Source organism: Eschrichtius robustus, chromosome 3 (genome assembly GCF_028021215.1).
Source record: "Eschrichtius robustus isolate mEscRob2 chromosome 3, mEscRob2.pri, whole genome shotgun sequence".
In the NCBI taxonomy this organism is placed as follows: Eukaryota; Metazoa; Chordata; class Mammalia; order Artiodactyla; family Eschrichtiidae; genus Eschrichtius; species Eschrichtius robustus.
In genome coordinates, this window is record NC_090826.1 from 25,382,073 (window position 1) to 25,524,060 (window position 141,988).

Sequence of the window (141,988 nt, forward strand, 5' to 3'; positions counted from 1 at the left end):
TGTTTCTGACTCTGCTGTTGCCCTCTGTTTTTGGATCTGCGTCTCTAACTCTGCATCTCCCTCTGTGTCTCGGGTCTGTTTCTCGCACTTTCTGCGTCTTTATGTCCTTATCTCCTATCTCTCTTTGTCTTGGAGCTTCCGTGTTCTCTGCTTCTCTTCACCCTGTCTCTTTCCCTCTGTCTCTCTCTGGTTGTGTCTCTGTTTCTGGCTGTGTCTCTGTTTCTGGCTCTGTATCTCTGACTCTCTGACTGTGTCTCTCATTCTCCCTCCTTCCCTCTCCTTGCTCTAAATCAGCCCTGCCACCATGTCTCCACGGCTCTCTGCATCCCCGTGGCAGGGGGACCCATCTTTCACCTCTGGTGGCAGCTTTATGGTCCCAGCAGGTGGGGCGGTGCTCCACTTTGCTGATGCCCTGCTCCCCCGCAGGGCCATGGCGAGCTCCACACTGACACCCCCAGCCCTGGCAACTTTGGCCCTGGCAACAGCATTCTTAGATGCCCAACAAGGGTGTCTTACTTCAGTAGCACATGACACCAGGCACCTGTTTGGAGCTTCTGGAGAGGTAAGCCCAGACTCTGATGGGCTTTGCAGTGGATGTGGCAATGGTCAGGCAGGTAGACACTGGGGGAGGAAGGGGGAACGCTCCAGGCATCCTGAGTCCCAGCGTGGTTGTCCCCTGGGCTCTGCCCACCTGTTCTGAGGGACCTGTGGAGAGGTGACAGGCACAAGAGCCCTGGATTCCAGACCTATCTCTACCCACTGTGTGCCCCTGGGCCCCAGCCTCCCCGCCATACGAAGAGGTAAACCGTAGGATCCCGTGTTAACCCACCTGGTGTGTTAAAGCACCTCAAACCACCTTGCCTGATTACCTCAGTAACTCTCAACCAGGGCAATTTTGCTCCCCAGGAAACATTTGGCAATGTCTGGAGACATTCTGGGTCATCCCAACTTGGTGGGGGGACACCTCCTAGCATCTAGCGGGTAGAGGCCAGGGATGCTGCTAAACATCCTGCAATGCACAGAACAGTCTTGCACAACACGGAATGATCTGGTCCAAAATGCCCTCCCCCGAGGGGAAGGTTCCGCTCCTCAGAATTCCCACGCTCTCTGACCTGCACTAAACTCTTTTTTTTTTTTTAATAAATTTATTTATTTATTTATTTATTTTTGTCTGTGTTGGGTCTCCGTTGCTGTGGGCTTTCTCTAGTTGCGGCGAGCAAGGGCTACTCTTCATTGTGGTGCGCGGGCTTCTCATTGCGGTGGCTTCTCTTGTTGCGGAGCACGGGCTCTAGGCGCATGGGATTCAGTAGTTGTGGCACGTGGGCCTAGAACGCAGTCTCAGTAGTTGTGGCACACGGGCTTAGTTGCTCCGCGGCATGTGAGATCTTCCCGGTCCAGGGCTCGAACCTGCGTCCCCCGCATTGGCAGGCGGATTCTCAACCACTGCACCACCAGGGAAGCCCTGCACTAAACTCTTAATCATGCTCTGACCAGGGGTGGGGGGCTGTTAGAAGACAGTAGGGATTGATCCTGCCTCTGCCTTTAATAACAGCAGCTAACATTTACTGAGCCCTTTTGAAGTGCTGGCCGGCACCATACACAGAGAAACTCATTTTAGTCTCACAACAAGGGCAGCAGGCCCAGGCACTGTTACGATCCCCATTCTAAGCCCGAGGAGACAGGCAGAGAGAACATGAGGAATCAGCTCAAGGTTACACAGCTGGCAAGGATGGAGCTGGATGTGAACTGGTCACTTTGGGACAGACCCACAGGGCAGAGTCCTCTCTGGAAAGGAGCCCACACAGCAGGGGCCTGGGCAAGTCCTCTTCCCTCTCTAGGCCGCCATTGTTTCATCTGTCAAATGAGATCTACTCTCTCATTTAACCCGGCAACAATTCTAGGAGGTGAGGCACCGTTATCACCACTTCACAGGCTAGAAAGGCAAAGATTCATGATTTAAGTCTCACGGTCATAGGGCTGGGAAGTGGTGGGACAGAGATTTGAATTCAGCTCTGCCTGACTCCAGGGCCCATGATCTTAGTCAGGTCACCTGCCCCCTGCCCCCTGCCCCGCCAACCAAGGTGCTATAAAGCAGGAGAGCAGAAGCTCTGGAGCTTGGAGGACTTGTTAAACACAGACTGTCGGGGCCCACCCCCAGAATTTCTGATTCAGCAGCGTTTGCTTTTCAAATAAGTCCCCAAGCAAGGCTGGTGCTGCCAGCCCAGGGATCACATTTGGGAACCCCTGCAGTAGAGCATGGTGTTAGATCGCCTGTACCTGGGTTCAAATCCTGGCTCTGTAACTTGGTGGTATCGCTTAACCTCTTCCTCGGAAAATCAGAAATACAGCAATATCTGTCACTTAGGGTTTGCTGAAAGGATTAAGGGAGAGAATGGCAAAGAGAAAAGTGCACTCATGCTGCTGGCACCTAGTAAATATGCTCATAAATGCTCGCCAGGGTAACAATCCCCAACACAGGCAAGTCCCTCCTCCCCAGACAGACTGGAAGCTCCCAGGTGTGAAGGACTAAGCAAAGGACTAAAGCTTCCTTTTCTCCTGTCTACCAGCCACCTCCCCAGGTCTGCACAGAGCAGGACACAGAGATGACATCTCAGAACAAACACAGCAGGGACAGTGGGATGTAGCCCACATCTGCCAAGGCGTCCCAAGTGTCCTTTGCCCCATGACACAAGGCCTGTGGAGAGGGGTGAGGGTGGAGCACAGGCAGCACTGAAGACCCCCAGATGGACCTGGCCCCTAGCCTTCCTCCAGGCCCTGCCCCATCCCCAATAATCCCTTCTGGGGCAAGAGTTGGCCTCCCAAGGCCCTGGTAGGATAGTTTGTATACCCTTACCCAAGCAACCCTTTGGGTACCAACCAACTCAACTCACAGTACTGTTGTGTTGTGCAACCTTTAGCCAATCGCTAGGCCTCTCTAGGTCTTAGTTTCTTTACCTAAAAGTCAAACAAGAACTCAGCATAATGGTTAACAGTGGCAGCTCCAGCCCTAGAATAACTGGGTTCAAACCCCACCCCTGCCACTTACTAGCTGTGTGACTTTTGGCAAATCCCTTCATCTCTTAGAGAGAGCTTCAGTTTCCTTGTTGGTAAAATGGAATTGTCCATAGCTCACAGGGATGCTGTGAGCGTTACCCGAGATGACAAATTTCAAGTGCTGAGCACAGTTCCTGGAGCTCAACAGATGCCAGGTATTCCATACATGCGGTGAGAGAGTGTAACCTTACCACCACAAAAAACACAATCTGTTGGGTGCCTTCCCTTCCCACCTGTCCCTCACATGTTTAGCTTTGAGACTATCTTCACCTTCCTTCCCAATAGGGGCTGGGGAAGGCAGCTGGGAACAGTCTCCCAGAAGGGGTAGATCTGAGCAGAAGCTTGGAAGCGGGAGGGGTATAATCAATTATCAGCCTGCTAGACTGTAAGCCATAGAAAGTGCTGTTTTTGCTACCATTTTATCCCCAAAGCCTATGACAGAGACTAGGCACTTTATAAATACTGGCTGCAGGAATGAAAGAGGGCCCAGGACAAACTCCCTTCTGTGGAGAGCAAGCCAAGGAGTCTCCTGGGTGAGGCGTGGTGGGGAGAGGAGCACTCGGGGACTTCCGGATTCTCTTTTTGCAAGCTCTGCATGCAAAAGCCTCAGACGGTTGGACTCATAAATTCTTTGAAACCTGGAATCTCTGGTAGAGAGAAACTCTGGCTGCTGCCCAGCCCCACCTCCTCCCAGTAGTGCCCAAGGCTGGGCTTGGGAGGCCTGACAACCTAGCTGGAAAGGGAGGCTGAGGGAGTGGGCAGGGCAAGGGAAAATTCAAGGTGAAAACCGAACTTCTTCATCAAGGCAAAAAATAAAATCTAAGCTCAGAGAGGGTTTGATCCTGGCTCTGCTACTTCCTGGTTTTGTTCTCTTCCTTCACCTCTCTGAACCCTTAGTTTCCATATCTGTAAAATGGGGTGATTATGATAACACCCACCCACATGGAATTGTTTGGAGGATTAAATGCGACAATGCATGAAACTAAGTCCATAGTAAACACTCAAAAATGTGCATTATTAACATTATTATTATTGGGGAGGGCTATATAATTCACCAGGGACTCTTGTCCTGCACCTCACACCCATGCTCATCCCCTTCCTATTTACAAAGCTGATTTCAGGTAGCTTTGAAAGGTCAATGACATTTCCAACAGATATCAGACTTTTTTTTTTCCCCCATTAAGTGGCCTAAATAACAAATAATATGTAAAGAAATATAACCAAATAAAGATGTTTAAAAAATAAATAAATTAAAAAAAAAAAAAGAAATATAACCAACTTGAGTATTGTCAGCCTTGACCATTCAGAAAAGGCTAGATACTGGTGTTTGGAAGACAGAGGACAGGTGGTTAGAAGGTGGGGAGAAAAAGCCTGGGACTGGGGAGCTGGCTTCAGGGCCAGGGTCAACCGTGATGCACTGTTTGGCTTTAGGAGGGCCCCTGCCCTTTGCCAACAAGGAAAAGTTGATCTTAGGGACTCTTGAGCCCCTTCCATTCCCCAAGTCTGTCGCTCTTAAACCTGTTATGACCCAAACATGCCTCCTCCTCAGAAAGGGGAACAGGGTGAGGTGAGCCGTACCCATGCAAAGCCAGGATGCTGCCCCTCCCCCCCCCCCCCCCCCCCCCCCCCCCCCCCCCCCCCCCGCTCTGGCCCACGTGTTCCACGTTCACCTAAGTACCGCTGTGACCAGGCTCCAACCACCTTAGCTGAGCCCCAGGCGTAGGGTGGGCAGGGCGAGCTCACCACACCCATTAATCCTCCTCTGTACATGCAGAAGGGGAGAAAAACAGGTGCCAGAGATGATAACTAACTTCCTGAGCTGGGACTGAAACCACGTGTAACACTCAACATGTCATTGCTGCTTGTTAAAAACTAATTTTTTGGCAAGGGCGCACCACCCAGCTTGTGGGATCTTAGTTCCCCGACCAGGAATGGAACCCAGCCCGGCAGTGAGAGCACCAAGTCCTAACCACTGGACCGCCAGGTAATTCCCGTAAAAAGATAATTTTAATCATCAGGACGATCCTAAGTATTTATCATTATTCCCATTTCACAGTTGAATGGGTGTCATCCTCAACTTGAGCGCTTTACAGTAAGGAAACGAGCCCTAAGAAGTGGCCAGCTAAGAGTCGGAGCTGGGATTTGAATCCAGGGCTATCACAGCACAATCTGCTGTGTGATAGGCCCCTTCCTCTCCCCTGGGCTCAGCTTTCTCATCTGTTGAATGGGGATGCTAACTCCGGAACCTGTAAGATCCAAGTTGGGACTTTTTGCTGCTCCGAGCCCAGGTCCCCACCCAGAAGCCTAGAACATCTCCGTGGGCCTGGGCGGGAGAGAAGGGCAGGTGTAGACGTGACTGTCCTGCGGGCGGCTGGGGGATGGGGGCTGCCGCCAGACACACAAAAACAACTAAATAAATCAGGACCGGGAACTCCTAATCCTTCCCGGCTGTGGCTGCTGCCGCTCACTCAGCCTGGGCCACCATCGCCTGGCCAGCTCCCGGGCCTGGGAGGGGGACATGGCACAGCCAAGAGCGCAGAGTCGGGCCAGCAGGATCAGAGCGACGCCAGGCCGTCAAGGCGGCCTAGGTTCCCGAGATGGGGGGAAGGCCCTGCCGGCAGGGTGACTCAGGCCTCCCAGACCCCCTCCCGCGTAGGCACGTTCCCGCGTCTCAGTCTATTTTCAGAGCAGGCTCCAGGCCTGAGCGTTGAGGGGCAGGGAAGGGGTTGCTGGCGGGGATCAGGCGCCTGACCAGGTCCTCCAGCTCGGGACTTAAGCCCCAGGACCTCCAGCTATTCTATCTAGAAAAGAACGGAAACACTTGGGGTGTGGGGGGAGGTGCAGGCCCAGAAAATGCATCCCCCTTTCCCCCGCCTGCTCCGCAAGGCCTGGCAGTTCCAGGGAGCTGGGCGCGGCCTCCCAAGAAACGACCTCTGTTAAGTGGGGCCGGAAGCTTCCCGACGGCTGGTCTGTCTGGCTATTGGACTGAGGGCCAGAGCGGGCTGGGCTCCCGAGCGGCCGCAGTGAATGGGGCGGGGCGGGGCGGGGCGGGGCGGGGCGGGGGTGGGGAGTGCTGGAGTGAGGGGAGGACGCTTCCAGGCTCGGGAGATCCGGACCCCACCCCGCCATAGGCCACGCTCCTATCCCTCCCTGGGCCGCACGCACGGCCCCGGTGGCTTCCCTGACTCCACCCTAGGCCCCGCCTCCTATCTGGCTCTGCCGGGAGCCAACCTGTATCCGGTCCCAAAGGTCCTGGGAGGTCTAGGTGCTGGGCGTCTAACAGCCTGGGACTGGAGCTGAGCCTGCCTTTGGGGGCCGGGTTAGAAGTGAGAGGAATGGGGGCCTCTCCCTCCCCCAGCGTGGGGTCGGGGAGAAGGAGAGCGTCGGGGGGCAACAATGGCGCCATTGACGGGGAGGCCTCTAGGCTAGGGACGTATCTATCTGTGGGAGCCAGGCGGTTTTGGAAGCTGAAGTGGTGGAGGGAGCCCGGAGCACGGAAACACCCCGGTATACGCGGGCACAGAGCTGCGCGCGGAGGGACCTGGGCAGAGGTCTCTGGCCTGATCCCCCTACTACTGCGCCCTAGAGGCTGAGGCCACAGTCCTGGGGAGTGGGGGCAGCTGATGGCCCCAAATACAGACGCTCTCCTATCGAGTTCAGGCACACGGGGTTTGGAAAGGCCCAAGTGGAGGCCCCTCCCACTGGGGGGTGAGGGGCAGAGGATGAGAGGCGGAGCCTGTCTCCCAGCACCAGCCCTCCATCTAGTGGGAAGTTTGGGAATCGCGGGATGCAGAGATGGGGTGGGGGGAGGGGTCCATTGCACACCGAATCCTTCCTTCTTCTCGCTCGATGTTCTGCTGACACCTTCACACCACCGTCCTGCTCTGCCCCATCTCAGGGATTCGCCCCAGATAGTCATTGGAAGATCTGCCCTCCCCCCTTCCCCCCAAGTCCTGTCCCTTCTTCCTCATAATTATCTATGGATAATGCCCTCTTCTGTCCATCACTGCCACCACCAGGGGTCCAGGCAGCCACCATCCTTTGCCTGGATCCCTGCAGCTCCTGCCAACTGCTTTCCCTGCCTCAAATTTTACCCTCTCTCTATTCATTTTCTACTAATAGCCAATTAAATGTTTCTAAACCAGAAATCTGCTCGGGTCTCTTCTTTGATTAAAATTTTTCAGTGGCTTCTTATGGTCAGATTAACTCCAAATCTTCGCTTGGGATTTAGGATTGAGGCCTTCATACCTGCTGTTCCCTCTTCCTGGAACACTTTTCCTTGCTGTCTTCAGGACTCATCTGGCAAAAACTTCCCTCCTTGAGAGGCTTTTCCCAACCTTCTGGCATGAGTTAGGTGCCCCTTGTCTGAGCTCCCACAGGACCCAGTGCCTGGGTCTCTCATCACCTATCCACTTTTTGTGGCAGGATAATTTATTGAAATGTTAATTATTTTGCTCCCTTCCCAGCTCCAAGCTGGTATCTGAACCCTTTGATTTTTCTAGCCTCTGGGAACTTGTGCGGGGTTGAACATAAAAGCTGCTTGAAGTCTGACGGCGCATCCTGATTTTGGAAAAGCTAACCTTCTGGAAGTGACTGTGCTAGGTGTTCCCAAGGGGATGGGGAGAAGAGGGCAGCCAATGTGGGCAGAGAAAGGAGAGAGCGCAGCTAGCTGCAGAGGAGCTAGAAGTGGAGGTCGTCTGAATGGTGGGGATCTGTGGCCGGCAGCCCCTCCCCTGATAGATCATGGGAGGTGGGGGGCAGGTGGAGCACCTGGGGAGGCTGGAGCCCAAGCACTGAGGTACTAGCCTCAATGCTTCCGGGTGGCAGAGGAACAGCTGAGTTGCCGAACCTCAAGGGACCGCACGGACTAGTACAATGGGCATCTATCTCTGTGTAACTAGTGTAGCCGGAATCAGGACTCCGTGCTTAGACCTGGGTGGGACAGCAGGTCCTTGCACAAGCCTATCGAGAAAGTGGCAGACGGCCCCGCGGATGGTTGAGATTGAATCTTCTGCCAACTTCTAGGCAAGGGCTAGAGTGAGAGTCAGATTGGAGCTGATTTAATGAGAATACAGAAATAGTGTGTTTCTGGAGTCTGTGTGCCAATAGTCCCACCCGCTCCACCTGTCTGTGTATCTCACTGCAGGACTGAGACTAGGTGTGCCTCATTCAGAATTGAATCCTTAGGACCCAGCATGGTGCCTGGCACATAGTAAGTATGCATTCAAAATGTATTTGCGGGACTTCCCTGGCGGTCCAGTGGTTAAGACTTTGCCTTCCAATGCAGGGGGTGCAGGTTCGATCCCTGGTCGGGGAGCTAAGATCCCACATGGCTCAGGGCCAATAAACCAAAACATAAAACAGAAGCGATATTATAACAAATTCAATAAAGACTTCAAAAATGGTCCACATTAAAAAGAAATCTTTAAAAAAAGAATGTATTTGTCGAATTCATTTATCCTCGGTTGCTACAGAATCTTTCTAAAACCCAAGTCTGTTCCAGTGATTTGCCGGCAGCCCTCAGGATAAAATCCAAACCCCTACCACAGCCCACAAGGCCCACTGTGATCAGAACCTGCCTCCCTCGCCGCCTCGTCTCTGCAGCCCATCCTCCTCGCACTCCCCTCTCCACCCAAACCATACGATTTGCAATTTTCCAAACTTGCCAGGTTGTTTCGTGCCTCCGCGCCTTTGCTTACATGGCATCCTCTGCTGGGAGTGCCCTTTCCCTTTTCTCTGCCTGCTGAGCTTTCAGTCTTCAAAGCTCAGTGCAAGTGTTGCCTTCTTTAAGTGGCCTTCCCTGACACCCTCCCCACAAAGACAGAGGAAACCCCTCCTGCTCTGGGGCCTATTGCTCATGTCCAGGTCTGGCTCCCTCTTCCCCGAGCCCCGTTTCCTGGACTGTGGGCTGCTCTAGTGTGATGAGTCCCCAGTGCCCAGAGCAGTGCCAGGTACACCATAGGTTCTCCATAAATCCTCCCTGCCCACTGAGCGTTAGACCTGACCCCCGCATGGACTCCTAATGTAACTTTGCAACCTCTCCCCTCTATGGGCCTCAGTTTTTCTCTCTGCACGATGGGGGGAGTGGAACTCAATAGTCTCTAATGGCCCTTCCTTCCCTCAGTTGGGCTTGGAAGTGATGGTGTGTAAAACATAAATCACCTGTGTGCACCGCCTGCCAGCTAAGGGCAGAGCCTGCTCAGACATGCAGCTGCACATGGTAGCACCCAGGGGCCACATGGAAGCCAACCCCTGCCTAAATAGCTATACGTGACACTCTCACACTTAAGTAGACGTAGCCTTCATCTCCAATCAACCACTGGCCCTGACAGTGAAAAACTCAGCAGCAGCTGGAGCTGCCAGTCTAGCAGCAAGTTGATATGCAAGGAAGGAGCCTCCTGCAATATGCATGCCCTGAGGCTGGACACCACTGGGGCTCTCCCCTTCCCAGGCCTGCATATGCAACACCCTCCCTCCACCCCCAGGTCTAGACGCAGATATGGTCAGTCTATGGTGGGGCACCAAGGGCCAGAGCTTTAGCTCTACCTGCTTCCTGGATACCTGGGAACCTTAAATTCCACATTCATTCATTCATCCATTCAACATTAGCTATGAAGTTCATATCACATGCCAGGCAATGGTATGAATGTCAGTGACTATCACCCTTTTTCACCCTCAGAGGCTTACAGTCTAGTGGGGGAAACAGACAATAAATAGGAAATAGGTGCTATAATTTCAGATTGGGAGAAGTGGTACTATGGAAGGATTAGGGTGATGTGATAGAAAATGGTCCAGAAGGGTAAGGGGTATGCAGGAGGTGGCATCAGAGCTTCAGTCAAAAGATGAGGAGCCAGCAAAGCAGATAACCAGGGAAGAGCCTTTCAAGTGGTAGGTATAGCATATGCAAAGGCCCTGGGGTGGGAGAAACCATGAAATGTGTTCTAGGAGCACAAAGGAGGCCATGTGGCTGGAGCTCTGCCGGAGCAATAGGCAGGGACATCAGGCCCTGCCTCTTGGGCCACTGTGAGGAAACTTAACTTTATTCTAAGAGCAACGAGAGGCCCCTGGAAGGTTTTGGGCAGAAAAAACAAAATCCATCCCTTCCCCCTGCTTCCTTCCTCCTTGGTATCCTTCTTAGAAAGTATGTCTTCCTCATCTTTACATTGTCAGTGCCCAGCTCAGGGCCTGGCACAATTTGGCATTGGACAATGTTTACTGAATAAATGAATGACCAAACCAGCCTCTTCTGGCTCAAGGCTTGACTGAGTGGCTCCGAGTGGGTCAGCTGGGCTGCTGAGGAATCTCTGGGCAGCTCAGGATGGGAGTCACCTGGGCCAGACTAAGACATTTAGATGTCCTAGTACTCCCCATACATGATTCGTAATAGAAATGATAGTAACCCATGAAGCATAATACTTACGTGTATACTGAAATGAAAACAACTTCTTTTGGGATTTTTCAATTGCAAAACTGTGGATAAGTTCATTGAAGCAGTATTTCTTCTCACTTATGTGTGTGTGTGTGTGTGTGTACGTGTGTTGCTGCCACCTTGCTGGTGCCCCAAGCTGGACTGGCTGTTGGGTCACCCAGGTGCTAGGTGGCAGGCCTGGCCTGACTGTCCCCTTGGTGACATGGTCTTGGCTCTTGAGCTCAGGATAACGAGGAGCACCAAGGGTGCCACGGTGGCCCAGGCCTGATAGCGAGCAGCCTCATAGCAGCGTTGCTGGCAGCTTCTCAAGGCTGTACCAGTGTGCAGCTGCTCAGTGTGAGAACTCTGGTAATACCCCCTTGGGCCACCAAGGCTTGCCCCTGCCCATCCCTGACCCTCTGAAACTGTAAAAAGTAATCCAAGCCCTAAGAAACGTCTCAGAAGAGGAATCGAAGGCTCAGAGAGGTTATTTAACTTTCCCAAGGTCTCTCAGCAAGTTGGGGATGGAGTTGCGGTTTGAGCACAAGCCTGGCCCCCAAAGCAGACTCCATTCCCTTCCTGGGGGTGGGTGGGCTGGGCTGGGGAAGAACGCCAAAGGGCACAGCCCACCTGCCCATATCTGGACCCACAGAGCTGACAAGAACGAACAGTGGAGCTGGACCCAGCCCAGCCTTGAGGTGGGCCCAGCCCTGCCCTCCCCTCAGCCTCTTTCGCTGCCCAGCTGGGCTCTAGGCCTCTAAGCTCAACCCTCCCCCAAGCCCCTCTCTGAGGTCTAGAGATGGACCCTCATCTAAGGTCCTTGTGTGGGTTCCACAGCATCACACGGGTACAGCAGTGGGCACCCAGGAGGGGCTCTAGAAGCCTGAGCCGGCACAGCCCTCGGGTTCTGGGTCTTAGGACTTGCCCTCACTTTTCTCCCACGGTGGTATACTTCACGGTTTCTATCCTTCCCTCCATTGCTCAACCCGCAACCACACCCGCTCTGTGTATGGACCCTGCAGGGAGTTAGGCTCAGTCCCCGCCTGGGAGGCATGTGGACCTCCCGGCCTCCTCCTCACTGGAGACAGGGCTCAGGAAACTCAAACAAAGCAGGTCGGTGATTCTCAGGGAGAATGGGAACCTGGGTGGCTAAGGGCAGCATCCCCACATGCAGGCCAGTTTTCCCAATCCGACCCAGGCTGAGCTCTGCCTCCACTGGGTTCCAGTACTGCCCTCCTCCCCTCCATGGGTGGGAAGAGACAAATGAGCCTGAGGAAGTGGAGGAGGGGAGTCGGTGATCGATGGCATTAACATGGTGCCCAAATTAAATATTGACTTTCTTGGTTGACTCTGGGGATGACCGGATCGATGGCTGGGGCTGTGCCATGCCACGGCAGGGGATGGGGACACAGCAGCCTGGAGCAGGCCCCGTGGGGAGCTGAGACTGTGGGGATGACTCACCCCTGCTCCTGCCTGGTCAGAAGGAGCAGGGACAAGGGCTGCAGAGAGCCCAGGGCACCGGATCTGTATCTCCATCTTGTGCCTGGGAGCTCCCTATGGAGTCTAGAGTTCCCTCCTCCCAGAAGACCTTAGAGCCACGGTTTTGCTGAATGCCCACCCCTATCCTCCCCCACCCTCCTTCAGGAACTGTGGCTGGCCTGCAGGCCAACAAATGAGCAGAAGCAATCTCTGTGATGATATCCATTACCAGGTCTCAGGACCCTGCCTCCCAGGATGGTAGGGCTGGTTATTTTTGGTCTATCATTATGTAGGATCTTGGGGAGGGGGTAAGGATGGCCTCTGCATTCTTGGAAACATTCCATCATCCTCTCCAGCTAATTCACCTTCAGAGCCAACAGTGGCCCCTGACCTCTCTCTCCCTCTTTTCATAGCTCCACTTCAAGAATTGTCTATCCTGTCTTAATTTCTTCACCTCCCACTCACTCTACAGCCTGCTCCAATACGGCTTCCTGCCATGCCAGTAACTCTAGTCCACCCTTCTCCTGAATTCTAGTCCTATACGTCTAACCATCTACTTCCTACTTGAAATTCCCCCATGACTATCTCCGAGGTATTGCAAGGTTAACATGTTCTAGGTGAAAGTCATGATTGTCCCCTGCCAAAGCTGGTCCTCTTCCTGGTCTCCAAATTCAATGCATGGTCATCCATCCAGGTGTGTAAGACAGAAGCCCACAAGTCACCCTTGGCTCCTTCTGATACCGTCCATACCAGGGGCTGACAATCCCACCATTGCATACATGGAGATTCCATGCTCCCTCCGTAACATCCCCCTAAGTTAAAGTTTCCTTTGTATGGATGGTCTCTTCACCAGTCTCTCTGCATCCATCTCACTCTTCAGTAACCGCCCCCCATCCATTGCCCATCCACCCAGGGCAATCGTATTAAATCTGATCATGCCACCCGCTGCCCAACACCCTTCTTGACTTCCCACTAGTCTGAAATGCCAAAACCCTTATTGGAGTCTCCTCTGCCCTGGACACTTAGCATGTGTTTTGAGGGCCTGAGAGGGTAGGGGTGTTCCTGGGGTGGGTGTTCTGGGAGGAGTGCAGGGAGGAATAATAGGGGGTACTGGGGACTGGCTCTAAAAAGCCCCAACTACTGGACCCAGGGCTGCCCGGGGGGTGGGCAAGAGGAAGCCTCAAGGGAAATAAGTCCAGAGAGACAGAAGTTGGCAGCATCCTGCACCCAGGTTCTCCCTCAGGCCACCTAGGTCACCTAATTTCCTTTCAATTGGTGCATAATGGAAGTGAATTAAACCCAAGTGAGTTTAATGTGTCTGTTCAAGTTCCATTCCTAACCTGTCTCCCTTCTCCCAGGGGCAGGGCTGCAGGTGGGAAAAAGGAAGACAGGCTGTGGGGGTGATGTCGGGGTGGCGGGGGGCGGGGTGGGTGCGCCCTTCCCCCAGCCCTGCTGAGGTCGACCTGACACCAGTGCACAGGTCTCCTCGGGACTTCCTCCTACTTCCCCAACACCCCCTCCCCACCCACTTGTGTCCCCTGAATACCTAGATTCCAGGAACACCAACTTAGGGCCTACTTGGTGCTGGCGCCGTGCTGGGAACCTGCCTTACATGAACGCTCCCATGAACGCTCCATGAACCTCCATGAACGCTCCCATGACCCAGTGAAGCAGGTAGTACTCCTACCTCCTTTACAGAGGTCACTGAATTGACTTGCCCAAGGTCACTGCGTTTGTTCCGTCTAGAGCTGTGCTGTCCAATATGATAGCCACTAGCCACATGTGGTTACTGAGTCCTCAGGATGTGGCTCTTCTGAATTGAGATGTGCTGTACATGTAATGCACACACTGGATTTCAGAGACTTAGTAGGGAACAAGAATGTTAAGTATCTCATCCATAATCGTCTATATTGATTATGTGTTAAAATGATAGTATTTTTGATATAGTGGGTTAAATATGTTATTAAAATGAATTTCATCTTTTCTTTTTAAAAATAGCTACTGGACTTCCCTGGTGGCGCAGTGGTTAAGAATCCGCCTACCAATGCAGGGGACACAGGTTCGATCCCTCGTCTGGGAAGATCCCACATGCCGCGGAGCAACTAAGCCTGTGTGCCACAACTACTGAGCTTGCGCTCTGGAGCCCGGGAGCCACAACTACTGAGCCCACGTGCCACAACTACTGAAGCCCACACGCCTAGAGCCTGGGGTCCGCAACAAGAGAAGCCACCGCAATGAGAAGCCCGCGCACCTCAACGAAGAGTAGCCCCTGCTCTCTGCAACTAGAGAAAGCCCACATGCAGCAACGAAGACCCAAAGCAGGCAAAAATAAATAAATAAAATAATTTTTAAAAATAGCTACTGGACAGTTTTAAATTACATATGTAGTTTGCATTATATTTTTGTTGGACATTCCCCAGGGTCTGGTCTTATGAAAGTAGGGGTGGTCTGCTCACCCGTGACCTTGCCACAAGTCTACAAGGCATGGAAAGGCTGCAGGTGAGCTTGGGTGAGCTTCTCAGGCTGTCTCCTTATTGCTTGGGAGGGCAGCGTCCCATTCAGCACCCTGGACAGCACCCAGGGCTGGCTTCCCACCTGGGGTCCTAATATATATATAGCACAGAGGCCCGAGAAGGAATAACTGGGGGAGGGGTGGATACCACCTGCAAAACTCTCCCCAGGAATAATCTCAAGTCATGTTCTGGATACCCAGTGAGGAAGGCTGGGTAAGGATTATCGGTATCCCCATTTTGCAGATGAGAAAACCAATGTTCCGAGAGATTTGTGCATTCCATCTGTTCACTCAGTAAAGAGCCACTGAGGTCTGCTCCACATGGAGCCCTCGGCTGAGTGCACAAACCCAAACCAGGCTGACACAGATGATAGCCATCCTGTGCAAGCAGTGTGAGAGTCAAAGTGTGTGCCGGGGCTGTGGAAGCCCAGCGAGTGCTGACTGCTGAGGCGGGGAGCTCAGGGGCAGCTTCACGGAGGGGGGCCACTGGGGCTAGATCTGGAAGGCTGAAGCGGAAGTTGCCAGTGTGAGCAGGTGAAAGTTCCAGGCAGAAGGAATGGCATGTGCAAAAGCATGGAGGTGAGAGAGATGGGCCAGGAGAGGTAGGCAAGGGCCACATCACTAAGGGCCTTGCATTCTAGGCTAATTCTAGGGTCCCTGGAAGCCTTCTGAGCAGGGAGAGCAGTGACCTGACCAGATGTGCATTTTGGAAATATCACCCCAGAGCTAGGTAGCGACTGGAGGCAGAGAGAATAAGGAGGACAATGAGATGAGAAATTCAAGTCTAGGAAAGACGTGACAGGTTGTTAGATATTAGCCCAAGCGAAAGGACAATCAGGACTACAGATAAGGAAACCCCAGTCAGACGGGGCCCCGGTGACCTGTCTGAAGAGACGCAGCAAGTCAGTGCCTAGGGAGTGGGGACTGACGGGCAGAGAGGAGCACAGCCCTCGACACAGGAAAGCTCTGCCCCTGACCATGGAAGTGGTGAGTCTCAAAGCCCTCAGGAGCCTCTGCTGCAGCTGTGGTTGCTGTCGAGCAGGATCAACAGGATGAATAATACTCACCCTCCTCCTCAAACCAGATGCAAAGCAAGAAACTACAAGCAGGGAGGGGAATGCACACTGCAGCTCATCCCGAGAGATCCTTGTGGTGGCCAGTGGAGCCCAGCGCTGGGAAGGGGGGAGGCAGAAACACAAGAAAGGCACCCAGAAGGCTTTAGGTGATGCCTCTTTTAGAAAAAGGCCTGGCCCAGATGTGGCGTGGGATCTGCTGGCAAAAGGTCAGGGACCGGGGCTTTGTTTGTATGAGCCCACTGCCCCCTTCTGGGAATAGGACCTCCCCTTTTGGAGACCTACTCCCCCTCCCCCTCCCCTGAGGTTCCCAAGGGGGCTGCCAATCACAGCGCCCCACCCCCTGGCTGGGGCCAATCAGAGCCCTTCCTTGGGGGTTTTCTGATTGGAATTCAAGAGAAAGTTTCTTTCCCTCTGGGGGCAGAGTTGAGTGATAGGGGCTGGGAGAAGGAAGCCTGGGGGGCCCAGGGGGATGAGGAAGCTTGCCTGAAAGAATGGAGCTGACATTAGAGAGCAGCTGGAAGGGATGGGAGATCTGGCCACACCCTGATCCTGGCCTTCATCGCCCAAGGCTAGCCACCCACCCACCACCTACCACTCCCTTCCTGCAGCTTGCAACTCCGAAGCGAACGAAGTCCCCTTTGGCCTAAGCTGGCTGGTACTGGGGATTCTGCCACCTCCGGGCACAAGTTGCAATATAGCCACTTACAAGCCGTGGGAGTTTGGGAAAGTCAGGTCCCTCTCTGAGCCTTGATTTCCTCATCTGCAAAATGGAGGAGTCACAATACCTACCTCGAAGACTCAAGTGAGACGGTGCCTGAGTGATCGCTTTGTACCCATAAGTGCTAGGGCTGCCCAAGGGGAGGGCGGGGGTCTGCTCCCTCCTCTGACCGGGCTCGCAGCTGGCAGGATTCAGAGGAGACTTAGGGAGCCAGTACCACCACGACACCCACTCCTCCAGCCCCTCCAGGAGGCCATTAGCTGTGACACCCACCCCCACCCCAGCAGCCAGTCCCTTCTTCCTTCTCCCCAATCCAGGCTCCTATAGCACCTAACCCCTCCCTCTGACATGTCCACCTCCAGAGTCAGTCAGCTCTCCAAGGGCCTGCATCTGTGTCTCAGAGTCTCTGGGGAGGGGCCCAGAGGTGCCCATGTTGCTAAATGACCAGGCCGGCAGCTGCACCTGTGGCCTCTGCTCCCATCGCTGCCTGACCACAGAAGAGCCATGGCAACATGTCTCCACACTGATTCTACCCGTTCTTTGCCTGGATTCCTGGGAACTGAGAAGGGTTCACTCACTCAGGTTTATAAAGACTACGCCCCAGAAACTGCCCTCTGGCACCCCACACCCACCCTGAGCCCTGGAACCTCCACCCCACACCCCACACCCACCCTGAGCCCTGGAACCTGAGCTCTCCGATGCTCCTCTGCAGCCATGAAGGTCAGGTCCCTGGAAGCTGAGCTCAAGCTTCCAGTCCTACTAGGAGGGTACTGATAAAGGTGAAGTCCCAGCCCTGTCTCTGACTGTGGCCTTGAGCAAGTCACTTCCCATCTCGGGCCTCATTTTCTTATCCACAAAATGGGCCACCTAAAACTTTCCTGCAAGGTTGCTGTGACGGGTCCAGGCCGAGGGTGTGGAACTCCTAGCACAGAGCACAGCAGGAGACCAGGTGCCTTAGACAACAGCTAATACTAAAAGAGCTTCTTCTGTGCCAGGCACTCGCTAAGCTAACTTTACATATGTTAATCTGTTTCATCCTCGTAACAACCCTATGAGGTAGGTACTGTCACCATCCCCATTTCACATATGGGGAACCTGAGGTCACTAAGCTCTGCCTGGCCTCTGGGCCCCAGTGAAAGGCAGCCATGACCATCACAGCCAATGGGGAAGTCCTACTTCAAGGGGCCCCACCCTACATTCCCAATCTGCTTACCTCAGGCCCCAACAGGGGAAGGGTTGTGTCCAGGGTCACCCAGGGAGTCAGGGGCAAGGATGGAGTCAGAGCCTAGGCCACCCCCTCCCAGGTGGAGTCAGCCTGACCCCATCACAATTTGACAAGACCGAGCGAGGCGAACCAAAGAGATGGAGGAACAAAGTTGGGGTCCCAGGGCTGGGCCTTCCCCTGGGGAAAGCAAATAGCTCAGCAGCAAAATCCACAGAGTGAAGTTTATTCCCAAGAAAGTTCCCTCCCCGCTCCCCAGCCCGGGACAGGGACAGACAGGCTGGGGGTGAAGATGGGGCTCCAGGGGCTGAGGGGCCTCTGAGAGACAAGGAAGGGCCCTGGTCCCCCGGCCACGCCGTGTCTGGCTCCCCCAGCCCAGCTGAGTCCACTGTGCCTCCCTGCCCAGCCCTCGGGAGAGGGGAGGGGGCGCTGGCTCCTGGGTAGTTCCAAAGTGGAGTGTGAAAATAGAGAGATATATAATATTTATACGCAGTGGGCAGTCCGGAGTGGCACTCACACCTCTGTCTGGAAGTCACCATCCGGTGGTTCTGTGGGCTCCCAGGCTGCTGCCCGGTGCAGGGCCAGCCGTTCTCGGGGCTTGGGGGGCAGCGAGCCCAGCGTCATAGACTTAAAGGTGCTCCAGCTCTGATGTCGCCGCTGTTGGGACAAGCCGGGACGCTCCCCTGGACTGGGTTTCTCCTGTGGCGGGGAGAGGGAAGGGCCCGTGGCGATGGGCCAATACCCTCTCACCCACTGTACAGAAGAACCAACTGAGAAGGCCCAGGGAGGGCCAGTGACGCCCAAAGTTACCGAGCAATCGGGTGCCAAAGTGGAGTTCAAATCCAGACCCGCCTGGCTCCAGAGTGGGGTTCCTGATCCCTGTGCTCAAAGTGGCCCCCTGAGACCATGTCTTCTGCTGCCCACCCTCCTCAAGATCCTGATGGAGCTCCCACCAAAACCCCCCATCTCCTAAAAACCCCAGACTGTTGCTTATGCCACGGGCAGGCCCTTGGTGAGGCAAGCTGAGGCTGCCCAGGCCGGGGAGGAGGGCAGGGAGGGAATGAGTGCCTCGAGGCCCACCTCCCCCCACCCCACCCCAGCCTGGGGCACTTACGCTGGACACGCTCCGTTCGGCTGCCCCACCTGAGGACACACTCCACCGCTTCTCCCTCTGCAACGGGGGCCACGGGTCAGGGTCTGACCCCAGGGGCCACTGTGCCAGGTTGGGCCCCGAGCTTCAGGCAGGGGCAGTCACAAGAGGAGCCCTCACCTTGGCCGTGGACTGGCTGCGGTAGCGGTCGAAAGTGTGGAATTTCTGGTTGAGCTCATGGTAGAGTTCCGAGTGCCGTTTCCGGGTGTGCATCACCTTCTGGGAGCCACAGGGCGTCAGGGCAGGTGCTCCCCACGGGACGCTCAGCATCCTGGGTCCCCACATCCCTGCCTGCTGCCAGCCCCTCTGGGACAAGGCCTGGCTCTTTCTTCACCCCAGAGCTACGGGCTTGGGCAGTTGAGGGACCGCCATGGGGTCAGGCTCTGCACTGGGGCTTGGGCTAATTTTAGGAGGGGACCCTCCAGGGACAAACCGCCCCCAGCAATCCCAAACCCAACACATACATACACTGTAGCACTTACCTCAAAGTCCAGGTCTGAATACCGTAACTTCTTTCGCTGGGAAGGAGCAACAAGGAAGCAGTGAAAGAGAAGAAAACTTTTTACCATGTGCAGGGGGCTTAGAGTGAGGAAATCTGCTCTCCCAGGGTCTGCCCACTGTACCTTCCCCCAGCCCAGGCTCAGGAGCTAGGAATCCTTTAAAGGACAGCCCTTGAGGTTGTGGAAATGGGCTTGGGGCCTGGGAAATGAGGTGCCAAGGCGCTACCCCACCACAGGACTGCCAGGGGCACACACAGGCTGGCACACGCGTAGACATGCACCTGCACGTGGACCAGATGTCACAGCGCAGACTTGCAACACGGCGGGACACAGATCCCCACATGGGATCACAGAGCAGACCCTCCTTCCTCTGTGTCCTGGATCCTACCCCTCTGTCCTGCCCCATGTTGCCCCATCCTCTCTGCCACCAACGGGCTCCTCTCTCCCTGGAAACCTCCACTTGTCCTGCAAATACAGGACGCAGGGTTACAGAAACCTTCCTTTCACCGCACTTTGCCCCTTTTCCTGCCAAATTTGGCCCTGCCTCCCCTGGCCTCCCTCCCTCATGCCTCTCCCGGCTCTCACTTGCCCAAGACCACCTTCAAGGCCCCAGTGGCCTACGCAGCATTCGGTGCCACTCAAGAAGGAGGCCTTAGAGTCTCAGAATGTTGGCGCAGGAGTGCTCACAAGGCCAAGACCAACCTTCTCAGGTTACACTGGGGAAACTGAGGTCCAGAGTGAAGGGACTTGCCCCACAGTCCTCAAGGACGCCGCTAAAACCGCCATCTAGATCTCCCCAGTCCCAGGCCTGCAGACACGCTCACCACCACTGGCGGTGGTGACACCCCTCTCCTGGTCCTTCCACCTCCCTGCCTGCTCTTTCTTCGCCATCCACCCTGGCGTCTCCAACTCTCGGCCCCCGCACTCTGCCCTGCGCTCTCCCCTGCCCTTCACCACACACACACACACACACACACACACACACACGCACACGCACACACACACACACACACGTCCTCCCCGTTCCCAGCCACACTGCACTTTCTGGAGGCAGCGGGACTCCTCTCCCTGCTCCCTGATGCCCACGGGCAAGGCACACACGGCTGCGCCCAAGAGAATAAACTCTAAATTCCCCCGCCCCAAACACGCTCCTCCGCCCCATCGCAGTTGCCCACACCGGAATTCTGGACGTCATCCTTGACCCCTCAAGACTCTGCCGTGTTTTTTGCTACCTCCCACACAAGGAGCCCAGGGCTGGTCCCTCCTCAGGGGCCCAAGCATGGACAGGTGTCCCCAGAACAAAACCTGCCACGATGCTGAGCGCTCCCCTCCCCAGTTCCCGTGTCAAGTTTTCTGTCTTTGTGACGCCTTCCTGTTTCTGCCATCTGCGGCAAGAGCAGGCACCAAATGTTCAAGAAACATTTCGGGAGAAAAACTAAACTTGCAAACCTTCTAGCTGCTAACTTAGTTTTCTCTGTGGGGAGGAAGGGGAGCTGGTTTCTGGGGCCGAACATGAGCAGCCAGTGGTGCCCGAGCTGTGACTCCTGACCCTGTCCTCATCCACACCCTCCTCATCCCTCCAACGAAAGTTCTAGAGTTCTACAGTGGGCCACGACCAACTGCTTGTTGCCAGTGATTCCCTGCAGGGAGCAGGCCTGAGGAGGTCAGAGAGAAGGTGGGACAGCCACAGAAAACACACAGGCAGGGAAAGAGATGGGCTGACATTTTCTCAGGAAGAGAGGGGCAATTACCACAGGCCTATGGGCAGTGCCTGAGGCTGATTTCAGGAATGATACCAGTAGCAATCCCCAATCATCTAGCACTTTCTACCTGCTCCACACAGAGATAAATATTTTATATCAATTAGTCCTCGCAACAACTCTACCAAGAGGCTGCTCCTGTGTTATCCCCACTTTACAAATGAGGAGACTGAGGCTCGGAGAGATTAAGGCGAAGAGAGACTACGTGAGCCTCAGGGGAAGATTATGCTCCAAATCTCACTGATCAGCAGCGTCCAGATCTGAAGTTGGGGACTCAGAGACCCAGGCTCTCATCCCCTATGATGTGGCTTCCCTAGCAACAGAGCACCAGGCCTGAGCCACAGGCCCCTTAAAGGAGGGCCCATCCTAACCGGTCACCCCAAAACAGGCACTAAAGCAAGTGTGAGCACCTTCGAGAAGTGCACCCTCAGCGCGTGGCGTCCAAGCCCATCTGAGGAGCTCAGAGGAGCCAGGATTCCCTTGGAGCCGCCGTGGGCACAAACGGAGGAGAAACGCACAGCAGATATACTCCCCAGGACTTTGTATGAGGAGGCTGCCGGCTGTCCCTTCCCGGCTGCTGCCAGACGTAGTCACAGGCACCCGGGGGCAGGCCTCCCACCCCCTCACCCCCCGCCCGTGCCCAGCAGCCCCTTACCTCCAGGGAGCCCAGCTTCATGGTGGAGCCGGGCACGGTGCGGGGCATGGTCCGGCTGCGCTCCCCCGGCTCGGGCACTTGGCGGGCGCTGGGTGTCGGCGGTGGTGGTTGGAAGGTCATCCCGTAGGGGTTCTGTAGCGACCCGTAGGCAGGGCCCAGCCCCAGGCCCGAGTGGTCCACAGACAGGAAGCTGGGGTAGCCTTCGGCATGGCCCAGTGCCTTGGCAGCCCGCCGGGGGGTGCCCTCGGGCCGGGCCCGTGGGGCGTCCTCGCCACCTCCGCCCCCGCCGCCGGGCTGCAAGCTCAGAGTCCTCCGGGGCAGCACCATGTAGTCCCCGTCGGAGCCCGGCTCGGCAGGCTGCAGCCACGTGAGATCCAGCTGCCGCAGGCCACCCTCCCCACACATGTACACAGGGTTGGCCTCCTGGGGGGGCGGTGGCTCCCCCAGCCCTGGTGAGGCTGCCATGGGCACCAGGAGATTGCCAGGCAGCGGTGAGAAGCTGAGGCTGCCCTCAGGACCCACGAGGCAGGACTTGGGCTCCTCGTCCTCGTCCAGGGACAGGCGGGACAGTGTGCCCGTGATGGTGGACGGGTTACAAGTGTTGACCTCCTTGAACAGCACTGGGGGCAGGAGTGGAGGGAGGTAAGTCCGGGGGAGGAGGAGCCCCCAGATGCCCTTGCCCAGGCTGAGCAGGTAGCAAGCCCCTGAGCTTGGACAGCAGGGGAAACTGAGTCCTGGCGTGATGGCTGGGTGGTTAACACAGGGGTTAAGAAGGTGTCTATCCCAGAGGCCCACAGCAAGGGAGGGCGAGGAACGAAGCCAAGGCCCAGCTCCCACAGTGCCCGGGTGCGGGTCCTGACCTCTGACCCGACAGCCCCAAGGCTGTCAAAAGAGCCTTGCTCCTCCCCGCTCCCTGGGCAGCTTCTCCCCAGGAGACAGAACTTGAAGGAGGTTCTGGTAAGAATCATGGAAATGACACAATGATATAACAGCCACTTTGTGCCGAGCACGCGGCTAGGCACTTGACGTCCCCCAGTTCACGTAAGGCTCCCACCCACCCTGGGAGGACAGATTTCTCTCCTTTATAGGTGGTGTTAACTGAGGCTCCAGGGTAAGCTGTTTGCCCAGAGTCATACAGTGAGTGGTGTTCACAGCCTTGAATCCAACTCAGGGTTGCCTGACTCAAAAGTTGGACCCCGCAGCCAGACGCCTGTCAGGGCCTTCCTTGGTGCGGCTGGGGGCCCTCCCTTCTTGCCCCTCTCTGGGGCCATTCTCGGCTCTGCCCTGGCCCACTCACCTGTCTGACAAGCCAGATCCACATCTTTTTCAAAGTCTGACTATAAGCAGAGAGGGAGAGAGCAGACAGGCAGAGAGAGGATCCATGTATCAGGGTGGGGGGGATGCAGGCCCCTCCCTACCCACCCAGAGGGTCTGCCTCTGTTGGGCACACTGCCCAACAGAGCAGAGGGGCCCCAGGCGTGGTCTCCTCCAGCCACACCTGACAGCAGGAAGACTGAAGGGGGGAAGGACTTGCCCAAGGCCACCCAGCTGTCAGTGGCTGAGCCTGAATCAAACCCAGTCTCTGTTCCTTCCCTGCCATAGATGAGGCAGGTGAGGGGTCTAGGGCAGGGGGCACTCAGAATGCACCTGTGCCCTGCCCAGGCCTCCTCACTCACCAGGATCTGCAGCTGCCCGTTCTTACACGAGTCGGGGGAGTCTTCACTCTCATCGGCCCGGCACACGCCCATCTGGCACTTCACCACATCCTGGACCTGGGGGCAGCAGGTGCCTGCTGGGCCTGAGGCTGCCACAGGGCCCCCCGCCACGGTTGGCTGTGCCTCCCACCCCAGGCACCCAGACGGGTGTGGAAGGAAAGAAGCGCATCCAGCCTAGGGGAGGGGAGAAGGAGCCCCAGGGGGCCGAGGCCAAGGCCAAGGCTGCCCAAGCTACCAGCGTGCACATCAAGGGCTGCCCAGCTGGGGACCCGGTCGGGCCTCAATCTTCCCCATCTGCACCCATCTGCACCGTGGGGACAAGCGAGGGACTGGCATGGTCGGGGGCGGACAGGGGCAGGAGAGGCCCAGCCCACCTCTCGGCGCAGAAAGCAGTGCACAGCCGTGATGACAAAGCCCTGCGCGGAGTTGAAGACAGCAAAGAGGGCCTGGAAGAGGACGGAGCGGCGGTCTGTCATGGCCAGGACGGCGGACATCCAGGTGAGCGCCAGCAGGGGCAGCACCACGCAGGAGCTCCAGAGCGAGGCCCTGAGGACAAGGCAGAGGGTCCGTCAGGGCGACACTCCAGGGGACAGGCTGGGCGGAGCCTGGGCCTGCACTCAGCCTGGGGCCCTTAAGCTGCCCACGACTGGCAGGGCCCCAAATGCCAAGACCTCAGTAATGTCCCCAAGCAGGGAGGCTGAGGAGCCGGAGGCAGAGAAACAGAACAAAGACAAAGAGCAGAAAACTGGGGGACAAGGAGAGGGGGAGGGACAGACACACCGACACAATGGGACTGAGCCAGAGGCAGCATCAGCGGACAGAGACAAAGCAGGTGGAAAGAAACAGTGGGAGAGAAGAGGAGGAGGGAGACAGATACAGACGCTGTGAGTTTCAGCCACAATTTGCACAGAATCACAGGCCTGGGCCACATCCCCAGAGAGTCTGGGAGGGGAGGAGAGGGAGAGGGACAAAGAGAGACGGCAGACATGGTGAGAGAGCGGATGAGACGGGCAGAGACACACAGGAAGGTTAAATCGGCAGAGAGGACGGAGGACATCACAGAGCACAAATCTTTGGGGAGAAGACGGGGGGCCAGGGCAGCAGAGGCTCCTCCCCTTCAGCTTCCCAAGGAGGAGGTGCCAGGCTCCCAGGGCCTGCTCAGAGCTGGGCAGAAAGATCATAGCTGGGGCTGGGGGTCAAAGCCAGGGTCAGGGCCAAACCCACACATCCCCGGCCTCCTTGACAAGGGAGGGCAGAGAAAAAAGGCAGAGGGGCCCAGGCATCCGGGCACCAGTGCCAGCCCGCCCCCACCAGCAACAGCCCACGAGCGCACAGTAGGGCAGTCTTGCCCTACTGGGCCAGGTGCTACACCCTGCCCACTCTGCCTCATGAACACCGCCGGTGGGAGAGTCAAGCAGGGGTGGGCACAGCTCTGGACAAGGCAGAAAGATGGGCAGGCAGCCAAGACCTGCCCTAGGAAGAGCGGTCCAGGGCTGTTCAGCCTGGCAGGGGGCGGGCACAGTGGTCTCCATAGGCCCCGGGGGCAGAGCCAAGACTAAAGAGAGGACCTAATCACAGCCATGAGGGCTACCACTGATTAACCACCAATTCTCCGGCAGGCCCTACACCAAATACTTTACATACATTAATCACACTGTGACCAAAACAACTCCAGTAAACAGGCATGGGAATTATTATCCCAATTTACAGATGAGGAAACTGGAGTGTGCCCAGCTGGGCAGACAGAGACAGAGCCGGGATGCAAACCCAAGTGGCGCCTCAGAAGCCCAAGCTTTTAACTGCTAGTTCTGAGAGACTGAGTCAGAGAGGCAGATGGGAGCCCAAGCGAAAGGGAGCTTTCTGCTATACAGAGGTTCCCAGAGACGGTGCCAGCCGCCTCCAGAGGCAGTGAGCTCCCTGATCCTGGAGGTGTGCAAGACAGAGCTGGGCCCCCACTGCTCAGGGAGGGTCAGCTGGATTTCTGGCCCTGAGTGGGAGGTTGGGCCTGAAGCCCTGAAGTTCATTCATTCATTCTACTCTTGTGCAGCTGGGATTTTAAGAGTCTCAGCTGCCCGGGGACAGCTCAGTGAAATAATTCCCTACCTCCAAGATTCTCTGTCCTCCAACTGATTGTAAGATTCAATGCCTCTGAAATTCTAAGTCTCAGATTCTATGACAGATGATAAGACTCTATGATTCACTCATTCGAACATTCTTAGCTTCTGATTGTCTTATTCTAAGATTCTACCATTCTAATTCTGAGGTTCTATGGGCTCAAAAATTCTAAGGGTGGAAGATTCTATGAGCCTCTGTAGGTTGGGGCTATAAGGGGGAGTGTGTGTCTGTGCCTGGATAAAATGTAAGCCGGGGCTGGGGGGGCAGGGCCAGGGAGCAAGGGGTGGGCACGGGAATCCGGCATTTTCTGGAAGGCACAGACATTCATTCCCTGTGGCCTCTTTGCCATCACAATGTTGAGCCCTTGAGAGTGCATGGCAGTTGGCGGGGCAGGGCAAGCTTTCCAGGGCACTGGGCTGATATCCCTCCTCCCCCCACCATGGGCACTGCCCCCCCTTCTTTTGCCCCCTCCCACCCCCCCCCCCTTTCCCACGGGGGCACAACTAACATGGCGTTCCTGGCCGAGGCTGAGCTGAGCAGGGGGCTGGGGACCGCTCCACACGCTGAGCAGGGGAGGAGCAGGCTGGCCCAGGGGCACCGCTCCGACCTCGGGGGCGGCACAGACATGGGAGAAGGGGGGAGACACACGGGAAGTGGGAAGAGATGGGGCAGTGTGAGCCCCGAGTGGGGTGGGAGGGGGAGGGCAGATGAGAGAGAGAGAGGTGGGTTAGGGTGGGCGAGGGGCTGCAGCTGAGCACACCGGGTGCCCACCTTGCCTGCACCCTTGATGCACCAAGGTCAGGGAGCCCCGGTCGCATCATCAAGCCCTGAGTCTCCAAGAGTGGCTGTGGCCCACCCTCCCTACAGCATTTCCCACAAGGCCAAGTCACAGCGAGCCCCCTCCCCTTACCCGGCCCTCTGCTTCTTGGACTTGTCTGAGATGCCATCACGAGCCATGAGCTTGTTGAAGACGATGATTCCGATGAGCATATTCACCTGGGGGCCCGGTGGAGTGGGGTAGGGGAAGACAGGATCACCAGATGCCCTCCTGGCAGGGAAATCCCCAGGTGGAGGAGGTAGACCCCCTGGGGCCATGCCCCTCCCAGGATGCTGCAGGGGCACATACCAGGACAATGACAGCTGCTGGGCCCACGAAGGCATAAAGCAGACCACCCTCCAGAGAGAGCCAGCAGCTGGGGAGGGCGGAAAGAGGGGGTATCAGACAACCAGTGGGCCCGCTCCCATGCTCAAACACCATCCCTCAGGGCTCCCTGAGCTGCCAGGTCACCTTACGCATGGGGCAGGGACCCAGACAGGGTGAGAGCGAGCCACTGACTGTTGCTGAGACCCTCTAACAAGGGCCCTGGGGCTACCAGGGTTGATCCCTGACCTAAATGGTTCTGAGATTATCCAATCCCAGCACAGCCTTTTATAGTCAGGGAAACAGGCTGAGACGGGAGAATGTGCCCAAAGTCCCACAGCAGGAGTGGGCCAGGATCACAGCCCGAGAAGTCTGGAGGCCTATCAGGTCCACTGACTCCCGCTTCCCACCCCGGGAAGGCCCACGTACTAGCTGGATGTACCGTATCCTTTGGTGCGGGTAAAGCCGACCGACACGGCCACCACCAGGGCAGGCAGACCTGGGGGAGCGGGGGAGCCAGAGTGAGATGGCCGCTCGTCCTCAGGGTCCTTCATTCTCCCAGACCCCCAGCCCAGCTGACCCCTGTGCCCAGAGAGCAGGGCCGGGGCCGGAAGCTCACTTGCTGCCCCTGCCCCCAAGGCCCAGTGACAGGGTCCAGCACGAGCCCTGCTCACCCCAGCCCAGGCAAAGGAAGCGCTTGCGGACGAGGCGGGTGCGCATCCGTCCGATGACAGCCAGGTAGGACTGCCAGGCCTCAGTGAGCACCCAGCAAAAGGACGAGAGGAAGAAAAAGTGCAGGAAGGCGGCTGTCATGGTGCACACACCCTGCAGGGAGAAGGAGAGGGAGGGAGTGGCCCTGAGCAGCCGCCAGGGTGGGAGGCGCCGGGCTTCCCACGTCTGCTGCTGGGCGCTGCCACAGCCGCCCACCTGAGCTCCGCCTCCCACAGAACCCTGCCAGGCACCCCCGTCTTCCTGCACCCACACACAGCACGACACAGGCCCGGTGACACGCACACGGCACTCGGCATCCAGGAGGCGGGCGGGCAGGCTGCCCACGCACAGACGGGGCTGTCAGGGAGGGGGACAAACAGGAGTGCCTGCCACGTCATGGCCGGGTGGGCCCCACGTCTGGCACCAGCAGGGCTGGCGCTGTGCAGAGAGGGCCGAGGGGGCATAAGGGACAGCCAACACAGATCAGATGCGGGCAAGTGGCACAGGAGGCTTCGCTTGGGCTCCCACATGCCCGCAGACACGCCCAACACACGTGTGCACAGGCGCTCGGCTCACGTACACGTTCACAGATGTACACAGACATCCCTCACTGGAGTACACACACCCCCTCTCCGACTCCCTCATGTACGCTCACACACTATCTCCCACACACACCCTCACCCAACACCCAGCTTGAGTGTCTACACACATCCGGCACTTAGTTTCATACACACGAGCACACGCGCCATCCCCCCTTCGCCCCACTCTCACACCCCGGCCCCCCTGTGAGCCTGCACCTGCCTTGCTCAGCACCCGCGACTGGCCCACGAGGATCAGGATGTTGGATGCCAGGATAGATAGGCAGAAATTCAGCAGGATGATGGAGCGTTCCGATTTTATAAACCTGGTGGGGCACAGTGGGCAGAGACAGGGGAGCTAGCCCAACCTGGGGTGGCAGGCCACCTCCCGCCCCGCCCCTCGCCCCCCCCAACCCCCCACCGTCCCACCTACCTCCAGAAGGCGGCATAGATGGCAAGGAGGGTGAGCAGCGCCATGCAGGACACAGCACAGCCGATCACAAGGGGGACCGAGGGGGAGCCCGCCAGCTCCAGGGTCTGGGGTAGAGGGGCAGACCGTCCGATGGGTCACTGGGAGAGGGCAGCTACAGGGGTGCCATCGCCCTCCCCACCTCCTGTCTAGGACAGACTGGCACCCACACCTGTGTCACACCCACACACATTAGGGGACTCACCACTGCCTCCACACGTGCACAGAGCAGACCCAGTCACGTACGTGGACGTGTATTTATGCTGTCACCCGCACTCTTCCACACACAACCAGACACATGTGTGTGTGTATATGCATGCAAGCACCCACTGCCACACACCCCTGGGCATGTGTCATCGCTGTGAGCACCATCCCAGGGGCACAGACTTCCACGTGCAATCCCACAAGTACACCCACGCAAACGCCACGTGGGATCACCCAGATCCCCGCCAGCACTGTCACAGATGGCCACTGGCACCCAGGAGCCTCTTCTCCGGCCCAGCCCAGGCACTTCCCTCCCACTCACCAGGTCCTTGGGCGGCTGGGCCAGCACAGCAAAGGTGGACAGGTGCTGGCACTGGCAGCGAGTGTGGGCTGCCTGGGTCTCCAAGGTCTGGCAGCTCTCAGTGTCCCAGTCCCCTGAACTGGCATCTCTTGGGTGGAGGGAGAGGTGGAATGAGCCCCAGCCCAGCTCCATGGCCCCACCCCCAGTGCTGGCCACTGCCCAAGGACAGGTGAAACCCAGAGCAAGGCCACATCCAAGAGGCGGGCAGGCAGGCAGGCAGCGGGAGCCACAGGGTTTGCCCTTGATCCCTCAGGCCAAGGATGGTGCCAAGGCACCCTCCCTCTGGCCTTCCAGGCAGGACATCCCCTCCTGAGGGAGGAGTCCCAGGGCTGCAGCCTTCCCCACACAGAGCCCCTGCCCAACTCACGCTCTGGAGTAGTCCCAGCTGGCACAGTGGGGATCCGTGGTGCCCTGAGGAGCAGAAGACCTAAGTGCAGCGTGGGTGGGAAGCTGCCCACCCGTGACCACCCCCATCCTGCCATGGCAGGCCCCACACAGGTCAGCGGTTCAGCCTGCCATCAGGGCAGACCACCTGCCCATCAGACAGGCCTTTGGCTGCCCCGGCTGGGGCATATCCACGGTCCCCGCCCAGGGCCCCACTCACGTTGATGATATAGGAGAGCTCCACGGTGATGAGGGGCTCAGCTAGTGGCTGGGTGGGGGGCCTCACAGTCACTGTCATCACCCTGGATGTGACGGCCAGCGGGGGCCTGGGGGACAGATGCTGAGGTCAGCTCCTGCCAGCAGGTGCCCAGACCCAGTCAGGAACCCTGAAGGTGCTTTGGATCGAGGGCAGGAGGCTACCATGGTGCCAAGGCCAGGGGAAGGCCTAGAGTTCAGTGGGGCCCAGGACTTTGGGTGAGGTCTAGAGCTCAGTCCAACAACCCCTGCACCTCCTCTGAAGCCTCTGGGAGCTGCATGGATGTCTTGGAGAAGCACCTGTGTCCAGAGCCAGGCGAGGGGTCCCTGAGGCTGCAGATGGCTCTCTCTGTGGCCAGCACGGGCTCAGCCCTCCTTCCCTTACCTAGGCCTCCCTGGACCCGCAGCAACCCCATCCACCCCTCCCAGGGACTCACCTGGGGGGCGGCAGGATGAGGCCGAGGGTGCGGTAGAGCACAGCACCAATCACAAAGTAGGAGGAGGACTCCTCAGGGTCTGCCGGGAGGAGGCGCTGGTGGGAGTGGCCCGGGCCAGGGGGCACGGTTCCTGGGCCTCTCCCCCTGCCAAGGCTGCCTGCTGCCCCGGATGCGGCCGGCTTCCCTGGGGAGGAGAGGCTGAGCACCTCCTTGGGTAGGAAGAGGCGGTCCTCCGAGTACCGCACCCAGTCCTTCATGCCCCGGCGGCCACGCATGGGGAACGTGATGTCGCTGGACACAGCCGAGACGGGCTCTCGCTGAATGCTGATCACTGCAGAGGACAGACAGAGACAGAAACAGAGGGGAAGGTCACAGGGGAAGAGATGAATGTGGGGGAGACAGACAGCAGGAAGGCAGATGCAGACACCAAGGTTGGTACAAACAAAGAGGCGGGGAGACACGTATACAGAGAAACAACAAAGAGACGGAGCATGGGAAGAAACATGGAGACAGAGATACAAATAAGGGGTTAAATGAGGGAAAGGCAGGGCCCAGAGAAAGAGAGGAAGATAGGAAAAGCCCTCAGAAACCATCCCTCCCCCAAGGCATCCTGCGTTCGGCCACATCCAGCACCCCCTCCCCAGCCTGCCTCCTTGTACCCAGGTTATCTGTGACAATCAGAGAGCTCTGGAAGGCCTTGAGAGCGTCGCCCACCAGGTGAATGAAGTCCTCCACGACCCGGAGCAGGTGCACAGAGCCAGGGGACACCTGGGGGCAGACAGGGCATAAGGGACCGAGGCAGGGGTGGGTCATGGGGGAACAAGCCTGGAAGCCCAGCCCCTCACCTGCTGAGCGTCATCCCACTTGTCCTTGTTCTCTGCATCCACCATGAAGCTCACCACCTGGAAGAAGCGCTGGGGAGAGAGCAGTGGGTGTTGGGAGGTCCCAGCCCCAGGGACAGTAGCTTCCCCGCCACAGCCACACCTGCCACCACCCCCCCCAGACTCTGCTATAGGGGCCCGGCCTCCCCCTTCAATCTAGGGCTTCTGAACCTTCAGCCCTCCTTCCTCTTGACAGGGTAGAGGGTACCTGCACGTCATCAGCCGAGGGCACATAGGTGGCTCTCTTGAAGGTGTCAGTGACATTCCTCAGAATGTCCACGGAGAAAAGCAGGTCCCCACTGTAGTAGGTGCGCCGGGCCAGCAGCTCCTGCAGGCTCCGCACCACTTGTGACATGCCCTCGCCCGCCAGCATGCGCTGCCCCTTGGCCAGGTGCTCCCGAAGCTGCCAGTGACAGGTAGGCTGCTGTCACCAGAGTGTCAAGAGCCGGGACCCGCCCCTGGCCCATCCCACTCCAGTCCACCCACCACTTGCATCCAGAGGGAAAGGGTCAGATAGAGATGCTCAAAGGGATCATGGGGAGACAGAGTCTAAGAAAGAGACCCATAAAGAGAGAATCCCCAAAGATACGTAAAGACTGAAATAGGAACAGCAAAAGAAAGAAGGAGCTCAGATATACATATAAAAGATGACAAGCACAGTTGAGGGACAAGGCACCTCCCTAATCCAAAGAGGTCATCACACGCTGGAGTGTAATGCGCTCTCTCTCTCTCTCAAATACGAGCTCCAAGCACAAACACAACAAATACCGGTTACAGTCAGACGAGTACACACAGGCCACGTTCGCTAACAACATTCTTACCCCATGGCAAGCCCTGGGCTGGGCACTGGGGACATAAAAATAATTTCAACTTTGTCCCTGCCTTCAAGGAGCTCCCAGTCTCACAGAACACAGACATTGTGATGAGCACTCATAACACCTAATGACTGAGAAGCTCAGGGGGCTGTAGGAGCACAGGGGGAGGCACTGGAGATAAGGGAAGACATCTGAGAGTCAGGCCTTGAGGGATGAGTAGGAGTTTGTCAGACAAGGAGAGGCACAGCCAGGCAGAAGTGGGCACATTGTATGTACGCCAAGGCACATGGGCACGAGCAAGAATCAAGCTCCCTCCACGCCCACCAGAGTCTGGGACAGATCCTGTGTCGCCCCAGCCCAGCAGGGTGCACTCACTGACAGATACAGGTAGCGGTACTCGTGGGAGATGCAGCGGGCAAAGCTGGGCAGCCCCCAGTAGGCCACGCCCTGGGCACTGAGGAGACAGCGGCGGCTGGCAGACCCTGCACGGGGACAGGACAGAGGGTTGGGTGTGGGGGCCGAGCTCTCACTCACTTCACTCCACACCTCAGGATGGAGGCTCAAAGAGGCTGGGGGCCCGGAAGGGAGCGGCAAGAATGGCGGGTGTGGGAGGCATGCAGGGAGAGCCACCCGCCCCTCACCTGAGGCGTTGGGGGGGCACTTGTTGTAGATGATCTCTCCAGCAGCCGCCTTCTTCCACATCATCAGCATCACGTACTCGTCCCTGCACATCTCATGGAAGGCTGTTGGTACAGCGGAGGGGCTCAGCCAGGCCCAGGCACTTGCCCCCCAAGCCCCAGGGTCCGGTGGGCAATACCTGGACACCTCTTCTCACTGCAGGGCTTCACCTCCTCTCCGGTGCCCTCGCAGGGGTAGCCCTGAGCGCCTGTGGCCTGGCACATGCGGAAACGGCGCTGCCAGCCTGTGTCACATGTCTTGGAGCATAGGCTCCACGCGTTCCACGGCCCCCACTTGCCGTCTGTGGCTGCAGAGATGGGGGGCGTGAGTGGCCCCAGGCGCCCCCTGGGCCAGGGCCGCCACCTGCCCGCCCTTTGCCGTGCACTCACCCGGGCACTCAAGGTTGCCGCACTCCCGGGTGTCAGTGAGGGCCCCGGTACACGTGGCCCAGGCTGGGCCCGCCACACTGCACTTCCGGCTGCGCTGCTGGGTCCCATTAGCACAGGACATGGAGCACGGGCCCCAGGGACCCCATTCTAGCCACTGGCCTTCCACTGCATGGGGAGACACAAGCAGGGTTGGCTGTTGAGCAAGGGGTGTGGGGATGCGTCAGGGCAGAGCACCGCAGGGAGATGGCATTCAGATTTAAATAAGGCCAGACCCACTGGAGAGGGGTGGATGAAGCGGGGCTGGAGGGAGCTGGTGGTGCCTGGGCCTGGGCCTGCCTGCCTGCCACCAGCTCCAGGAACAGAGGACCCCTCTCCACTCAGCACTGAGGCACATGCTCTCTTCTGGCTAGGGAAACGGGCCCCGGGCCACCTTCTGATCTTTGCCCACATGTAAGCCCAGCTTTGTGTCCCCTCACAGCCCAGCTGGCCATGAGCACCAAAGTGCTATGAACAACAAGGGTAGTCCAGGGCTCAGGGGAAGGGGCACTGGCAAGCAGCCCCCTTTAGATGGAATCACAGGGTGCCAACTCCAAGTAGGCTGGGCCAGGTCACCTCCCACGCTGGCAGGTAGACTCTGCCAGTCTCCCCATGCTTGGTCAAAGCTCACTGGGGTTCCCCCAGGGGCAGGGCATTGGACCTGACTTCCTCCCCTTTCCCGACCCCCACCCAGCTGGGCAGCGCCCGCCTGGAAGCCCACGGGTGCTACTGACCCGGGCAGGCGGCCATACTGCAGAGCTTAGTCTGCAGCTCGGGACCCTCGCAGGCCTTGCCGCCGTGCTGGGGGGGCACGCAGGTCCGCATCCGGCTCCGGGACCCCCGCCCGCAGCTGCGGGAGCACAGGCTCCAGGACCCCCACTCCTCCCACACGCCGTGCACTGCAAGGAAGCACGTGGCCGGTGGCTGGGCGGCACCTTGGCCCCGCCCACTGCCCACCCGCCCACCAATCAGGAGCTCCGGCAGCTCTGCCACTGCTCCTCATTGGATCTGCCCTGGGCCCCAGGATTCCGCCCTTTGTGGGGGGTGGGGATGTGGAAGACACAGACTTCTAGTCCCAACTCACACAGGACACTGCCTGTGGACACCCGGACGGGGAGACTAGAATCAACCCAGGAGGGGAGCCAGGGGTCCTCCTCTCCTGGGGGCACAGGAAAGCCCAGGAAAGGGCTCAAGATCTACCCCACCTTACCCCATCCCCATCCCTCCCCACCCCAGATCCAGAGCAAGAATCCAACATGGCAGGCCTGGGGCAAGAGAATGCCCCTCCCCACCCCAAGCGCAGGGACACACAAATAGACATGACCCTCTACGTGGACACTGACACAAAGAGCTCACATTGGAACATGGCTTTGCCCCACCCCTTTGCAAGCTCCTGGCACACCCCCAGCTGCCAAGACCCCTTCCCAGGTAGCCCTACTTTAAGTTCCCAGCCAGGAGCTGATCTGGCCTAGGTACCACTTGCACTCCCTCAGGCACAAGGGGCAGGACCCGCTGAAGCTGCCGAGCCCCTCCTGACGGACAGGCAGTCCCCACAGGCACATGCACATTCTCAACAACTCCATGCTGAACTGAGGAAGGCTTCAGGGTCTAGGGGAGGCTCCCTGGGGAGTGGGATAGGGAGTCAGAGGAGGGAGGGGATGGTCAGAGAAAGCTTCATTTTTTTTTTTTTTTAAGTGGCATTTCTCTTAGATCTTGAAGGACAGGCTGAATTTTAATAGCCAAGGTAGAGGTGGAGGGGATAGGATGAGAATAGGCAAGTGCAGGGTGGTGGGAAAGTGCAAGAGGTGCTGGTGTGGCCAGAGCATAGGGAACACGGAAGGCGGTGAGGGTAAAAAGACAAGCCTTGATTACCAGGACGTAGGCATCAGGGGAGTGATGTGCCCAGAACCAAGCCTGCTGGTGCGGGCCCTGGTCTGATTCATCTGTGTCCCCGATGCCCTGTGCGGGGCTGGGCACGGTGGGGGGGTGGGGGGACAGTCAAGTTTGCTGAATGAAAGGAGGAGGCAGCCAACCATCTTTGGAAGATGAACTTGCCTGAGTCCCAGGCAGGACCCGACCCTGCAGGCAGACTGGGCGGGGAGGATGGGCATACCTGGGCAGGTGGCTGAATTGTTGCAGGGCCGGGTCTCCCGCAGGGGCCCGCTGCACAGGGTCCCATAGGGGGAGGACACGCAGGAGCGGGTCCGCACCTGCAGGCCCTGCCCACACGTCAGGGAACACACGCTCCACGGGGACCACTCCTCAGCCGCTGGGTCGCCTACGAGAGAGGGACAGCGTCGGCGGCAGGGGGCATCTCCCAAGCACTCAGTCTCATAGGAATCCTCCTACCCTGACCCCAAGTGACAGGCTCTTCAGGAGGCAATCCAGCCCTGCCCACAGGCCTCGCATGGCAGAGAGACACGACTGAGCTCCAGGACATAGACACAGACGGGCACACGCCAAGCACACATGCCACCAGACGCCACAGAGTCGGGCCCCCGCCACAGAGGAAGGGAGGCGGGCCCGAGTTACCTGTCTGCGCCATGTACAGCCCAGGCTCATCTGCAGACCTTGGCCACTGGGTTTTCACCTTCGGTTCCTCTTCCGGCTCCTCACCTGGAACACGGAGGTGGTGGCAGGGGCTCAGCAGAGGCCAGCTCAGTCCCGCCAAGGTGGCACAGAGAGGGCAGCCTTGCTCGCCCTCAGCCAGAGGGTCTGGAACCAACTGCAGGTGACGCTGAAAGAGCATCACGTCCTGCCCCCTGCCCCACCACCACCATTTTACAGATAAGGAAACTGAGGCTCAGAAGGCCACACAGGGCTTGCCTACAGCCTCACGACTGTCTTTTCCTCTTGCCTCAGCCAAACTGGGGGAGACTGGAGAGGAGTGGCCGCTCATATTAATGAGCTCTGGGAGGCTTCTGTGCCAAGTGCTGTCCCTACCTATCTCCTTAACCCTCCCCTGGGAAGTAGGGACCATCACCTCCGTTTAAAGATGAGAAAACTGAGGCCCAGAGAGGGGAAGTGACTTGTCCAATATCACACAGCTTGGAAAGCCTCATGTCCAGTCTCTTTCCCCTCACAGGGCTGACCCTAAGGCAGACAAACAGCCAAGGTGAGCAGTTGTGACTACTCTGTAAGCTTGGGACACGACTCATGCCAAGCCAGGGGCTGGGCCTGGGGCCCAGATTCTGCTCCCCAAGCAGCACTGGACTGTGACCCGGAGGCACAGGTCAGAACGCTGCTCCTCTGAGACCTAAGGGCCTGGGGCAGGTGCCTCCATCCAGCAGACCCTACTCCCCACCGCCCTGTGGCCAGCGAGCAGGGGGCGCTCTGGGATCTGCTGCTGCCGCCTCGGCCCCCGCCTCACCGGGCTCTTGGCTGCCCGATTTCTGTGTCTGGTCTAGGCCTCGGAAGCACTGCCAGCTCTGGAGGAGAGGCTGGGAGCTCCCATTCTCCAAAGCCAGGCCCTCCTGCTCAGACGTGAGCTCATCAGGCCCTCTCCCACAGGCTGGGTAGCGGGGATGGTGGCAGACAGGAGTACAGGGGAGAAAGACCCAGCCCACGTAGAGGCTGCTGGGCAGGTGGGATCGGAACAGCATTTTGGGACAGGGCTCAGCCCACGCTGTCCCCAGACTAGAAGGTACTCCTCTCCCCCACTCCCAGGCCCTCTCCTATTTCTGAACACCAGCTCAGCACCGAACAGGCACTCTGTGTTGGAAGGAACCCAAGAAGGCTGTACTCTTCCTGCCCCCTGCCGCCCAGTCCAGGCCCTGCGTCTGAGAGAAAGCTCTTCCTCACCAGGCGTGAAGAGTGGCCACTCTGAGCAAAGCTGCTGTCCAGGGGGCCCTGAGCTGCCACTCAGCCCAGTCTCTGGTCTCATCCACTCCCGGGCCCTTCCCTCCACTTCAGCCACCAGTCCCAGGACCTGATCTTCATCATCCCCGAAACTGCTCCACCATCTCTGAAACCTGCGTCTCCCCAGCCCACAGGACACCTTCAGAGTCAGGCAACCCTGGTCCCAACTGGGGCGTGGACACGGACCAGCTGTGTGACCATGGGCAAGTGTCTTTGCCTCTCTGACCCTGTTTTCTGACTTCTGTAGAACAATACTCAGAATACCCCCTACCCTGAGGGCTGACCTCAGGACTTCCTGACAGGAGATCATGAAGCCCTCAGCACCCTGCTTGGACATGGGGAATGCTCAGAAGGCAGCAACTATCTGGTTTATTTTCACCATCTTCCCTTCCCTCAACACCTCCACCCCTTCAGCACCCTCACGTGCCACCACCCCTCAGCCCCCTGGGCCTCCTCCCTCTGAACAGCATCTGCCATCGCTCCTGGCCTCACTTTGGGCCCTGCCTCTATCAAGACCACAGAGAAGGTGCTGGAACCATGCCTGGCAGCTCCTGAATCCCCTCACCCAGCCTTTCCACCACACCCGCTCAGCCAGTCCCCAGCCCTGGAGACTGTGACAAGCCGCCTTCTCCACGCCCACCCCCAGGCTGCTAAAGAAATCTACAGCTGTGCCAACTGCCACCACGACAGATTCAGGGATGCACATCCGATGGCCGAGCAGGGCTCCCTGCCTTCCCTGTCCCCCACCTCGGCGGGCTGTGCCAGACCTTGACCTCTCTCCTCAAGCCCATCTCCGCCCACTCCCTCTCTGCAACAAGCTCCTTTACAGAGAAAGCAGAAGCTATGACACGGGAGCGCCCCCATCCCGACTTCTTGCCTCACCCCTCCAACTCCCAACTTTCCTGGAGCCCTTGTCTTCACAAAGACCAGCCCCTCATCCCAGTGCTGCCTTCTATTCCTCCCGCCTACCTTCTCGGGGAGGGCTCCACCCATCATCTCCTCTCATCAGCATTTCGTCAGCATTCTCCTCGTGGCAGCCTGGGAACAGATCTAGGCCCTTTCTGTTCTCAGAGGGGCCCTCCTCTGACTCTCCTGCCTTCTCTGGCTACTGCCCTCGGCTCCTCTTCACCATCAATGAGTGGTCCACAGCTGGCACTCCAGTTTCTCACCTGCCACTCACGTCCTGGCTCAGACGTCACCTTGCCTGGTAAATCCACTGCAGTCTGGCTTCTGACCACATCTTTCTGCTGAAACCGTTCTTGACAGAGTCATCAGTGCCCTCCTTGTTGCTAAATCCTATGGACGCTTTGCAGGCCTCGTCCCGCCCGACCCCTTGGCAGCATTTCGCCCTGCTGACTCTCCAGCCCTGAAACGCTCCCCTCCCTGACTCGCCTGGCTTCCTGCTACCTCTGCCCTGCCTCCTTGACCGGTCTGTTTTCATGCTGCTTCCCACGTCAGGCATCCACGCTTTGTCCTGTTTTCACAGGACAACACCGCCCCCCCCAGGCTTCATTAACCCCCTCTGAATGGCTGCTCCGAAGTCGTTGCGCCACCCACTGAACCTGTGCTTCACTCCTGTATAGCTTCCTGCCTCCTGAACAGGTCCCCTGACGAGGTGGGGGGCGGGGTGGGCCCTCAAGCTCGGCGTGTCCAAAATAGGATCATCATCTCCTCTCAAACCTCTCAAACCCACTTGTTCCCCACCTTCTTCACCTGGAAAACTCCTACTTGACCTTCAAAACCCACCTCAAATGACCTCTTGTAGGCGAAGTCTTCCTTATCCCTCACTCCCCTGCAGAGTTGGCTGCCCCCTCTTCTACGTGCCCACTCATCACAGATGATTCCATCTGCTGTCTGAATTACCCCCCATCCGAGAACCCTTTGAAGAAAGGCTGTGTGAGCCATCTCCCTGACCACATGAACACCAGCACAGAATCCAGCCAGAGAAACAGCAATAAACACCAATGAACATGTTGCTCCTAGCTTCCCCCACCCCATGCGGGTCATTGGAAATGGTCGTTTGTCATCTTGAGTATCAGCTCTGACCTGCAGCCCGCCACCTAGACCACCCCAAGCTTGACATCCATTTATTAATAAACACTCTGGAGATGCCATTTGACCTGTTGCAAATCCAGTCAAGAGTCTTCTCATCCAGCTCCTTTTTGGCATCTTGGCCATTACTGTTGTGGGTGGCAACCCCTCCCATCCCTGGCCTGGCATCCAGTAAGCCCATCAAATGCGGCCACGTGAGAGACCAGCCTGACTTGCTTGTCGTGGACTCACACTGCTTCCTGTGGTGCCCCGATCCTCTACTGACCACTCACCACCTGTTTGCTGGCCAGCCCCGCCATATAACCAGAGGTGGTGTCGGTGGTTTCTAGAATCCACCCCATTTGAAAATCAGAACACGTCCCAGGTCCAGCTCTTGAGCCCCTCTCCTAGCCTCCTGGGCTGGGCCAGAGAAGGGAAGGGACAAGCCCAAGGCCACACAGCCGGGGCCTGCACTGACTGCCCTCCCCTCCCCACCCCCACCTACCCCCCTCTGAGGAAGGCCAGTTCTCCCTGCAGGGGAAGAAGACAGATAAGACCAGAGGTGTCAGCCACTGAAACAAACGTTTATTCAGCATACACCACGTGCAGGCCCCTGCCAGCTCCGGGCCCAGACCAGGGCAGGTGTGAGAGAAAGATGGGCCAAGAGGACAAGGAGGGGTCCAGGAAGGGGTGTGAGCACCCCCAGACCTCCTGAGCGTCCCACTCAGTGGGCGCCGTGAGCTGACTGGACCAGGGACTCTGGTGCTCCCAGCCCTACCACCTGTCAGCTTTCCCACCTGGCTGCTTGCTGCCTGGGACCCGCTTCCCCGCTCAACCCCGGATGATCTCTAAACTGTTCTGTTTTGTTTTGAATAACCCTGTAGGAGATAATTTACTACACACCTCCTATGTGCCAGTCACTGCATGCTCTACATTACCTCATTTAATCCTCATTAGGGCAGGTTCTCCCATTTTACTAATGAGGTACTAATGAGGCTCCAAGGTCTCATCCTGGAGAGAGGCTGGTGTGGGATTCGAACTCCGGCCTGCCTGATTCCAGAGGCCACTTTACGCTGAACTGCTCTGGCTCTGACAAAATGCAATTCAACTTGGACCTCCTCAGAGACGGCTTCTCTGATTCCCATGGGACCCCGAGTTACTCCCTCGCCTCCCCACAGCCCCCCACGTACTTGCCTCTATTCTCGTTTTCAAATCTCTTCCTAATTGTTCCTTTGAGCATCTATGCCCCGCGTCCGCCAGGCGAGACTGATTCTCCCTTGTAGGCTCCAAAGTGGTCCTCTGGAAGCCCAGCCACACACACTCGCCTGCTGAGAAACCTTCAGTGGCTCCCCACTGCTACCACCACAGTAAACCTCTGAGCCTGGCATGCTCTGGTCCCTGCTGACCTGTCCGGTCCTGTTTTCCCCTCCCCACCAGGCAGCCAAACTGTGAGGCCGTGTGGGTCAGTGGGAAGGATGTAGATTTGGGAGCCAGACAAATGCAGGTCTGATTCCCAAGTCTGCATAGTCTTGCTGTGTGCCGTTGGGCAAGTCGCCTCACCTCTCTGAGCTTAAAATTTTCCAACTGAGAATAGAGGTGACACTTCCTAATTCATCATGAGAATTAAATGATGAGAGATACGGATCACCTGGAGCATAATAAACTCTCAATGAAAGGAGCTGCCATTCCCTTCTTGTTATCCCTTGAACATGCAAATGCTTTCCTCCTTCCACTCATCTGTTAATGGTGTTCCCTCCTCTTGGAACGCCCTTCCTCTACCTCAATCTGTCAAAATCTTCTAGATTTCAAATGCCACCTCCTCCAGGAAGCCTCCCTAGGCTGACTACACAGAGGTCTGGGTGTGCAGGTCCCTTCTTCTGCTATAGCTGTGAGTATCCTGTGCTAATCCCTCTCCTGGCCCCTGAGGGAGGGTTTCAATCTCCCTTGACCTCTTGCACAGACGGCCCAGCTCTGAGCTGCCAGACACAAGACAGGCATTCAGCAAACACCAAATATCCCTGAGGGTTCCTCCACCCTAACCACACAGGACCACTCTGGTCTCACCCCTGACACTGGCAGGCAGGGTGGGCACAGGCACTTTGCCATCTGAGCAGGACTGCACACACCTGCTACCCCATGCTCCGCAGACCCTGCCCCCCAAACTCCACACAGTCCAGCCCCCTCAGCCTCCTTTGTCATGAATGTGTTAAAAACAACCATGATAATCACCACTTCCACGGGGAGAGAGCAGTGCAATTTACAAAGCAGTCCTCCCTCCCCAGGGTCTCTGCATCCTCCCTGAGGCTGGCCCTAGAGCCCCAAGTAGGCACCCACTGATCCCCCTGAAACACGGTTCTGTCACGTCCCTCCATGGCTCCCCAGCCCCAGCAGAACATCAGGACCCCAGGGGGGCCAGGGCAGAGGAAGGTGGCTCTTGTAAATTCTAGACTCTGCCTGTGCAGCCCCATGCAACTGGGTACACCCAGCCAGGACGCCAGTCCCCTTCCAATGACTTCCTCCCCAGGCTGCTGGCCTATCTGCCCAGCCTCCCAACAGAGCTAGCTGGGTCTCTGCCACCTCCCCCACGTAGCCAGGAGCTCCTCGAGAGCAGGGACCGCGTCCGACTCATCCTTCTTCCCCCACGCCGCCCAACTTCTTGCTGCCTTAGAGCCCTCGGCCAACAGGGTGAGGTCCCAGTGTCTGGGTGCAGCAGTCAGAGCCTTGGCCCCATCTCCCACCACTGGGGCTACCATCTGGTAAAGGCTGGTCTACTACAGCCCCCTGTCCCCAGCATGTTCACATTCCACGCCCTGGCACAGGCTGCTTCCTTTACCTTGAGAGCCCTTCCCCTTGCACCGGGAAATGACTTGGGGAGGCTCACAAATGTGCCATAAAATAACACTGGGTCACGGACTGAGGAAGTGATCCCCTTTCCAGGTCTCATTTTAGTAGAGTGACTATTTGCCAATCTGCCTGGGATAGTCTGATTTAGGCCTATAACCCTGATGGAATTAATAGTACCCCCTCCCCCCATTTATAACCTCGAAAATGTCCCGGCTCAGATGATAAATTATATGGTCACCTCACTTTTAATCCTTCCAAGTGCATGAGAAAGAAGGTCTCTGTGCAGTCCGAGACTTTAACACATCCCCAGTACGTGCTAATTTCTCTTTCTAACAAATTGAGAGGAGGGATGAACGTCTAGCTAGAATTTGTTGTTTCTTTGGTTATCTTCTATTTCAGATAAGTGATACTCTTTTTCCATTGATGATATGAAATTTCTTTGTAATGTATTAAATTTCAAAAGCGATTCGATTTAAAGAAAAAAATTCACAGGCTAGTGAATTCCTATTCACTCCTCAAAACCCAACTCAGAATCACCTTCTTTAGACCACCTTCCCACCCCTTTGTGGTTTAATCCCTCACTCTTCCTCCTCCTTTGACATCCAGCACATACATTCATACCTATTACACTAAGTTATGACAACACACAACTATTTATCAGGGATTTACCATGTGCCAGGCACTGTGCTAAGCATTAACCCACATTCTCTTGCTTAATCCTCACCATTACTCTTTAGAATAACTCCACTATCCCCATTTTACAGGTGATGATATAGGGATGAGGAAACATGCCCGTTGTCACACAGCTAGTCAGTGGTGGTATCAGGGATTGAACCTGGGGCTGGGTGACTTCAGCCTGTAGCCTTGACCACCACTGTACACTAGTGGTCACTCTCCCCCACCAGAGGGCAGAAGGTGTGTCTGCTTCACCTCGGATCTCATTCACTCAGAGCTGCTCCAAGGCCTGGCATAAACTCCATTCTGATAAAGAAATGAAGACGTGTGTGATGGATTGGCTGGGACTCAGTCCCCTCTGAGATGTCTGGGGGTGGTGGGGGGGTGGTCTGTGCCCCACTCCCCATCCCATGATGGAGCACACAGATTTCTAGCAGCAGAGATCTGGGCTGGAAGGATCCTCCAGGAATCGTACCACATGTGCTAGGTCTCCCCCAACCCCACTCTGAGAGAGGCCCTGCCTCCCCAATGTCTGCACCCCAAACAGTCAGGTAAGGTAGGGCCCCTCTTTCTGCCACCAGACCATGCTGGCCAAAGGAAGATGGCAGAGCCTGAGGGTCAAGGAGAAAGCCAGTCGAGGACTGGGTTAGGCAGGTGAGAGGCAGCTTCCTAGAGGAGACAGGGCTTGAGTCGTGCTTGGAAGGATGGGGCAAAGGATAACCCAAGGCAAAGGGCATTCCAGGTGAGGGAAACAGCCCAAGCAAAGGCAGGGAAGCCAGAAAGCAGGGGGTTCTGGGGCCAGTAGGAGCCCCAGTTGAAAGGGTGGGAGAGAACCAGAGGGAAAGCAGGTGGCAGCTGGGTCAGGGGCGGGACTGGAATGCCAGGCTGAGGAGTCTGGGCCACGATGGGGAGTCCCTAGGGGCTGAATCAGGGAAGTGACACACAGAGAACGGGGGGTCCTGAGGCCCCAAGGGGGTAGCGCCTTGTCCAAGTCACACAGCAGCAGTGGCAGAGGGGGGATCTGAACCCATTCTTGCCTCCCAGGCCTGACACTCAGGGGACCACAGGCTCACCTGGCGCCCATGCCTCTGGAATGGAGCCTGGATGATGGAGATGGTGGGCTAGTAGCCACCAGCCAAGGGTGGGACAGTGCCCCTGGGGGGAGGCAGGGAGTGTGGCAGAGGAGGGAGGGGGCTGCAAGAGTGAAGGACACTTTCTCCCAGATGTCACCCCGCACAGCCACATCTCAGGATTGGAGGGTCAGCAGGCAGGAACTGCAGGTTGGCGACCAGCTCCCTGTAGCTGGGCTCTGGAGCTGGTACCAATTCTACCACCTGCCTTCCGGCCCCGGCCTCGGCCAGCCTCCGTGCCTGTCCTCCGTGGAGCTCCTTCCTGCCTTCCTTCCCTTTCTTCCTCTCCCCCCACTTAACAGATTGCGGCAGCAAGATGGCACAAATTTATGGCTCAACTCACCAAAAATAACAAGAGATTTATCAAAGGCAGTTTGCGTGAAATTAACAGGCGTCTGTACCCTCTTGTCAAACGCACTCAGCTCTGAGGCGGGCCCAGGCACTCCGCTCCCGGCCTCATCGCTCTTCCAGTACCAACCCAGCTCCACCTCGCTTGGCCTTGCGTTGATCCTACCTGGGATGCCCCAGAGAAGTTGAGCACTGCTCCCCTGCCCCAGTGCCTGGCAGAGGGGCTGGGATGAGGATCTCACCTGCTCACCACCATCCCACCAATCTTGTCCTCAAGCTAGCAGCTCCATGTGCCAGCCAGTTCTCCTGCAGCTGGTACGTGTCCAACTGGCCCAGTGGGGAGGAGGTGAAGAGAAGCATGGAGGTGAGGCCAAGGGCTTGGCCAACGTGGTGCCGCCACCAGGCACAGAGTGCTCCAGGCCCTGATGATGCCACTGGCCCTCAGATGCCCCCTGCCGCATGGAACAAACTGAGTCGTGTGCCCATCGTCTCTTGCCCCAGAGAGGGTGGGCAGAAGGTAAGAGGTGGCAAAGAGGAAGAATCTCTTGCCTGACAAGGGAGAGGAAGGGGCTGTGCCAGCCCAACTCTGGACACCAGTGTGCCCTGTGAGCCAATGGCTGATGCCACATCACCACCACCCCTGCCCCCCATAACTCCCTACAAGAGCCCTCCCTTCAGGCCATCCCATGGAGCAGCCTGGCAATATGCCAAGCAGGACAAGGGGCATGAGTTGGGAGCCCAGGGCTCCCTGCTCAGAGAAGATACCAGGCTTCATGCCCAGGAGCAACCAGCATCCAATCTCCACCCATCCTCAGTCCCAGAGGCCTCTGCAGAGGCTCTGATGATGGTGAGAACAATGGTGCCCTTCCCGTCACCAGCCCCCTCTGACCCCTAAAGACACCCCGGCTACCAACCAACTCCCGCTTCCGACTTCAGCCAAGCCCAGCTGGCTGCTCCTGGCTCTGTGCTCCACGTGGCAGCCTGCCCGGATGGTGCCCGCCCAGGAGGGCAGAGCCTCACTCCATCCACTGTGAACCACTGGGCTGATGGACCGCAGAGAAAGCCAGACAAAAGAACCCGCCCTCTGCCGAGCACAATGGGGGAGGCCCCCACAGAGTGACAGGCAGTGGCGGCCAGGCAGGAACAGCCATAAACCTCCTGATATACGCCTGGTGCTCTCCGCCGATGTTCGACAAAGAAGCAAAATTCAATTTCTTCCTGCAGGCACTAAATCCCAGGCCAGCCTCCAGGGCCCGTAGCCTGCCCAGGGCCTGGCTGTCACTCGGATGGCTTCATCGACTGCTGTGAGAGGCCAAGCTGGCCTAGGGGAGAGGCCAGAACAAGGCCACTGGGCATTTGCCATGGATGGGTGTGATGCCAGATGTCTCATGAGGGAGGCTGAGAAGCTCTTCCCCAAAGCCTTGGGAGAGGCTACTGTCATGATAAACACCTCCTCTAATTAAACCAGGCTATCTCCCCATTTTACAGACAAAAAAACTGATGCCAAAAAAAAGGATCTACTCAACGTAACAAAGACAGTTCCCAACTTTCGCGTTCTGTCTCCAAAGCAGGCATGGGAACAGATCATACCCCTCCAATACTCCTAGCAGCCTTCACACGAGACCCCCTGTGTCCTTGTAAAAGCTCTCAGCCAGATCCAGACGCCCCTCTGACCCATCCCTGCATGACAACCTCACAATGGTAGGCGAGCATCTGTTATCCCAAATGGGAAACTGAGGCCCAGAGAGGGGCGGGAACTCCCTGTTAGTACCAGCGCTGGAAACCAGATCCCAGATCTGCCTCCCTCCCACCCCCACGTCCTGGGACCCCTGGCCAGTCCCTGGCCCAGCCCTGTTCAGCAGACACTTAGGACCCAGCCAAGGATCTTGGGGCCTTGAAGCTGCAGGAAGGAGGGTTGGCAGAAGGTGGCCGTGGCTGAGGGAGCTGGGTGGGAGCAGGAGCAGGCAGGACTCAAGGGCTTGAAGAGCTTTTGCCCAGTCAGCAGGAAGCTCTAGCAGCTGGCAGCCTTGGTCCCAGAAGACGTGGGCCCAGAGCGGGGGAGACAGGGGACGCTGGGAGCTGAGCCAGGCCAGCCCTCCAAGGCAGCCTCGAAGCTCAGGCCTCTTCACCCAGGCACATTCTTCTGTGCCTTCCTCTGCCCCGACCCTGGGGCCACAGCCAAAAACCACTGACCCGTGTGGGCAGGAAGATGTCCCTGCGCCCTGCCTACTCCAGCCTCCAGGCAAACTTGTCAACTTGCAGTGCCAGCGCCCGCCGCCATCATTCCCAGCTTTGGGCCTTTGTATACACTGCTCCCTCTGCCTGGAATGCCCTCACCACTCCTTTGGCTTGGCTTGCTTCCACTTGTCCTTCTGATCTCTGTTCTTGTATCACTTCCTTCGGGAAGCCTTCCCCGACTGCCCAGTTAGGGGGTCCCCTCCCTGGGTTTATCACACTGCATTGTCTATGGGGGTCTATGCCCCCATTCATCCACCCAGACTGCAAACTCTTCAAGAGGGAGGTCTGACCCCAATCCACTTTGGTGACCCCAACACCAGGACAAGGCTGGACCCAGTGGAGACATTGGTGAACAACCACATGAATGCCCCAGTATCCGCCAAGATGGGCACCATCAGCCCTCCAGACACACCCACCTCACCTGGGCGCTGCTCAGACTCACCATATCTCATCTCTGTGGTGAACAGGTCATTGCTGCTCCCGGAATGCAAATCGGCCTCGGCAGGTGGGGCTGGGCCCCCGGGCACCAGAGCATTGGACAGGGTGTGGGCAGCAGGAGGACCCGGAGGCGTGGTGGTAGCGGGGCTGGCCCCTGTCTCACCAGGGCAGCTGCAGCCCGGCTGGGCAAAGCCACAGGCCCTGCCAGCCGCACGGCCGCACTCCTCGCTCCAGCGACACAGGACGCCGCAGGTGAACTGGCTGGAGTTATTGTTGTTGATCAGCAAGACCTCGACAAAGCGGAAGGCCAGGGCTGCGGGCGCCAGCAGGCGTGGGGCCTCCGAGGGCTCGGCCGACAGGCACAGCTGCACAAAGTTCTTGTCGAAGTGCAGGAAGGTGAAGGGGCCCGAACCGCCGCACAGCTCCAACCCCGCGGCCTCCTCCTCCTCCTCTGGCCGCCCCAACTCCGCCTGGGCCTCCGCCTCGTCGGGGCTGGGCCTCAGGCAGGTAAAGTTGACCAGGTAGTGGTCCAGGGGCAGCAGGCGGGGGGCAAAGTGGGCGCACACCTGCTCCTGGCGGTTGAAGCGCAGGTAGAGGGAGTACTTGGTCGGGTCCGGGTTCTCCAGGGTCCAGGAGCAGCCCGAGGCGATGGTAGGAAAGAGGTCCTGCAGTGAGAAGGCCCCGTAGAGCACGCCCGAGGCCAGGGCAGAGCAGGCGCTGGGGGCGGGGTCGAAGGCGGCGGCCAGGCGCAGGGACAGAATCACAGATAGTAAGAGGGGACAGGCTGGGGTCATCCTATGTCCCTTGCCCTGTGGAGAGAGACAGTGGTCAGTGGCCCCGGGTGCAGCCAGCATGGGCTCTGAATCTCCTGTGGCTAGCTGCAGGTCGTGGGCCTTGCGGTGAAGACTATGTTCTTTTAAGTCACCCAGGTCCACCTGTGTGATCTTAGACAAGGGACTTGACCTCTCTGAGCCCCTTACTTGAGAAATGAAGGCCCTCAGGAGAGCGTCTGGAATCTCGTAAACCCTTAAGAAACATTAGTTGTGACTATTATTCTGTGGTTCCTCCATCGGTCCCATCAACTGCCAGCATCTCGGCCTGACGTTCAGATCCATCCCCAGCCCCACCACGCAACTTGTATCCTCCAGAACTGCTGCTCTCAGTCGCAATGTGTCGTGATCAGCTGTGAGGCGTGTCACACATAATCCAGAGGTAATTGTCAAAGTAGCGATGTTTGACAATGATTTGCTTTTTTATAAATCAGAGCAATTCAAGGTTATTCCCGGAACACTGTTATTCTCACTCACTTGCTTTACTGAGTGGGAGAGAAAGGGGAGGAGTTACCGCTGGTGTGCTGGGGACTGAGCACAGCCTGAGCCATGCCCATGGGAGGGCATCACAAGTGTGAACGTCATGACTACCGCTGCTGTGGATTTCCTGCTGGAAACAAGGGGGAGAGGCATCTGCAAAATGGGTGCAGTTGTTCCCCTCTAACCCCTCTTCCCCTCCCACCATGGTGTTATCCTCCAAGGCCTGGCGCAGGGCCTGCTACCCCCGGGGAGGCCACCAAGCCATTTCCCTCCTCTTAGCTCCCACAGCCCTTTCCTGAAAGTTTGCATCACCCAATCGTGACCACTAGCCCTTGCTATGTCCCCAGGGCTAGCTCACTCATCTCATGAGTCTTCAAGCTCCTAGGAGTGGAGACCAGCATCCGTTGATTTCTAACTGCCCCCAAAGCACTAAGCTGAGCTCCCAGCAGCTGTGCATGTACTCCAGGTGTGGAAGGGCAACCAGGACCCAAGTTGACAGACACACAAAGCAGTCACGCCAGAGTGGACAAGGGATGGGGGTGGGTGGCGCTGCAGGTGCCTCGCACCTACCAGGCCAGGGCAGAGCCACTGCCCACAGCCTCCACCCCAGCTGTCCAGGTAGCAGAGAGTAGTGCCCAGGCTCAGCCCCGCTTCCAGCCCTGCCCCCAGGCGGGGTCCACGCTGCCTCCCTCCTCCATGCCCAAAGCATAGCTCACAGCACTGGATGGGCCCCCAGAGCCTGGTTGTTCCGCATTAGAGGAGAAAAGATGAGGCTCTGAGAAGGGAGGCAATCTGCTCAAGATCACCTGAGAGAAGCCAGGCTGGGACTGGAGCCCAGGACCTGAGGCCCCAGCCCGGTCTCTCCCGTATCCACACATAGCTTCCCGCTCTGTCCCCTTCTCTGCTCCTCACGCTTCAGTCCCAAGCTATTAGCTCTGGGAACTGAATCACAAACATAGGATAATTCACAGGGTGTGGCTAGATTGTGCCAGGACACAGCTGCTCCCCAGGGACAGGTTTTCCTGTGGCTGTTCAGGAGTCTAAAGAGTGGTCAGAGGCGGGGGTGGGGGTGGGTGGGAAAGGAATGAGAATCCCAGAATTCCAGTTCCTGCGCAGCATCCAGGGAACTCCTCGCTGCCCCAGATCCCACGTGCTGCCACTCTGAACCAGGCCCAAGCCCCAAGCGCAAACACACATTTGCCCCTCCTGGGCCACAGCGGGGTGGGGAGGCAGGCTCTAGACAGGCGCATTTACAAGGAAGGAGCCACACCACCCTCCTCCAAAGACCTGCCTGGAGTTTTTCAGCAGAAGTCAGTATAGGCTGTGTCTCCTCTGCCCCGCACAGAGCTGGAAAAGGGACCAGACCCCTGGCCTTCCCACCCCACATCATGACTGTGCCAAACCGTTCAGCCTGCCCAGCCTGCTGCGGCACCAGGGAAGCCAGCAGCTGATGATGAGTGACATCCAATCCCCCCGCTGCCCCCAATTATTTCTAAGCAGGCTGCAAAATTCAGGCCATGGCTGTAGCTCAGTGGAGGGGAGGTGGGGCCTCATTATAACTGGCCTTGTCTCCCCCACTTAGAGCAGGGCAGGGAATCTCCACGCACAAACACACCAACACCCCTGTGCCCTGCAGACATGCACACAAAAGCATGGATGCACAGACACGTGTATAGCCAGGCGTTCAGCCTGTGAAGAGATACACATGCACACAGACATGCACAGAGATCGGAGTAAACCACAGATGAGTGAACTCAATGCACACGAGGTGCACACACTCACATGTACCAGGCTGTCAAGAGCCAGACACTCATACACGCGTGCAGAGATGCAAATATACTCTCTAGTGTGAACACACAGGTATTTGGGTTTTTGAAGCTCAGCATATGACAGCTAAGCATCAGGCCGGATCTGATCTGCTGCTCCTTCCTTGGTGTTCCTGAAACTGAGGGCTCAGGCCCCCAGCTCCATCTCCTGAGCCTCCCCTGCTCCCTAGTCCATAGCTCCAACCCATCAAGAAGCACTAGGTCCATATCCTTCAGAGCCACAGCCTGGCTTCTCCAGAATTGAGCCACCTCTAAACCCTGCCCAAGCCCCCTCCTCCACTCAGTCTCCTTCAGACACCTCCCCTCACATCAATTCTGGAATTACACCCTGGGTGTATATGACTCTCACTGTTCCTGCTGTGACATAAGACCTTCTAGGGGCCCCTTTTTATATCACTCCCCATCCACAAAATAAGGCAAGGAGCCCAATTCCGAGCTGGGTCAGAGACCGCCTCCCCTGGGAAGGGACCTAGAAGGATCCTGGCCTCACAGGCAGCTCAGGTGGTTATGAGCCGTGATCAGCCTCCCTGAGCCTGAGTGTCCCCCTCTGTGGAGTGGAGACATGATCCCTGCCCTCAGGACTGCATATACCTTCTCATTCAGCCTCCTGGTGAGTTCCCAGCACAGAGCCTGCCACGGGGAGAGCGCTCACACCATCCTTTCCCCTTCCCCCTCCCTCTTCTCAGAACCTCACAGTCTCTCCTCTTTCCTGCTGAAGTTGAGGTCGGTACCTCTGAAGGCTCTTTGGGCTAAACCTCAGAGTAGCTTTGCCACCTGCAAGCCCAGGAAGACCACAGACCCCTCCACGCACAGAGCTAGACAGGAGGGGTATGGAGGTCACCTCCGAGGAAGAACTTCCTGGGTCAGGAGGCTGATGGAGAGGATAATCAGTAGGCCACCTCCCTCAGGACCTGTCTGGGCGGAGATGGGTGAGGAGCTCAATCTCAGTCTCAGGAACCCCCTCCTCCAGCCACAGGCCCCCTTCACCGCATGCCCCCCTGCCCCCCTCAAACCTGAGAATCCCACCCTCTCTCCAAAGACATTCATGCCCCCTTCCTCCCAGATCCCACAGGCCTGGGCTTCCCTTCTGCACCAGTGAGGGATTCCGAGGCTTTCCAGCAGCTGGAAGGGCCAAAACAAGACTGGGGTGGGAGGAGGCATAGGGCGTAGTGCGGCGGGGAGGGGCACCTCAGGGCAAGGGCTGGGTCTCCGGGATCCCTGGGATCGACCCCTAGCCTCCCGCTAGCTGAGAGCAGGGGCGCCGGGCGGCGGGAGCCGGGGGCCCCGGCCGCGGGCGGGGGAGGGGCGGTGGGTGGGGGAGGGGGCGCGTCGGTGCGCACATCCGTCGCGTTTATCCACCTGGCAGCCCCAATTCGCCTGCCCGTCACTCACCCTCCGCCTCCTGGGCGCTCGCTGCGCGGCGGAGCCCAGACCGACACGCGGGCGGGGACCCCCGGGCCTCGAGGTCCCCTGCCCTTGCATCGGCCGGGGGCGGGGTCCTCAAGCACCCCTCTCCCGGAGCTCTGGCACCCAGGAAGGCACACTCCCTCCATCCAGCCTTGGGAGCTGGTTGGCCGGACCGAGGGGAGGGGGCGAACCTCCCCAGTGCAGCCCCTCCCTCTCCGGCTGGCAGAGTGTCTCTCCGTCTGGCGAGGGGGGCAGGGGCCTCCGACACAGCACTAGGATGCGGGCCCCCAGCCCCCCGGGGGAGGGGGGGGCGGTGCCGTGCGTGCGGGCGGCGGGGGAGGGGTCGGTGACTCAGCCGCCCTCCGCCCGCCTCCCCGGAACTTTGCAGCAGCTGGAGCCGCCGTTGCTACAGGAACCGAAAGCTTTTGTTCCCCAATGTCAGGGCTGCCCCGGCAGGCGGGAGGCTGGGAGGCTACCACTCCCCGGTGGGACCCAGGCCCAGCCACACTGCCCAGAGGGCTTCCAGGCCAGCAGAACGTCACGGATTCGAGCCTCCTCTCTCTCCCTTGCCCGCCAAAGCCAGGTTTCTTCAAACTCTTGGGGCCCTCTGGCCAGGTCGCCGCCTAACTCTGACCCGGAGCTCTAACTGCCCTGGAAAGTTCCTGCTGGCATCTCTCCTCCTGGGGGTAGGCAGAGGCTCTTCTGTGCCCCATGTGCTCCTCTGTGACTGATTTCCCACGTGGGCCGCCCCCCCCCCTCAAGAGGCAGCCTACCTTTGGGGACCTTGACTTGGTTCCTCCACTTCCCCAGCTTCTACACTTGAACCATTACCTCAGAGGCCTTGGCCTTTCACTGATGCCCCTCTGATCCCGGAGGAATCTAGTGGGGTGTTGAAGGATGGGTGAGGGAGGGAGGAGACTAACGGTCAAAGGCTCCCTGGACCCATTCTGGACCTGAAGCTATTTTCTGGCTTTATTATCTTGGAGGTTGGAGCGATGTCACTAGAACTTGTTCTGCATTTCTACTCTGGGATTAGGAGTGGAGTGGAGAGGGGCCTGACCTTGGCCTTGAAGAGAAACAGCCCAACATACCTATCATTGTTGAGCATTACTAGGTGCCAGACACTCTATACAAACAACCTAATATCATTTCTCCCAGCAACTATATGAGGCAGTTATCACTGACCCATTTTATGGAGGGCGAATTGAGGCTCAAAAAGGTTATATAGCTTGCCCAGGTCACACAGCTTTTGAACCCAGGTCATCCAACAAAAAGCTGAGTTCCTAACTACTCAGCTCCATTACCTGGGGGTTGGGAGGGAGGGAAGAGGGCAGAGACTAGCTGGGACCTCACTCTGGGTTACAGAAATGCCTACCGCACACACCCACCCCAGGCTGGACCTCTTTCCTTCTGAAGAGTGATGGGGGAGGGAGAGAGAAAAGGGGAGGAGAAGAAGAGAAGGCAGAGAAGGGAAGAAGAGGGGGGAAATCTCTCTGTCAATCTTGGTCCAGAGAAGACCCTCCCTCATGCCCCCCCCCCCCCCCCGCAAACCAGGGCAAGCCCTGCAGAGTTCATACTGACCCTCACTCACCCCTGTGGCAGCTCAGGGGATGCTCCCCAGGTCCCTACTCTGTCCCAGGGCCAAGTGGACTCCCCCACTGCCTACTCCATGCCCAAGCCAGACAGAGCCCACCTTTGCCCCCCCACCTAGTGGGTACTGCCATGGGGTAGACAGATAGACGCTTCCTGGGGACACCTGCCCAAAGCCCAAACGAGCCCAACCAGAGCACCTCAAATCCAGGGGCCAGTCCTGCTGGTCTGTGCCCTGAACTGCTGCTGGGATAAGCCCTCCACCCCACCCCACACCTCATCCCCAGAGGATAAGGCCAGACAACCAGGGCTGTTCTGGCACGGCTAGCAAGAGAGGGCACCGGGCCTCGCCCACCAGCCTCCTCTCCACAGGGACTTCCCAGCGCCCCGCAGCCACCACTGCTGCTCGGGCTGCGGAAACCTAGGGTTGCCCGCGGGAGGAAAAGGGGAAGGCGGGTCCAGGGCTGCGGGCAGGGGGCGCCAGAGGACGCCCAGGGGCCCGGCCGGCAGCTGGCGAGGCGGGCAGGCGGGCAGGATCTCTTGGCCCGGGAGCCCCTCCCCCCGCGGGCACCAGACCCTTCGCCAGCTCTGCACTGGCCGTGGCGCGGAGGACTTCCCTCGGACCGAGCTGACTGCGGGAGTGGCCGCCAACTTCACGGCCTACAACCCGCCCCCCCCCCGCCCCCGCATCATGCCAACCCCGGGGCTGCGGGAGGGTGCGTTTGGTGCCCAGCTCTATGCCCTGGGGTGGGAGGAGAGGGACGGGGGATGGACAGAGAGACTCCGACCAAAGATGGACAAGGGAGGCAGGGATGCGAGGCCAGTCGAGTTCCCAGACTGGAGAGGAGGGGGCTCAGAGCAGACATGGGGAGCACGGCCCCAAGTCCAGGCTGAGGGGGAGGGGACTTGCAGCAGAGACTGGCGAGGGATAGCGGGACTCCGGGTAGATATGGGGGTGGGGGCGATCAGGACAGAAATAAGAGGGGAAGCATGGTTGGGTTACCGGCGCTGGGAAAGGCAGTAACTAGGGGCAGGCATGGATGGGGACAGGAAGGACTCTGTGCAGAGATGAAGTGCAGGGGAGGAGCAGGGTCCGGCTCCAGACGAGGAGGGGGAATTAAGCGGGGAGACACAGGCGAGCTGCAGGTTGGAGAGAGGAGCTCTAATCAAGGGGGAGGGCGCACCCCTGGATCCAGGCTTAGATAGGGAGAGACTCGAGACAGCGATGGGGGTAGGTGTGGGTGAGGACTGGCGGCGGGGCCGAGGGGTTTTGGCAGAGATGGGTAAGGAGGAGGGGGACAGGAAAGGGACTCGCCAGAGATGAAGGGGACCTCGGCCCCAGGCTTGTTAGTTCCCAGAGAGACGAGAGTGGGTAAATAGAGGCTGAACGAACTCAGTTGGGGCGGGGGAGAATTCAGCAGAGGTGGGTTGGGGGAGCGCCCCCAGTCCGGGCCGGTGCGGAAATCGGGACCGCGACAGGAGGGCTCGGTGCGGGGCCGGGTCGGGGTCTGGGGCCGAGCACTCACCTGGACGCCGTCAGCAGCAGGAGCGGGGGCCGGCGCTGGCGGAGGCGGCCACGGGGCGCAAGTTTGCCATCCCTAAGGCGGGGGCTTGACGGGGCGCGGGGCAGCTTGCTGCAGCCGCGCAGAGGGCCGAGGCTCCCGCTCCTCGGAGCGGCGGGTGCAGAAAAGGCGCCGCGAAGCAGCGCGGGGCGGGCGGGCGCCGGGCCGGGCGAGGGCTCCTGCCGCCGCCTCCTCGCCACGCCGCCCCCCACCCCCCGCTCCCCACTCCCCCGCCCAGAGCACCGCCCGCGCTGCGCGCCGCCTCCTATTCGCGGGCGGCGGCCGCAGCCCCGGGCTCTGCAAGCCGGCGCCGCATCCTCCTCGGTCTCCGAGCGCCGCTGCCGCTGCCGCCGCCGAAACGGGTTCCTCCGGCCGCTCCGGCCGCTGCCCGCAGCGCGCGCGGGGCCGAGTGACGGCCGAGGCGGGACGCGGCGCCTGCGCCGGCCGGGCCCGGGAGGAGGCGCGCGCCGGGCCGGGCGCGAGGAGCCGCCGGAGAAGGGGCGGGGGGGGTGGGGGCGACGCGCGCCGCCTCCTGTTAAAGGGGGAACAGCTCCAGCCGAGCCAAGCTCACCCTCCCCCCTCCCCGCCCTGGGCCACAGGCGCCGGCGCGGGAGAAGCCCCGGGTAAGACCCCGCCCCGCCCTCGGCCTCCCGGACCGCAGGCTGAGGCGATCCGCGACACCCCTCCAGCGATATCCCAGGCGTAAGGCATCTCGCGCAGCCAGGGTCTCGGGGCCCTGAGGGCTGAAACATTTGCCCCCCTCCCCCATGTGCACTGCAAATTGCATATCCCTGTGCATGCAGGTGCCAGTCGTGTGAGCTGAACTTTGCATATGCTTATGCATACAGGTGCCCTAGGCGTGCACTGCAATGTTGCCTGACTCTGTGCATGCAACTGCCTCACACATGCACAGTGCTTTAACTTGTGCTCAGGTCCTGAATGCATGTTGCTTTTTTCTGTGGGTAGGGATGCTATATATGTGCCAGCTTATAAGTGCCACATGTGTGCTGAATGCTGTGCGTCACTTGTATGTAGGAACCACATATGTACACTGCAGCGTGGTATGTTTGGTGCATACTCTGGTGTCAACTCGGCAATGTTGCATGTCCCTAGGCACGGGTATGCTACACGTGTGCAGTATGTTACATGTTTTCCTGAGCGCCTGTCTATTCCCTCAAGTGCCTTTCCCTGTGCCAGGGGCGCCCCCATGTTGCATATATTTGTGTAGAGGCAGCAGAAACGTACAGACCCGCCCCCTCCCCATCCCGGCAGTGTGCCCAGGAACAGTTGGGTGGGGCCAGAGCCCACATGGTAAAGGCGGTACTCAGGGAGATGCCCATGGCTCAGGACCCTGCTCCGGTGGTTTGTGGCCTGGGCATGTTGCCACCAGGAAGGTGGGCAGACCAGGGACACACCACTTCCGCCAAAGAAAGACAAGTAGGTTAATCCCACGGCTCTGGTCAGAGGAGTAGCCAGCAGGGGGCAGCTTTGCAATGAGGGTGGGATGGTTTCAGGGACTCTACTTTTTGAAGGTTCTCCGGCCAGGAGGGGGCCAATCCTAGGGAGCAAGGAAGTCCCCAGTCCACCCAATCCCAACGCCAACTCTCCACTGAAGCCCCTTGAGTTGTGTCTCCCGGGAGATGGAGCAGGATAAGACCACCTCTCCCCAGGGGCAGTACCAGAGAAAAAGCCCCCGTTCCCTCCCTCTGTCTCTTGCCTCTCCAGCAGTCTCAGTGACATTTGTTGTGAGTGATTGTGAGAGATTATCCACTTTAATGGAAGGAGGTAATAAGGAGTGATGAAGGAATCTCACCCATTACCTTAAGGGAATTTATGAGGCTGGATGAGGCAGGGAGGAGGGCTGGCACTTTTCCTTTCCCAGCAGGAGCCCAAGGAGGCCCGTGCCTTGGGCCTAGCACTGGCAGGCAGGGCTCCTGGGTTCTTGCTGGGCACCCTCAAGCACACCCCGGGTCTCTGGGTTCGGAGGTTCAGCTGCTGCTGAGAAAGCCTAGCCAGGCGAGCCTTGCCATCTGCATGGTGTGTTGCGAACCACCCCAAGGGCAGTGGGAGATCCCAGGCCTCCTTACTCGAGCGCTGGGAGGGGCAGTGCGGTTGCTGGGGTTGAGGTCCTAAGGAGGTGGGCAAAGGTGAGGAGAGTGGTCAGGACGTGGGATACCCACAAGGATGTAAGGACAGGACCTCAGAAGTCTCCAGGACCCTGTCCTCCACAGCTCCAGCCCCTTCCACTCCTACAGGGAGCCTGCCTTCCTCTGTATGAATATTCATGACATTAGCATACTAGAGACCCAGAGCCCAGAGAAACCCGGGCAGGTCTCTTGCAGATGTGATGCAGCTGGATCCCTGAGGCTTTCCCCCTCCCCCCAGGATCCAGCTGGGTTCAGGGTAATGGGAGGACTGGCTCCGGAGAGACAGCAGGGTGTTTTCTGTTTCTCTGTGCCTTGGAAGCCCTCAGAGTTCTTGACCCCCTTCTTTCAGCCACAAAAACGTATGCCCTAGGAAAAACAGGTGGTCAGACAGAGTGAGGGACTGACAGAGATGGTATCCCATACCTGGGGGCTCATCGGGGCAGGGTGGGGAGATCAGTAAGGCAGGAGGGGCTGTGGGAGCTGTGTGGAGAAAGCTGGACCTCCCAGGGGTTGTGCAGGAGCAGCCTAGATTAGGTCAAACCCCTGGAAGGCTCTCCCCGAGGTGCCTCCCTGCACTGGGGCTTCCCCACCTCCTTTCCCAGGAGCCCCTGCCCTTCTAGACTCACTCTGGTGATTATGCCGCCCGGGAGGACTTGGAGTAATTACAAATCGTTTCCATATTCAAATCCAGCTGGTTGAAGAGAAATTACTTCTCTGACAGCCCTGGCAGGGGGTGGGAAGAACAAGTCTTAGCCCCAGGAGGGCTTCCAGGGAGCCTGGGGCAAAACCTGGGCAAGGTAAGGGGCACCGGCCACAGCCTGAGCACAGAGAGCTTGTGCAGAGTGAAGAAACAGCTCCCAGCAGCTCCCCACCACACAGACTGGACAAGGACAGTGACTCCAGCTCTTTATCCTCATTGGGGCCCCTTCTGGGACCTCTGAGGGGATGGCGGGGACCACTCCCACAAGGGCAACTAGAAGTCAGGCTGTCTGCTTGCTCTCATACTGCCGTGCTAGGGTACCTTGAGAAAATCCCTTCAGCTTTCTGAGCCTCTGTTTCCTTATCTGCAAAGTGGTATAAATGATCTCACCTGCGCTCCGGTAAGATAAAGATATGGATTAGCAAGAGTTATGCCCCTGAAAAGGGCTTTTTAAAAATAATTGTTCGATTACCAATTAATTTGTATTTTTATTAACAGTAACCACCACCAGTAGCCCAGTCGGGAGGCAGCCCAGCCCTTAGTGGGGCAGCACAGGAGAAGATGGCGTGTCGAGGAGGGGAGCAACCCCAGCCTTGCCCGCTTGGCCTCAGCTCTGCCTCTCGCTGGACCAGCCACCGCTATGCTTCACTGCCCTTTAAACAGATGAGAAAATGTTCTTCTTCCCTTTGCAATGATTTATTTGGCCCAGAGCCTGGGCAGGTTTCCTTCCAGCGGGTGGGACCTAGGAGCACCCCTCCCTCAGCCCCTGCCCTCCATTGCCACCCAGCCAGGCACCTACAGCAACCCAAAGCTCTGGGTACCAAGGTCTCCTTCCAGACCCCCACCCCCACTGTAGACACCTATCAAGAGCTCATAACATGTCCCCAAATACACCCACATGTCACACACCATCCATGTGACAGTCTTCTACAAGGGTCTGCCCCAGAGCTCAGTGCTCTGGCTGCCAGGGCGGGGTATCCTGGAAAAGATGGACTGGCGGGCCCTCTCTGCCTGCAGGAAGTCCTGCGTGTCTAGCTTCCTGCTGCAGATGCCAAATGGGCTAGGAGCCTGGGGCAACCCAGGCTGGATGTTTGTCATTTTCTTGGTGCTATAAATTAGGGAGAAAAGGGAGGATTAGTTGCTTCCTAGCTAAATCTTCCCAGAAGGTCAATGCCTGGTTTGTGTACAGCCCTCAGGGCAGTGCCTGCATTCTCTGGGCCCTAGCCCCTGGGGCAGAGGATAGAGAAGAACTTTAGGGTCCTGGGTGATTTTTACATACATGTCTTATACTGGAGGATGTGCACAAGACACCTGGAGGGTATGCACAAGAAGATGCCTTCACTCATTCATTCAACAAATAGCTATTAAACGTTTACTATGTTCTAGGCACCAGGATACAGACCATCAGCAAGTCCCATTGCTTCTACCTCCCAAAATATCCCAAATCTATTCACTCTTCACATCCCCACTGCCAACACCAGGATCCAAGCCACCAACATCTGGTGCCCGAACTCTCCCTTATTTAATCTCTGGGTTCCCACTTCTACTTCTCCATCCCAATCCATTCTTTGGAGCCCACTGAGCCATCTTTTTAACATATAAATTGGAGCACCCCTTCTTAAAGCCTCCAATGGCTTCCCACTGCATTTAACACCATGACCTTCCAGGCCCTGCATGACCAGGCCCTTACCAACCTCTCCAGGGCCATTACCCCACCCCCACACTATGCTCAAGTAGCACAGGTCTCCTTGCTGTTCTTGGAAAACTCCAAACCCTCCTCTTCCCAGCACTTTGCATGGCTGACTCCTTCTCAGCAGGAAGATCTCAGTTCCAATATCGCCTCCTCCTGCAGGCCTCCCTGATGACACTTCTAAAGCAGCTTCCCCCCTCCCTGCCCCCACCTGCACCGCTCCAGCCGCTCCATCCCATTGCCTTGTTGTATTTTCTTCCTAGCACACATTACTCTGAAAATATGTTGTCTATTTACACCCATGTCATCTGTTTCCCCCACTGGACCATGAGTTCTGTAAAGGCAGGGACCTTGTCCATCCATTCACCATTGGATCCCCTGGCACAAAGCGCGATGCCAAGTACACGGTAGGTGCTCAGCAAATGTTGAGGGAGTGAATGGTGAAAGGACAAGCATAGACCCTGCCCTCAAAGAGCTTCCAGTCTGCAATCCTCGATCAATATTTGTCCAATAAAATTGTGTTTTACAGTTTCCCACGTGATGAACTGGAAAGAGTTCAGGCCCTGGGATCACACAGACCTGGACTCCTGCTTCTGTTCCTCACTGGTTGTGTGACCTTGGACAAGTCACTTATGCTCTCCAAGCCTCAGTTTTCTCTTCTGTAAAATGGAAATAATGATCCCAACCTAATAGAGCTGATGTGAGTCACATGAGACGATAAAGATGAAGTGCCTCACGCAGTGTCAGACACAGGGAGGTGTCATCTGCATGAATGTGGGCCCCTTTCAGACTTACTCGGGGCTGCAGGCTGTTCTAGGTTCTGGGGGTCATGGAGATGACTCAGAATGGGGTCCTGACCTTGAGGCCTTCCCAGTGCCCCCTACCTGAGCCCCATACCAGCTGGAGTTCTTATCTGCTGAGATCATTGAAGTGAAGGAGGCAGCGGGAGCCAAGGTGTGACCAGGACAGTGTGCGCATGTGACCCCTGCAGAGAGACTGAATCCGGATCCACTTCTCTGCAGCACTTCCTCTCCTTATTTGGAAGCCCCTCTTCCTTTTCTGCCATCCTTGTCTGTGTAAACACACACACACACACACACACACACACACAGATGCATATACAGACAAACATATCCACACACTTTACACAGTCGCTGTCCCACAGACATATACACTTGACTGGGGTACGCAGGTATATAATTAACCAACACACCCAACCCCAGGACACGACCCCCTCCATTTTTCTGGTGCAGCGGGGACCTGTCTGGCTTATCTATCAGTCCTGTCACCTCCTGCTCTAGACTGAGGTCACAGACAGTCCCTCCCAGTTGACAGGAGGCAGCCCAAGCACTCCCCTTGGTAAATTCTCCCACACTCCCCGCTGCTGCAGGCCTTAGGGGCTAGGAGCCCTGGCAACGACCCGGGGTCGGGTGGGGGCAGTCCCTTGGGGGAGGGCCTGGGACACTCGGCAGGCACGGGGCACACTGGCAGTCAGGGGGTCAATGTGTTCCCATCGTCTGAGATGCCCCAAGTTCTCTCCCTGCCCCCAGGTGGGCTCCGTGTCACCTGGATCCTGCTGAACTGGGCTTGTGTCAAGTCGGACCGCACGAGCATAGCAGGCAGGGTGGGGGTGACCTAGAGGTCTAGAGGGACCAGCTCATCCTGTGAAGCCCTTCTGTGGGCCTGACACTGTGCCGGCTGTTTTTAACTTATCGTCACAATTAGCCCCTGGAACGACCCTTTAAGTTGGTAGGGTCACTCCCATTTCACAGATCAAGAAACTGTGGCTTAGAGAGAGGCAGAGATAGAACCCGTGCCTCCCCTCATTGAGTAAGGCCCTGCCTGAATCCTGCCTCATCCTTAGCCTCCTTGCTACCCCCCAGAGGACAGACCAAACGCCAACTGTGGAAAATAATTTATTTCAGGATTAGAGCTGATCTTTCAGAGAAGACCAGCTCCCTCAGGGTGAGAGATCTGAGAGGGGTCTGACTCCCAGGGCCTCGTCCCTGAAGGGAGAGGCTGAAGCCAGACACCTAGATTTGGGGGAGACAACCAGAGTTGCTGAAGGTGTTGGGAAGGACATGGCACAGGCCTGCTGACACCCACACCCTTGCCTGGCAAGTACAACCGCCGTTGCCGCAGACACCACCGCATGGGGACTCACCCCAGGAGGACATCACTCATGCTTAAGCATACGCCACCTCGTGCTGGCAGGAGAGCAATCACTGCCAGGTAAGCGGATGGGCCTACCTCACTGCCAACCCTGGCGACTCTGACCTCTGGGGTCTCAGGCTTGGAGGTGAGGCCTGTGGCTGAGGCAGGGGTTGGGGGTCAGGGGAGGAGGGGAAAGAAGGCTCCTGAGTGCTGTGGTTGGAGGGGAGAGGCCCTGGGGTGCACCACTGAGCCAGTGTTCTGCGTGTCAGAGTGGGAGTGAGCGGGGCTGAGCTCGGGTACATGTGTGGGTGGTTGTATGCGTCAATGCGTGGGGGGAGAGTCTGTGTGTGTATATGGTGTGCCTGCCTGCAGGTTCTGTGTGTGTCTGCCTAGGCCTTGTACGTCAGAAGCCGGGGCCTGGCTCCGGGGATCTCTGCTCTGTGTATGCGTGTGTGTGTGTGTGTGTGTGTGTGTGTCTTTGCGTGCAGGATGTGTGGTGTATTCGTGCACTGATTTTTCTGTTTGGGTATATGTGTGGTGTGGAATGCATACTTGTGTGTGACACTGGGATTTGTGCACCCCCTCAGTGTCTGGGTGAATGTGCTGGGTGTTGACAGGGCAGTGTTTGGTGTTGTTGGAGTTTGTGTGCAACCAGAGGGTGTGGTGTTTCTGTTTAGTGTGTGCTTGAGCCTGTGTGTGTGTGTGTGTGTGTGTGTGTGTGTGTAGCAGAAAGTGCTTTCAGGCCTGTGCATGTCTGTGTGTCAGTGTTTGGTACGTGTCTGTGCCAGCCTGTGGTGTGTGTTCCTGCGTGCACTTGGAGCTGTGGGCAGGCCTTCAATTCCCCAGGAGGCCTGTGTGTGTGTGATACTATTTGGTGTGTGTCTGTGGGCGGTTGTGGGCCTGGGTGCTTTATATATATGTATATGCCTAGATAAGGGGTGTGCATTAGTGTGTTGCGTGTGTCTGCTGATCTGTACTCATGACCTGGTGATTCTTGTCGTCGGGGATTTTTTGAACTAATTCTTGCCAGGAAGCCCCCGGGGACACACGGCACTCCCAGCCTGAGACCTTGGCGGTGCTCCCCACTCCCAACCAACTTGGTGAGCTCTGCGCCTTCCTTCTGGAGGCGGAGCCCTCCTGAGGGTACCCAGAAACTGTCGGCCACCGGGGCAAGGTCACATAGCTGGAGGAACACGGCCTCCCCGCACCCCTCCGCTCACAAAGGGCACTCCCGCCGAGGCTGCCGCGCACCCCGCGCCCCGCCCAGGTCTCCCCTGAAATGAATTTTCATTTCCGCTCGGGGCGGGCGGCGGTAAGGAGTCCGGAGCCCGCCGTGGAGGCGGGGGTGCCGGGCCCGCAGGGTCGCAAAGCGGCGGAAGGCAGCGCGGATTTGAATTTCAAAGGCAGCAGGGGCCCAAGTGCGTCTGCGTTGTGCGGTTGTGTGTGCGGCGCTGGTGTGTCCGCTCACGCGCGCCTGCGTGTGTGGCGTGTGTCTGGGTGGACGGGCTTTGTGACTGGGTCTCTGCGGGGACGGGGCGAGCCCGGCGTGGGCTGCGAGCCAGTAACTGGGAGCACAGGTGTCAGGGTCTCCATCACTGCGTGAACATCCACGGGAGCGTGTCGCGCGTCTGTGCGCGCTGTGGGCAAACGTTTGCCTCTGCGAGCATGTTTCCAGGACGAGTCCGCCCGAGCGTGTCTGTGTCTGTGTGTGTCTGTGTTCCCGGTCCTGCGTGTGTCTGCGAGTGTGCCAGTGCGTCTGGGTGCTCGCTACCTATGTCACTGCGGGTGTGTCGGTGTGTCTGCGCTCACGTGTGGACGAGCGTTTGCCCCGGTGAGGCTAGGGGGCGGGTGTTTGTAGGAAGGAGTCTGAGTGTGTCTATCCGTGTGTGTCCGCGCCCAGCCCCTGCACAAAGCTGCGATCGGGTCCCTGCGTTTGTGCACTTAGGTGTCTGTATCATAGTGTCTCCGCCGGCGTTGGCGCCCACGAGTGTCGGTGTGTCTGTGCAAGGGTGCAGGAGTGGGTGTCCGTGAGCGTGCGCTGGGGGCACAGCGCTCTAGCGAGCAGGCCCGACGCCCACAGCCGCCCGTGCCCCCAGCGCTGTGTCCTCTACACCGCCACTGGGCCTCTCTGGGCGCCCGCGGGAGGCTGAGGGAACGGCCCTCTCCTCACGGGGACCCCGGGCCGCCGGCCCCGGGCACGCCCCGGCCCTCTCCTCCCCGCCAACCCCGGCCGCCCGGCTCGCCGACCCGCGGGCGCTCAACGGGCTCTCGGAGGCAATGGCCGGAGAGGATGAGCCATTAGCCCGAAGGGCGGAGCGGTGCCCGTTTCACGCTCGCGCTCTTCTGAGGCCGTGGGGGGAGCTCATCCGTCTTGGGCAATGGGCCTGCGCTGCTCTGAGATCTTCGCCGACATGTGGCTGCACTGAGATTCAAGCTAGATTGCAGGAAGGACCACCAGGGTACCAAGGCGGTGCCGACTCCTAACAAGCACATGCGCACACGAGCCCTAACTCAGACGCGTCTGGGCACATTCCTAAGCACGCCTAACACAGCCAGGCGTGTGAGACAGGCCCCTGACACGGGGCTCAGAGGGCAGGACCACAGGTGCACAACCAGAGACCGGCAAGTGTGTGTGCACATTTCACTCACTTGAACAGCCTCAACTCTCCCTGGGTTTTGGACCCTGTGGGGTAAAGAGCACCGTGGCTCAGAAGTGCTAGAGAAGAGGGGCAGCCTGAATCACTGCATGTTCCCTTTACTCTGTCAGGCCCTAGTTTGGGCCCTGACAGGGAGGGTTCACCCTGCATCCTATCTCCCAGAAGCTGGGGGGAGGGGGCACAAAGACCCCAAATCCAGTTATTCCTGGTCATTCCAATAATGTGTGGTCCCATAGCCAAAGGCAGACAAGAGCCAGTTGCTGCCTCCTCCTGGGGGCCCTCCAGAGGCCTGACTGGGGACAGGGAGGTGACATCAGGATGCCCAAAGGACAAGAGAAGAGGAACTAGGGATGAGAAGGTGATTTCAGGTCCTCCTTCCCTGACAGATGGGGAGCATTTTGAGGAGGGGAGGGGCCGACCCCTCCCAGTAAGGCTCAACCAGGGGCCTGGCACCAAGGGGCTGCTCCAGAAACACTAGGGACAGAATGAAGAAAAGAAATAAATGAGTCAGAGAAAGCAGAGGACCACCTGAGGGCTGAGGGAGCCCTATATAAAGGCAGAAATAGTATATCCAGGCTCTGTACCTGTGTGTGTGTGTGTGTGTGTGTGTGTGTGTGTGTGTGTATTCAGCTGTTTGGGGGAGGACGTGTGAAGCTGGAGGTTAAGCTGGAAATATACCACTGAGGGTCTTGTAAGCTAAACTAGAGGTAGATTTTATTCTGAAAGCAAGAGATCTATGAAGAGCGTTGGACAGGAAAGAATCATAGTCAAGTTTGTTTAAGGAAGGACACTGGGCAACTGGAAGGTGGATTTGAGGAGTCAGAATTGGAGAAGGCAACTGGTTAGAGGCTCATTTGATCATTCATTCATTCATTCAACAAATATTTAGTGAGAGCTTACTAAAAATGTCTGGCACTGAGCAAGTGAAACGGATACAACCTAGGATCTCAAGGAACTTCTAGAACCCGACAACCACATAACTGCTGTGGTTATGTGGAGTTTACCTTCCAGTGGGGGAGGGGAGCCAGGCACAAAAGCATAAATACATGGCATGTGAGTGTTGCTAAGTACAAAGAAGGAAGACAGTGCTGGGTAAGGAGGCAGGAGAAGTAGAGGAGAATGGGGGTGATTTGGGGTAAGGTGGTCAGGGAAGGTGTCTCTGGGAAGGTGACATCCAAGCAGAAGGAGGTGAGGGATATTTGGAGGAAGAGCTGTCCAAATAGGGGGAACTGCAAGTGCAAAGGCCCTAAGGGGGAGTGTGCTATTTACTCAGATGGGGAAGGATTCGTGGGAAGTCGATATTTTCTATTTTGGACACACTGCATTGAGGTGCCTTCAGGACATCCGGGGATGGTGACCAAGAAACAGGAGAGATTTGGGTAAAGATAGGGATTAGAGAGAATGGAACCTTGGGAGCTAATGCAGTAGGAGAGATTAAGGATACACTGCAGGGAGGAGAATGGGAAGCAACCTGAGGCGTGAGAGTCAATTTTGGAGAGACTGGCTGCTAGGGGTGGAGAGTGGGCGTGGGGACAAGGTGACTAAAATGGCATCCCCAGAATGATCCTGGTACTAGCTGCCCCTCCTCCCAGTCCTGCCTGGGCCCACAGCCTCTCCTCTCTTGCCAAACTACCCTGCTGCCTGGGAGAGAGCCAGGGAAACAAGCTGGGTTGTTGACAGGAGCCCCTTTCGACATGACCTCCTGTGGTCCCCGGGGCTCCATCTGCCCCATCCCCGCCATCAGACCCAGCCTCTCCACCTTTAGTGCTTCCTTCCTCTCCCTTGAGGCTGAATCCTCACGCAACTCTGCAGCCCTCTCAGATGTTATCGGTCCTGGGGAGTAGGGGAGCCTGGACTGAGAGTCTGGGGGCCCACAGACTTCTTAGGTGGCTCCCGAGCCTCAGTTTTCCCTTGTGTTGGGATTTGTAGAGACCTTCCAGCCCTAACATGATTAGAATCTCTGAGGCTCTTCCAGCACATTTCAGATGGTTTCAGTGGTGTGCTGGTAACTGTTTAACTGGCTCTGGGTAGGGAGTAGGGAGGTGTAGCCTTGATTTGTAGCATTTGTCAATTTCCATGGCGTAAAGCCTCCCATGATGATCAATTTCAACTACTAACATGAAGTCAACTGGTTGACAAAATTCCTAAACATTTACAATGGGCTCTCATAAGCTGGTATGAGCTGGCTCCGGCACCTTTGCCAGACCCTTTCCAGAGAGATGGAAGAGGCAGAAAGCCTGGGGTGGGGCATGGGGGTGTGTGCGGTATCTGCCGGCAAGTGAGGAGGGAGAAAAGCTGGGCTTTCTAGCCTCCCCATCTTCCCTCTCAACACCGAAGTCTTTCCCCAGGGAGAGGCTCAGAGCCTCTTGTCTGCCCCCATTGCTCCTCCAACTTTAACCATTTGACATCCTTCCTAGGCTTTCTACCTACTGCATTTCCTACACAAAAGGGGTCTGGTACCCACGACCCCTCCCACTTTCCCCTCCTCCCTCTCAAAGGGGCACCTTTACTTGGAAACAGAGGCCAGACAGCCACAGGCCATGTCATAAGGACCCGTAGTCAGGCCACAGCTGTGGTCACTGTAGACAGGTGACCCAGATATCTGGTCCAGCTCTGCCACCAGCTCCCAGGACGTTCCTCCCCCTACCTGTCCTCAGTTTCCCCATCTGAAAGATAGGTAGCAAGTGCTGGCCTCTCCAAAGGCTCTTTCAACTGTGAGATTCTGCAGTCTCTACCTTTCCTTGTCTCAGCCCTGATGGCAGCTCAGGGCCTCCTCTCTCAGACACATTTCCCCAGCCTCCTAGACCCTCCCTGCTCCAGTGGCCCCCCACTGCTTCTGGCTCCCCAGGCTCCCCGATAAGGGGCCCAACTAATTACATTAGGATTTCATGTCAATTAGCGAACAATTACACGGGAAAATTGGTGCCTAATTTGGAGCAATAACAACAGTTCCATTGGACATCTCCACTGGCCAAGGCGAGATAGCTGCAGACAAGACTGCTCAGCAGGCCTGGCCCCATCAGAGCCCCTGCAGGACGGGAGCTGGCTCTCAGCCCTGACCTGAGCCAAAGCCTACAGTTCTCCTTTAAGGATCTTTCTTTGAACAACTTTGTGCTGATGACATGGTCTGCTCGGGCCTTTGTTAAGTGAAGGTTATAGAGGAAAGGAGGGAAAGTGGGCAGTGGGGACAGAGGGGAGCTGAGGCAGACAGGGCCTCCTTCACTGAGGAAGTGGGGAGGGTTTGGAGAGGCAGGGAGGAGGGGAGACATGGCGGGGGGGGGGGGGGGGGGGGACGACAGGAATTAACATGAGCAAAGGCTTGGATGCTGGAGTGGGTGATGTGAGCTCATGACTAATGGAGAAACCGGTTGGGCCAGAGCACAGGTTGGTGAGAGGATCTGAGGCCACAGAGGTAGGTAGGGTCAGACTGGGAATGCCATTCCAGGGGATTGAAACATTCTCCTGGAGGCCTAGGGAGCCACTGGGGGCTCAGGGGAGGAGGAGGAGGAGACTGTGCTGAGACTCGTCTTGGGTTCCTGACCTTGGACCACCAGCAACTACCCATCTCACTCACAGCTGCTGTGGGGTCCCATCTGATCTCCCCTCTTAACATCTCTGGAACCCACTGCCTTTGTTCAGGACCACAGACATGTAACAGTAGCTGCTAGTCTTGTCCCTCATCCTCTGACAGTATTTTCCCCAAGTGATCACCCTAAAGAACAAATTCAACCATATTCCTCCTTTGCTTAAACCCCCACCGGCTCCCCAGTGCTCTCGAGATAAAGTTCGAACTCCTTACCTCAGCATTCACTGCCTTTTACCATCTGACCCCTGTAGACCCCCCAGCTTTCCCTTTCTTCCTGCCTCCACATCCACCCCATGTCCCAGGATCTAGACCCCATTTTCTGATCGTGCCAGCCTCTTTCTCACCTCCCAGTCTTTGACCATGCTATTCCTTCTGCCTGGATTTCTCAGTGCATCTTTCCAGGCCCCCTCCTCTACCTCCCAGATTCCCCCAGAAAGCATCAGTTCTTTTCTCCTCTGGGCTCCCTTTGTAACCTCCTTCTGTGACACTGTAAACTCTGTTTCAGAGCTGTTAGCACCAGCATCTGCTTGTCCCACTGGACTCAGAGCTGCTCATGGGCAGGGCCTGGAGCTGATTTACTCCGTGTCTCCTTCCTCAGCACCAAAAGTGAACAAATAAAGAAGACAAAGGGATGGGAGAAAAACATTTTCCCCTGAGGGTGGTAGGGAAACTGAGGCAGGGACCCAGAGAAATATTCATGAATCTGGTGATGCTTCACTTAGAAAGGAAAGCTGGGTCAGCTTTCAGCCCTCTGTCTGCTAGAGCCAAGCCCTGCCCCCATCCCTCCAGGTTTTTTTCCCAAACATCCTTACAAAGCCTGGAGTACCTCACTTCAATCCACTCTTACCCAGGTGTTTTCACCTCTGCTTTCAACAAATGAGATAAAGAAAGCCCCTACTAAGCCAAGGATACCCCACCCCCAAAAAGGCAGTTCTCAGGAGGGCAATGGCACAGTAAACTGAACTGCAGCATGAAGAACTGTGGGCAGACTCAAGGAGGAACTTCCTGACCATCAGGGCTCAGCCCCTAAAGTGATCCCTAAAGGAATGACAAAGGGAAAGGGGTGGGGGGCCTTGGCCTATCCAAGAGAGACCAAAGAGAGGCCAGGGATGGATACGCAGACCTTCCTGGAGGCAGGGGGATACCTGGCTGACTTTTCTGAGAGCTTGGTTCTCACTTGGGGGGTTGCCACTCCATCTCAAGGCCCATCATTCACATTAATTACTGAGAAAAAGCTGATTTCTCCTCATTTCCAGATCTCAAATGACAGTATCATTAGGCTGGTAATGTTCAGAGAAATTGTGTGTGTCTGTCTTGGAACGTTTCCTGAGCCAGAATGGGTGAGGGTGCCCCCAGCGAGGGCTTGTCTCCAAGACACTCCGTGTGACAAAGGGCCAATCTCAGAAAGAGATGCTGTGCCACCAGGGCAGAGGTGCTCTCCTTCTCTGGTGATGGTGATTAAACCATACCAGGCAATGGTGTGGGTAACAGCTCACAACACAAAAACCCTGCCAGATGTGAACAGAGCCAGCAATTCCCCTCTGGGACTTACACAAGGACACAAACATCCTTGACTCAGCTGAACTTGAACTCAGGCCTGACTGTTGCCACAGGCCTTCCCATTCTAACCTGGACTCTGTGCTCTGAGCTCCCTGCCCACCTCTGGACCAAGAGGCATCTGGGCACCATCTTGTCTCTGGGAAGGGGGAGTTGGCCATTGCCACACATTCCTTCCTCCCTCAGCCCCCTGAACATAAACATGAGCAGACCTCAAACAATACCTCACAGCCCTTTATATGCCTCTTCACACTCTTCATCATGTTTAACCCTCACTCAAACCCACTTATCATATGTGGAAACTGAGGCCCAGGGAGGTGAAGTAATTTGCCCAAATTCAATCCTCCGAGCTAAAGCTTGACTCCAGGTCTTTCTTCCCAATGTCAAAGTTAAGGCTGAAGACAGAGTCTTCAGTGAAATCCATCCAGTACTCTGGGAACACCTCCTCCGTCCCTGCTCCTGATACAGAGAATTGGACCCAACAGGCTCTGCCCTCAAGAGCTGAGGTTGGTGAGGGAGAGGCAGGATGTAAAAATATAATTATAGCTCACTGTGATCTGTGCATGACACAAAAGAGGAGATACAAAAGCTTTATCCTCACCGGTAATCAAAGACATGCAAATTAAAACAATATGATGTAGTTTTACCTATTGAAATGAATAGTTTTTTTTTAAAGATAGCACCAGTGTTGATGAGAACTGAAATCTGGGGCGCTCTCAGCCTCCATTGACGGAAGGGTAAAGGCCATCGGGCTGTGGTGTCAGGAGCTTTTAAAACAGACAGACCCCTTGGTGCTCTTAATCTACTTTTAGGAACTCAATCCAAGAAATAACCAAAGATGTTGAAAAAGAACCACGCATAAGGATGCTTATTGCCATTATTTATAACTGTGAAAAATCACAACCACCATAAATGTCTAGCAACAGAGGGTTGGTTAAATAAATTATGATATCTCCCTATATAAGAATATTATGCAAACATTAAAAGTCATGTTCTTGAAGAATTTTTAATAACCTGGGGAAAAGCTCATTATATAATGATAAGTGAAACAAACCAGGAAAAGAAACTGTACATACAGGATAGTCTTAATTTTATAACGAAAATATTCAATCAATTCATTTAAAGAAAGTCTGGAAGGAAATAAACAGAGAATTGAATCTGAGGAGAGGATTATCGGTGATTTTTTTGTTTCAATTAATACTTTTCTGTTTCTTCTAAATCTTCTACAAAATTTTTGGGGAAAAGTCATTAGAAATATGTGCAGTGTGTGTGTAGGGGAGGAAGGGGGCAGCCCAGGATGTCATGAGAACACAGAGGTTCCTAACCCAGCCTGGGCAGTCAGGGAAGGCTTCCTGCTGGAGGTGATGCTTATGCTGAGTCTCAGGATGCGAAAGTTTATCCAAAGGAGGGAAGATTGGCTAGTATAAATGGTAAGTATAATTTTGGATATCTGGGTAATTTCTAAGTAAGATAGGATGCTCAAACATTGGTCATGAGGTATAGTCTATATCTAGCTTTGCTTCTTATTTTTATATGTTATGAAGTAGTTAGATCTTTGTGTCAGTCAAACTGCCACTTAAGAAGGTATAAAAGGGATGTGTAAAGCAGTGGGGCTTATTTCATGTGTTCTTATAAACTCTTTTGGTTTGTGTGAAATTGTGATTTATAATAAGAAATATATATTTTGTCTTCCTCTTGAAAAAAAAAAGGAGGGAGGATTGGTCCCAGGCTAGGAAACATTATGTGCAAAAGCACAGAGGCAAGAGAGATCCTGACCTCTTCTGGCAACTCTTAGTAGCTGTGTAGCTGAGTGAAGGGGCAACAGGTAAACCCAGTCAGTGAGCAGAGACCTAGACCAGGTTGAGGAGCTGGCGCTTTGCTGTGAGAATAAAGTGGATGGTCCTCTGCAGGGGCTGTAACATAACAAGATCCAAGTTGTGTTTTAGAAAGATCGTTGTTGTGGCCACAGAATGGGGCATGGGAGACAGGGTGAGGCCAGGAACTGGGGAGAGCCATTAGGAGTCTGTTGCATCATCTGGGTGAGAGAGGGGGTTGGCCTGGGCTGGGCGGTGGTGACAGAGGGGAAGAGAGGAGGGGCAGGCTGGAGCAGTGATCATGAGGAGATTTGACAGGAGAGGGGAGGCGGGGTGGGGGAGGGGAGGCTCTGCCTCTGACAGCGACTGTAGCGCGCACATGCAGGCACTCAGATTTAGACCGCACGGTTTCAGGAGTGGCTTTCTCCTCCATTCTCCCAAAGGGGCAGATTTGGGGCTTAGTCAATATTAGGCTGCAGACCCTGGAAGAAGCTGACCTTGGCCCAGTCACCACCTGACCTCTGGCTCGCACTGGGCACCCCTGTGCCCATGTGTGTGTGCCCAGCCTGCTGCGCCGGAACGTGGGGGTGGGCAGGGTTAAGGGGAAGCCCACATGGAGGGGGGCCGTGGGGCCGTGGGGGGCAGGCCTTCCCTCATGACTCAGATACACACAGCCACACACATGGACCGGGATCCACAGAGAGAGGGCACAGTCGTCCACAGGGACTGTGAGAGTCACAGACGGCACAGGCAGAGATGCACAGAGGCACAGCCTGACGTAGGCTGTCAGACGCGGGTCCTGTCGCACACACAGCCACGTATCCACAGTCAGACAGCCTCCGACACAGTCAGCCCCAGACGGGGCTCATGCTCGGGCCACTGTGCTCAGCTGGAACCCCCAAGGGCCTCCCGGCTAGTCCACCCCCAGCCCTACCACCCCACCTCCCTCCCCAGGAGGACGGGACAGAGGGGCCAGCAGAGGGGACTGGCACAGAGACCAGCAGCCAAACAGGGCAGCCGGGAGGGAGGCCTCTGAGAAGGGGTTGCCAAGGCAACAGGCTCCTGCAGAACCAACCAGGGGCTTAGATTCTTGACTCTTATTTTTAGAAGTTGGGCCTGGGCTGGTTGGACCAGCCAGCGGGCCAGGTTCCCCCAGGCAGCGCCTGATGGTATAGACACCAGCCTCAACCCTGTCTCCAGGGGTTCAGGTGGGCACTGCTCCTGCCGAGACTTCCACACACCCCCAGCCTCCTTCCCAGGGACATGCCCTGGGCAGGATCTTCTACTTCCTTCTGTCTTCATGCAGACCCAGGATCCTTCTACCAGCACTAGCATCTAACCTCCAGGCCCCAGGAATGGGGACAGAGCCTGCCCTCCTACCACAGCCTGTTGATGTCTATGGCTTAATTTCTGGTGTGCTGGGGAAGAAAAGGGTGGGAGCTTGGCCAGATTTGTGTGGTAGTGCGGGTGACACCTGTGTCTGAATAGTGCGTATGTGTGTACATCTTAAGGGTGACTCTCGCACTCAACTCTGCATGCCTGTGTGTGTGTGTGTGTGTGTGTGTGTGTGTGTGTGAATTCTCTCTTCTGCAGGGGCAAGACAGAGTTCTCCCTCTCTCTCGGTCCCACTCACCACCCCCCCCCCCAACCTCCACCCCTGTCTGGATGTCTTAAGAGTGGGGAGAGGGCAGAGACCTCAGCTGGAAAGGTCGTGGAGGGCCTGGGCCCTGGTGTCCCCTCTTGTCCAGACCCTCTCTGCGTCTGAGCAGATAGCTCCTGAGGGGGGTGAAAGAGTGGCGTCAAGGACGGGAGGGACCGGACACATCCAGGTGGACAGAGACTGGATGAGGGGAGCTCGGGGAAGCTCCAGTGAGCTGACTTCATGGCGACTCCTCCAGCTGCTGGGGATTTCTCTGTTAATCTGGGACTGCTCCATTTGCATCTCATTTGCCTATATTTGCATAACAAGGACCTGGCTGGCACCAGAGATTGAAATTCCTAGCCTGGGTAATTATGTGAAAAAGCCTCTGGAGACCAGCAGGAATCCTGGGGCCAGGGAAACAGAGGCAGGGAACTGGATGTGTTGATGTTACTGGTACCCATTCAATCCCAGAAGCCTCCACTCCTTCCCTAATCCCTGCTGCAGGAGGGGTGGGGATGTCAGTGAGAATGGGATGGGAGGGGCGACAAGACTGAGAATCAAGTCATCCTTGGGAGCCCCCGAAGCCCAGATGGAGCTGGGCACAGAGCATTCCCATGGGGGGGATGACCTGAATTTGGTCAGGGCAGGGTTGGGAGTGGGGATGGAGAAGTAAAACTTAGCAACCTCTGCCCATCCCACCAGCCCCCTGCCCCCCTCAGCCCCCATCAGTCCTTTAAGAGCTGACTCTAACCAGAGAGCCTGGGATCGTATCCTGGATCTGCCATTTACTAGCTCCAATATTTTCAGACCTGAGCAACCAAGGCCCTTGCCCTGGACACCCCACTTTAGATGACCCCACTTTGGCCCTCTTCTGCATGGGGTGAAGAATTTGAAGGTTCACAGTGCCACAGGGTTGTGCCCACCTGGAGCTCCAGCCCCCTTCTAAACTACACTCCAACCCTAAACCAGGCCCTGGCGGCCTCTTCCCACGTCCTTTCTCCTCAAGCTTGAAGGGTGGCAGAAGGGTGGCTCTTTGCCAGGAGTGTGGCAAGCAGGGTCTTGAGTGTCGGGGCATCAACAGGCATGCACACAAGGCCCCTCGTGCAGCCACAGGGAGCCCAGGGATGGGAGAGAAGGGAAACGGGTGGAGGGCTAGAGGCCTCCTTTTGTACTCTGCCCTAGGCTCTTTAAACACTTGGGGTGGCTCTGACAAGCTGTTTGACACTGGGCAAGTTACTTAACCTCCCTGTGCCCCTAAGTGGGGTTAATAATAGTAACTGCTTCATAGAGTTGTTATGAGGATGAACTGAGTTAATTCATGTAAAGCACTTAGAACGGTGCCTGGCACAGTGTAAGAGCCTGTAAGTGTTAGCCATTATTATCTATTATCCTGGGACTTGGCTTTTTTCCTTCCAGCTGCAGAAGAAACACCTTTTTTTTCACTTTGAGAGACTGAGGAAGAAATAGGGGATGGGGGATACCCTTTCCACTCTTTCCCCTTCTCCCTCAGAGCCCAGACCCACCTTTTCTCCCTTCCCAGCAATTGCATCCCCAGGCCAGGAGGCCAGGAGGCCAGGAGGCCAGGAGGGCAGCCAGGTTATTAGCCTGAAAGTAATGATTTGTTTAACGTCCTTATTGGTTGAATGAGTGAGTGAACAAATGAACAAGTGAAAAACAAAGATTGAATGAATAAAAGTCAAACAGAAGGCTCGATTGACTGACAGAAGGAGGGACTGACAGGCAGATGTTTTGGCTTTGGGGGCCCTCAGATCTGTTTCCTGTCTGCTTTCATTAGATGGTGGGAGGCCGAGGGGGAGTGAGGGCCCTGGCCAGGCGCTCTGCAAGGTCAGCCCTGGCTTTGGCGAGTGGCTCATGCCTTGGGAGGGGGTGCCACTGCCAAGGGCTGCTAAAGGGGGAGTGCCAGACACTGCCTGTGTCTGGGTCCTTCTGTGTCCTGTAGAGGTCTGCGTCTGTGTGGGTGGCTCCGTGTGAATCCCTGTAAATGTGTGTCTCTGCTCAGAAGCTCCTCCCTGCCCAACAGTGAGAGGCCCTGGGGCAGGCCGCATCTGGGTCTCGGGTGGGCAATGGGGGATGTTGGTGAGCCTCATTACCCCCTTATTTACACCGTGCCCCCCTCTGGCAGAGCCAGGCCTCAATGTGCCTGCCTGTCAGCCGGCGGGTTAGCAGTGAGGGAGAATTCTCCTGGGGCCTGGAGGCCTCCGCCATCTGGCCAGACTAGTGTTGGGGGAAGTGGTAGGGGGACCTGTCACTAGCTCCAATATTTTCAGACCTGGGCAGAACTTGGACTCTAATTGTTCAAGTGTCCATGTTTCTCACCAACCTGTCGGTAGGGGGACCTGTCACAGGACAACCCTCTGGGCCCTCGGGCTTGGCACTAAGCTCATCTCAGAGAGGGATGGGAGTGTGGGCACGTGGGAGTGCAGGTGTGTGCGGGCATCGCTGCGTGGGAGCCCGTGTGTGTGATTTTGTGTGTGAGGTGAGACTGTGCGTGGGCAGATAGGTCTGGGTGTGACCGTGAGTAGAATTTTATGTGTTTATATTCATGACTGTCTATGTTTGTGTGTCTGCATGACTGTATCCTTGTGGTCTGGGGTTTCTGTGTATGATGGCGTATGTCCCAGGCTGTGAGCTAAGTGCATGAGTCTTGGGTCTGGGGGTTTTCCATGGGAAGCTCCAAGGTGGAGGCAGGAGTGGGAAGGGCCCGGTGGGAACTGGAGCTGTGGCCTTGCGAGAACGGTGAGCATTCTCAGTGAACTCCTGACTCGGCTTTCAACCAGGAAAAATTAACCTCCAAGTCCACTCCTTTAGAAACTGTTCTCATTTCTCTCCTCCTACCTGGGTGAGGCCCAATGGTGCTGAGTCCCACTAGAGGGGCTGGAAGTCCCTGTGAGGAAAACCAAGGAGTCCTAGAGGATGTTTGACAGTCTCTGAGCCTCGATCCCTGGAGGCAGACCCTGGGATCAGCAGAACTCGCAGGTTCCCCGGGAAGTATCCCATAGAGAATTCCCTCATCTGCCCCAGCACAGGGACAGGACACACATAAAGCCACTTTGAGGTACAGTCACACAGTGACCCAGACCTGGGCACTGACATAGCATCACACATGAACCGGAAACCCACGTGTGTAGTCACAGATCTGCTGCACACAAGCACATGTACCCGTTCCCATGCACACATCACGACACGCGGACACTCATACAGGCACTCAGATGTATAGACACATGCGTGCTTACACACAGGAACATGCCCATACATCGGTAAAACACACTCTTGCAAGGACATACATGCTTAGACTTACATGCACGCATACATGCTTGCATACATGTTCACAAATACTCTGTCCCTTCCTACCCGCACTCCGATTCTCTCAAACCAATGCCCAGCTGCAGCTCTCACCCACTACGCACGACCCTTTGCAAGGTGGGCATCAAAGGAGGGCAAATGCCATATGCATCTGGGACCCTAGGAGTATGGAGCTGTGTGTCCATATAGCCAAACTGTATATGTGTGTAGCTGTGTGTCTATATATCCAAATTGTATATTGTATATGTGAGTGTCACATGGGGTGACACTGGTTGTCTGGTTGTCTGTGTGGCTCTGTCTAAAACAGGGAAGTGTCTGTTTATGACACTGTGGGTATTTTCCTGTGTATGTCTGCGTGTATTTCCGAACGACCAATGTGTAGATCTGTGTTGTGTGAATGCGAGTGTGGGTGACAGTGAAGGATGTGTGTGTCTGTGTGACTGCACTTTGTGGACTATCTCTGTGAGCCTGTCTGTCTACGTTTGTGTATATGCACATTTCCCATGTATATATGACTCTGTGGTCCTGAATCCACAGGCTGGCTGGCCTGACTCCCTCCCTGCAGAGGCTGCAGCCTGGGCGGGGCCAGGAGAGACTGCACTGAATCCCTCAGCCATTGACAGTCGTATTTACAGAGCCCCGAGTAGGACGTAATTGCTTCTATTAATCTTTCTCCGGTTGTTAATTGCTCACTTATCGGGTTGTGTATTATGCTGACTGTTGCTCTTAATTCGCCTCCATAGCTGCAGGTGTTTGCTGCCTTATTAACTGTTAATCGGCGCGGCTAGAGATGGAGACTTAATTGGCCCCCAGAGCGGGACACAAACAGGCCAACTGGGCACTGCCAGGCTCTCAGCCTGTCCGTAGAATCCTTACTTGTGGAGCACAGGTGGCTACTAGGGAAGGAACTGGCTCACTGCCATCCGCTGGCAGACAGTAGTTCTGCAGACAGTGTCAGAGTGACAACGGCAGGGTATGGCCCCCAGGTAATTCCACCTCCTCCAGGAAGCCAACCAACCAATCAGAATCCAGCTTCTATACTCCCTCTTCATCACCAATAACCTTCCTCTACCCAGGACAGGAGCCAATCTCATTTATTTTAATTATCTGAACCTAACTGAGAACTAAGAGACCAACACAGAGTGGAACTGATTCTCCTCCTTTAACACCTGCTCTGCCTCCCCTCTGACCCTAGCAGTCAAGGCTGTTAAGGTTACAGAGACACCAGCAGAAAGGAGGGAGAGAAGGAGCTTCTGCCAGAGCAGGAGGGTAAAGTTAGACCCAGGAAGGACTTCCCAGCTTTTGAAGAGGCTATCTGGAACAATTAGGGTCCAAGTAAGAACAAGAGCTTCCAGGAGATCTACTGCTCCATCCCAGCCACGCTAAAGGGGTACCTCGCAGCCTCTGCCCCAACAGAAAACTCACTTCCTCCATGGCACTGCTACAGAGCTGCAGCAGTGAGAGGGTTCTCCATACTGAGCCCTCCGCCCCAAATCACAGCAGAGGAGTCCCAGTTGTCCACAGTGGGGAACCTGAGGACCAGAAAGGGCAAAGGAGTGGCCCCAGGGTCCCCTAGTCCTCTCTGGTAAAGGCTCAGATATACGGCTCTTCAAGCAAAGTTTCTGCCCTTAGCCTCCTGCTGGACCCTACTCCATCCCAGACATCTCAGTCCTGGAGAGTACTTTCTCGGTCACCTTAGCTCTGGTTCTTAAGTCTCTCAACCTCCCTGCTGCCGTTTTGAGACAGAAATGCAAGGTTTCTGGAAACAGTTGGCCGCTGAGAGAGACAAGGGTGTAAAGGTGTGTGTGGTAGTGGTGGTGATGGGGGTGGTGGTGTCCATGTTTCTCACCAACCTGGCCTCCAGCCTCCAAGAAGGACAAACAGGAAAACTAATAGTCCTCATCCTGTGCCTCGAACCCAGTCTGCCCTGACATCTGGAAGTTCTTCCTGGTGTTTAGTTGTCATGACATGAGCTGCAAAGAAGTCAGTTTGCTTTGGCTGGGGCCTGAGAGGAGCTGGGCTCCACGGAGGGAGGCAGAGAGCTACCACTGAGTGGATACTGTATGCCAAGAGCAGCAAGAAGTGCATGTAAAAGTGGCATCCCACTGAACCCTCACGTAACCTGATGAGTTAGGGATTAGTATCCCTATTCACAGAGAAGGAAACTGAGCCATAGAGAGGACAACTAAACTTGCCCAAGGCCACACAGACAAGAGAGGGCAGAACTGGGATTCCAACCAGGCCTGGCACTGCCCAGTGGGACTGGGTCTTTGGTCAAGGGTACCTGGATAGATTCATCCAAACAGCTCTATGAGGTGACTGGGGGGCCCAGGAACCGGTGGTCACTATTACAGGGCACCCACCCACCCCCAATCTGGGAACATTAATAAGCAAAACACTCACGCATGCGCGGCCCACGTGCCCATCAGGCGGGATGAGAGAGAAGCAAACGGAACTGTCCAGGGATACTTGCCCAAACAAGTTCCGGCTCCGCCTCTATGTTAATGACATGCAGATATATGTAAATTTGCACACGCAACCGCTCAAACCTTTGGGAGCAATGGGGTGACACTGGAGCGGTTGCTATGGAAACCCCAAAGCGACCCTCCCTCCCCCTACCGCACAAGCAAACGCGTAGGCACGTGCACAAGGACCCAGGGTTCCTCGCTCCAGAGCCCAGAGGATAACGGAGTCGCGGAGGGTGTGACCGGAAGGACCCTCCGATACGGCGTCCTGCCCAGGGGAAGCTGAAGCCCGCAGAAAGTCGCGGGGAGAGCAGCGTCGACGGCCGCCTTCCATTAAACCGAGGGAAGTTAGCTGGCCCTTCGGGTCCCCTGATACGCCTACTCCGGCCAAGCACCGTGAGCCCCGCCCAGCGTTGCTTAGCAACCCCGAGCCCAGCAACCTCCGGTCACGCCCCCTAGCAACAGCTCGCCTAATCCGCGCTCCTGGCCTCCTGTGCCAAAGGAAAGGCAAGGGGCTTGTGGACTAGAGCCAAAAGGTGGGTGAAGGTCATGCTCTCCAGCCCCCAACCTCGAAGCAGGCTGAGGATTTCGGGGCTCACCTATAGCCCTCTCTGCGGGGCGAGGTGCCAGAGGGCCGCATGATCACTCCCATTTACAGAGGGGAAAACTGACGCTCCGAAAGGAAGTCCCAGCCCAGAGTACGGAGCTTTTTCTTCCCTGAGTGCTCGGGAAGGCAGCAAACGGTCTCCCGTCTCCCTGGGAGGAAGTCCTGGGCTTGGAGGGAGGGGGCGCATAGCCGTCCCCCAACTGCCCTGTGTTAAGAAAATGACCCAAGTTGCTGCCGACTTAAGAGTCAAGCCGCAGGTTGCAGGTAATTTGGGTAATTTGCATATAGCACTGAGGCCCTCACAAGGCCCTCGGAGCTTCCCCCCTCCCCGGTTCACCTGTCCCGTCCCCCCTCCTTGTCCCACCCCCGGCACCCCACCCCACCCCCACACACGCCCCCAATCCCTACGGCTAAATTCCCACACTTCGTCCCGCCTCCAGCTTGGCCTCCAGTCCTGCCAGCCCCGACCTCCATCCCAAGGCCTAGGGCCCCCTCTGCTGTCGGCCGCGGGTAGGGCAGCACCACAGCTCATGGGGCAGAGAAGTGGGACTCCCCCAACTATTGCCCCATCTTCCCCAGCCCAGGGCGAGGCTGGTACATGGGTAGGCCTCAGAGAAGGGGTGGGAAGAGATACACCCCTTCAGGCCGGGGCAGGGGTGAACGGTGGGGTCCTGCCAGAAGTTCTCTCCTCCAAGCCAGGCCCTGCTTCTGGACCCTGGGTTAGGTAGCGAGGAGGCAGTTAGTTCCCATGGCAATGCCTAGACTCAGCTCTCCGGAGGTACACACACACTGAGATGCCTTACAACTGTAGCTGCGGTTAAGAGCTCACTCCAGGCCCCAGGCAAAACAGCACCATCCTGCCCTATAACACCAGCCTCCAACCCCATCCTGAATGTCCACCCGCAACCCCGCACCAGGCCAAGGCCCTTGGCTTTCTCCAGTATCAGTCCCCAGGAGCGGGCAAGAGGAACAGAGAGGACACATCCTATTTGGACCTCCCAACTTCCTCAACAGAGACCCACACACAGACATATGGTCACAGGCATGCGCACACACAGAGACCCTCAGACACACACAGAGATGCGTAGGGATTATGGCGGTAACCCCCAACTATCCAAAGGAAAAAGTCTTGGTAACTGAAAAATTTTAAATCCATTGCAACTTGCTCTCCTTTTCCTCTCTAACAATCTCTAAGTGTCTATGCCCCTTCCAAAGCCTCGTTTTTCTCTCTCTCCCCAACCTAGTGCTGCCTTCTCTCCCATCACTTCTTCCACCCAGTTCAAAATACTTGCAAAATGCTTCCAGAGCCCACCATGGCAACAACTGAACCCTGGTGCACAGTGATGGTTAAGGACCTCAGACAAGCAGCTGGCAAGGCTGCCCCCTCCATCCCTAACACTTTAGCTCTGCTGTATCTGTGCACAGAAACTCCCAGACACACCCACCCCAACCCACATGTGGCCAGGCCCAGGGTCCCTCCTGTCCAGCCAACACATGCAGTCTCAACTTTGCCAAATTCTTTACTAAACCAAAAATCAACACAAAGCAAACTGCAGAACAGGAAATTCAAACAGCTGACCGTCCCCTTCCTCTGCCCCTGTTGCTCTTTCTGGAGCACCTTAGGGTTCAGCACTGGTTAGGGAATTAAAGCCCCTCTTTTGGTGGGTAATGAGGGTAAGGTCTCTCCAGGAGGGGGACACTCAGAGCCAGCTCCATCTGTAGACCCCAAAGAGGAGTCAAGGGCTGGGCCAGGGGGCTCTGGAGCTGCAGGGGACTGGCAGAGGAGGCCAAGAATCCCAGGGGCTGCAGGAGGCTGGGCAGGAGGTCGGGGAAGTTGCTCCTGGCCTAGGGACCTCAGTGAGGCTTGGAGCTGGTGGCTCATGGCCACCAGGGATTTGAGATGCTGGAGCAGGGCTTGGTGGGGACAGGAAGCCCTGTGGAGGTGCTGGTCATGGCCAGCTGGTGAAGCTGAATAGGGATGCCAGGACTGGTACCAGCCTGGGTTTGGAGGCCGTTGCCCTCGCCCAGGACCCTGCCAGGTCTCAGGCTCTCCCCACAGTCTCCCCCTGCCTCTGGGAGGCCTCTGCCAAGCACAGATTCCCCTTGGGGCCAGGCTGCCTTTGCCCTGGCCCTGCTGCAGGGCACCCACCGGGGAAGGGGAGCCCTTCAGGGCTACGTCTGGCCCCCTGGCCTCTGGCTGGTAGTATCTTATCTCCACTTTTCTGCTGAAGGAGAGCATTTTGCGAACCTTCCCCCCGAAGGGGCTGGACTCTGCTGTGTCCAGAAGCCCTGCCTTGGGGAGCAGCACCGCCAGCAACAGGCTTGAGTGAGTGGCTTCCAGGCCTGGAGAAAGAGGGGGAAAGAGACCAAAGGCTTGGACGGAGAGAACTCATAGCCCCCAGAAGCTGCATTCTGGCTGTGGCAAGAGGTCTGGAGGTTAGACCCCAAGAAGAGCTTTCCAGTAGTGAGATGGGGCCCATGAGATGCTGGGAAAGTAAGTAGGAGGGTGTAAGATTTGCTCTCACAGTGTGTGAAAGGGTTCACTTGGCTGAGACTGGGGCATGGATGGTTTAATCTCAAGACTGTATGATTCAGTCTACCACACTGTCCCCAGGACAGGCAGCCCAGAAAGATCAAACACTACTCAGCAACAGGTACAGTCCACCCCTTGATACCCCCTCCAGCCCCCTCCCATGCTTTCCTGGATCCACGCCCTGGAGGCTATCCAGGCACAAAAGCCAAGCTTGGCCCAGGATAGCTGTGGTGAAAACATCTCTCCTTCCTCTTTTATTTAGGTCCTAATTTCAGCCAGTTGGTGGTCCTGCCTCTGTTCTGCTATGCTGGGGTCAAATGTGACTGGTTTCTCATCAAGGTGCCTGATTGGTGAGGCTGTATGTGTGGTGGTTGGGAGGCCAGTTTCTGCTACTGACTGGCTCTGTGACTCTGGACAAGTCACTTGCTTTCTCCCTACCTCAGTTTCCTCATCTATGAAGTGAAAAAATTAATAGCACCATCCTGAAGGGGTTATTTTGAGGACTAACTGAATTAATATAAGTAAAGCTTTCAGAATGTTTGTCTGGCACATAGTAAACAATATACAAGTCTGAGCTCTTCCTGTTTTTGTTCTCACATTTGCCCGTCTCAGAAGTTCCCTTCTGAGATGTGCCTGCCTCCATGGAGACAGGGGTGACTGTGTCTACAACGCCTGTCTGGTCACCATGTGAGGGGAGGCAGGGTCTGGGATGGGCATCGGGCACTCACCTGGGCCTCCAAGAGGGCGCAGCCTGGAGGGCAGGGGCTGGAAGGCAGGCAGGGGCAGCAGGACCACCCCCACCTGCTCCACAGCTGCCAGGCCATGGCGCTGCTTGTCATTGAGGTAGGAATAGAGCAGGTGGCAATTCTGGGTGTCCCGAGAGCCCTGTGGGCACAGTCTGACCACGCAGACGTCCTGAGGTTGCAGGAAGGAGAGCAGATTTAGGAACAGTCATTCTTTGCTCCTGTGAACACCCCTGGTCTCATCTGAACCTCTGAGAACGCTGTGAGGAAGAGTGGCCCCATTTTCCCAAGGTGGAAACAGAGGGACTTGCCCAGGGTCACACAGTGAGTCTGCAGTCACAGTGGGAACTGGACCCGGATATCTTAAACCAGGCCTCTGCTCCAGAGCTGGAGCGAAAGAGCTCAGGGCTGGGGATATGGTGCTAGGAGAAGAGGTGGTGCCCAAGGGTGGGTGGTTACCTTGGCCTCGGCTGGGCAGATGCTGGCCAGAAAGTCCCAGACAGCACTGGGGGGGATGCAGCCTGCGGAGCGGATCACCTGGGGCAGGGCCTGGGGACAGGTAGGAGGCCAGTCAGCCTCCCAGCTTCCCACCCACTTAAGGCAGACTCAATACTGGCTACCCGGAAGCCACAGCCTGTGGCCAAGAGGATTGACAGGCAGTATATCAGGAGCCCCAGTGGCTGCTGGAAAGCCCTAACTACCCCTGGAGGCCTACAGCCTGTCCTGGCCAATCTCCTCCACTTCTCAGAAGCCCCTTACTCCCTCCTCTAACCCCCTACCCTCATCCAACACTTAGCTGATCATTCACTCACTCAACAATAACTCCTAAAACCCTTCTCTGGGCCAGGAGGCACCAGACCCTTTTCCTGGGTCCTTCCTGCTTTATACCTTGGGTTATAGGGAGTCCTTTGCCCATGTGTCTCTGCAGGAGTGGGGCTGCATCTAGCCTAGCACAGGGCCAAGCACAGAGAGGGAGCCAATGACTTGTTTCAGAAGGAGTGAGTGGGTGAATGAATGAATGGGGGTGTGTGTAGCTGACTGGGCTGGTCAGGGTGCAAGGGAGTCTCCGGCAAGCAGGGCAGGAGTACCCGGATGAGCCGAAAGCTGTGCCCCGAGACCAGCTGGGCCTTGACCTGGAACCGCTTAATGGAGAACATGTCCAGAGACCCCTCCCAGGGCGGCTGGCTGGGCAGGGCTTTTGTGGACCCAGCAGGCATCTGGAGCCTAGAGGGAGGGACAGAGAGAACAGGGCCAGGTGAACAGGTCACCAGGGCTTCCCCAGCAGCTCCTTAGTTTTCAGAGAAGGTCCTGTGTCCCCACTGTGGGTGCTGGAACACTGGTCCAAACATGGCCTTATGTGGTGGAGACCAGTAGGCAGGGATGATTAGTTCCATTGCACAGATGGGGAAACTGAGGCCCACACAAGAGGCAGGATTTGCCTAAGGCCATATGGAAAAACCCACCCTGTGTCTGCTGCCTCCCCCACCAACCCTGCCGGTTGCCCACCTCCTTGCCCACTGCCCCATACCTGTCCTTGGGATCCGTGGGAGGCTTCTCCTTGGTTTGGGGCACCTCTGGAGAGGACATAGGGACTAGGCTTGGGGCTCTCTGGAAATCATCATCCCCCATCCTCCTGGTGGCTATGAAGGAGGCTGGCTGCTCACACAAGGGCTTCCAGTCTGCAAAGCGGAGAGGCAGGAGCTAAAACGCGGGCCGGCAGCTAGGCTGAAGCCAGCCCAGGGCATTAGAAATGGAGTTTGAACCAGGTCCTTTTTGAGGTGACCTGGAACACGGGTACCCCCGCCCCACCACCGTCCCCCCAAGCCATGAATCCCTGTTGCCGCTGAACCCCACACTCAGCCCCGGCCTGCCCACCACCCCTGTGCCCCTCCTGTGTCTCCCTCCCACCCATGCAGATGCGGCAGCTGGGGTCTAGGAAGTGGTGCTCGTGCTGCTCTGTGGTGTCCTCGTGCTGCTCCGTGGTGCCCTTCGACATGGCAGGCAGGGCCAGTGGGTCGCCGTCTATGGACACCATGGGTCCCTGAGAGGCAAAGGAGGAGAGAGGGGTGGGCTGGGAAGGCGGCTGGGGAGGTCAGCAGCCCTCCATGAGTAGGGGGCCCTCAGGGCTGTGGTTTTATTTTTCTAAATAATATATTCTTTAATTACAAAAGTATCGTGAACTTGTTACAGAAAATTTAGAAAATACAGAAAATTTGAAAATAAAAAAAAAAAAAAATCACCCCTTGTCCCACCACTCAGAAACAACTGTTGATATTCTGGGTATCCCTTTATAATAGTTTATCTATACACAGAGTTTTTGGGGGTCCTTTTGTGGTTCATGTGTCCAGGAACCACAGCAAAGTTATCTGCCATGTTATACCGTCCCTGTAGACACTGCACTGATGGGGTGGGCTGGAGTGTACGCATCACCTCTGCTGCTAGACAATCAGGTCGTTCCCAGGCTTTCACTGTAACAAATAACACTGAGGACATCCTTATGCTGCAAGTATTTTCCTAAACTTTCAATTATCTCCTTAGGACGAGTTCTCAGAAGCAGATGACAGAATTGGGGAGAATGAACGTTTTTAAGAACCTTGATGCCCAATGCCAAATCACCCTTTTTTCCTCATAATAGAAACAGCTTTAAACACACAACAAACATTGCTTCAGGAAGATTTGAAAAGATCTTGAAACTCTCACTCTTGCCTTAAAACCACCTCCAGAGCAGTGACAAGGCACAGGCTTTGGAGTCAGAGAGCCTGGGTTCCAGTCTCCCCCACTGCCAACTAAGTGACCTTGGGCAAACGGTTTCAGGTGCCTCACCCAGGAAACTGGCATCACCCATCTTGTAGGTTATATCGTGAGGTTTGAATGAGGCATTGTTTGTAAAAGTGGCACATAGTAGGTGTTCAATCGGAAGAAATGTTGTTATTCTGTGTTATCTTCCCCTCCCCTACTCTGCCGCCCCTTCTCTCTTCCATCTCTCTCTGGCTCCTCCCCCTACATTTACATTCAATTTACTCAGGGAATACAGGTTGGTTTGGGTTGGGGAGCAGCCACGCCCTCTTAGGGCTCCTCTCCGCACAGCCAGGAGGTCTGGTTGTTGGCCTGGATACTGGTGAGGGAGAGCAGGGATTTTTGTCGGTCAAGGTCACTGCCATTTCCCCAGCGAACGTGGCTCAAGGGACCCTGCGCTCCCCCATCCTGGACACACAGCTGATTAGACCGGGGTGAACATCTGACCCACAGGACACCCAACCAAAGCCAGAGCAGCCTTCTCCTGAGAGTGACTGAAGTGAGCCAAGGGGGGGCGCTCTGATTGGCTGCAGGAGGCTGAGGGGATGGGTTCATTGATTCGAGGGCTGCTGAGCCATCCTGTTGAGCCATGTGCAAGGAGGAGGAGCCAAGGGGGAGGAAGAAGCAGGATGGACAGGAAGATGGGGCAGATCCCCCACAAAAAAAAGGACACTCTGCACAGACTGCTCTGGACTCCAGGTGGTACCCTGCCGGAGCAAGGTACCTTGAATAGAGCAAGTCTCTGCTCCTTACATCCAAAAAGTCCCTGCCTCAAACAGTGTGTCCCTCCTGCTTCCCAACCCGGGATCTGGTCGGAATGCCTGAGCTCAGGGGGAACTGTGGAGATAGGACTCACTACTACTCACATGAGGTGCCCTGGGGTTAGGCCACAAGGAGGGGGAGCAGCACTGAGAAGGTGCGGACAGGCCCGGCGCCGGCGTTTGTCTCACCCCATGCTCACCCAGACCCTGTGCGGCGACCATCATCCCCCTATTTACGATGAAGACCGTAGGCCTCAGCGTAGTCAGATGACTTGCCCAAGGCCACACAGCTGGTGAGGTGAGGGGTGGGATCCGAGGGCACAGGCCCTGCCTGGCACCACGTCAGGCTCCCACTTACCACCAGATCCTCCAGGGTCAGCATCTGGTCCATGTCCCGCAGGATTTCGACTTCCCCCTTGTGGGTCAGTTTGGAGGCCGGGAGGCTGCACGGCTCCTTCTGTAGCTGCTCAATCATCTCCAGGCTCTGAGGGGCGGGGCAGCCCCAGCTCAGCCAGGGTTGGAGGACTTTGGCCACCAAGAGCCCAAGTGCTCCCTCTCCTCCCTTGAGGCCCCTCCGCTGCGGCTCCCCTTCCGTGCCAGCCCTCTCCCTTCCTCCACGTCTCTGCTTCTGCCAGTCCCTCACCTGGAGACCCCCCACCATCTGCCTCGCCTCTCCATTTTCCACTCATTCACCCTCCAACTCAAACCCGGCCTCCCCCAGGAAGCCTTCTTGAACTTCGCCTTCTCGCATGAGTCAAATCTGCCCCTGACCGTATCCCACCCACCCTCTGCCTGGGGAAGAGTGTGGGGTAGTTGAAAGAGCACAGGCTCTAGAGCACCAGCTGTCATTAATAAAGACCCACAAGATGGTGTGGCCCTGGGCAAGCCCTTCATTGCTCTAAGCTTTAGTTGATCTGTTCTCTAGAAATGAAATTAAGAGCATCATATTAAACAGCTTATGTTGAGTGCTTAGCCTGGAGCCTGGCTCATAGTAAATGCTACTTGTGATTCTTATTGTTGATCAGTGTCATCCTATCTGAAACGATTCCTGAAAGCCTGTCTCTTCCTTTCTAACAACCCCTGGAGGACAGAAGCCGTGTCCTCCCAGCAGGGTTGGCTTCGTGGGCATGGGCTCCATGCAGTAGCCCAGGGCCCTGCGCCTAGAAGGGCCCCATGCTAAATACTGCCGTCATCTTGAAATTCTTTTTTTTTTTTTTCTTGGCCGCACTGCCGGCATGCGAGATCTTAGTTCCCCGACCAGGAATCGAACAAGTGCCCCCTGCAGTGGAAGCACAGAGTCTTAACCACTGGACCGCCAGGGAAGTCCCTGAAATTCTTAATCGTTGAACAAAGCACCCGCATTTTCATTCTGCACTGGCTCCACAATTTACATAGCTGGTCCTGGTTGCCCACAGTGCCCGGACAGAAGCTCAGAGTGGACAGATGCTCCTAATGGATTCCAGTTATTAATTCTAACCAGCCCAGTGTCTGTCAGAACAAGGGCATTAGAGCCCCAGCCCATCCCACGGGCGATCAGTCCCTCCCTTTCTCACTGGGGCACCAACAAACATTATGCAAGCATCTCCTGAAGCTGGCTCAGTGCCCACACCTTCCCTGCCCCTGTGCAGTTCCCTGGGAGGGAGAGACCCACGGACGCAGGGTGTATGGGGGTGTATCTGTGAACTGCTGGAGGCTGTGGGGTTCCTCACTCCGCCTGGGGCACTAGGAAGACTTCCAGCCTTTTCTGGAACTTCTGGGACTGGGACTGGGACTGGAGCAGGGGCATCACACTGGGTCTGCACCCCGTGGATGGCGGATGACAGTCCTGGATTCTAGACTCTGGGCCAACATCCCCAGTCCCCCCACCCACCAGCCCAGCTCCATAGAAAAGCAAGTGGAAGACGACACCCCCGGGGGCGTCACCTCTCTACTGAGCTCTCCATCTCCAATCCCCTTCATTTCTGCCCCTTTTCCCTTTTTTTTGGTGGGGAGAGTCTCTCTGACTCTCTCCCTGTCTGCCTGATCTTCCTGTTCCCTCGTTTCTGTTTCTGTCTGTCCTGTGCTCCCCTGTCTCATCACCTTCCTCCTCACTCTTTGTCTCTGTCTCTCCCGCTCCATCCTTGGGCCTCCCCCTCCCCAAACCTCTTCTCCATGTCCTGACTTGACCCAACAGCTCACCCTCTTCTCCTCCTGGTCCCGCCAGCGGGCCAGCTCTTGGGGGGCCAGCTGGATCGAGCTCATCCGCACCAGGCCGTGGGGGCTGACGTCTCCGTGAACCACTTTGAGAAACAGGTCCTGCAAGTGCAGGGGCTGCACCACACTGCTTGGAGAGCCCCACCCAACATCCTGCTGGGGCTTCCCACCTCTGAGGGGGACCCAGCCCAGCCCAGAGCCCCACTCACCGGGTTCCTGGGGTCCCGCAGGTTGAACAGCAGGCTGCGGTACTTGTTCTTGTAGCGGCCGTTGGTGGCTTTTGTCAGGTCGAAGAGGGCTGCCTCGATGCCAGCAGCAATGCCCTCCACGGCCTCCTCACTCAGCACCAGGTCTGGGCGCTCCTGAAGGCTGTGGGGCACAAGGGCAGGGCCAGGGCGCCGAGCCCGAGAGGGAGACATGGGTGGAGAGCAGGGTCTGGGCCGACTCTGGTTTCTATTCTGAACATTTTCCTACATGAACCCATTTATTCTCCCCCCAACTCCGTGAAGAAGAGGTATTATCATTCTCCATTTACAGATGGGGTGACTGAGGCTCACAGAAGATAAGGGGCTTGCCTGAGGCCACACGATGAGTAGAAAAGTAAGATCGGATTGCTCAGCCCCTGCTCTATCCCTGGCCAGTGAACCGGGGTATGGAGGGAGGGGAGGAAGCCTGGTGGGGGGGAGGGTAAGGCATTGGTCAGGGGAGGGGATGGAGCCCTGGCCCTGGATGTAACCCTGAATCTGCTACTGACTTGCTGTGTGACCTTTGCAAAACCCTGTCCTCTCTGGGCCTTGGTCTCACCATTAGTAAAATGACAGCTCTGTGCTCAGATCTCTGAGATAGTCCCAACACAGAGTCTCACTGTGTCTGAAAGCATTTGCTGTGGGCGATGTCCACGAGGACCTGAGCAGAGACTGAGAGCTGCAGCGGCTTAATGAGAAAGCACAACCCTGAAGCCAGAGAGACCCAGGTTCAAATGTGTGGGCAAATGACCTCACAGGACAAAATGGGGTAGTCATACACACAGAAGCCCTTAGAACACGGCACAGCCTTGGGAGGTGGTGTGTGTGAGGGCAGCCCTTCAGGATGTCCTGGATGTCAGGGAACGCGGAACAAGGCCTTACCGACTACACAGCGCCTCCTGCATGGCACGGACCACAGTGCCCCGTACCCCGATATCCAGGGGGAGCTTCTCCTGTTGGGGCTGAAGCTGAGCTGTGGGGAAACAGAGTCACTGGCGCCCGGTGGATGCTCAGGGGCAAGGGGAGGGGGTGACTCAATGCTGAGGGGCTTAGGCAGGCAGGGGAGGGGTCCCACCCTCAGGGACCCAGGGCGTCTAGGATGTCTGTCTGGGAGCCGAGTCCAGGCAGCCAGCGGTCCCCACCCCTTTGGGGAAGGACTACAGGCTGATTGGGGGTGGGAGAGGAGAGGAGCCTTAGCAGGGGCTGGGGCCCGGAGCTGGCTGGGAGCCCCCTGCGCGCTCAGCAGTCCCTAGAAGACAGACGGCTGCCGAGGGGCACCCTCCACGGCCCCTCACCTGAGTCCTCTCCCCGCGCTTGCTCACCAGGCTCCTCCTCTTCAGCCTCCACTGGGCCACACTGTAGGGGAGGGGTGAGGAACCGAGGCCTTGTCCCTGGGTGCAGCCTCCCAGCCCCAGGGGGACCCTGCTTCCCCAGTCGCTTCCCCAGCCCCACATTCCCCCTACCCGTGCTCCAGGGAGGGATGCCGTGTGGCCAGGGCAGAAGCACTCACCCCGGGACACTCAGCACCAGCCTCCTGAATGGGAACCCCCTCCTGCAACAGAATGAGGATGTGGAGCCCCTGGGCGGAAAGGAATGACTCCTCGGATGGTGGACGGGGTCAGAGAGGCCACCAGAGCCCCATGCTGTCCCCCCGAGGGAGGTGGCTAGAGGATCTTGGGATGGCAGGACATGAGGGGCGGCCAGGAACAAAGGTCAACAACTGCTCTCTCCCCAAATGCATGGAGGCCCAGCCCCTCCCTTCCTCCTCTGCTCCGGTCAAGCTCCTGAACTCAGCAGTGCAGGAGGAGGAACGAACAGACCACCGCCCGGGGGCGGCCAGCCAGCAGAGGTCTAACCCTGCCTCTGGCTATGACATTCTGTGTGACCATGTGCAAGTCACAGTGTCTCTCTGGGCTGCAGCACCATCTCTGTGAATCAGGTGTGCATGCGCCTCTCCCAACAGGATGAAGAGACATGTCAGCGTAAAGAACATCTTCTGTACCTGGCACCCCGCGGGGCCCTGGGCCATGCGCCTTTCCTTCCTTCTGGGCCTCTGGGCAGGTGAGGCTGAGTTGACCTCCATCATGTCCTCCAGAACCTCCAGCTTTGGAGGCAGCAGCCCCCCTGCCTGGCCGTAGCTGATGGCCCCCAGGAGGTAGATCACTGCCCCAGAACCAACCTGCCAGGGGAGAAGAGCCCTTCAGAGCACTAGCCTCACCCGCAATTGTTTCCTGTCCTCGCTCTTCCCCGCTGAACTGTAAGCTCCATGAGGACAGGGAGCATGTACGTCTTAGCCCCCACTGTATTCCCAATGCCCAGAAAAGGCTGGCACAGAGGAGGGCTCTATAAGTGTTTGCTGACTGCCTGGCCTCCATCCCAGGAGAGGAACCTGTCTTCATTCCCATCCTCTCGGCTTCCCCTCTCACTCCCAGCCACGTTCAGAGTTACCTGGACCCTGTACTGAGACCCTTCTCACCCTGCTGACCAGAGATGCATCTTACCAGGGAGCCATATCCTGTTCTGAGCCCACCTTCTCTTTCTCAAAGCTCTGTCATGCCCCTTTTTCCAGGGTCACTGACTTGCCTTTTGCCCCTGAAACAGCCACGCAGTGAACACGTCCACCACCCCGTCTGAAAGCCTGCTGATCACCCCTCTGTTGCCCCTGAGAGGAAGCCCTTCATGACCATTTCAGGATGCAGAGTGGTTCTGGGTCTTCTAATGAGATATAGAATCTCTCTTGCTCCCCTTTTTGCATTGGCTGCCAGGAAGCTTAGTATTAACTTTAAGCCTAGACGTTGTACCTTCCCAGGATTGGGAGCGGGGGGGTGTTGTAACAAGATTTCCCCTTCTCCTTCCCCTTTTCTTGCTTTCTTTAGACTTTAACCCATTTGAGTATGTTTTGATTCTTTTAATTTATTACAAACCACAGGGAATTGTTTTGAAAGTAGATGGGTCTAAAAACTAATCTTTGAATGAATGGTCATGAATGGTCAGGTTCCAAGGTTTGGGGGAAAATAGAGGTCTGAGATTCACATCATAGGAAGTGGGGAGTACTAGGAAGCTCCGGAGGAGGGCAGGCTAGGGCAGGGGGCTGGGATTGTCTCTGGGGAGGACCCCTCCCACCCCACCACACCTCAGGAGAGAGAGGAAAAACAGCAGTAATAAAAAGGAAAAACCTACGTAACACACATGCTTCACCCCACGGGCCATTTTCATTGCCTCCTTGGAGAGAAAGAGGATACAGACATTAGAATTCAGAGGACCCAGTGACCCCACTGCAGGGAATTCACAAGAAAATACACACAAAGGTGAAAGATGTACATTCAGTGTTCACTGGGTTGGCATTTACGACAACAACAAAAACGTTGGGTACAATCCAGTGTCCATCAAAAGGGTAATGGTTAATAAACAGTGACATATCATACTATGGATTCTAAGTGGCCATTAAAAAGAGTGAGTAGTAATAAAAAACTACCGTTCATCAAGGGCTTATAAAGCAGCTGACCCTGGAGGAAGCATGTCATACATGATCTTATTAAGGTCTCAGAACAACACTATGAAATATGTACTATTTCCATCCCCATTTTACAGATGAGGAAACTGAGGCTCAGAGAGGCTCTGAAAAGTCCCATAGCTACTAAGTGACAGAGCTAGGATTAGAACCTAGTTCTGTCTGACTCCGAAGCCCAGGCATTTAACTGCTGGGCTATGTGGAGAGCTCTGACAGATATGGTAAGATTCATGGAAAGATGGCAAGCTGTATTGTTTGGAGAAAAAGAAAAAAATAGGTTATGGAGCAGTATGTGTTGCATAAGCCTATTTATGTAAATATATATTTATAGATGCATAATAGAAGTTATCTCTGGGGAATGAAATTCCAGGGGGATTTTCACTTTCTACTTGTAGACACTGGGTATTTATGTTACTCAGAATGAGCATGTGTCTCTTTTATAAGCACAAACATACTTTTTAAACTAAAAGACAAGTTCAGAACAATGTGTGTAGTGTGCTACCATTTGCTTTAAAAAGAGAAAGATTTTTTCATTGTATTTGCTTGAATCAGCATGAAATATCTCTGGAAGTATCCACAAGAACCTGATAACAGAGGCTTCCAATAGGAAAGGGACTGGGAGTTGGGAAGGAGACTTTTCACTTTTTTTTTTTTTTTTTTTAACCATGGGAATGAATCAGCCTTTCAAAAAAGTAAATTGAGATGGGGGGGAGGGGGTGGCAGAGAGAAAACAGGGGACATCTGGGAAGGAAAACAGGAAAGAGATTAAGAATGGTCCTTCACAGTTTAAAACCTTTTGACTGGCCCCTGTTCTCAGGGGTCCACATACCAGAGTTTTGAGGCTCCAAAACAATAGGCAGCAGAATCAGACCAGCAAAGGCTTTAGATACTGGACTTAGCAGACAAGAATACAACATATATATGTATGATATGTTTAAAGAAATAAAAGGCAATGTCGAACATATGAGTGAAGAGCAAAAATATGTATTAAAAATATTATATATATATATATATATATAAAATCTGAAGGGCAGATTTGGTTGGGGACAAAACACGACTTCTGGAAATAAAAATACAATAATAATAACTATTAAAATTTAAAAGTCAGTATATAGGTTTAATAGCATATTAGACACAGCTGAAATAAGCTAGTGAACTAGAAGATAGACTTAAAGAAATTATCCAAAATATTCACAGCACAGAGACCGTGAAACACAATCAAAGAGACACAAAGGCTAGAGCGAAAGGACTGATATCACTCTGGAACTAAAGTTCCAGAAGGAGAGAGGAGAGAATTGAGCAGAGGGAGTATTTAAAGATAGACGGCTAAGAATTTTCTGGACTTGATACAGGACGACAGTTTACAGATTCAAAAAGCTCAGTGAATTTCAAAAAGTTTAAGTAAAAGTAAATCCACACCTAGACACATCATAGTGAAACTGTTCCACACCAATGATAAGGAGATCCTGGGCTTCCCTGGTGGCGCAGTGGTTAAGAATCCACCTGCCAATTCAGGGGATACTGGTTCGAGCCCTGGTCCGGGAAGATCCCACATGCCGTAGAGCAACTAAGCCCGTGTGCCACAACCACTGAGCCTGCGCTCTATAGCCCACGAGCCACAACTACTGAAGGCCGTAAGCCACAACTACTGAAGCCCGCACACCTAGAGCCCATGCTCCGCAACAAGAGAAGCCACTGCAATGAGAAGCCCGCGCACTGCAACGAAGAATAGCCCCCGCTCACCACAACTAGAGGAAGCCCTCACGCAGCAACGAAGACCCAACACAGCCAAAAATAATAAATAAAATAAATAAATTTATTTTTTTAAAAAAAAGGAGATCCTAAAAGCATTGAGAGAGGGGGAAAAAATTCTACACTTTAATAGCACTGAAAACGTGCTACCACTGTTCTGAATGCTTTCCTTGTTAATTCACTTAATCCTCATCACAACCCTGTGAGTTAGGTACTGGTACCATTATTGCCCCCATTTTACAGAAGAGGAAACTGAAGCACAGAGAGGTTAATCAGCTTGCCCAGTGTCATACACCTAGTAAACCAAAGATCTAAGATTTAAATCCTGGCAGTCTGATTCCAGAGGCCACACCTTTAACCACTAATGCTATAATGCCTGCCTCTCACAAAAAGACACTCTACCTACAAAGGAATGGTAGTTAGACTAACAGCTAACTTGTCAATAGTAATATGGAAGCAAAACATAGTAGAATAATATTTTCAATATGCTTAAAGAAAATATCAGTTGTGCACCCACACAAAATATTTTTTGAGAATGAAGATAAAATAAAGATATTATAACATTTAAAAAACAGAAATAGACTCACAGACATAGAAAATAAAGTTACGGTTACCAAAGGGGATAGCGGGGGCGGGGAAGGATAAATTAGGAGTTTGGGATTTACATATACCCACTACTATATATAAAATAGATAAACAATAAGGACCTACTGGGTAACTCAGGGAACTATATTCAATATCTTGTAATAACCTATAATGGAAAATAATCTGAAAAAGAACAGATTCAGTGAACTGAATCACTTTGCTGTACACCTGAAATATTGTAAATTATACTTCAATTTTAAAAATGGTTTAAAATAAAAAATAACGATATCACAGAGAAAACCAAGAGAGTTATTGTTTTTCTTGATAATTTTATTTTTCTCAATAAACAAAATGTTAAAGGATGAACTTGAGGCAGAAGGAAGGAAAAATGATCCCAGATATAAAAGCTGAGATGTAGAGAGGAATTCTGAGCAAAGAAAATGATAACTATGTTGTTAAATCTAAACGAACACTGATAATATGAAACTATAATATTTGTGTAATTTGTGGGATTAAAAAAATAACTTAGGACCAACTTTCTAGATAACAACAGCACATAAATTGGGAAGGTGCATGCTTGGAACTAAAGCATTCCCAGATCATCATATTACTTCAGAGGAAGATAAAGACAGTAACTTCCTTTATACTTTGATAGGTACAAAATAAGACAGTAGGAATACAGTCAAATAAATCAGTAACTACAACAAATGTAAATGGACTAATATTTCAGATTAATGCAAAAATTATCAGAACTTTAAAAAAAGAAAATCCAATTATAAGACACTTATAAAACCTATTTCTGAAACACAACAATGCAAAAAGGTTAAGAGAAAAAAATGGAGTAATATGTGAGTGGACAAATACTAACCAAAATAAAGTTTTGTAGCTACACTAGTCTCAGACAAAACAGACTTTAAGGCAAAAAATAATTAGAGGCAAAGACCTCATTACATAATGATTAGCAGTTTCACCAGAAAGCTAACAACTCTAAATGTATAAGCGTCTAATAACATAATCCCAAAAAACATAAAGTAAAAATTGACAAAGCTATGAGGAAAAAGCAAAACCACCACTATAGAATGAAATTTTAATGTATTTCTCTAACTATTGCTAAATCTAGCTGACAAAATAATCAGTAAGGATAAAAAAGATTGAATGAAAACCATGAAGAAGCTTAATCTGTGTACATATATAGAACACTTAATATACACATTCTTTTCAAGTATACATGTAACATACATGAAAATTAACCACAACCTGAGCCATAAAGCAAATCTCAACAAATTTCAAAAGACTAGTATTTTTTAGACCAATGCTGACCAATTAATTACAAATGTAAGCCATAGGTGTATCTTTAAGTTTTCTAGTAGCCACATTAAGAAAAGGTAAAAAGAAACAAGTGAAATTCATTTTATATTTTACTTACCTCAAAATATCCAAATATTATCATTTTAACATGTAATCAATAAAAAACATTATTAATGAAATTTTAATTTCTTTTTTTCAGTGACTAAGTCACTGAAATCCAGTATGTATTTTACACTTACAGTACATCTCAATTTGGACTGGCCAGCTTTCTTTTTTTTTTGGCCACGCCACGCAGCATGTGGGATCTTAGTTCCCAGGGATTGAACCCACGCCCCCTGCATTAGAAGCACGGCGTCTTAACTACTGGACCACCAGGGAAGTCCCCTGGCCAACTTTCAAGTACTCAGTAGACACAAGTGGCTAGTGGCTACCACATCAGACGACTCAGATAAAGATCACTTTCTCAGACCACAATATGATTAAGTTAAAAAGCAATAACAAAAAGAAAAACATAGAGAAAGAGAGAGAGAAAGAAAGTAAAGAAAGAAACTCATATGAATGGAAATTAAGAAATACACTTCTAAATAACACATAAGCCAGGGACTTCCCTGGTGATCCACTGGTAAAGAATCCACCTTCCAATGCAGGGGACGTGGGTTTGATCCTTGGTCGGGGAACTAAGATCCCACAGCCGAGGGGCAACTAAGCCCACGTGCCACAACTACTGAGCTTGCGCACCTCAACTAGGGAGAAGCCCATGTGCCGCAAGGAAAGATCCTTCATGCCTCAACGAAGATCCCATGTGCTGAAACTAAGACCCGATGCAGCCAAAAAATGAATTAAATAAATATATATAAAATAAATAAATAACACATAGGCCAAAGAAAAAATTGTAATAAAAGTTATGAAATACTGAGAATTGAATGATAATAAGAAAGACATATATTAGAGTGTGTGGATGGAGCTAACATCATCATTAGAGGTTCCTTTATAACTTTAAATGACTATTAGAAAGGAAAAAGATAGAAAATTAATGAACTAAGCATCATTCTTAAAATATTATAAAAATAAGAGAACAAATGGAAAGAAAGATGACACTGAAAACAAACATATAATGGAGAGGATCAACAAAACCAAAAATCAGGTCTTTGAAAAGACTATAGAAACAAACAATTCTCTGCCAAGATTAAGGAAAAGAGGGAAGGGACAACAAGACAATATTTAGAATGAGTAATCATGAGTGCACAGATATTAAAAAGATAAGAGGCTATTGTGCAATACTTTATGCCAACATGCAAGTAGATCTGAAAACTCAGATTAAATGGATACATTTCTAGAAAAATGTAACTTACCAAAATTGACTCAAGGAAAAAATTTTTTAAACTGAATACACCTATAAGCATAGAATTAATTGAATCAGTAGAGAAGGAATCATCTTCCCTAAAGAAAACACCAGTCCAGACTTCTTTTTTTAAACCAGTGATGCTACCGAAATGTTCAAAGAACAAATAATTCCAACTTTATACAAATTACTGCAGCAAATGGAAAAAGGGAAAACACTCTACAATTCATTCTATGAGGCTGCAAAACCGAATACTAAAATCTCACAAGGACACTATAAGAATAAATCATTTCAGGCCAGTTAACTCATCAATAGAAATACAAAATTTCCAAACCAAATATTATCAACATGAATTCAGAAAACATAAAAAAGATATAACATGATCAATTTTGGGTTTATTCCAGAAATGCAAGATTGACTTAACATTTAAAAAACCCAACTCATTAAATTAACATTAGTAAGAGAATAAAAGTCATATTATATCAAAAAATGCAGAAAATACACTTCTTAAAATGTACTTTCCATTCAGAATAACAAGCAAATCAGGAATAGAAGGGAGCTTCCTTAACTTGATAAAGTATCTATATAAAAACACAGCAAACATCACAGTCATGCTGAAATGATGACCACATTCCCTTTGAAATCCAGAACAAGACAAAGTTCCCTGTTGTTACCCTATTACTACTTCTATTCAATATTATACTAAAGGTCTTAGCCAGCTAGCACAGTAAGGAAAGGGGGTGGGGGAGATGTAAGAATTAGAAAGGAAATAACAAAACTCTCATTATTTGCAGGTTATATGACTATCTACATAGAAAACAAAAAAAAATCCTAATAGGTAAATTATATAAATTAATAAAAGATTTCTGCAAAATCAATTGCATGTTATACGCCATCAATAGTTAGAAACCGCAATTTTTAAAAGTTACCATTTTATAATACATAAAAACATAAAGAAATAAAATCAGACATTATGTGCTTTCTGATGGAAAGACCACACCACCACCTAAAAAGTAGTCAGCCCCAAAACTTTGAATCCAAATCTAATTAGAGCTCCAGGTTTAACCACAAGTTCACAGAAAATACAGAAGACAGAGGAACAGGTTTCACTATACCACAGCAATGCAATAAGCTACGGGACAAACAACCTAGTTTCTTCAAAAGTGACTGCAAGGGGCTTCCCTGGTGGCGCAGTGGTTGAGAATCTGCCTGCTAATGCAGGGGACACGGGTTCGAGCCCTGGTCTGGGAAGATCCCACATGCCGCGGAGCAACTAGGCCCGTGAGCCACAACTACTGAGCCTGCGCGTCTGGAGCCTGTGCTCTGCAACGAAAGGCCACGATAGTGAGGCCCGCGCACCGCGATGAAGAGTGGCCCCCACTTGCCGCAGCTAGAGGAAGCCCTCGCACAGAAACGACCCAACACAGCCATAAATAAATAAATAAATAAATAAATAATAATTTTTAAAAAAAAATGACTGCAAGAAAAACAAGATTGGAAACAGACCTGTATGTTAAAAGAGGCTTACAAGGCATATCAACCAACTGCAATATGTAGATTTTACTTAGATCCTGACTTTAAAAAGACAAAGTATAAAAATAAATTATCATCTTTATGAAACTATTGGAAATTTGGATATTCAACAAATATTTGATATTAAGGAATTATGGTCAACCTTTAGAGAAAATAATGCGTGGTTGCTAGAGTTGGGTGATGAGTACAAGAGATTTCATTCCAGGGGCCGGTCATTTTTTTCTGTAAAGAGCCAGAGAGAAAATATTTTAGGCTTGCTGGCTATACGGTCTCCATTGCAATCACTCAACTCTGCCACTGTGGTAGGAAATCAGCCATGGACAATATGTTAACAAATAGTTGTGCCTGTGCTCCAATAAAACTGTATTTACTAAGCCAGCTGAGGTGACCAAAGCGTGGGTGATAACTTGCCAACCCCTGCTTAAAATTCAATCTACTTTTACATATATTTGAAATTTTCCATAACAAAAAGTTATATATAGATATAGTATTTAGGAATAAATCTGAAAAGATATGCAAGACTTTTATGGAGAACGTATAAAACTTTATTGAAAAACAATAAAGATGATCAAAGTAAATGGAGGAATAGACTATGTTCATGGATTGGAAGACTCAATATTGTAAAAATGTTAGTTCTGCACAGGTTTTTTCAAGTGTGGAAATTGACAAGCTGATTGTAATATTTATGTGAAGGAGAAAAAAATAGTTAAGAGTAAAGATCCTCCTGAAAATAACAAAATTGGGAGACTTTTCTTGCTAGATATCAAGAATTATTAATAATTATTATAATTAATATAAAATATATGCATAAGGAAAGAAATTTTAAACAAGATGAGCATAGGGAGAACAAAACCAATCCCACATATATGGAGACTTGATTTATGACAGGGCTGACATTGCATATAACTGGAGAAGGACAGAATTTTCAGTAAATGGTGTTGAAACAATTGGGTATCCATATAAAAAAGTGATATACCCCATATCACTCACAAAAATCAATTCCAGGCAGATTATAGACCTAAGTGTGAAAGGAAACACAACACTACATAGAAGAACATCTTCATGACCTTGAGATAGGAAAGAAATTCCTTAAAAAGATTATACATATTAGGATACATAAAAATTAAGAATTTCTCCAGCAATTCTACCTCTTTTTAATTCCAATTCAATTCAACTTCCACTTCTGGGTATAGACACAAAAGAACTGAAAGCAGGGACTTGAATATTTGTATACTAATGTTCATAGCAGCATTATTTACAATGGCTAAAAGGTTGGAAATAACCTAAATGTCCATCAACAGTTGAATGGATAAACAATATGTGGTAAAGGCATACAATGGAATGTTATGCAGCCTTAAAAAGGAATGAAATTCTGATGCATGCTACAACATGGACCTTGGAGACATTATGCTAAGTGAAATAAGTCAGTCACAAAAGGACAAATATTGTACAATTTCAATTATATGAGGTACCAAGAATAGTCAAATTCATAGAAGCAGAAAGTAGAATAGTGGTTATCAAAGGCTGGGGGAAGGGGAGAATGGGGAGTTATTGCTTAATGGGTACAGAATTTCAATTTGGGAAGATGAAAAAGTTCTGGAGATGGATGGTGGTGATGACTGCACAACAATGTGAATGTACTTAATGCCACTGAACTGTACACTTAAACATGGTTTAAAAGGTAAATTTTGTGATGTATATTTTACCACGATAAAACAATTTTTAATAATTAAGAATTTCTACCCATCAACAGACACCATAAGGAAAGCAAAATATGAACCACACTTTGGGAGAATATATTTGCAAAACATATAACTGACAAAGGAAGAGTATCTAGAATACATAAAGAACTCCTACAGATCAGTAAGGAAAAGTTAAAACCAAAAAAATTGTTTTGGCAAGACTTGACTTAACCGGAAATGACCAGAATGCATGCAAAGATTCTTCTTAGTAATAGGGAAATGAAAATTAAAACAACATTGAGACGCCATAGCATATCCCTATTTTGGCAAAAATTGAAGTCTGATAATATCAAGTGTTGGTAAAGATGTGGAGCTACTGGAATTTTGCACTGCTGGTGGGAGTACAAACTATTTTTAACCATTTTAGAAAACATCTGGCACTGTTTAAGTAAAGTTGAATATGTGTATACCCTATAACCCAGCAATTCCACTCCCAGGAATATTCCACGGAGCCACTCTTGCCCATATGTACCAAGAAACATACAAAACGGTTCATCATAGCAGCACCATATGTAATAGCAAAAAACTGCAAACAACCCAAATGTCCACGTGGAGTCAAGGAATAAATAAATTGTGGTATATTCGTGCAATAGGATACTTACTGCCAATACCTAGGATATGTGTGATCTTGGGAAAGTTACTTAACCTCTCTGTGCCTCAGTTTTCTCATCAGTAAAATGGGGATAATACAAGTATCAACCTCATAGTGTTAATGCAAGGATCATTATCATTATTCAAGACTCTTAGAACAGTGCCTGGAACTCAGCAAGCTCTCTCTATAAACTCTGATGTTGTTAAGATTCCTTGGCTCCTGCCCCTGAGAAAGTCCCTCCCGATACCTGACCAGACTTCAGTCTCTCCATTTCCCTTTAAGCAATGTTGTCCTCACTGATCTTTCCCACCTTCCTCCTCCCCTCTTGACCTTACCCCACCTACTGCTCTGCTCCTGCAATGCTCCAAGCTGCTTCCTGTCTCTGTACTTTTGCATGTGCTCTGTGCTCTTCCTAGTATGCCCTTCCTACCTTCTCTGCCTGCTGCACACCCACTACCTTTGCCCAGATGCAGCTCCCACAGCCCCCTCCTGTGCCCTACCCTACCTCCAAGCCCTCCCACCCACCCCTCCCTAGGGAAGACTCAATTGCTCTCTGGGTATCCAGAATCTGCTAGGTGTCAATCTGAATCTCAACTCTGGTTACTTGTTTGTCTCCCCACACTGGACTTTGAGATCCTGGAAGAGCACCCCCTGTTTGCTGAACAAATAAAGCCCCATAAAAATCTAAATCCCTTAGCCAGGCCTTTAGCATCCTGGCTCAGTGCACACAGTGGAATTGAACAGGCACTTACTTACTGTGTGACCTTGAGTGAGTCACTTAGCTTCTCGGAATCCCAGTTTTCTTAATCAGCAAAACAAGGGTATTAACACTGACTTTTCATGCTTTTGTGAGGATTAAACATGAGATGATGACCTACGTGAAGCTCCTGGTATACAGTAAGCACTTAAAGAGCTATTCTTAGGCTGTCCGTCTGCTGGAGACACGCTCCTCCCTCACACAACTCCTGATGCTTCGTAGCTGCAGACGGGGTACCTGAGTGTGGGAGCCTAGGTGGGGCCGGAGGAGCTGTGTGCCTCCTGAGCTGTGACAGGCAGAACAGGGGACACTGCCAGAGCTGCCCTCCCCATGTCCCCCGCTATCCCATCCACTGAGTGGCTCCAGACCTAACTGACCACCGTGGGGATCAAATAGAGAAGAAAATGGCACTTCAACCAACTTCCCCACCCCCCTCTAAGAGTCTCTATCTCAAACCAAAAGAACACAACACAGCCAGCCTCTCATACCAGATTCCCAGCAGTTCTGGGGCCCAGCTGATTCCCACATTTCATAGAGGAGGCAACTAAGATTCAGAGAAGAGACATCTCTCGTCTAAAGTCACTCCGTTGTAAGAAGCAAAGCCTGACCTTGAACCTGTCTATCTGCCCCTGACACGAGCCAAGCTGCCTCCAGGAGAAGGTGCCAGGGCCCTCAAAGGGGATGCAGACCAGCTGGGCACTATGCCCACGCTTGCCCACGCCCCACTCAGCCCTGTCCTCAACCACCTGCCCGTCCCTGTCACAGCCCAGCCTCAATTCTTCTCCTGCAGCTGGCACCAGTTGCCGTGGCAACGGGTTGTTTGGGAAGCTGTGGGATGATGGGCTGTGCCGCAGAGTCAAGGATGGGGCCTGGAGGAGAGAGCAGATGTGGGCTGCTTCCAGTCAAGGTGGGCAGGAACCTGGCTCCACCACCAAGCTCAAACACCCCCTCAAAACACTGCAGACCCAGGAATTCCAATTCCGGGCATCTGGCCCAAATAAATAATCTGAAATGGGGAGAAGCCAGATGCACAGGGGTGTTCACCCCGGCAGTCCTTAAAGCAGGACAAAATTGTATACATCAATAACAGGTAACATTTTTTAGTTTTTTCTTATACCAGGCACTATGCTAAATACTGAACACACATGTGTGTCATCTCATTTGCTCCTCACACTGCCCTATGAGGTAAGTACTTTTAATACCCCCATTTTGCAGATGAGGAAATTATACTCAGAAAGGTGAGGCCGCTTGCCTAGGTCACATTCAGAGAGGGGCAAAGCCAGGACTGAATGCCTGTCTGTCAGCCTCTGAGCTTTGTGCTCTTAACTTACATGACAGTGGTCGGAAATGAGAAGAGGAAGGCCCAGCCCATCCTCTGGTCCTGGCAGTGCCTGTAGACAGCTATGATGCAGGGTTCAGGGAAAGCACAGACTTGGCAAAATTGTATGTACCAACTGGGAAACACCTTCAAATACTAAAGCACTTGAAAATTAAAGTATAAGTCCCAGAACAATGAGGCATGGCATGAGCCTACTTATATATAAAAAGGTGCCTTCAATATACAGATGTTCAATATACAGATGTTCATATATGTATAGAAGTTATAAAAAGGAGACTGGAAGGATGCTAAGCATTAACAGCAGACAAAGGGCAATTGGGCCGGGAGGCATTAAAAGGGATTTCCTCACTCTGTGTTAACAAATTCATTGTAAAACAATTTTTTTTAATACCTAAAAAATCAAGTTATAAATTGTGACATGGGGCTTCCCTGGTGGCGCAGTAGTTAAGAATCTGCCTGCCAATGCAAGGGACGTGGGTTCGAGCCCTGGCCCGGGAAGATCCCACATGCTGTGGAGCAACTAAGCCTGTGCACCACAACTACTGAGCCCACGTGCCACAACTACTGAAGCCCGCACGCCTAGAGCCCGTGCTCCACAACAAGAGAAGCCACGAAAATGAGAAGCCTGTGCACCACAATGAAGAGTAGCCCCTGCTCACCGCAACTAGAGAAAGCCCACGCACAGCAACGAAGACCCAACACAGCCAAAAATAAAAACAAATAAATTAATTAATTTTAAAAAATTAAAAAAGAAATTGTGACATGCGTGATCCCCTTTCTAGGCAAAGAAAAGATATATATGCATAGGAAAAAGATGGAAGAAAGGACATATATCAAAATGTCAACAGGATAGAAAGCCCAGAGATAAACCCACACACATATGGTCACCTTATTTTTGATAAAGGAGGCAAGAATATACAATGGAGAAAAGACAGCCTCTTCAATAAGTGGTGCTGGGAAAACTGGACAGCTACATGTAAAAGAATGAAATTAGAATACTCCCTAACACCATACACAAAAATAAACTCAAAATGGATTAAAGACCTCAATGTAAGGCCAGACACTATAAAACTCTTAGAGGAAAACATAGGCAGAACACTCTACGACATAAATCACAGCAAGATCCTTTTTGACCCAACTCCTAGAGAAATGGAGATAAAAACAAAAATAAACAAATGGGACCTAATGAAACTTAAAAGCTTTTGCACAGCAAAGGAAAACATAAACAAGACGAAAAGACAGCCCTCAGAATGGGAGAAAATATTTGCAAATGAAGCAACTGACAAAGGATTAATCTCAAAATTTACAAGCAGCTCATGCAGCTCAATATCAAAAAAACAAACAACCCAATCCAAAAATGGGCAGAAGACCTAAATAGACATTTCTCCAAAGAAGAAATACAGATTGCCAATAAACACATGAAAAGATGCTCAACATCACTAATCATTAAAGAAATGCAAATCAAAACTACAATGAGATATCACCTCACACCAGTCAGAATGGCCATCATCAAAAAATCTACAAACAATAAATGCTGGAGAGGGTGTGGAGAAAAGGGAACCCTCTTGCACTGTTGGTGGGAATGTAAATTGATACAGCCACTATGGAAAACAGTATGGAGGTTCCTTTAAAAACTAAAAATAGAACTACCATACCACCCAGCAATCCCACTACTGGGCATATACCCTGAGAAAACCATAACTCAAAAAGAGTCATGTACCACAATGTTCACTGCAGCTCTATTTACAATAGCCAAGACATGGAAGCAACCTAAGTGTCCATCGACAGATGAATGGATAAAGAAGATGTGGCACATATATACAATGGAATATTACTCAGCCATAAAAAGAAACGAAATTGAGTTATTTGTAGTGAGGTGGATGGACCTCGAGGCTGTCACACAGAGTGAAGTAAGTCAGAAAGAGAAAAACAAATACCGTATGATAACATATATATGGAATCTAAAAAAAAAAAAAAAAGGTTCTGAAGAACCTAGGGGCAGGACAGGAATAAAGACGCAGATGTAGAGAATGGACTTGAGGGCACGGGGAGGGGGAAGGGTAAGCTGCGACAAAGTGAGAGAGTGGCATGGACATATATACACTACCAAATGTAAAATAGATAGCTAGTGGGAAGCAGCTGCATAGCACAGGGAGATCAGCTCCGTGCTTTGTGACCACCTAGAGGGGTGGGATAGGGAGGGTGGGAGGGAGACGCAAGAAGGACGGGATATGGGGATGCATGTATATGTATAGCTGATTCACTGTTATAAAGCAGAAACTAACACACCACTGTAAAGCAATTATACTCCAATAAAGATGTTAAAAAAAAGAATATTAACTGTATCTTATAACTTAACATATACTAGGTTCTAATAGAATTTTGACGTTATTAATAAAACTTGTCGCAATTACAAAAAAAAATGTCAACGGGAGATAGCTGTGAATGTTGGCATTATGGGGTTTTTTATTTCTTCCTTATTTTCTACAAAAAACACATATTCTTTTTTTATTAAAAATTAATGTTTTTGAGTGATGTTTGCAAAGACAATGTAATAGCACTTCTAATGTAATTATAGTACCAAATTAGCGGTCAATCACACAGGCAGCTCATTGGTTCCTATCCCAGTTCTACTAATTTGCTGTTTGGTCTTGACATAGTCACTTTACCTGTCTGAGCCTCAGTGCCCACAACATTAAAATGGGTATACATCATTAGCATCTACCTCGTATGGTTGTTAGGAAGATGGAAGATAAAGAGCTCGGGAATATACTCAGCTCATGGTAGGCAGGCCAGCTGCTATTACTGCTGTGATCCTAGCAGGGAATGTGCACAAGCAAGCAGTCCAGCAAGCTCTCCAGACAGACTGCCTGGGTCTGCATCCTTGCTCTGTCATTTACCGGCTGTGGGACCTTGGGCCTGTAACCTTACCTCTCTGGGCTTCAGGTGAAGACTAAACCAAAAGCACTTAGCACATAATACATATTCAATCAATGTGATAAAAATTTAACTATGTGACTACTATATATAAAATAGATAACCAACAAGGACCTACTGTATAGCACAGGGAACTAACTATACTCAATATTTTGTAATAACCTATAAGGGGAAAGAGTCTGAAAAACAATATATATATACATATATATGTATATATATATATCACTGAATTGCTATGCTGTACACTTGGAACTAACATGATATTGTAAATCAAATACTTAAATAAAAAAAATTCAACTATGTGAGAAATATACTTCAAACACAGGTAATGCCATCTTCTGCCTTTGGTGTACAAACATGTTAGCTATGATTATTAATAAAATGACAAATATTACTATCAGTAAAAGAACAATGGAAAGGGAAGCAGTGAATACAGGGAACACAGCCAGGCACTGCCTCCCTTGCTGTGTGAGCTTAGAGAAGTTTGATAACTTCTCTGAGCCTCAGTTTCCCCATCTGGAAATACAGGGCTAATGCCTGTCTCATAAGGCTATTATAACACTCAAGGAAAAGCAAATTTAACATAAATGGATTTACCTTGTGCCTTATGCTAGGCACGTTAGTTTACACCATCATCTCATTTAACCCTCAAAACCAGGGGTCCTCATCCCCCAGCCACGGACGGGTACTGGTCTGTGGCCTGTTAGGAACCAGGCTGAACAGCAGAAGGTGAACTGCGGCTGAGCGAGCGAAGCTTCATCTGTATTTACAGCCGCTCCCCATTGCTCCTGTCTCTGTACTTTTGCATGTGCTTTGCGCTCTTCCTAGTATGCCCTTCCTACCTCCTCTGCCCGCTGCATATATATGCTCGCATTACTGCCTGAGCTCCGCCTCTTGTCAGATCAGCGGTGGCATTAGATTCTCATAGGAGCGTGAGCCCTACTGTGAACTGCGCATGCGAGGGATCTAGGTTGCACACTCCTTATGAGAATCTAATGCCTGATGATCTGAGGTGGAGCTGAGGCAGTGATCCTAGCACTGGGGAGCGGCTACAAACACAGATTATCATTAGCAGAGAGGTTTGACTGCACAGAGACTATAATAAATCAATTTCTTGCAGACTCATATCAAAACCCTATTAGTGAGTGGCAAGTGAAAACAAGCTAAGGGCTCCCACTGATTCTGCATTATGGTGAGTTGTATAATTATTTCATTATATATTACAATGTAATAATAATAGAAATGAAGTGCACAATAAATGTAATGCACTTGAATTATCCCAAAACCATCCCCTGACCCTGGTCCGTGGAAAAATTGTCTTCCACGTAACTGGTCCCTGGTGCCAGAAAGGTTAGGGACTGCTGCTCAAAACAACCCCATTGGGGCTTCCCTGGTGGCACAGTGGTTAAGAATCCGCCTGCCAATGCAGGGGACACAGGTTCCAGCCCTGGTCTGGGAAGATCCCACATGCCACGGAGCAACTAAGCCCGTGAACCACAACTACTGAGCCCCCGTGCTGCAACTAATGAAGCCCACACGTCTAGAGCCCATGCTCCACAACAAGAGAAGCCACCGCAATGAGAAGCCCGCTCACCTCAACAAAGAGTAGCCCCCGCATGCAGGTAGAGAAAGCCTGTGTGGAGCAACAAAGACCCAACACAGCCAAAAAATAATAATAATAATAAAGTAAAATAAATTTTAAAAAATAAAGTATAGGATGTGGATGTGTGTAGGTTATATGCAAATATTATGAAAAAAAAACCAACCCCATTAAATTGGAATTAATATTCCCTTTTTACAGATGAGGAAACAGGTTAAAAAATATTCCAGGGTCACTCAACAAGGAAGTGGGCAGAGATAAGATTTCAATCCAGGACTCACTGACTCCAAAAGATAATGATGCCCTTCCTATCTCAACCTCTCAGACTCAACCTACCAGTTTGGGGCAGCCTCCTGGGCTGGATTCCTCTGCCTGGTCCTGGTTGGAGTCGTCCGGGCATCTGTCAGTGCCCTGGTCCTGGGCATGGGGCACCGGGCCCCTGCTCAACTGTTTAGCACACTTGGATCTTCTCCACCCCATGGATGGGCCTGAGCTAGCCTTGCTGGCTACAGGCTGCAGGGCAGCAGCGAGTCCCTGTCCTGGCATCTCCCCAGACACTGGCTGAGCCTTGACCTCCAACTCCTCCTGGTTGTGTGAGGTGGCAGGGCCATCACCACCGCCAGGCCCCACGATGTGCCTGGCTTCTTTCTGCTCTGTGGAAGCCTTTCCGGACACTCCCAGGCACAGTACAGGGCTCTGTGGAGAATCCCGGGCAGCTGGCTGAAGGGACTCGCCTCCACTGGGCAGTGGGTACCTGACAGGGTCACAGGGGCTGCCTGGCTGGGTCCCGCCCTCTGCAGTGGGCAAATATTCAAACTTCTCAATCCTTGAGGCATAGCTCATCCAACTTCCACCTGGATCTCCAGGCCCACACCCAGTGTCCTTGCAAGAGAGAGGACTGCAAGGGCCTCCCAAGGACTCCAAGTCAGCACCTTGGGGGGAGTCTCCCACAGACTGGGGCTTGTCCCCACCAGGGCTCTGACCAAGCCACAAGAAGCCATCAGCCCCCTCCTCCTCCTCTGAGGGGGCCTCAGACCTCCTGCTTTTCTTTCTTGTTCCCATGGACGCACTACAAAGATTCCTGGGCCAGCTTCCAGCTAAGATGTCGTGCACTGTAACCTGGAGCCTCTTGGAGGCCTGAGCCCTCCCGTGGGCAGGCACTGTGGGCGGCTGGATGTGGAGCCTGGGGCCGGGCACCGAATCCTGGCTCTCTCCCATAGCTTGCAGCCCCAGGACCACCAGGTGGGCCTCGGCCTCCAGGCTAGTCCCAGGAGCACCCACTACCTGGGAGCTGGCATCTTGATGAGCCTCTTCCCTGAGGACCCTCTTCCTGCTGCCCACCCAAACTGGGGCCCCAGAGCTCTCTCCTGGCAGATCTTGTGCCAGGCCTACCACGGAGCTGGTTTCTTCCATATCCTCTTGGAAAGGCCCACAGCTGTTGTGGAGACTGAGAACGGGGTCCTCTGTGCTGGAGCCCTCTGCAGCTGCCTCCTGAGACATGTCTGCCCACCGACAGGGGCCCACAGCAGAAGGCAGGCCCTGTGAGGAGACCGAAAGGGACTTCATCACGGAGAGTCTGACCCGCCAGCCCACTCAGGACACCAGGCCAGTGGGAACCTGGGAGGCAGCCGCCCTTACAGGTGGCACCTCCAGGGCACCCAGGTACCACTGATGTAAGCACCCCAGGTGAGGGAGGCGAGGCCTGTCTCCAAGCAGGGTTGAGCTACGGCCACCTTTAAGGTCTTCCCCTCTCTGAGAGTTCACACTTTTGCTTAAATGGGCCATAATAACAGCAGTTATCATTTATTAATTAGTTACTTCTGTGCATTATTTCATTTCATGCTGGCAGCCACAGGTGAGGAAACTGAAATTCAGTGACTTGCGCAAGGACACGCGCAGATAAGAAGTGGAAGAGCCTGGATTCTCTCCCCAACAGAAAGCCCAGCCCTAAACCACTCTGAACCAAGCAGACACTAACGAAGCTAATTCCCATCACCCTGACCGCCCCCGCCTCACATCGGGCCGGGTCTGATAGACACTCCAATCAGGTTCCCAGGCCTGACCCGTTAGTCCCCCACCGGCCCACACGCTCTCACCTGGGGTCTCTGGGCTCCACCTCTCGGGGTTCCACCCCCAACTGTAAAGGGCCTGAGAACACGTGAGGCGGGCAGCCCTGAGGGAGGGATGGGGGCGGAGTCTGTTGATACGCAAAGGGCGGTACCCCATGCGTGCTGGCGTCCCTGTTCCGGCAGAGGGCGCTCTCCCCCACCGAGGGCTTCCCGGAGGAGGTGCCTGGTGACGAAGGACCTTGAATGCCTGCCTGCCTGCCTGCCTGCCTGCCTGCCTGAGAGTTTAAACTTGATCATAAGGCGATGGGGAGTTACTGAAACTGCCTGAACCTCTAGAGGAATGTCAGAATCAGATCTAGATTTTTGCTCAATTATTTATTTTAATTATTGTTATCTCAAATATAATTCATATAGATGAAAATGCACACCCGATGCAATGCCCAACAGAGAGATTAGAAATATAAAGCTAAAAATGTCGTCTCACTCCCCAACTCTTGGGAGCAACCTTCCTTTCTTTCTTTCCTTCTTTCTTTCTTTAAAATTCATATAACGATGAATAATATACTCATGCCTCTATTACTTGGTTTATTAATGTTAACAGTATCTACTGACTACCTGCTGTGTGATTTCATTAATCAACCTTTCCCCCTTTCTCCTCCCAGTTTTTGTTTTTATATTTTTTTTTTTTTTTTTTTTTTTTTTTTTTTTGGCTGTGTTGGGTCTTCGTTTCTGTGCAAGGGCTTTCTCCAGTTGCGGCAAGCGGGGGGCCACTCTTCATCGCGGTGCGCGGGCCTCTCACTGTCGCGGCCTCTCTTGCTGCGGAGCACAGGCTCCAGACGCGCAGGCTCAGAAATTGTGGCTCACGGGCCCAGTTGCTCCGCGGCATGTGGGATCTTCCCAGACCAGGGCTCGAACCCGTGTCCCCTGCATGGGCAGGCAGATTCTCAACCACTGCACCATCAGGGAAGCCCTTTTTTTTTTTTTTGTCATTGGTTGCTGTTACAGTCTTCCCTCCGTATGGGGGATTCGGTTCCCCAACCCCCAAGCACACCAAAATTCCCGAATGCTCAAGTTCCTTATATCAAATGGCACAGCATTTGTATATAACCTATGTACCTCTTCCCAAATACTTTGTCATCTCTAGATTATTTATAATACCTCGTAGAATGTAAATGCTGTGTAAATATTTAGCATGTGCCCAGCAAATTCAAGTTTTGCTTTTGGGGACTTTCTTGAAATTTTTTTAAAAATATTTTCCATCTGAGGTTGGTTGAATCCAGATCTGGAACCAGAACATATGGAGGGTCAACTGTATCAGTTTAAATAATAGTCTTAAATGTCTGTTTCTTCTTTAGATTGTATCTCTTGACTCTCCTTGTGAAATGAATAATTTCCCTTGATTTCCCCTCCTCGTTTCTGCCTTCCTCCATCAACTCAACCTTAACTTTTGCTTTAAGGTTGTTAGCATGTACATTCTCTCTTGTAAACATAATTCAGTTTGCCATACTTTGCCTGTACGTATTTCTTAACATTGAAAACCAAATGACATTTATAACATTATGACTATGTAAATACTTTCATTTCAGAACCAGGGATTTGATAGACCTCACTGAGAGGGAGATGGAATTCCCCAGCACTAAACCTGTGACATGTGAGGCTGAGAAGCTTCCAGGTCAATGAATTACTACACCCAGTTAGAATGAATACATTTCGATATATGTAGATTAACATGGATGTATCTCAAAGACATAATGTTGAATTAAAAAAGCAAATGTTAGTGAGCGAAACTGAGTGCTGGGTATATGAAAACTCTCTATACTAATCTTCAATATTTTTCTTTAAATCTAAAACTCTTCTAGAAAATAAATTTTAATTAAAAATAAAATGGAAGTTGTAGTGTGATCCATATTGAAAACTCTCATGATATGGCTGCCAGGGTCACAAATGAGGTAAGAGTTGAGATTGGATGTCACGAATGACCACAATTACTGCTCTAAAGAAAAAAATTTTTGGAGTGAGATGACCTCCCACTATGGAATGTCCTGGCCATGATGGCAGAGACGTGGACCAGGGCCCCTAAGACAAAGTGGACTGTTATTCTGGTCCATTCAGATAATGGATGTCTCCCATCACTGGGCAAAGAAAGGGGGAGTGAAGGTACCACGTGGCATAGAGGATAAAAGGACAATGGTGGCTAATACAAATAGTGCTACTTCAAGCCAGGGACTGGTCTAAATCCTTAACCTATATTAATCCTATGTTTACCTCTTTTAATTTACCTATATTAATTCTTACACCAAGTCTAAGAGGTAAATACTGTTATTATCCCGATTTCATTTTTTAAAATGTACTTATTTTTATTATTTATTTTATTTTTGGCTGCGTTGGGTCTTCGTTGCTGCGCGCGGGCTTTCTCTAGTTGCGGTGAGCAGTGGCTACTCTTTGTTGCGGTGCGCGGGCTTCTCATTGTGGTGTCTTCTCTTGTTGCGGAGCACGGGCTCTAGGCGTGCGGGCTTCAGTAGTTGTGGCACACGGGTTCTAGAGCACAGGCTCAGTAGTGGCGCATGGGCTTAGTTGCTCCGCGGCATGTGGGATCTTCCCGGACCAGGGCTCGAACCCGTGTCCCCTGCATTGGCAGGCGGATTCGTAACCACTGGGCCACCAGGGAAGTCCCTAGATTTTCTACTCCTTATAACATTTGGTGAAATTCATTGGAAAATTATATGGTGCCATTTGGTGAATGAGACATTTTACTACTACTTTGATTTATTAAATGACTATTGGTTTGTTCAGTTCTATTTGTTTTTGAAACAATTTTAGTAATTTATATTTTCCTAAAATTTGTCCATTTTATCAAGGTTTTCAAATTTAATGGCACAAAGTTGTCCATAGTATTCCATGATTCAAAAGATCTCTGTTGTATCAGAGTTATATTCCCCTTTTCATTCCTAGTAATGTTTATTTGGGCTTGTTCTCTTTCTCTCTCTCCTGATCAGTCTTTCTAGGGTGTTTTTCAAAGAATTAGACTTTTGTTTTGTTTGTTATCTCTGTTTTTTTGTTGTTATTGTCATTATATATATACATACATATATTTATTCATATATATATATATATATATATATATATATATATATATTTTTTTTTTTTTTTTTTTGGCCGCACCACACAGCTTGTGGGATCTTAGTTCCCCAACCAGGGATTGAACCTGGGCCCCAGCAGCAAAAGTGCCGAGTCCTAACCACTGGACCGCCAGGGAATTTCCATTGTCATTATATTTTCTACTTCCTTATCTTCTGCTCTTTCTTTCATTACTTGATTTCTTCAACTTCCTTTGGTTTACTATTGTTCTTTTAATTCCTTCTTAACCTGAACCTTCAGCTCATTTTAAAAACTATTTTTATGCATAATTAATTCATTTAATGCTATACATTCTTCTCTAAGTACATCTTTAGCTGCATCCTACAAGCCCTCATAGGTAATGGTGATGCTTTTTCGTCATTCAGCTATAAGAATTTTATAATTTGTTATAATTTACTCTCTTATTCATGGATAATTTAGAAGTTTATGGGTGCATTAGGGTTCAAATAAATGAAAAAATTAAAGCTACCTGTTATTATTGAAAATAAATGTAATTTTACTGCATTGTGATGAGATAAAGCGGTATATAATGTTGACTTTGAGAAATGTTTAAGATTTCCTTTGTGAGCCGTTAATATTTGTTGTGTGCTTCAACTACTGAGCCCGAGTGCCACAACTACTGAAGCCCACACGCCTAAAGCCTGTGCTCCGAAGCAAGAGAAGCCACGGCAATGAGAAGCCCGTGCACCTAAACAAAGACCCAATGCAACCAAAAATAAACAAATAAATAAAAATAAAATAAAATAAAATTTTAAAATATTTGTGTGCTTGAAATAATGTAAACTCTCAGTTTAATGGTGTAAGCTTTTCTTGCCTCTTTATATATTAAAGGTTTATAACCACGTTTTCAAATCCATAGTAATCTATAGCAATCTGAATCTGTAGAAATCAGCGTTCAGTGCACAAGACAGAGAAACCACTCCAGGTATTTTAAGCAAAATGAACATTAAGTTTTTACGGAGTCATTGGAAGGGCTGTAGGAGTGCACTTGAGGTTGGGTCTCTGGGATGCTATCTATCCCTAGAACCACGTTTACGATACACTGTTGTAACAAGCCAAAGAGTGGGACACAAGCACTGCCAACACTGACACTGCTTCCTAACATTCACAGAACCAGAGGCCAGTCATTGACACAGAAAAACTCGATGGCTCTAGGATTGTGCTTGTAAGCAATAACAGCCCAAGGAAAAGGACAATGATCTCTGCCTCTCATCCACCTTCTAGATCTTGCACTGTGGCACCAAGTGGTGGAAACTAATCCACATCTGGAACACTAGCTCTGAGAGACTCTGGGAAACAGTTTTTAGCTTTCCATCCTCTGCACACTGGGGTGTGGGAATAGATGCCGAGTGAGTCCTTCCACATTTTCCTCTATAATATATTAATTTTTCATCTACTTGATCTATCAATTTCTGAGAGGTGTGTTTTTAAATCTCACACTATTATTGTAGACTTGTCAATTTCTCCCTTTACTTCAGTACGTTCCTGCTTTATATACCTCAAAACACTCTTTAAAGTGCATACAAATTCATAAATAATTTTAAATCTTTTTGGTAGATTATAACTTTCATCAGTGTCAAATGTTCTTCTTTCTTCCTATTAATGTTATTTTGCTTTAATTCAGTTTTTCTGATATTAATGTGAATACATTTTTGCCTTTCAGTCAGTATTTACCTGGTGTAATTTTTCTATTATTTTCAACCTTTATGTGTAGTTTTGCTTTTCACTATTCGTCTTGTAAACGGCATATAGTTAGGCTTTAAAAATCCAATCAGAGCCTCTTTGTCTCCCATTAGTGTGTTTTACCTATTCATATGATTGGGACGATGGATATATTTGGTATTATTTCTACCATTGCTCTTTATGCTTTCTTATCGCGAATTCCCTGCTTTCTTTTTATTCCTTTTTGCCTTCTTTAGGACTTGTCAAATTATACTTACCCCCTTTATTTTCCTCCACCAGATTGGAAATTATATTTTCCTACTTCTAGTCTTTAACAGTTACCCTTACATTTATAACATATGAACTTTCATTTATATTTATCCAAGAAAGTCTACATTGACATTTTTGTTCTTCTCCCGAGTAAGACAATTTCCTTTAACATGGTTTCACCCCTCCTAAAACATCTCCATTTCTTTGCTATTTTAATTTCACCCTTTTTTCCCTTTCTTTGAAGACGTATAAAATTATTCTTTAACTTTTTTATGGTCAATACTTACTTCAATTTATCACCAGGATTTACTTTTTTTTTTTTTTTTTTCCTCTCGGATGCTTCTTGCATTAAACCCATAGAAGTGAAACTAGAGATGGAGTAACCACATGGGAGGATGCAGACAGGATCCAGGCGTCAGATGGTTTCTTTAGAAAATATCTATTGAACATTCGCTATGGGTCAGGACTTTCTGTATATTATCTCATTTAATATTCTCATCAGCTCTATAAGGCATCATTATTCACTTTTTACAGAAGAGGAAAGCTGAGGTTCAAGTAGGTGAAGTAACTTCCCTAGGATCATGCAAGATCTGGAGAGAAGTAGAGCTGGTAGTTCAACTTCAAGTCCAACTCCAAGGAAAGAGTATTTTGGTTCCTGGGAGGGTTTTTTTCCCCCTGCTAATAAGTCATTTCTCTTGGAATAATTTTAGGCTCCCAGAAAAGTTACAAACATAATATAATACATAATTAGGTTTATCATAGTCATTGAGTATATAGTACACATTCTCATCACTGGTCCATACAAGGCCTCCCTTAAATTGCTTATGAATTTATGTATTTATTTTAATAATATAAAACAATCCATGGAGCCACTGCCCAATACGAAAAATAAAACACTGATAAGAACTTGCATCTACAGTCTGGTCCTCCACACTTCAATCCACCCAAAGTGAATTTGAATCCTGTGTTCAGTGTTCTCTTGCTTTCTTTTTTATGTAGTTTTATCAAATCTATATCTATTTCCCAAAAGTATATTTTTTTCTAGTATTCAATTTTTATAAAAAGGGTACCATGTTGAGTGTGATATTTGGTGATATACTTTTAATTTATTAATTTATTTATTTTTGTCTGCGTTGGGTCTTTGTTGCTGCGCATGGGCTTTCTCTAGTTACAGTGAGTGGGGGCTACTCTTCGTTGCGGCGCGCAGGCTTCTCACTGTGGTGGCTTCTCTTGTTATGGAGCGCGGGCTCTGGGGCGCGGGCTTCCGTAGTTGTGGCACGTGGGCTCAGTAGTTGTGGCGCACTGGCTTAGTTGCTCCGCAGCATGTGGGATCTTCCCAGACCAGGGCTCGAACCTGTGTCCCCTGCACTGGCAGGCATATTCTTAACCACTGCGCCACAAGGGAAGCCCCTGGTGATATACTTTTTTTATATATAAATTTATTTTATTTAATTATTTTTGGCTGGGTTGGGTCTTTGTTGCCGCGCGTGGGCTTTCTTTAGTTGCGGTGAGAGGGGGCTACTCTTCGTTGTGGTGCGCAGGCTTCTCAATGTGGTGGCTTCTCTTTGTTGTGCAGCACAGGCTCTAGGCGTGCGGGCTTCAGTAGTTGTGGCTCTTGGGCTCTAGAGCACAGGCTCAGTAGTTGTGGCGCACAGGCTTAGTTGCTCCACGGCATGTGGGATCTTCCCTGACCCGGGCTTGAACCCGTGTCCCCTGCATTGGCAGGCAGATTCTTAACCACTGTGTCACCAGGGAAGTCCCCCTGGTGATATACTTTTATCACTCAAAATTATGTTGCTAAATTCCATCCAGACTGTTGCATTTAACCTTACTGCATTCATTTTGACTGCTGTATAATACTCCATTGTATGTTATTCTAGAATTTCTGTGTCTGTTCTCCTGCCAGTGCTTTTGTGCCAACAGGAACATTCTTGTATCTCCTGATGTACATGGTAAGATTATCTCTTGAATATGAAGATAGGAGTGGAATTGCTGGGTCACAGTTGTCTTAGTTTGGGTCCCCTAAAGCAGAGCCTGAGACAAAAGGGATGCTGATAATTTATTTGAGGAGTCATGCCAGGAAGCAGGAGAGAGTGAGACAGGGAAGGAGGAAAATACAACATAAGGGAGAAATATTGAGGTGACTGCTAGGGGCTGGTTCCCAGAATTGTGGGCCTGAAGGATGGACAGCAGGGGCATTTATCTGCAGGCTCCTGAGCCCCATTGATCAAGGGATGCCCCCGGGATGTTAACTTCCCTACGTTTCTAGGCTGTGCTTGTGGATGGGCTGAGTGCTGCCACCCCCAGCCACCCAGTGGAGAAAACCCTGGGCAGAAAACAGAAAAACGTGTACCTATGCTGTGTGGGGAGCTGTCAGCACACATGAGTCCTGAGCTGGGCGGAAGGGGATTACAGCTGTGGCTTAAGGGTGAACAAAGGGGATGTGACACTGGCACCAGAGGCGACTACTAGATAGAATGGGTGAATGTTGGAGTTTACACACTAATGCTCGACTGTGTTCCTAAGTAGTTGTGCCAACTTACACTCTCACCACCAACGTGGGAGAAACCCAATGACTCTGCATCCTAACAGTCCCGTTTTCTCACTTCTTAATGACCACTTCCTTTTTTTCTTATTTTACTTTTATTTTATTTTATTGAAATATTTACAATGTTGTGTTTATTTCTGCTGTACAGCAAAGTGACTCATTTATACATATATATACATTCTTTTTCATATTCTTTTCCATTATATTTTATCATGGGATATTGGATATAGTTCCCTGTGCTATACAGTAGGACCTTGTTGTTTATCCATTCTATATATAATAGTTTGCATCTGCTAATCCCAAACTCCCAATCCATCCCTCCCCCAACCCCCTCCCCCTTGGCAACCACAAGTCTGTTCTCTATGTCTGAGAGTCTGTTTCTGTTTCATAGATAAGTTCATTTGGGTTAATGAACACTTTCTAATTCTTAGTAGCCTGCCTCTCTCTCTCTTTCTCTCTCTCTCTCCTTCTTCTTTCTTTCCTGCGATAAATATTTTGGGGGGGCGCATATATTTCCTTTACATTTTTAAGGAAAAACAAATCTTTTATTTTTTCAAGGAGTAGTTTATCTGTTGAGAGTGTCAATTGCCTGGGATTTCCCTGGTGGTCCAGTGGGTAAGACTCTGCGCTCCCAATGCAGCGGGCCCGGGTTCGATCCCTGGTCGGGGAACTAGATCCCGCATGCATGCTGCAACTCAGAGTCTGCATGCCGCAACTAAGACCCGGCGCAGCCCAAAATAAATAATAATTTTTAAAAAAGAGAGTGTCAATTGCTACAGAAGAACCTGGAAATATAAAGACTAAGAAAAGGCCCAGCATATCACTTGTATGTGAAATTGAAAGTATGACACAAATGAACTTATTTACGAAACAGAAACAGACTCCCACACGCATAGAAAACAAACTTATGGTTACCAAAGGGGAAAGGGGGTGGGGGAGGGATAAATTAGGAGTTTGGGATTAGCAGATACAAACTACTATATATAAAATAAACAACAGGGCCCTACTGTATAGCACAGGGAACTATAGTCAATATCCTGTAATAAACCATAATGGGGAAAAGAAAAAAAAGAAAGAAAGGGCCCATCGTGAAGTCCGGGGGGTATTGGTGACTCCAGCAGGAGTGGCTGGGGTGGGTGTGCGGGTGAGGGGTGAGGGTTGAGTTGGTCAAAACTCAGAGGGATAAGGGGTGGGGTGACAGAAGGGAACCAAGTTGGCGGTTTGATAGCAAAAGGAAGGAGAGGATTGCAACGTCAAGGGGAGAGGATTTCCAGAAAAGGGAGCATTGAGTTTACAGCCAAGTGAGAAGGAAGCAGGGAAGAGGGGATGATGGAGATGCAGGAGCAAGGGGCTGCCTCAGTATTTAGAGCACGTGGGCAGTACAGCTCTCTCCTCTTGCACAAAGGGCACTGACTTTGGAGCCAGCCAGATGTAGGTTCAAATCCCAGGGCTGCCATTAGTGAGAGGGCGGCAATGCACCTGGCAGAGTGACGTGAGGAGCACCTAGACCAGTAGCTACTCAACACTTGGTGGTTCTTTCCCTCCCTTCCCCCTCCCAAAGTGTCTGAGGCCCAGTCTAGATTGGCAAGCTGGGAGGTGACACTTGGCTGAGTGGGCTGCAGGGCCGGAAATTCCATGCATCGGAGGAAGGGAAGGGGATGGGGAGAGCTGAGGCCTGGAGCCCAGATGCGAAGAAACAAAGGGGCTCCTGAGAATCAGGGAGAGACAGAGTGCTGATGGAGGAGGCCGAGGTGCTGCTCATATGGCAGGGAAGTTGCCACTGATTGAGGGCTCCGGGGCTGGGCCTTCCTGGCTGGGCACCAGCTGAGTGAGTAGATGTGGAGTCCTGACACAAAGGGCTTTGTCCTCCCTGCCCAAGAGGCGCCATCTCCACTCCCAGCCTCTAGCCAGCCGCTGTGGCCCACGCTAGGTTCCTGCCCCACCTGGTCCTCCTCCAACATCCCCCTCCCAGTGTCCTGGGGTCCATCCACTGAGTCCTCCCAGCCAGAAACCTGGAAGTCAGACTTACCTCTCATCAGCCATAAGGTCTATCAATTCCACCTCTCCCTCTGCTTTTCCCAGCAGTTCCCAGGTTTGGGGGCCTTCCTGGGGCACCAGGCAGCTCTCATCTGGCAGGATTCCCTCCAGTCAATTACTCAACAGGCTGGGCCTTGGCTCTGCTGTTTCCCTCTGGCTACCACACTGGATTCCACTATGGATTCATCTAGGGGGAAGCTCAGTCTTCACTCCCTGAGATGAGCTGATTTTTGTAAATTGGCTTCTCCAGCAGCTGGGGAGGGCCAGAGAGGACGAAGTTCATTTTCCATGGATGCCTTTGTGCACTTTCTTCCACCTGGCTCCACAAGCTGTGGAACCCAGGGAATGAAGGGACTGATCTGGACCACACTGAGCAGCCAGGAGGCGAGCCCCTGGAGGGAGAAGTCACTGGGAACTAAGCTTCCCCAGAGGTACCCCCTGCACGGCCAGTTCCGGGCCAGCTCCTGCCAGCCAGCAGCAGCAGTACTGCTGTGCACTGCACGCCCCAGCCCCAGAGATCTTCAGCAGAAGGCAGCGGGGCTGCTCGCTCACAGATCACCGTGCTGTACCCTCCACCGAGCCCGGCCTGGATGGGCCTCTGGCTCAACATCGCTCCGCCCCCCAGGTTCCCTGATTTGCTGAAGGACATGTTCCAGGTTGTTGACTCATGAACTGGAAAACCAGAAGCAGACCCTCTGGGCCCCAGGCAAGAGGCTCCAGAACACAAGTATGCAGCTCCTCGTCCTGAGGCTTGGTCTCGTCTGAAGGTGGAGATATACCACTGTATCTCAGGACCCTGCTGAGGCTGCCAGCTGCCTGGACCCCAGCCCCAGGGACCTCCTCTAGGCACTTTTGCTCCTCTGACTCAAGGTCATGCCACTGGACACTGTGAACTCTGTAGCCAGGGATCCCAGTCAAGGTTGCTGGGCACTGCTGGGCCTCTGACAGAGCCCTCCCAAGATGCTGCTTGAACCCGGCTCCCCCTCTAAGACCTGGGCCATGGTTGAAGGGACTGGATTTCCTGTGCCTCTGAGCTCCTAGCAGCTGAGGCGATCAATGGCCAGATGCTCCAGGGCTCCTGATCCCCATCCCACAGGGTCGTGGACAGACGCAGTCAGCAGTAACCCCGGGCTGTGGTCGCTGCAGGTGGACATGCCTGTTTTTATGCAAAGCTGCTGGCACCCTGCCGAAGTCTGCTGATGGACACACGTCGTTATCAACATGACTACTTAGCACTGTCGACCTTGATCACCTGGCCGAGGTTGCGTTTGCCAGATTTCTCCACTGAAAAAGTTACTCTGTGCCCCCCTGCCCCCCACCATTGTACTCAGGAAGGCGGTCACTGTGTGCAGCCCACACTTAAGCAGTGGGGGGTTATGCTCCGCCTCCCTGAGGGCGGAATGTCTACATCAATTATTTGGAATTCCACATGGGACATTTGTCTCTTCTTAATCATTTATTTACATCATTTATTCAATCATTTATTTGTATCCGTAAGGACTCATGGATATTTATTGTACACTTTGGGTTGTAATCCAATGCTACTTTATTTCTTTTGTCACTCAAACTGGTCCCGCTTTGGTCACCGGGAGCTCTTTCAATTGGCTCCTATGTCCCTTTGACATTTGACGTACCTCCATTATTGTATGTGTGTCAGGGGACGGGTATATTTCCTGTCTCCTTGGAGACTTTTGATGTCAGATATCAGATGCAGCGGAGACTCAGACTGACCCATCCCCCTTCACTCACCCCTGCCTCTTGCTCCTGGGCTTCCACATCCCGAGCCCCGGCTGCACCTCTGACCATGGGGGACCTCGAAGCTGCTGGACACACCTGAACTTTGGACCCTGCCCTTTCCTCCCTCCCCAGCCACTGCCCTGCAGAAACAATGCCCTTTCCCCTGGTTGAGTCTGTCTGCCAGTTCCGGCCCCAGAAAACTTTGTAACCGTAGTGACGTAACTGTTGTCCTTAGTGTGTGTGCATAAACTTATTTAAAGAACAAAACAAAATAAAAATTCTGCCTCTCTACGATCTTTGCAAACTACCTTATCTTCTTCATTCCTGGACTTTAGATAAATGTCCTTTTGCCTAAAACTGTTTTTATTACTTGCCCTCCCATCTGGTCAGGGTAGCGTCAAGGTCTCTGCAATCAACCAGACTCGGATTCCAATCCCAGTGGCCCTGGGCAGTTACTTGACCTCTCAATACCTCAGTTTTCTCATCTGTAAAAGAGAAATAATAATAGCCTCCAAACAGCTACCATTGAATGAGCCCTCCAAAGTATATTAGGTGATAACTTATGAGATGCCCCTAATACTCCTAACACACATAGTAGGTGCTCAATAAACGGAAGCTATTACCACTATTAGTAGTGGGAGTAGTCCCAGTCTCTCCCTCAAATCCATCCTCTACTTCTAAAGCTCATACATAACAATATCACACTTCCACTCACAATCTTTCCAGAATCCAGAATCCAGAACCCCCTGGGATTCAAGATCTTACAGAATCTTGCCCTGCTCTAGGCCTTGGCCTCATCTTCCTTCTCAACCCAAATCTCACTAGACTATTCACTGTTCCCCAAAGAGGCCTTGCACTTCACACTTCCCTGCCTTTGCCTGTGCTGTTCCCTCTGCCAGGCTTTCTTATCTGGAGACTCCCAGGTTGGAAAGAGCATGGACTTAGAGTCCCACAAACCTGGGTGTAATCTGCATTTGGACCCTGACTCTGCAGCTTATCAGCCATGTGACCTCAAGCGAATTCTCTAACCTCTTCAAACCTCATTTTCCTTACTCATAAAATGATGATGATAATAGTAGTCATTTCACAGGAATGTTGTAAAGATTTCAGTAGATAATCCATGTGAAGCATGTCGCATAATGCCCAGCACACAGAAAATACTTAATAAATGGTCCCTGTCTCTCTTCTTACTAATATCAGGCAGCCAGAAGTTGCCTGCTCTGCCAGGCTCTGTTTATTGATGGATTCAAGGCTAAAAATAGAACTGCAGCCTTGGGGAGTAGGTCCTTCTGGAGCCGGGAATTGATGCCCTTGGTACGGTGGATGGGGAAGGAGCCAGCTTCTCCCTCTGGGGGCTGCTCAGAGAAACACAAATCTTAGTGCCTCTGGCCTTTCTCCGTTATTCCCAGGGTAGGCATGTGGAGGCTGGACCAGCCCAGGCTGACGAGCTCTCCTAGCAGAGGGTTCTGCAATCCCACAAGCTGGCTTCTAACTCCAGAGCTGACATTCACTGGCTCTGTGACCTTGGGGTGGCAACTTTCCCTCTCTGAGGATCGTTATTACTCCTAGCCCGGGAAACTGACAATGGTAATAACAAACAGCTTACATGCACAGGGGCATTGAAGCCAAGGACCAGCTCTAGGACTTTGGGTAATGACTCCCCTCTCTGAGCCTCGGTTTCCATATCTCTGAAATAAGCACAGTAGTTCTGACCTTACAAGGCTGTCATGAGGGTCTAGAGAGGCCATGGCCAGCAGTCGCTGACAGCAGTGGAACCTGATGGGAACCTGAGTTATCTAATGGCACATCTTCCCACCTGAGGGTGTGAGGAGCTGAGACAGAAATTCATTTGAGCTATCTGTAGCTATTGATCCACCGGCTTTGGAAAATGCAAAGAAATGCATCCAGCAGAAAAACACCTCATGTCTTTTGCTGCTAACAGGCAGGCCCTGCCACTGGATAGACCACTTGTGTGCAATCGACTTCCCTTGCTGTCAGTTCAGTGCTCTGGGCGAGTTGTCTTGTCTCCCAGAACAAGATGCTGAGTTAGCTAAAGCAGATCCTGAATTGCGGGCAGGAGTCCCCATTTTCCCTTCTGCAGTAGTAGTCTGAACAGTGAGGTCAAGGGCAAACAGCTGGCTTCCAGGGGCATTGAGCCCTCCTTCTCCACAAAGACACAAACGTGGGGGGCTCGGATGCCCCACAACCTCCAGGCCGCACAACCCGGGTTGTTTCTCCCCTTCTTCCCTTCCTGCAACAGGCCCTGTCAGGCTGTAGCCCTCCCTTATTTCTGACCATGAGATGGATACAGAATTGCGTGACAGTAACATTAACAAAAATACACAGTCCCATCGCCTTGCAGTCCTCAGGGCAGGAAGATAGTAGAGCAGTCGCTGCAAGAGATCAAGAGCCTGGGACCAGGGCGCCACATGCAAAGGCTTCCTTCCCAGCCACCTGCAAACGGTGCCCCTGACAAGGGGAGAGGAAATCGTGTTCTTCTACATGAAAGATGGAAGACTGGCTGGTCACCTGAGGCCAACAAGCCCTGTAGGACTGAACCCACTAGGCAGGTTGTGCTGATCCAGTGGCATCTAGGAGGAGATGTTGGCTCTGGATTCTCACTCTCCTGGGTTCGGATCTCGGCTCCACCACTGGGGAACCCTGGGCAAACCCCCTGGTTTCCCCGGTGTGCATATTTATTTGTTTGTCGGCATATTCACAATATTCTTGCTTGCAGACAGTGGAGTCCACTCTGGCCAATTTAAGTAGAAAGAGAATTTACTTAGGGATGTTAGGCTCATTGGATGATGGAGAACTGAGCTCTAGATGCAGCTCAGGAGCATCTCCAAGAAGCACATCTCAGAACTTGGACTGATGGGGGAGCTGCTTCTGCTGTCACAGACCCCAGAACCAGTACTGCCTTGGCCACCACCCAGGCCAGCAAAAGGTGTGCCCCACGCGTAGCTGTTCCCACACATAGCCCATCTCCTGGTTGGTTGGTCTCAGGGGGTGAGTGTGATTGGAGGAAAGTAGGTCACACGTCGGTACCCTTCAAGGGGGGCTGACTTCTGCTTCGGGAAGGAGAAGCTCAAGATATAAGGGCTCATCAACATATAGAAAGGAATTTTTTAAACTGTTAAGCAGTGATGAATGACAAATGTTCAGTACATCTTTCTTGTCTGTTTCCCCCACCTTGAACGAAAGCTCCATGGGGCAGGTATCTTGAATGTCCTGTTCACCTCTGTATCCCTAGCACCTAACATGGAGCCTGTGATGAATACACAGATAAATAAAATGTGGGTAATGAAAGAACCACCTGTACTTTGAGGCTGCCGGCCAAATTACAGTCTCTCAGGGGGGTCACAGCTTCATGCCTTTGGAAAAGCTGCTCCTTCTTTATGGCATGCCCGTTCCTCCACAGCCCCTTGCCTGAGGGTGAAGTTGTCTTCATCTTTCATTTCTCAGTTTCGACACCTCCTCCTGGAGGCCTTCCTTGATGTACAGCCCCATCCCTACCACTGCTGTCCTCACCACCATCACCTGTCTGGGGATGCCCTGGGGAGCTGGTTTACTCTGGTGGTTAAGAAGGCAAGCTCTACAGTCTGACTGGCTGATTTCAAATACTGGCTTCAGCTCTTACTAGCCGTTGGAGCTTGGAAAAGTCTTGTAATCATTCTGAGGGTCGTTCTCCTCATCTATCAAGTGGGGATAATAACAGTATTTAAGTCACAGAGTTGTTGTGTGGCTTAAATGAGAGAGTGTATGCAAATTCTTAGAACGGGGCCTGGCGCAGAGAGAGTTCAGTCCACTGCTGGTGCTGGTGCAACCCTTACTGTTCTGGCACTTACTGAGGCAACATCGTGACTGTGTTCATGTCTGTATCCCCAACTTGAGACCTTCTGGAAATCAGGAGATGGGATGTCCTTTACTCCCTCCCCCCACCTCTCCATGTGCCTCTTTTACACATGGTGTTTGTTGGTTAAACAATGAACTCAACCAAAGAAATCACAAACACAAAGAATGATAGATGAAACACTTAAAGTTTGTCTATTAGAAAACAACTAAAATTAAACTGTCCCCAGGGAGTGGGGAAAATGGCAAATGGTTAATATCTATATTATGTAAAGATCTCATACACAGCAATAAAAAATATCTGAATTGCTAAGAGAAGTCCGGACAAAGGTCATGAGCAGGCAAGTCAGGTGAGGAAATAGAAGCAGTAAGTAAACATGGAAGAATATTCAGCCTTCAGTAGGAGAAATACAAATGAGATACCAATGAAAGCAACAATAATATAGAATACAGAATTCGATACGGAATTACTTGCAACACTGAAAAATATCCAATAGCAGAAGAATGGCTACATAAATAATGACACATTGATTCAGTGGCACGTCCACTATGAAATAATCATGAAAATGTTGAAACAAGTGCTTAGGATACAGTAAGTGTACAAGCAGACTGCAAAATTAAATTTAAAGTATGATCACAAGTGCAAAATGTTCATCTGGACTTGATGAAGGCTTGGCAGAAGCTTTCTGAAATTTTCAAGAAAATGAAAACAGTTGCCTTGATTTTAAAAAAAAAAAGGAGCTTTGCTAAGTATCCACCATACACCAGACACTATGCCAAACGGCTTCCACATACGTGATCTCACTTACTTCCCCAACTGTCCCCAAATCCCCATGAGGTAGAAACTGTTCCCCTTTACAGGTTAGGCAACTAAGGCAGAGAGAGGGGGTCAACAGGCTGCCCGAGGCGGTACAGCCAGGAATCGGCAAAGAGGGCTGCCAAGCCTGGTGTGCTGGACTCCAAGCCCAGGCCTCTTTCCAGCACATCAGATGTGTAAGATGGATGGGGTCCAGTGGCTTTTCTTTCTTTTTAAACATTGCCTTTAGTGCTGTTTAAAGGTCCTTTGTGCAATCAAAACACAATTAAAAGAACAACCGAAGCTGTCTCAGGAAGGCAGCTTAGCCCTGTTCCCTCCGGAGAGTTCTGTGGACCAGTGCCCCACCCCGCCACTGGCCGACGCCCTAACAATACCAGGAAACAACCCTGCTGAATCTTCTGTCCCTCTTCATTGGATTAAACACTCCTGGGGAGGCGCCTGGCCTTTCTTCACAAAGACCCTCCTTCCATCCCAGAGAGTCCCAGGAACTCTGGCTACCCCTGCAATGGGGATCCCAGTACTATTGTCAGGATTTCAAAAGGCCAAATGGAAATTGTGCTTTCACCCTGAACAAAGCCTCATGGGCTACTGAAGTGCCCAGTTTCACTGCTTGGATGGAATTAGAGCAGCATGGGGGGGAAAGGTCACGATGTGTCCTGACTGTGCACCAGGAGGAAAGGTGATGAGCACTGGAGCATTTGACAGGGTTGTGGAACCCCAGCTGGGAAGTCAGGGAGAGCTCCTTGGGGAGGTGACTTTTTCAGCTGAGATCTGGAGGATGTGTAGGAGTCAGCCAGGTAAAGAGCAGAAGGAAGGGGGAGAAGGATGAGTAAAAGCCCCGAGGCAGGAAAGATCTTGGGCTTTCAAGGAAATGAAAGAGTGCACTGTGGACAGAGTGGAGGGCAAGAAAACGAGACCAGAGAGGTCAACAGAGGCCGATCCCACAGAGCTCATAGACTCGACAGGCAGCCACCGTAGAGGAGAGAAGTGGAAGTATTCGTGATGCAGTTGGAACGTCTTGTTTGAAAATGATAAAGTTGGTCCTTCCTCACTTCTCTTCCCAGAAAGCAACAAAAAGGGGGGAAAAGATGCAAAGGCCATCTTTGAGGAAACCAGGAGAAATCTGACAATGGAATCACAATTCGGTGGAAAAGCAGATAACAGCAGGGCAGGTTGGAAAGGGGCTCAGGAGGAAGCAGAGAATTCATCTTTCAGCGTGAGATGGTGAGGGGCACGCCACCAGGGAAATGGAATGGATGGGGTGGGTAGAGGCCCGCATCAGGAGCTTCCCTGGACCTGCTTGGGTTTCATGAAACAGAGGAGTTGAGGCTGAATTAAGAATCACACATATATACACTACCAAACGTAAAATAGATAGCTAGTGGGAAGCAACCGCATAGCACAGGGAGATCAGCTCTGTGCTTTGTGACCACCTAGAGGGGTGGGATAGGGAGGGTGGGAGGGAGGGAGATGCAAGAGGGAAGAGATATGGGAACATATGTATATGTATAACTGATTCACTTTGTTATAAAGCAGGAACTAACACACCATTGTAAAGCAATTATACTCCAATAAAGATGTTAAAAAAAAAAAAAAAAAAGAATCACACAGACAAATGAGGTTTGGGGGAGGGGAGGGACTCTAAATGGCGAAAAGCCCTATCATGATTAGCAACCAGGTAGAGGCTCAAAGAACTCATATACACTCCTGAGTCATAAGAATAACTCCTGCTATCCTGAAACAGCTCTGGCCCCTCCCCAGCATAAACCTCTTGCAAACAGCTGGTCCAGGGAAAACTTGCACCTCTCAAACATTAGTAATCAACAATGGACCATCTCAAGTGCGGTACACAGATACAAGAAACAAAAACAAGAGGACAAGAACAAGCAAAGGCATCAAATGAAGAACCAAATAAACAAAAACCGAAGAACATTCACCAGAATAAAAACAAACCAAAACAAAAATCCTCAATGAAGCATTTATTTCTACAAAACAAGAGTACAGAGAAGAAATCTAAGAGCCCATGGAAATAACAGCAAGATGACAAAAGGAAATGAAACAAGCTGTCAGGGTTCAGGGAAATTACAATGTCACAGAAATGAAAGCCAAGGTGAAAGCAGCACAAGAGAAACAGACTCTGCTGAAACACAATAATGGACAGAGGGGAGAGAATTAAGGAGAGTGAGAAAAATGAACTGAAAAGCTTTTTTTTTTTTAATTTAACTGATGAAAGAAAATGACAAAGAGAAACCGTATGTACCTAACAGAAGAAGTAAACCAAAATAATGGCATCAAACAATGATTACAAGGTATAATTCAAGAAAATGTTTTAGGGGAAAAAAAAAAGAGACATTAAAAAGTAAATGAGACCCAGGAAAACTGACTCGAAATGATCCTCACCAAATATATTCTAATAAAGTGATGAGATTTCAAAGTTCAGAAAGAATCTTTTGGGCAACTCCATGAAAGGGAACAAGTCACTTACAAGGCGGGGACACCAGGCTGGCCTCTGACTTCTTCGTGACAGCATCCAGCATTAGAATTCAATAGAGCACCACCTACAATGTCAGCCAAGGAGAGAAAGTGTGACTCAAGAATTTTATTTTCAGCCAAACTGTTGATCCACTATAAAGGCAGAAGACAACATTTTTGAACACATGTGGGAGTTTGGAGGCTAAGGCCTAGATTTGTTGGAAGAATGGGACTTTTTTTTCCTTTTGGTGACCTGGAGTCTTAGGGTTCATTTATGTGTTTGTTCAACAGACACTTACAGACCCTTGTATGTGTTGGGGCCTGTGCCCCAGACTGTAAAAGAGTCTTATACCAAATGCTAGAGAGGGTAGGAGGAAAGCATCCTTGGAGAGGTGAGCTGGCCTTTGAAAGATGAGTGGGAGTACATGAAAGGAAGGGTATCCCAGGCAAAAGGAAGAGCATTATGCAAAGGCAGGCAGGCATAAAGGCATAGAACAAATATTATAAAATATAATTCAAGATACCATCAAGGGTGTGTTCTATAATGTTCGGACATTTGGAATGAGAAGAGTGGGTGAACCCTGAAGACATAGGATTGGGAAAGGGTAGTAGGCCTTGAATGCTGGGTTTTTGTTTTGGTTTTAATGCTTAAACTTTACCCCATAGGTAATGTGGAGTTCTGGAATGGTTGAAGCATGAAAACCATTGTTTAGTTGCAAGAAGAAAAGGATCAGAGTTTCTGTGAGGACTCAGATTTCACCATTCCCACATTTTCTTAAGCTAGCATTCATCTTGGATGGCGCACATTCTAACCATTCTTTTGAAAGTCAGGAACAAGGCAACGTTGCCCACTATTACTGTTTTTGTTCTATGTTGTATTGAAAGTTCCAGCCAGCACAGAAAGAAGAAAAAAAGTAAAAACTTAAGGATTACTGTGAACATCTAAATATTGTTCATTGCTGAGTCAAGGAGTGTGCTTGTGTATTTCCTTACTTCTGCATCTTTATGTTTTTCCTGGCATTTTAAATTATCTTTCCTTTGTTCTTGCCTTTATTATTGAGAATTTTCCCAACAACTCAGTCAGGTCAGTAATCTTATCCGCATTTTACAGAGGGAGAAGGAGGGGTTGACAAAGTCCACAGCCGATACACAGTGGAGCTGGGGTCTTACCTATCTTGATGGGATGACTCTCTCAACTCCTAGGCTGGCTGTACTCAGAGAAGGAATACATACTGGGGAGATGGTGGTGTAGTGAGGGTGTGACTCAGTCATTTGATCTTCACCAAGTTCACGAAGAGGAGGATGGTTGCAGGAAATCCCAAAGGGCACCTAATCAGTGAAGATTCTATAAAAAGATGGATGGAAGGCCAGCTACTCTGGCCAATATTCAACTCCCCATAGGGGCCAAGCAACCTCTCTCCAGCCTCAGGACTTTTGCACATGCTGTCCTCTTGCCTAGAATGCTCTTCTCTGCTCTTCATGTGCCTGGCTCCTCCTCATCTTTCAGGTCACCACTTCATTCCCCTCCTCAGAGAGCTTCCCCGGTTACTCTTCATCTTTTTTTTTTTTTTTTTTTAAGCATCTTTATTGAAGTATAATTGCTTCACAATGGTGTGTTAGTTTCTGCTTTATAACAAAGTGAATCAGCTACACATATACACACGTTCCCATATCTCCTCCCTCCCACCCTCCCCATCCCACCCCCCCCCAGGCGGTCACAAAGCACTGAGCTGATCTCCCTGTGCTATGCGGCTGCTTCCCACTAGCTATCTATTTTACATTTGGTAGTGTATATATGTCCATGACACTCTCTCACCCTGTCTCTTCATCTTTACTTCCCTGGATTGCTCAAGGCTTTGTTACCAAGTGAGGCTCCCTCCTCCCTGAGGGAGGCTGTTTCTTGGAGGCTTCCTAGGCCTCATGCAAAGAAACCCTGGGCTGTCCACCTCACCAGGTCATCAGATTGGTCCATTCCTGTAGGGGTCCCAGTCTGGGTGCCAGAAGACGCCATCCCAAGCCCCTGCAGAAATACAGGAAGTAAAGCACTTGGACAATTCCATGTTATTTGGCACCTGAAAGTAGAGAACTTTTTTTTTTTTTTTGGCTGCACTGCACAGCTCGTGGGATCTCAGTTTCCTGACCAGGGATTGAACCCAGGCCATGGCAGTGAAAGCGCTGAATCCTGACCACTAGACCACCAGGGAACTCCTGTACAGAACTTCTTTTTGAGCACAAATGAGAACCCCTCAGGAGCTTCCTCGTCTCCTTCTCGCTAAACCCCACATCGAATCATCAACTTATTCAATAAATTTCTTCAGTGCCTCCCATGTGCCAGGCCCAGGCTAAGCACTAACTATACACACAGGGTAGGTCACTCACTGCACAAGGGCACCCAGTATGGGACAAGTGGGGGGCTGAGATGCAGCGCATGAACCAGTCACCAAGTTGGGGGCTCACAGAGCTGTGTCTGTTCAGAAGGATGCCTTTTTTGAACTCTCTGGAAAGCACCGTATGGGCTAGCAGCAGCCCTGCACATTGATGAATTAAACCCACATGGAGGGCTTCCCTGGTGGCACAGTGGTTGAGAATCTGCCTGCCAAAGCAGGGGACACGGGTTCGAGCCCTGGTCTGGGAAGATCCCACATGCTGCGGAGCAACTGGGCCCGTGCGCCACAACTACTGAGCCTGTGCGTCTGGAGCCTGTGCTCCGCAACGAGAGAGGCCGCGACAGTGAGAGACCCGCGCACCACGATGAAGAGTGGCCCCCGCTCGCCACAACTAGAGACAGCCCTCGCACAGAAACGAAGACCCAACAGAGCCAAATAAATAAATAAATAATAAATAAATCAAAAAAAAAAAAAAAAACCCATATGGACCCCGCCCGTGTGGAGTTGCAGTCCAGTGGGAGACAGACAATTAATTAAACAACTGAATATATAATTAGAATTCACCCTTATTTTGCTCGTGAGGACACTGAGCTTCTGAGAAGCTAAACAACTGGCCCGAGGCCTCACAGCTAGTGAGTGACAGAGTCAGGGTTCAAACTCAGGTCTCCTGGCTCCAAAGCCACAATCTGCTCTGCAGAGTGAAAGAGGCATTTTAACTACATCAGCATTAATGTTGAGCTTCGGTCCCGACCTCCAGCATCTCCGTTTCTCCCTCTGACCCCTTTGATGACAAACTCAGGTTTCTCTGATCCTGAGGGTCGTCCCTCCTCTTGCCCTTGCCACTTCTTTGGCTCAGCTCTCTTGGATCCGCCTGCTGCCTATTGCAGAGGCTTTTGGTGAAATGACTCATGCAGTTCTTCCTGTCTCATGTGTCTTTTGGACCCTGTCGTTCATCTCAGGGGCTGGGCTGGGGACAGACCTGAGTGACAGCCCTGTGCTACACTCATGATTCCAGTCACAGTGGCAACTAAAGCCACTATATATCTAGGAATAAGCTGATGTGAGTAAAATTATAAAACTTTACTGAAGGACATAAAAGGAGGTCTGAATAAATGGAGAGACACACCATGTTCCTGGACGGAAAGACTCGGTATTATAAAGATGTCACTTCTCCCCTAAGTAACCTATAAATTTCATGTAATTTCAATCAAAATACCGAAGGTACTTTTTAAATAAATAAATAAATAAATAAATTTATTTATTTATTTTATTTTTGGCTGCATGTAGGCTTTCTCTAGTTGCAGCGAGCGGGGGCTAGTCTTTGTTGCGGTGGCTTCTCTTGTTGCAGAGCACGGGCTCTAGGCGCTACAGTAGTTGTGGCTCGCAGGCTCTAGAGCACAGGCTCAGTAGTTGTGGTGCACGGGCTTAGTTGCTCCGCAGCATGTGGGATCTTCCCAGACCAGGGCTCGAACCCGTGCCCCCTGCATTGGCAGGCGGATTCTTAACCACTGCACCACCAGGGAAGCCCTGGAAGGTATTTTTTTATGGAATTTGACAAGCTGATTCTCAAGTTAAACTAGAAGAAAAGATACATAGAAAACACACACAAGTAGAAATCAATTTTAGAATTTTTTATTGTGGTAAAATACACATAACATAAAATTTACCATTTTAATCATTTTAAAGTATATAGTTCAGTGGCGTTAAGTACAGTCACATTGTTATGCGACCATCACCACCATCCATCTCCAGAACTATTTTATCACCCCAAACTGAAACTCTGTACCTATTAAACAATGACTCACCATCTCTCCCTTTCCCCACAAGAAAAAAAATTAATGAATAAAATTAAGGGACAACAGCCAATCCAGAAATAAAAATACTTATAAAACAAGAGAAATTATATTATCTATCTATCATAAGTGTAGCATTTCAAATCCACAAGGGAAATATAGACTGTTTAATCAATGGCATGAGGACAAATGACTGTCTAATTTGAAAAATATAAAATTTGAACTCTACCTCACACCAGACACACATACAAAGTACCTTTGATTTAAAGAACTAAATGTAAAAAACAAAACCTCATAAACCGTTAGAAGAAAAGTGGGACAGGTGAATAGATTTGACTACATAGAAACATTTCACTTCTGAAAGACAGGAGACTATAGGAGCAAAGTTAAAAGACATGTAACAGACTGGGAAACAAACCTGCCATAGACATGGAGGAAGGCAACACAAGCACATCTCGAAGTAACTATTTTGCTTTTATTTTCCCCACTTCCTCATGTCACTCAGAGGTTCCACTTTACCTCCAGGAGAATTAGTGCTTTTATAGCTGGAATATAAAGAGAGGGAAACAGCCAACGTTCAGATGTCATTGTTTTTTTAACTTCCCAGATAGTCTGCTGAAGCTCACATCAGAAACCACACTTTTGAAAGGCAGAGCCTTTGATTTTCAAGAGGCTGCTTTTGCCGAGAGAAGAAAATGCTATTGAAAATCGAAAGGGAAGTTCCTGACGAAAGCAGGAGAGAGAGTTTATGCCTTAACTATAGATTGAAAAGAGAACAGAGAAGACCCACACCATGTGCCACCTGGGAAGTAAATGGGGTCACCGGGCTGGGAGAGGGAAAAGGATCGGGATGAGGCATGACCTTGGAAGAGGTTGGGGGGCTTGGGATGAGGGAAATGGACCTGTGGGACCACAAGGAAGGGAAGGGAGTCAGTGCCCAGAGACTGCTAAGCCCTCTCCATCACCGCTACCAGGGGGCTTTATGGGCACTGGACCGTCACCAGTAGATGCTCTGGGGCCACTTAAGTGGGCACCAGGGGCCACCTTGGCTGAAGAGCCACAGTAGCCATTGGCTCTTCATTTTTGAGCCCACGTAAGAATCTGCCAAGATGCTTACAGACCACGGTGGTGCCCCTCCCCACATCCCACTGGCCCAGTGACTCCTGGCAGCTAGGGGGCTGGTTCTGTGCACCTTGCCCGCACCCCAACCCCCACTTCAAATGCTCCCTGTGGCTTCCCTGGGCCTTTCTGCCTCGGCCTTCTCTTTAGCTGGGGAAGGCCTCTCAGCCTTCCAGCAGGCATAGTTTGGAAATGTAGGAAGCTGACGCCCCTGGAGCAACCTTCCACCGTGAGGGACGAGAGTCCTGGTTAAACGCCTCAGCTTCTGGCCTTAAGAGGCACAACTCAAAGGCCTGCTCCTCGCGGGTCCTCAGAGGGGCTCCAGTGGGATTCGGCCCCTTGCCCCCAGTGGTAACCAGCTCAGAGAACAGCATGTTGAAGAAATCATTTGTCCTGTAGGATTTCCTCCATTTTGGGTTTGTCTACCTGCTTCTGTGTGTATCATTCACCTCGTCCCTCCATCCCCAGGATTTCCTGTCACTGGAAGTCAATTCTTCCGGGCAAGGCACCAGAGCAGCTGGCATTGGTGCCTGGCCAGCTCCTCTTGGCCAATCCTGGCGGCATGCAGGATCTTAATTCCCCAGCCAGGGATCGAAACTGTGCTCCCTGCAGTGGAAGTGCAGAGTCCCCCCAGTGCCCTTCTGAGTCTTGCATCCTGAGGGCATTCTCTGGTCCTGAGAGGAGCCGGGGTATTAATACCCCAGGAGCGATCTTTGAACAGAGCAGGGTGGGGGCGGGTGGCTCAACACTTCCAGCTTCCTTGCCTCTCAGAGGAGGTTTCTAACATATGTCCTGCACAGCATTTCAGAGGGTGCCCAGAAGAACTGGTTCCCAGCTGTCTGAGTGGTATCCCACTCATTAATTCATTTTTATTGGGTTTCTACCTTCCCTGCCTCACCTCCCCACTCCCTTAAAGGTACTTCCTCTGATCATCTCCCAAATAAACTACCTGAACCCAAATCCTTTTCCTAGGGTCTGCTTTTTTGAGGGAATCCAAGCAAAGGCAGACACTTGATAGGCGGGGCTGTCACATGACACCACATCAGGAGACACACATAGCGGTGCTAAGATTAACCAGTGGGCTCAGGCGGTGACAGCCTGACCCTTCCATGATAAAACTCCCCAACAACTTTTCATATAATAATTTCATCCGTTGGTGATTATTGCCTGAACCCATTATTTTATTAGGGGCTGTAAAGAGATGATTTTCTAATCCTATCAATCCTTCCACATTTATTAGCTGGAATTTTTTATAAGGAACTTTCTCTCATAAACTAGGGCTTTTAGGTTGAGATGAAATAGTAGAAGAATGACAGGATAAAGTCTTAATTCTTTCCTTTTCATTGCTAATCCTCAGGATGAGGAATTATGCCCTAGTTACCTTCAATGGTATTTAATGATATTTGGTTGATTTGAGGCTTTCTCTCTCTGAGCATCAGTATGGACAAATGAGTGTTTATATATTCAGTGTGTTTCAAGCATTATCAGTCACTGTTCTTTCTGCTATTCAAATTCTCCCATCTTTAACCAGTGGGTGTCTCTTCTTTTTGGCTTCTATATTTCCTTTGGACGTGATCCCATTACTCTTTGACAATGTCCTTGCTTTCTGACCCAACAAGATGTCCCTGGCTCACATTGTCTATTTCCTGCCCAGACCTGGAATTAGCCAATCCTCCAAGGAGCCGTGGTTCGTGGTAGTTGGAAAAGACATCTGGGCACTAGGTATGTTCACTGATAGTGGGTTATCACTGCATCCAAATTTTTCAGTGAACAGAACTGGGAAGTACATACTTTTGAACAGAAAAATAAAAGGATTATGAGTTTCTGCTAATATTTCCAATTCACATGTAACATTCAAGGCTTTTACTTAACTTCTTTGGTCTTATCCTCATATCTCTTTTCTCAGACACTGAAGATCTTGGATTCCAGTATTAACATCATTACTGATTTGTATTATCATGTGATCTATATAAAATACTTTCAAAAATAATGCCAATATTTTTACTAACAATAAGACTTCCAAATGAAGTGTTAAGATTTCTTTGCGGTTCTTTTGTCCTTGAAAAATGTTTCTTTAAAGATGTCCAGCTAGGGCTTCTCTGGTGGCGCAGTGGTTAAGAATCTGCCTGCCAATGCAGGGGACACGGGTTCGACCCCTGGTCCGGGAAGATCCCACATGCCGCAGAGCAACTAAGCCCACGTGCCGCACAACTACGGAAGCCTGTGCACCTAGAGCCCATGCTCCACAACAAGGGAAGCCACCACAGTGAGAAGCCCATGCACCGGAAGGAAGAGCAGCCCCTGCTTGCTGCAACCAGAGAAGAGTCTGCACGCAGCAACGAAGACCCAATGCAGCCAAAAATAAATGAATAAAAAAATTTATTTTTAAAAAAACAAAAGATGTCCAGCTTTACAACAAATGCTAAAGAAACTTCTCTAAGTGGGAAACACAAGGGAAGAAAAAGACCCACAAAAACAAACCCAAAACAATTAAGAAAATGGTAATAGGAACATACATATCGATAATAACCTTGAATGTAAATGGATTAAATGCCCCAAGCAAAAGACACAGACTGGATAATGGATACAAAAACAAGACCCATACATATGCTGTCTACTAGAGACCCATTTCAGACCTAGGGACACATACAGACTGAAAGTGAAGGGATGGAAAAAGATATTCCATGCAAATGGAAATCAAAAGAAAGCTGGAGTAGCAATACTCGTATCAGATAAAATAGACTTTAAAATAAAGACTGTTACAAGAGATAAGGAAGGACACTACATAATGATCAAGGGATCAATCAAAGAAGAAGATATAACAATTATAAATGTTTATGCACCCCACATAGGAGCAACTCAATACATAAGGCAAATGCTAACAACCATGAAAGGGGAAATCGACAGTAACACAATAATAGTAGGGGACTTTAACACCCCAGTTACACCAGTGGACAAATCATCCAAACAGAAAATAAATAAGGAAACACAAGCTTTCAATGACACAATAGACCAGATAGATTTAATTGATATTTATAACATTCCACCCGAAAGTGGCATAATACACATTCTTCTCAAGTGCACATGGAATATTCTCCAGGATAGATAACATCTTGGGTCACACATCAAGCCTCAGTAAATTTAAGAAATTTGAAATCATATCAAGCATCTTTTCTGACCACAACACTATGAGACTGGAAATCAATCACAGGAAAAAAAACTGTAAAAGTCACAAATACATGGAGGCTAAACAGTGCGCTACTAAAGAACCAAGAGATCACTGAAGAAATCAAAGAAGAAATTTAAAAAATACATAGAAACAAATGACAATGAAAACACAACAACCCAAAACCTATGGGACATGGCAAAAGCAATTCTAAGAGGGAAGTTTATAGCAGTTCAATCTCACCTAAAGAAACAAGAAAAATCTCAAATAAACAATCTAACCCTACACTTAAAGCAACTAGAGAAAGAAGAACAAAGAAAATCCAAAGTCAGTAGAAGGAAAGAAGCCATAAAGATCAGAGCAGAAATAAATGAAATAGAAACAAAGAAAACAATAGCAAAGATCAATAAAACTAAAAGCTGATTCTTTGAGAAGATAAACAAAATTGATAAACCCTTAGCCTGACTCATCAAGAAAAAAAGGGAGAGAACAGAAATCAATAAAATTAGAAATGAAAAAGGAGAAATCACAACTGACCCCACAGAAATACAAATGATTATAAGAGACTACTACAAACAACTATTTGCCAATAAAATGGACAGCCACAGAGAAATGGACAAATTCTTGGAAAGGTACAATTTTCCAAGACTGAACCAGGAAGAATTAGAATATATAAACAGACCTACCAAAAGTAATGAAAGTGAAACTGTAATTAAAAATATTCCAACAAACAAAAGTCCAGGATCAGATGGCTTCACAGGCGAATTCTATCAAACATTTAGAGAAGAGCTAACACGGATCCTTCTCAAACTCTTCCAAAAAATTGCAGATGGAGGAACACTCCCAAATTCATTCTACAAAGCCACCATCACCCTGATACCAAAACCAGACAAAGATATCACAAAAAAAGAAAATTATAGACCAATATCACTGATGAACATAGATGTAAAAGTCCTGGACAAAATACTACCAAACAGGATCCAACAACATATTAAAAGGATCATACACCATGATCAAGTGGGATTTATCCCAGGGATGCAAGGATTCTTCAATATACGTAAATCAATCAATGTGATACACCATATTAACAAATTAAGGAATAAAAACCATATGATCATCTCAATAGATGCAGAAAAAGCTTTTGACAAAATTCGACACCCATTTATGATAAAAAACTCTCCAGAAAATGGGCATAGAGGGAACCTACCTCAACATAATAAAGGCCATATATGACAAACCCACAGCAAGCATCAAGGTGAAAAACTGAAAGCATTTCCACTAAGATCAGGAACAAGACAAGGATGTCCACTCTCGCCACTCTTATTCAACATAGTTTTGGAAGTCCTAGCCACGGCAATCAAAGAAGAAAAAGAAATAAAAGGAATACAAATTGGAAAAGAAGAAGTAAAACTGTCATTGTTTGCCAATGACATGATACTATACATAGAAAATCCTAAAGATGCCACTAGAAAACTACTAGAACTAATCAATGAATTTGGTAAGGTTGCAGGATACAAAATTAATGCACAGAAATCTCTGGCATTCCTATACACTAACAATGAAAAATCACAAAGAGAAAGTAAAGAAACAATCCCATTTACCATCACAACAAAAAGAATAAAATACCTAGGAATAAACCTACTTAAGGAGGCGAAAGACTTGTACTCAGAAAACTATAAAACACTGGTGAAAGAAATCAAAGATGACATAAAATAGATGGAGAAATATACCATGTTCTTGGATTGGAAGAATCAATGTTGTGAAAATGACTATACTACCCAAAGCAATCTACAAATTCAGTGCAGTCCCTATCAAACTACCAATGGCATTCTTCACAGAATTAGAACAAAAAATTTTACAATTCGTATGGAAACACAAAAGACCCCAAATAACCAAAGCAATCTTGAGAAAGAAAAACGGAGCTGGAGGAATGAGGCTCCCCAACTTCAAACTATACTACAAAGCTACAGTAATCAAGACAGTATGGTACTGGCACAAAAACAGAAATATAGATCAATGGTACAGGATAGAAAGCCCAGAGGTAAACCCACGCATATATGGTCACCTAATTTACGACAAAGGAGGCAAGAACATACAATGGAGAAAAGAAGGTCTCTTCAATAAATGGGCACCACTACATGTAACTGGACAGCTACATGTAAAAGAATGAAATTAGAACACTACATAACACCATACACAAAAATAAACTCCAAATGGATTAAAGACCTAAATGTAAGACCAGACACTATAAAAACTCTTAGAGGAAAACATAGGAAAAACACTCTTTGACATAAACCACAGCAAGATCTTTTTTGACCCACCTCCTAGAGTAATGGAAATAAAAACAAAAATAAACAAATGGGACCTAATTAAACTTCAAAGCTTTGCACAGCAAAGGAAACCATAAACAAGATGAAAGGACAACCCTCAGAATGGGAGAAAATATTTGCAAATGAAACAACGCACAAAGGATTAATCTCCAAAATATATAAACAGCTCATGGAGCTCAATATCAAAAAAACAAACAATTCAATTAAAAAATGGGTCAAAGACCTAAATAGACATTTCACCAAAGAAGACATACAGATGGCCAAGAGGTACATGAGAAGATGCTCAACATCACTAATTATTAGAGAAATGCAAATTAAAGCTACAATGAGAGACTTCCCTAGTGGCACAGTGGTTAAGAATCTGCCTGCCAATGCAGGGGACACAGGTTCGAGCCCTGGTCCGGGAAGATCCCCACATGCCGTGGAGCAACTAAGCCCGTGCGCCACAACTACTGAGCCCGTGTGCCACAACTACTGAAGCCCGCGCACCTAGAGCCTGTGCTCCACAACAAGAGAAGCCACCACAATGAGAAGCCCATGCACCACAACAAAGAGTACCCCCGCTCGCCACAACTAGAGGAAACCCACGTGCAGCAACGAAGACCCAACGCAGCCAAAAATAAATAAATAAATTTATAAAACAAACAAACAAAAAACTGCAATGAGGTATCACCACCTCACACCAATCAGAAAGGCCATTATCAAAAAATCTAGAAACAGTAAATGCTGGAAAGGATATGGTGAAAAAGGAACCCTCCTGAGCTGTTGGTGGGAATGTAAATTGATACAACCACTATGAAGAACAGTATGGAGGTTCCTTAAAAAACTAAAAATAGAACTACCATATGACCCAGCAATCCCACTATTGAGCATATACTCTGAGAAAACCATAATTCAAAAAGAGACATGTACCACAATGTTCACTGCAGCACTATTTACTGCAGCCAGGACATGGAACCAACCTAAATGTCCATCAACAGATGAATAGATAAAGAAGATGTGGCACATATATACAATGGAATATTAGCCATAAAAACAAACTAAATTGAGTTATTTGTAGTGAGGTGGATGGACCTAGAGTCTGTCATACAGAGTGAAGTAAGTCAGAAAGAGAAAAACAAATACTGTATGCTAACACATATATATGGAATCTAAAAAAAAGAAAAGGTACTGATGAACCTAGTGGCAGGGCAGGAATAAAGGCGTAGACATAGAGAATGGACTTGAGCACACGGTCGGGGAGGGGGAAGCTGGGGCGAAGTGAGAGTAGCATCGACATATATATACTACCGAATGTTAAATAGTCAGTTAGTGGGAAGCAGCAGCAAAGCACAGGGAGATCAGCTAGGTGCTTTGTGGTGACCTAGAGACGTGGGATAGGGAGGGTGGAGGGAGGCTCAAGAGGGAGGGGATATGGGGATATATGTATGCATATGGCTGATTCACTTTGTTGTACAACAGAAACTAACACAGTATTGTGAAGCAATTATACTCTAATAAAGATCTATTTAAAAAAAAAAAGATGTAGTGGATATGCTGTGCTGTAAAGCCACTTGAAACAATCATTTTTACTGACTGGTATCACTAACTTGATACACGTTCAAGGTTATTCATTTCAGATTGTTTTCAAATTCTAGAGATTGCTTTTTTCTCCTCTCTTTCTGATTTAACGTTATTTTTGAATGTGTAAAATATTTATCTGATTCCAAAGTCAAAACCACATAACAGTCTACGTGTGGAAAATTTCCTTTCTATTGCTGTCCCTCTACCCTGTCCTTTCCCACATAAGGTATCATTTTCATTTTTACTATTTTGGTTTATTCTTCCGTTTCTTTTTGCAAATATAAACAATTTGTATACATATTTATATCCCTTTCTTCCCCATTGTTACACAGAAGATAGAATCCTAGATATTCCGTTCTACACCTTGTGTTTTTTGCTTAACAATATATCTGGAGATCACTCCATTGCAGTGACCTTCCACGTTTCTTTTTACAGCTGGAGAGTATTCCACTGTGTGAATGGACCACAGCTGATTCAGCCAGTCTTAGTGATGGGCATTTGGATTGGTTCCAACTTTTTGTTATCTCAGATAATGCCACAATGAATAAACTTGTGCATAAATCATTGCAGCATTTTTTTCCCAGCATATCTTTAGGTCAGAATACTGGAAGAGGGATTTCTGGGCCAAAGGGTAATTGTATAAGCAATCATGTATTTTTAAAAAGTATTTTCAAGTTCCCCACCCAAAGAGTTGTACTGTTTCACATTCTCCCTAATAACCATTTTTCGGTCGTTCATTCAATAAATACATATTGAAACACAAAACAAGATAAACTGGTTCTTGCACCCAGGAGATTTCAGTCTAGTAGGGAAGAGAGAGTAAACAGATGATCGCACCAATAATCATTCCTGATGTGTATTAAGAAGAAGTATTAATTCTGTAAGAGTTTATAACAAGATGCCCTAACCTGATTTGCAGGGTCAGGAAGACTTCCCTGGGGAATAACGTCTAAGCTGAAATCTGATGAACAAGTAAGAATTAGCCAGGAAAAGTGGATGGAAGAGAATACCTGAGTAAAGAGGAAATAAAAACAGAAATTATAATAATATAATTAAGGAAAAGAGAAAACTTTATAGCAAAACATATGGGGTATAGTGATCTTTATTCAGAAGAGAATTTATAACTTCAAATTATTTTACTGTTAAAAAAATGCTGAAAGCAAATGAACGGAATACGCAACCTAAGACCTAGAGAAATAACAAAATGAAGAAAGGTAGAAGAAGATTAATAAAAATAAAGTAAGAAATTAAGGAAGTAGAAAAGAAAGAAATAAAAAGCGGTTAAGGGACTTCCCTGGTGGCTCAGTGGGTAAGAATCCGCCTGCCAATGCAGGGGACACGGGTACGAGCCCTGGTCTGGGGAGATCCCACATGCCACGAAGCAACTAAGCCTGTGGACCACAACTACTGAGCCCACATGCCATAACTACTGAGCCCGCTTGCCTAGAGCCTGTGCTCTGCAACAAGAGAAGCCCCCACAATGAGAAGCCCGTGCACTGCAACGAAGAGTGGCCCCTGCTCGCCACAACTAGAGAAAGCCCGCATGCAGCAACGAAGACCCAACGCAGCCAAAAATTTAAAAAATAAATAAATAAATTTATATATTAAAAAAAAGCAGTTAAAAGGATAAATTAAAGTCGGTTCTTTGGAAACATTTTTTTAAAGTACAAAACCACTAGCAAGCCTAATTAAGTATAAAAACATATATATATATGGATACAGAAGTAGCTAAAGGAATTAAAAGATAACACCATGGCAACAAATGTGTAAACCCACAAGAAGATGATAATCTATCAAAACAAATTACCAAAATTGTCTCAAGTAGAAGTAGAAAAGCTGAACAGACCAATAATCAAAGAAAAGATTTTAAAGACTATTGAAGAACTACCATTAAAACATGGCATAGGGGACTTCCCTGGTGTTCCAGTGGGTAAGACTCCGTGCTCCCAATGCAGGGGGCCCGGGCTCGATCCCTGGTCGGGGAATTAGATCCCACATGATGCATGCTGCAACTAAGAAGCCCACACGCATGTTGTCACTAAAGATCTCGTGGGCCGCAACTAAGACCAGGCACAGCCTAAATAAATAAATAAATATTAAAAAACAAAAAACATGGCATAGGTCTCTCTTTCTCCCTCCCTCCCTCACTTTCTCTTTCTCTCTCCGTCTCTCTACCTTTATTTGTATGTTGGCTCCATGCCCTCATGCCACACAGTCTCTATGTGAGCAGAAAGAGATCCACTGGCATCCTCAGGGGCGACCTCACTGACAGCCTACACCTCATTCTCTTGTGAAACATAAGAAAGAGTACCTTGGGCTTCCCTCGTGGCCCAGTAGTTAAGAACCCGCCTACCAATGCAGGAGACACGGGTTCAAGCTTTGGTCTGGGATCCCACATGCCACAGAGCAACTATGCCCGTGCGCCACAACTACTGAGCTTGCACTCTACAGCCTAC

At 51.7% G+C, this 141,988-nt stretch overlaps 3 protein-coding genes and 1 non-coding gene across 14 annotated transcripts; all 4 read right to left on the bottom strand.

The window, feature by feature from the left end:
- Nucleotides 1–17,679: 17,679 nt before the first annotated feature.
- On the bottom strand, nt 17,680–53,991 carry ADGRB2 (adhesion G protein-coupled receptor B2). Of its 11 annotated transcripts, none has more exons than XM_068539375.1 (31): nt 53,925–53,991; nt 46,270–47,074; nt 35,236–35,319; nt 34,817–34,981; nt 33,438–33,602; nt 32,668–32,832; nt 32,418–32,585; nt 32,242–32,343; nt 31,976–32,082; nt 30,994–31,188; nt 30,750–30,818; nt 30,564–30,672; nt 29,905–30,235; nt 29,433–29,538; nt 29,196–29,239; nt 28,790–28,916; nt 28,228–28,331; nt 28,018–28,120; nt 27,180–27,330; nt 26,935–27,004; nt 26,491–26,557; nt 26,275–26,360; nt 25,873–25,971; nt 23,624–23,795; nt 23,211–23,306; nt 22,832–22,871; nt 21,535–22,154; nt 19,102–19,137; nt 18,740–18,838; nt 18,584–18,640; nt 17,680–18,168 (listed from the first exon to the last, which is right to left on the bottom strand). In XM_068539375.1, exons 2-31 carry the CDS (start codon nt 47,057–47,059, stop codon nt 17,983–17,985), a joined length of 4,713 nt encoding a protein of 1,570 aa, XP_068395476.1. In that variant the 5' UTR covers nt 47,060–47,074; nt 53,925–53,991; the 3' UTR covers nt 17,680–17,982. The 11 variants fall into 11 exon arrangements, with proteins under 11 accessions (XP_068395476.1, XP_068395472.1, XP_068395471.1 ...); XM_068539371.1 differs by lacking the exon at nt 53,925–53,991 and adding an exon at nt 50,794–51,090 and having other exon boundaries at nt 18,740–18,835; XM_068539370.1 differs by lacking the exon at nt 53,925–53,991 and adding an exon at nt 50,794–51,090.
- A 26,520-nt stretch (nt 53,992–80,511) lies between these two features.
- LOC137760941 (SPOC domain-containing protein 1-like) lies at nt 80,512–87,377 on the bottom strand. Its single transcript, XM_068537839.1, has 7 exons — nt 87,315–87,377; nt 85,495–85,620; nt 83,488–83,620; nt 83,107–83,258; nt 82,668–82,817; nt 82,039–82,128; nt 80,512–80,646 (listed from the first exon to the last, which is right to left on the bottom strand). The coding sequence occupies exons 1-7, from the start codon at nt 87,375–87,377 to the stop codon at nt 80,512–80,514; spliced, it is 849 nt and encodes a 282-aa protein (XP_068393940.1).
- A 157-nt stretch (nt 87,378–87,534) lies between these two features.
- LOC137760545 (SPOC domain-containing protein 1-like) lies at nt 87,535–108,072 on the bottom strand. Its single transcript, XM_068537523.1, has 7 exons — nt 106,909–108,072; nt 90,755–90,796; nt 89,577–89,753; nt 88,870–88,930; nt 88,457–88,547; nt 87,598–87,698; nt 87,535–87,545 (listed from the first exon to the last, which is right to left on the bottom strand). Exons 1-7 carry the CDS (start codon nt 108,070–108,072, stop codon nt 87,535–87,537), a joined length of 1,647 nt encoding a protein of 548 aa, XP_068393624.1.
- A 3,753-nt stretch (nt 108,073–111,825) lies between these two features.
- TRNAK-UUU (transfer RNA lysine (anticodon UUU)) lies at nt 111,826–111,897 on the bottom strand. The gene has a single exon. It is a non-coding gene; the product is annotated as a tRNA-Lys (tRNA).
- Nucleotides 111,898–141,988: the final 30,091 nt, after the last annotated feature.

Bases quoted from the DNA above. Each gene is read 5' to 3' on its own strand.
- ADGRB2 (XM_068539370.1), bottom strand. From the start codon at position 50,883: ATGCAAGGGCAGGGGACCTCGAGGCCCGGGGGTCCCCGCCCGCGTGTC. The intron at 35,320-46,269 runs GTGAGTCTGAGC...TCCGTGTTCCAG, and splicing joins CACCACAGAGATGAGATATG to GTGAGGAGCCGGAAGAGGAA. The intron at 33,603-34,816 runs GTATGCCCATCC...GCTTCCTTGCAG, and splicing joins CAATTCAGCCACCTGCCCAG to TGCACGGCGTGTGGGAGGAG.
- LOC137760941 (XM_068537839.1), bottom strand. From the start codon at position 87,377: ATGAGCTCGATCCAGCTGGCCCCCCAAGAGCTGGCCCGCTGGCGGGAC. The intron at 85,621-87,314 runs GTGAGCTGTTGG...CCCGCCCCTCAG, and splicing joins GGGACCAGGAGGAGAAGAGG to AGCCTGGAGATGATTGAGCA. The intron at 82,129-82,667 runs GTACTCCTGCCC...ACCTGTCCCCAG, and splicing joins ACAGCTTTCGGCTCATCCGG to GCCCTGCCCCAGGTGATCCG.
- LOC137760545 (XM_068537523.1), bottom strand. From the start codon at position 108,072: ATGTCTCAGGAGGCAGCTGCAGAGGGCTCCAGCACAGAGGACCCCGTT. The intron at 90,797-106,908 runs GTAGGTTGAGTC...TTTCTCTCCAAG, and splicing joins CAGGAGGCTGCCCCAAACTG to GAGGCAATGAAAATGGCCCG. The intron at 88,548-88,869 runs GTGAGGGGCCGT...GTTTCCCCACAG, and splicing joins AGCGCGGGGAGAGGACTCAG to CTCAGCTTCAGCCCCAACAG.